Here is a 144179-nt window from a genome sequence, read left to right on the forward strand (position 1 = left end):
TCCGCTCAATAACTCATGGTGTGTGTTGAATTTCATCGATCCAATTAATTGTTAAATTAAAAGTTATTAAATTTTACTAATAATTAATATAAAAAATAATTAGTTAGTTTTGGAATAAATTATTTGCTAATTAACAATAGAATTGAAACATTAATTATTTTAAATTATTTAACTAAAATCTTATTTACAATTTACTATATAATCTTAAAAAAAACTATAACTAATATCTGGTCTTAAATTTGATATGAAAATATTATATATAATTAGATAAGATTTTAAGTTAGTATTTTATTAATAGTTGATAATTAGAAGAAAAAAAAGGATAAATACATTTTTTGAATTTTATATGTTTGATTTAAGGTAAATAAATATATTAAATTAATTAATAATTTATTTAAAATATTAAAATTTAATTTATAAGAATGTAGTAAATAAATATTTATAATTTTATAAATTATATTATCATTATAAATTATAAAATTAAATAACTTACATTATAATTTTAAATAGAAATAAGTAGATGTTAATTATAAAAGTAAGTACATATAAATAAAGAATAATTAAATATATTATTATTATTATTATTATTATTATTATTATTCGTAATATAAAATTATTATATATTATTATTATAGTACAAATATGAGATTGTATATTTGAGGATGACTTAAATGAATTAATTTGTATAAGTTATACTGACAACATACATAGACATTTCGGTAGCTTACTACTACTAGAAAAATGGAAATTAGAGACGAAAAGAATCCGTCACAAAATTAAAGAAAATCCGTCACAAAATTAATAGTGACGGAATTTGTAACAACCCATTTTTTGTGGGCCTTTGGCCCAATTCGTGACCCAGAACGGGCCGTTTCAATTTTGAAACGGGCCGTTCTAGAATAGTGAATATGGCCAAATTGTAGAAGCAGAACGGGCCGTTCTGATGGGAGAACGGGTCATTCTGGTTTGGAGAACGGGCCGTTCTGGAAGCAGAATGGGCCGTTCTGCTGGGGTTGAGAACGGGCCGTTCTAGTTTGGGAACAGGTCGTTCCAGTTGAAAAATTTATGTAGGTTTGAAGGGCCCAGAACGAGCCGTTCCGATTTTGGAACGGGTCGTAGTGGTAGGTGGGCGAAAAATCCTATAAATAGGCCTCAAATCCTCTCATTTCTACACACCTCTCATTCTCACTCTCTCTTCTCTTCTGTTCTCTCTTTCGTTCCTCTTCTTCTCTCTGAAGACCAAGAGGAACTTAGAGGATGAGGTTCTGCTCCAGTTTTAGTTCCGATCCTTGTTTAAGGAAAAAGAGGAGGAGGTTCTGCCCGAGTTCCTATTTATCCAGGTACGGGAGAAAAGGAGATTATTTATATGTAGAGTTACATGAGGGAATTGGGTAGAGGAAGAGCCCTTAGGGTTATGAATAATTTTATAATTATTTCTGTTTGGAGGATTAATTATCTTATGTGATTCTATATATATTTAGGATTACAAATATATGTTTAACTTGTAAAAATGATGCTCTAGGAGAGAACGAAATTATAGAAAAGTGTCTGTAAGTTAGGTTGTGAAAAATTGGATGATTTCTGTTTGAGAAATTGAGGATCCCATTAGATTCTGTATGTGTTGAGGATTATAGATATGCTAATAATTTGTAAGAATGATGATCTGAGAGGGAGAACGAAATTGTAGAAAAGTGCCTGTGAGTTAGGTTTTGGAACAATTGGGGATTTTACTGTTTACGTTAAAATTATATTAAATTGATAATTCTGTTGTTTGTTATATTAGTTTATGAATGTTATTGTTATATTATTTGATGATCTAGATGATAAATTACTTGAGGGGTATGTGAATCACCATTTTGTGTGGATTATGTATGTATTGTGGAATTGAGATGTGGATGTGGATGTGAATGTGGATGTGGATGTGGATGTGAATGTGAATGTGGATGTGAATGAGATGTGATTGTGGTTCTTCACACCTATGACCAGGGGTGAGCACGGCCCGAGATTGTTACATGAGTATCGTGACCTTGGTTAACATGTCAGGGGTGAGCACGGCCCTAGGTTAGGGGTAACGTGACCTTGGCACAGTGTTATATCAGGGGTGAGCACGGCTCTGGATTGTTACATGAGTATCGTGACCTTGGTTAACATGCCAAGGGTGAGCACGACCCTAGATTAGGGGTAACGTGACCTTGGCACAGTGTTATATCAGGGGTGAGCACGACTCTGGATTGTTACGTGGGTATCGTGACCTTGGTTAACATGTCAAGGGTGAGCACGACCCTGGAATAGGGATAACGTGACCTTGGCACAGTGTTATATCAGGGGTGAGCACGGCCTGAGATTGTTAAATGGGTAGCGTGACCTTGGCATAGTGTGAAGTGCAAGATTTGTGATGATTGGTGTGATTGAGAATTATGATGTGATGACGATGCATGATTGATTGAAATACGATATGTTGAAATATTTATGAATATTAACTTATAATGAGATAATATGTTGTGTTTTCTTATGTGTTATATATATAGATGTTTTCTTTTCTCACCGTGCGATTTGTGGATATTTTAGGTGAGGAAGATCCGGCTACAAGTGGCATCTAGAATGCTAACGGTTGAGTTGTGGGTATGCTCTGATATTGTGACATCGGGGCAGAAGATTTTCTTTAGGACATAGATTGTTATATGGAATTAGAATTGTAAATATTATTTTTGAAAATCATTTGTAAACTCTCACTTTTCATTTTTATTGTCGTGGTTGTTGAAGAATAATTTTGAAGATTCTCATGTGAACCCTTTTACCGAAACTGAAAATTGTTTTTGTTAAGTTTTCATTATTACAATACATGTGTTGGGGTAGTAAGGGTGTCACAAAATTTGTGACGGATTTCGGGTCGTCACAAAAAATGGCGTCACAAAATATTTAGTGACAGAAAAATTCAGTCCGTCACAATTAGTGAAGGAAATATGTCGTCACTATCTAATAAATTTTTCGTCACAAATTACTTAAATAAATGTTAATACTTGAGTAAATTTCCGTCGCAATTTGTGACGGTCTAAGAAGTCGTCGCAATTTGTGAGGGAACGCATTCGTCACAAACTGTGAGGGATTCAAAATCTGTCACAAAATTCTAATTTTTTATTTTTATGAATTTTTAAATAAAAAATAGTTAAATTATTCCATATTTATTAATATATATTATTTTCACTTTTTTTTCTAATCTAGAAGCATTAATTATTAATTTTCAGATAATTGGCAGTGGTAAGATTTGAACCCCTTACCTTCTACTCATTCTAACCTTAACACTCATTCTCTAGCCATCTGAGTTACCTTATCAGTTCAATACTTATTTAACAATATATATATAAATATGAAAGAATATCAATTTTTATCACAATAATATCAAACATCATTAAACATCAAACTAATAAATTTAAAATAGATTCATAATTAAAATCATAAAATAATTTATTTTAGAATTTTTATTTTATTAAATTAATTGAAAATTAATTATATTTTATCACTTTTTAATCAAGTGAATGAATGATAATGAATTAACAAAATTTTTAAAATATATTTTAATTAAAAGTATATTTTTAGTAAATATTTGAATATAAAAGTATTTTTATAAATAATTAAATGAAAAATATATTTTAAAATTTATTTCTCTCATAACACCACTTAAGTAAAAATTTTCAAAAAAAACTAAACTTATATTTGTTTGTGTTATTTTTTCAAAAAAAATAAAACAAAAAGAAAAGATCAAATCTTTTGATAATTAAGTCATCTAAAATAATGTTGATTGAACCAAATTACCCAATACGTACGGACTGAGTTCAGTGTGATATCCTCCACCAAAAAGAAAAGGACAACAGACTCCGAAACTGTAATGCATAAATAGAATTTGAAAATTAAAACAATTTATTCGAAGCGGTTACACGAGGAAAAATGAAAAGAATAAATAGTTGTTTAGATTGTGAAACTTGTAATCAATTACTAAAATCTTATATTCGATTACTAGATGATTTTATAAATTTAACTTTAATTCTAATACTTATAATCCTTTAAATAATTTTTTAGTTAATAAAAAATATTATAAATAATGATTTTTTATAATATTTATTAAAATTATACATGTAACACTTAAATCCAAAATAATGATCAAGTGCCATAAATTCTCCAGCATCAACTATATATATATATATGTTATTTTTACATTACTTGCATTCACAGATATTGATCTGCTATATTAGAGTCACATCTTTATTAATTTATTAAGGAATGTTTTTAATTTCATATATTATTTTATAAATTATATATTATAAATTATCATAAATATTTTTTAAACTAATTATAAAAATTAAAAGAAGTTTAAATAAATGCAAATGACAATGTATTACAAAGTAATAGTTTCATCTTTGTATTAAAAATATATTATCCTTGTCTTTTTCATCTATCTTTTAACATAATTGTACAATAAAATTTTCTATTTTGAGAGGGATACATAATCCCTCACAGATTGTGATGAAATTTGTGACGGAATACAATTTTTAAAAATTATCCGTCACAGAATCCGTCACAAATTGTGAGAGATTCAAAATCCGTCACAAAATCCTAATTTTTTTTACAAATTTTTAAATAAAAAATAATTAAATTATTCCAGATTTGTTAATTATATAATATATATTATTTTCACCTTTTTTTCTATTATACAAGTATTAATTATAAAGTGTATTAAATAATATATATAATACATTTTATAATTAATTATATATATATATATATATATATTCTAATATATATATTTTCACCTTTTATTAATTATATAATATATATTAAATGATTCTATTTAGGTGTATTATAAAGTATGATGATAATATTTTTATATATTTATTGATAGACTTAATTGTACTTTTTATTAAATGATCAAGCACAATGAATTTTCTAGCATCAACCATTATATATATATATATATATATATATATATATATATATATATATAGTTATATATATATATATAGTTATATATAATTATATATAATTTATAAATATACTTTTATATATTTATTTTTATCTTTTTAGTTAAAATGCGAATTAATATTGTCTTTTTATAATTTCATAAGTATTTTTAAATTAAAAGTTTTTTCCTAATTCATATTTTAATTTCTTATACTTCAAAATGACAACTTATTATTTAAATTAATTCATTTCTTATGTTTTAATTTTTAATCTTTTGATGAAAAATATATATTAGTTTCATAATTTTTTAATTATTTTTTTAGCAAAGTATTTTTTATTTATACATAATTCTTAAATATAATAATTGTGCAATAAAATTTTCTATTTTGATAGGGATACGTAATCCCTCACAAATTGTGACGGAATTTGTGATGGAATACAATTTTTAAAAATTTTCTGTCACAGAATCCGTCATAAATTGTGAGGGATTCAAAATCCATCACAAAATCCTAATTTTTTATTTTTACAAATTTTTAAATAAAAAATAATTAAATTATTCCAGATTTATTAATTATATAATATATATTATTTTCACCTTTTTTTTATAATATACAAGTATTAATTATAAAGTGTATTATAATATATATATATATAATACACTTTATAATTAATTATATATATATATATATATATTTTTTTTTTCACCTTTTATTAATTATATAATATATATTAAATTATTCCATTTAAGTGTATTATAAAGTATGATGCTAATATTTTTATATATTTATTGATAGATTTAATTGTACTTTTTATTAAATGATCAAGTACAATGAATTTTCTAGCGTCAATCATTATATATATATATATATATATATATATATATAGTTATATATAATTATATATAATTTATAAATATACTTTTATATATTTATTTTTAGCTTTTTTAGTTAAAATGTAAAATAATATTGTCTTTTTATAATTTCATAAGTATTTTTAAATTAAAAGTTTTTTCCTAATTCATATTTTAATTTCTTATACTTCAAAATGGCAACTTATTATTTAAATTAATTCATTTCTTATGTTTTAATTTTTAATCTTTTGATGAAAAAAGTATTTTAGTTTCATAATTTTTTAATTATTTTTTTAGCAAAATATTTTTTATTTATACATAATTCTTAAATATAATAATTGTACAATAAAATTTTCTATTTTGAGAGGGATACATAATCTCTCACAGATTGTGACGGAATTGTGACGGAATTTGTGACGGATTTTTGTGACGAAATATTTAGAGAGGAATCAAAATCCGTCACTAAATCCATCACAAATTTTTTTTATTAGTGACCCCATTTGTGACGGAATTGTTAGAGACGGAAATTTTTCCGTCACAAACTCTAAAAATAAGCAGTCCGTCACAAAAATAAAATTTTCGTCACAAAAGTCGTCACTATTAATGACGACATTTTATCCGTCACAAATTTTTGTCACAAATTTTAATTTTTCTAGTAGTATATGAGGGTTGTTACATTAATAAATTTATTAAAATTAAAAAAAAATTATAATTTTGGCGGAAATTTCAATCAGAAATTTCAGACAGATATTTTTTTCGAAAATTTTGACACAAATTTATGACAGATTTTTCGTTAGAAATTTCTGACGGATACTTTCGACGGATATTTCTGTCGAAAATTTCTGACATAATTTTCTGTAAAAAATTTTCGTTAAATTATTTTCGACGGATTTTTTTTTCGACATCACTTTTTCTGACGAATTTCCATTTGAAAAAGAAAAATTCTTCGAAAATTTACCTATTTTCGTCGAAAATTTCTGTCAGAAATCAATATTTTTCTTGTATTGAGTCCTTCATTTTGGCTATTAATTCATTAGTGAAAAAAATATTTTTAAAATAAGTTATTTTTTTACTTTTAAATTAGTTGTTAGACTGATTTTAAAAGAATCAATTTTATAAGTTTGACTTGTAAAATTGGATGATAACTAATTTTAAAAGTCTATTTTTTAAAATCGATTATTCTAACTAGTTTGGTAAGTTGTCAACTTTCAAAATCAGTTATGCAATAATCGATTTTTAAAGTCAACCTTTAAAAATCGATTATTGCATAATCAATATTAAAGATACTACAAAAAAAATTGTCATATAGTGACATGTATCTTATAGTGACACAAAAATTGTCACTAAAAATTACTTTTATCTACATATATAATAAGTACAATATATATTGATATATTGTTAAAAGTATGGGTATAGACTATAGTGACATACAAAATATTTTATACACCTACATATATTAATTATACCTATAATGACACTTTTTGTATATCAGTGAATGTAATATTTCTTTTAGTGAGGTGACCAATATTTTCAAAATAACAGGTTTGTTTTGGAGCGATCCCAAAGCTAAACCTAAAATTACATATATTAAGCAGGTCATTTATAGATAAAGTCAATTAATGAGTCTTCAATGAATTAAACTATCTACATATCATATGCAAGTCCTTAATGGACCAAATTAGCTACAAATGAAACACCAAACCAAAATGTCATTCATCTATCATCAAAAGAATGTTAATATACTTCTAAATATTATAAGTAACCATCTTAAGATAATGTTATACAACCTAAACTGTAAAACATGTTACAAAATAATAATCCTAAGTCTCATGTGTAAGTAATTTTGAAGAAAAAATGTTGCTCTTTGCTCCCTAATGATTTATATGTCTTCATACAACACCGATGAGCAATTATTAATATTTGTTATGAAAATTAGAATAACATTTACTAATGTCATAAAACATATACTAAATTGGGCACTTAAATAATGAACCTTCAAAATTGTAAAACTTACTTCAGTTCACTTATCAAATGTCTAAATCGACAATAGTAAGCATGATTTTCATTACATAGTATCTGCACTCAAAACTTTTTGTCTATCTATAAGACTATAGTAACAATATAAAAAAACATACTTAATAAAAATTGTAATTCATAATAAAATATTGACTAATGGTTCTTGATGGAAATTCGAATAGCTTACTTTAGGAGTGACCCAATACATCTTTTTGTTTAGGTTTCAACCTTTCACCTTATTGTATCCTATCATAACCATGATGATAAAATTACATTATTTTTAAAGTTAAAACCAAATGTAATTGTAATAAATAATAGAAAATGTGTTTGTTTAACAACTTACTCATCTAATATATTTTTGAAGTTTGAGGGAGGATTCATGTGCAACGAATAGATATATACAACAACATTATTCATAGAACAAATAATGAACAACTACTAATGAGAACTGCATTAGGAAACAATTAGTAAAATCTTAATTTTAAAATTTATAATGACTTATATAATTATTTTTACTTACTTTGAATAGTAAAGGGCAAAGTAAGCTTTTTTATTTAACTTATACATCCAATTCTATATGTAAATCTAGTTGACTATGACCTTGTTCTCACTCCTTTGTATGGACTCAAGTTCTAGAAATCCATATAATTCAGATTTCCCTTTATCAACACATAATTTATGGAGACATCTACAAAGTTAAAGCAAAGTTAGAAAAAAAAAACCAAATTAAAAAGAATTTGAATAGTATAAGGACCACCCATCAATAGTTATCCCCCAAAACCACCTCAACTAGGGGATATTTATCAGTTGAATCTTGTCGAAGTGTTACAGTTGATAATAGTTAGAGGTTTCCTCACTATAACACCATTTGGGCCATAAGTAGATGACCAATGATATCTCACCTGTATAGACTCGCACTAACTCGAGAAACAAAGTATGAATGCATAGACTCCACTCAATACAACAACACAATATGCATATTCAACTCCTTGAGTGTCAATCCACAACACTGGACTTATTTATCATATCTAATCATCAATATTCTCATAATATACAATAGTTCAATTCCTTATTTGTTAATATACATTGGACATATCCATCGTATCTCATCAATCACATTACTTATAGTATTTCAACATATCATACATCTATATAACTTCTTATACATCAATATCTTCTCACACACATCATCATCATTATTATACATTATCATCATTCATTCATCACATATTATAACATCAATATCATAACATCACAATCATAACATCATCATCATCCATCATTGAACCTCAAATAATGTCATCGCACACCATAACGTTATTCATTACAATTACTCGTATTAATACACCTTATCTCAAGGTAACTCCAAATACGACATCATCAATATTTACACACTAGAATACATCCTTTTAGCCAACTCCTTACACATTACTATTCAATAACTTATTCTCTTAGTATACAACATCAATCCCTCTTCATGGTTCCTCATTTATTAAAAAATTCATAAAACAAAGCATCTCAAAATGGAAAAAGCGTGGCATCCGACGAGAATGGATTATGTCCAGCATGGAAAGGTCAAGGACCTCTATGCCAAACTCATGCCTGACATGGGATCATCTATGATCTATGTGGTGAGGTCTTAGGACCTCTCTGTCTTAGTCTCGCCTAGCGTGCTCTAGGCCACACCCAATGTCACCATGCTCATAATAATCAACATCAAATGGCATCAAGCGCAACACTTCACGCTTGGCATCGAGAGTTCTAGGACCTTTCTAGTAGTCCCACGCCTGGTGCGGTCATTCTCATGCTCGATGCGGTAGTAGAACCTATACTTTGTAGACTCACAATTTGCATATAATATAGCTCATCCAAATTCTAAACCAATACAATAATTACTATATATACAATCTAATCAGTTAATTGATCGAATCACACTCAATAAACATCATTAAAACACCAATTCATCAAGATTTATCCAATTCAACTTAATTTTCTCAATTCATGTATAGAAACATGATACTAATTCATAAACAAAGTATCAACAAAATTACAATTGCATTCATAAACATAATATAACTTAACATACAGCCTACGGGGCTTAGGGGTTGTCCCTCTACCATTATCCCTCAAATATTCCCAAGGAATCGATAATCTCACTTCCCACTACATGAAGTGATGATATCGTGGAACGATGTTCTATTGGTAGCTCTTGCTACTAATATGTGCCTCCCTCGACGATCTCTTCTAAGTCTTCTCTTGCGCGTGGTCTAGCTTTTTCTAAATAAGCTTATAATGACCAAACTCTCTTTCTATTTCCTTTTTTTAATTAGTTCCCAAATTAGGTCCAGAGCCTAGTCCAAAATCTTCTAATTATCTTTCATTTTTTTTTTATTTTATTAACAAAATATTTCCCTTATAATATTTTAATAATTATAACATATTTATTATTTGTTTAAAAATGGAAGCTACTATAAAGGTTTGAAGAAAAAAAAAGATGAGGCTATAAATTAGAAACTTGTTAATTCATGTTAAGATTTGCTAGGAACGAAAGAAATGTATAATAAGCTTGCATGATCTTTGATGGAGGACCATCTTTGGATTCACATGTGGAACTCATTACTAGGTTCATGGCTAGGAAAATAGGAGAGGATGGGAGAGCTAACACTCCTAGAGATACACTCCTCATGATTATAGAGTATTGATTACTCTCCTAAGCCTTGTTAGCATAGGTTTATTTTTTTTTCCTATTTTACCCTTGTTTTTAATTTATTATTTCACCCTTGTATTTTGGATACCTTAGACATAGGATTTATTTGTATTTTCCATTTTACCCTTGTATGTTGGGGTATTCAGAAGTTAGGATTTATTTTTGTTTTGTATTTCCTATTTTGCCCTTGTATTTTGGGGTATTTTACTAAATTTTGTCACTAAATTGGCTTGACCCTCTTTTAGCTTCTCCAATAGAGTCGTCATTTGTCGAAACCCAAAAAATTATGACCTAGCCAACAAATGCTTTAGGTCTCCGATTTGAAATTCTCATTAGCTTTGGATTGCCCGAAAATCGGACTAATATCTGATGGTTTTGAAAAGAGTTCGAAGGAGTCACCACCGATATTTTACATAAATATCAAAAAAGAAATTTTTTTTCAAAAAGTCAACTTTGGCCTTCATAACTAGAATCGAGTTCGGGGTCGGTTACATGCAAGAAATGTATTAGGCATCCTACAACATTCAAATTCAGTACCTGTGACAAATTTAGCATAATAACGACGTAATTAAATTTCTACCCCTTTTATTTTATTAAACATAAATATTTTACTTCTGCATTATCCTATAGTCTACAACATACACTTCACTTTCATTATCTACATGGCGCCTATTATGTGCATACAAGAAAAAAAAGTGATAAACAAAGCAGTAAATAAAAAAGAAGAATTGGGAACCTCTAAAGCAAGCTTTTTATAACCCTTCTTGTAAATCAAGACAGAGGCACTTTTTGGCAGCCTCTTCACTCTACAAGAATCTCACTATCACTCAAAATTCTCAAGAAGGGGGAAGGAATCAAGTGTGTGGAAGTACGAGCCCCTGGCACGCTTTTATAAGCATCTAGGGAAGGGGAACAATCATTCTCAACATTGGAACGGTTGTTCCATGCCTCAGTTTTACACATAATTTGGCCAAGTGGAACGACCATGGAGAGCCACATGTGCTATAAAGGAGGAACGGTCGTTCCGCCTCTTGGAACAACCATTTTGAACCTACGATTAGGGTTTTGACCCTTTTTTGTGCAAAAATTCCTCATGGACTTCCCGTGCTCTGTCTTGGCTTTCTTTTGTACCTTCCTTGGACCTTAGGGGTTGCTTCTCTCATTTCAAAAGTGGTGGAAACCTTCTAGAAAACTCAGATTGGTGTTGGCTTCTCCTTTAAGTTTCTCCCTAGACCTTTGGCTTCTTGAAACTTCTCAAGCTTCTTGGAAGCTTTTAATAGAGGTAGAAGCCCCTGGGTTCACCTTGGAAGGTGAAGAACACTCTTCAAGAGACGCCACTCCTTGGAAGAAGATAAGTCACTTCAATCCTCACCGCATTCTTTAGTTAGAGGATAAGAGAATTGAATCTAAATTAAAGAGTTTAAAGACTTTTAGGAGAGAGAAATCTGAAGTAATAACTTGAAATTTTCCCTATTATGAATCCAAAAGTGTTTACAAAGTGAAGGAAAGGCCTTATATAGAGAATAGGTATCTTATGATGTAAGCTAGCCTAACTGTAGTTCAAGTAGAACTATGGTTAGCCTTTTTACACTTAAGCTAACTATTCTTAGTTACCTTCCTAGAAACTTGTGGGGCAAGCTAAGCTAGAAGCTTGTGGAACAAGCTAAGATAGAAGTTTGTGGAGCAAGCTAAGCTAGAAGCAAGTCTGTGGGAGAAGCCAAAGAGCAATTCGGCCAAGGAGGGAGATAGGCGGCCATGACTTGTTTCCTTCACTTAATCCAATTTGAAAATGTTAGAATTGGTTTAGTTAAGTTTACCTAATGGTGGTGAGAGCTAGCTAAATCAATTCCTTGGAAAAAAAATGGAGGAAAACAAGCCTAATATGTAAAATTTTGCCTAGGCCCACCAAAGGCCCAATTACTAGCTTCACCTACATACTTTACTATTTTTCACCCCACTTCTACAACTAAAAACGAGAAAATCTATGACCTTTAGTACAAGGTCAAATGGAGCAAAAGTCTCCAAGTAACATACCCTAAAATACTAAGAGTATGACCTATAAGAAAAGAAAAAAAAAGTGTCTTACAAATACGAAGGCAAAATTCACCTATACAAGTAGCTACTATGTACAAGTAATATACAATGTATATACAATGGAAGCTAAGAGACTAATAAGAGGAATCATACTCAATGCTCATGAAGAGCATAGGTCTAAGAAGCACATTTTCTATAGAAGCCTCCTCCAACTTCCTAACCATAGACCTAGTTAAAGGCCCAATGGTCTTCATGGGTGTACTCTCCTTAGATGGTTCTCCATCAAGAAGTCTCCTAATCCTTGTAGGAAAAGCCCAGACAAAACCGATGTCTATAGAGATTAATCTGAACATTCCTTCTAGGTTGGATGCTTAGACGATGAGGATAATCCAGTAGCAACATATGGAAATGCAGAATTTGATTACCTCACATGCTGCTCTAGATCTTAGTATAGAAGGCACCTCTATGAACCCTCATTCCATGCCTGGAGAGCCTTACAAACCCTAGATATTGCAGCCTTGAACTAAATTTTATGTTGCAGATTTCGTCCCCAAGCCTGTTCTACATTCAGTCTATAAGGGCAAAGAAAAGATGCCTCAATACTATGCTGACCGAAGGTTCAACAACTATGCTAGGAATCATACTTCTCGCTCTATCTATCCTTAGGGCACTAAGCCAGATTACATGCCACTAAGAGGAAAAAGCTTCATGGCTTACACCCCCCCCCCCGCGCCTTGTAGAACAGAGCCTTCACCACAGAACACTATTTCTATAAAGTGTAGACTATATCGCTACTATTCCCCTTATGATTTCATATTTCATGTTTTTCTACTTTGAATGATCATATATGGTTATATGATTATTACATAATTCATCTGCATACATGTTTTGAAGGGGAATCACCTATGCATTGTATATAGATTGCTCATACTCTAATTAATATGCTTAAGATTGTCATTAAATAGAAACAAACAATGTACAAACTTTTTTTATGATGATTTGATTTTGAAACACTTTTACTAAAAATTGCTTACTAAATTGCACCAACGTCTTAATGTGTAATCTCTTCAAATCCTTTTATTTTAAAAGATCTTTTTCATATAAAAAGCTTTTCTTAAAAGATTAACAATAGAAAGTCTTTATAAAGTTGTTTGTCATCATCAAAAAAAGGGAGATTGTAAAATCAAAAGACGATCTTGAAAACCTTGAGATGTTATAAGTTTTAATGATAACAAACAAAATCTTTCAAGAAAACTTTTTCAGACGAAGCAAACATCATATTTCATCTATAAGACAAAGTACACCAGACAGAGCACAATAATATGAGTTAATGCTACATTTATTTCTTGTTATGACTTCAGATTATCTTAAGTGCATTAAATACTTTATTCCTTAACAGATCAAACAAGAAAACTTTCTTGAAAACTAGTAATACTAGAAAGTCAAATTGATGGAGGACCATCCAAGGAGGCTATATATTTGAAGGCCATTAGACCTTTAACTAGGTCCATGGTTAGGAGAAGTAACATAAATAAAGGATTAATACTCACTAAGAAATTTGTATATTATAAATAAGTTTTTCATTGTAAATCTTGTACATATTTCTTTGTAGAACATTTATGCTTAAGTTTTATAGCATCATGTCTTGAAGAGACGAAGCTATCTCTGTAACTCTTGTCAATTTCATTTGTAAGGGTTGAGTATGGACAAGCTTGTTCAAAAGATTACTTAGTGTTTAAGCCTAGAGAGGCTTGGTTGAAAAGAATACTTGGTGATTTAGCCTGGATAGGTTTGTTGAAAGAATACTTGGATATTTGTTTGAAGAGACAAGTCAAAGACTACTTAGGGTAATCCAAAAATGGCTTGTTGAAAGAATACTTGTATCTTGAAAAATATAGTGGAACTCAATCTGGTTGGATTGAGAACTGGACATAGTCTCTATGTTGAGACGAACCAATATAAAAGATTTGTCCCCCTTTGCTTGGTTACTTTTCAGTACTTCGTGTGTCAAAGCTTCTACTACTTTACTGCATTTCACAAGCGCGAGTTTTTGATATACTCTATTCAACCCTCCTTATAGTGTGTATGTTTTTCTCCAACAACAACCCTATGGTTAAGGTTTTTTGGGGAGGGAGCACGGAAGAGAGTGCTAATTGGGAGTTTTAAAGTCAGATGCTAGAGTCGAAATTTCAAAAAGGGGAAGTAGTAACTCCCCAAGTTTTTCTAAATAAATTAATAAGATTTTTAATTAATTAATTGGGATATTTTATAAACATAATTGTTTTAAAATAAAAATTAAGGTTAGAAGATTATTTTTGATTATGAATGTTCTGGAGGAATATGCTTATTTTATGCATTTATTTATAAGTTTTAATTAATTAAAGGAAAAGAAAGTGTAACCAAGGTCAATTGCTTTTATTGATGGGTTAAACATGGGTTAGGGAGTTTTGAAAAGGAAAGTTACATCAGTTTTGTTTTACGCTTCTCTTACTTTACATTTTTGTGCATATGAGGAGCTTGGAGAATTAAAGGCAACCAAAGATCATTCTAGAGATCTGCACCCAACATCTAGTGTTCATTAGGGTAAAGGGAGTTAGTAGTCTCACTTTGGGGTATGGGATATTTACGAGGTAGAGATATTGACCCCCAATCTCTTTTTTGTCTTGTATGTTGTAATGGAAAAATCCCAAATTCTTATTGTAAATTGCGAATTCATGTTCTATAGACTTCTTATGTGCTTTATTTGTAGTAATTGATATGTAGTCATGTTTAATTTCATATAATTGTGTGAAATTATGAATCTGAGTGCTTATGGTTCATGTGGGAACCCTAAGGATAGAGTAAAATGAATTAGTAAGGAACATCGTATGGTAAGTATGTTAAATGATGATTTATCGTTATATAATCATGTTTATTGTACATTTTTAATAATTGAATTTTCATTAATTTCATGTTAAATTATCTTGTGTGATTTTTCACACTTTATGTAGAAGCATCATTTTTTACGTGATGCCAGGAGCTATGAATAGTTGTCGAGGGCGAGTGATAAAGAGCAAGGTTTTCTCTTTATGACTCATATGTTAGGCATGGAAAAATCCATGTTCAGTGTGGGAGCTCTAGGGACTCTCTGGTACATTTTCATTTGGTATGACTGTTGTCATACAGAGCATGTTCCTTCCAAAAAGCAATGTGTACTATATGCCTAAATCTCGCCAAACGCATGGTAGCCAATGTCGTGCGCCACCATACATATGTTAAATTATTGGTTTGTATGTATATGTTGTGCTTTGGTATACATAATAGGCTAGATGATTTATCTTAATTATTTAAGTATAATATGTTAATGTATTATTAGATTTTATGGAATTGATGGTGATTGCAACCTTGTGTTTAACCTAGTTCATGCTCCACTATTTCATCATCTTCTTCATTTAGGTTACAAAGGCGATTTTGACGACAAGCTTTGGTGCACTGTTAAGCTGATTTCTAGCAACACCAACAACCATTGAGGAAATTTTTAACTAAATCCTCCATTCATTATCATACTTCTCCTTTTTGTTCTTATTTTTTGATTGTTTGTTTGTTCTTGTGCTTGTAGGTTTTTCTTTCTCATTCTCTTTTCTTTTTTCATGCATTTCATGTATGGTGGGTGTTTTTTGATATTGCTGGTGATGTTTCTCAATTTAAGTTTTCTTATGTGTGATTTTTTATTTTGTGTTTCATGCAAAGTGTTCATAAATTTGATAAAGAGGTTAGGGTGTTGATTTGGGTTCTAGTTTATTTTTTTGTTTTGGGGTTGGTTTGGGTGCATATTTTGGTACTTGGGTGTTGGTTTAGTTTGCTAGTTTAGTGTGGATTTGGGGTTTGGGTGCTTATTTAGTTTAGTTGATTGTAGGATTCCAAAACAATCCCTTATTTATCCTATATTATAATTAGTGACATGGTTAATTACATGTGTATATTATATTGATTTAATATATGGGTTTTAACTAAGCATAATTATATGCTTAATTATCTCAAAGTGTTCTATTATATATAGTTGTTAAGAATATTGATCGATTGTGAGTGAACCTTAGTTTCCTATTTGAGATCGATTGAATAGAATGGTTACATAATTAATGCGTAATCATTTTATTGAATCTTGAATTATCCATTTGGATAGTTTGAAAAGATATATATTTTTATAGTTGATTGATATATAGAGAGAGGTTAAGTCTCTTTTTAAATTTGATAAGATTTTGGTTGCCTATATTTCTTTTTGTTCTCAAGGTGCATACTTGATTATGGTGAATTTGATGTCACCACTTTCATTTTTTATGTTGAGAGATTAATTCGAAATGTTGCAAACAAGTTTTGTCAAATTTAATGTGTGAGACTTTACCTTTATGTATTAATCAAATATAAAGAATTATCTTTCTAAATGAGTAGGGTCACACCTTGTATTAAAAAGTGAGGTTGACATAGTTTATGTCATAAGAAAGCACTAATGGATCAGACCTGAATGAATTATTTAAGCACAACTACTAAATATGAGAATGGAGTAGAAGAGCTTCTTCAATTTTCACAAAGCAGGAGTAGAAGAGCTTCTTCAATTTTCACAAAGCAATGTTATATACAATAGTGAAATGTTCTACAATCCTTGTGTGATATGTTTCCATTTGCAAAGGAAACTAGAAGACATTATATGGGGGCATGTTTTGTGTGATGGGTTCCTCAAAAGCTACACGGTATGGACATGACATGGTGAATTGTTAGACATGCCATGTGTATAAGTGCGTCAAACACAAAAAGAACAAGTCGATTTAGAGATGGATGATCGATTGGAGAACATGATCCGTGATGTTGGGGCTGATTCTTTTAAAACACACATGTTTACGATAGGTTAGTGGTTATAACTAGGCATGCCTTTAAGCTGAAGTAAAGGTGGAGGTGATGGTGGACCTAAAAGAACAACTTGCATCTATGGCTCCTACTACACAACCTTCTCCTAAGAACATGAAGGGGGGTTGTGTTATCTCTGACACATTGAAGGAGAATGCAATTAATGATTGTTTCTAGTGATGACATTTTTTCCATATCAACGATGCAGTTATAAAATAAGTGAGTATTATTTGTAATTTTTTATCTTAATTTATTCAATTACATATTCCTAACATTATTATTGTTTTCACAATTATATATCTCTTTATTTCTTCTTTGTGGAGATGGGAATGTTTTTTATTATGGTTTCATTAACCTGGTTTCCATATATGTTGTGTGTTGGAAATAAAGACACTAACATGCATGGAACAATATTTGGTAGATCAGTTTAGGCTAGGAGAAAATGAGATGTACTTAGTACCTTATTTGAATGGGTAAATACTTCTATTGTATTTTATTAAAGTTTACAATATCTTAACAGTTTCTAACTCTTACAAATTGTAATGCACATTGCTAGCTTCTTGTTATAATTCGAGGTAATTTCTTGTAGTTCCCTTGTGTTCATTACACAAGAAAACTTTTAAGTTGCCTGTTAGACACCTCATTGATTCGTAAGTATCTACTTTCAATCTTTGCGGGTTTTTTTAATATATTTTCATAAAAACAAATAATGGTTTCATTATCTAACTATTTTTGGTTTATCATTCAACTTCGTAGGACTTTGGATGCAAGCTTGATTTTTTGGAGACTTCCTCCAGTAGCTCAGAAGAAACTTTAATATATTTCTCTGAGAGTAAGTCAACTATCAACCTAACAATACTTACAATTAAATTAAAATATATTCTATGATTTATTTATGTTTTATATTCACTAAATTACAGTGCCCATGTCAATTGGATAAACATGAGTACGACTATTATGTGATGAAACATATACTCACCATTGTTACCGACAACATTATGAAACTCATGGAAAGAGGTAATATAATTTTAAGTAAAATTAATTACTTTAAATGATTATTTAATTGTTTAATGATCATCTAATATTTAACTTATCTATATTTTGAATTATTTATAGGTATTCAAAAGTCCAACTCCATTTTCCCATGTAGACTTGGTAGATATCTACAAAAGATGGGCATTTGCTTTTCTTGAGTCAATTTAAGGGTTAATTTATGGTTTTGTGGATTGTTATAGTTTTTATCTATGTACATTGTCATTAATTAATGATATTTATTATTAACTTTAGCTTTGTTGTTATCTCTTTTTCATTGTTATGTAGTTTAATTTGTACAATATTTTAATTTAAATGATAGATATTGTATTTTATATAGGTTTGTATTGAACTGGACAACAATATATTGTATTGAACTGCTTGAATTTGTATTTTCTATTATACAGGTTGAAAAAATTCAAAAGAAAAACAAATAGAATATTAAAAGAAAAACATTCTATATGTTACACCCTTCATAGAATGTGGGTGCCAATGTGATTAAATCACCACATTTGGTATCCATACTATGATAAGCATTGACCATCCGACATAGAAAGTATCATTTTCTATGTCGTATGGTCAATGTCTGTCATATAATGTGTGGATATTTTATGTCGCCAAGATATATGTCATGTCCCAAGCCAACATAGAATGTCCCTTACATGGTAATGGTAATTATTCTTTGAGATATGAATATGCTTTGGATCTTGTGTGATATGCATCATTTGCATAAATATTTTGTGATTGGTATTATATGGAATACACTACCAAAGGAAGGTTCCCTTTATGTGAATGTTTGGAGATTCATGACTTGGGAGATAGCTAGGTTTGGGAGCCCTAGTTTCTCCTATTTGTGTTCATGGGGGTGTAACTAGACCATCACTGCTATCATAACACGTCTGGTGTATATCTTCCTAGTATATAGTGTTGTAATATTGTGAAACGATATTTTCTACTAGGCTACTCTATGTGTGCCTTCGAGCAAGGTTGAAAGGGCACCACATGCATATAGTAAAGTAAAGTTCGTGCCTATTACATTGATTTGAAACATGATTGTTGTGTTTGGCTAACCGACCATATCTTACACTGATAGCTAAAGTTAGATGTTTACCACTCCACTTTGTTTGTTTGGTGTTCTTACTTATGTTTTACAGGTGAGACTCATCCTAAGGATGATGTTGGAGATGATGTTCAAGCCTTATATATGTGCTGGTAATATGTCATGCTTTGATAACATGTGACATCCGAACAATTGTTTAGAATTTCTTATTTTTAGTAGTTCTTCATGAGTAGGAATTGATGTTTGTTTCTTCTAGTTGTAATAACTTTGTTAGACATATGTTTTAATCAATTCTTGTTAGTTTGTTATTTTACATATGTGATGCCTCTATTCGAAGAGATTTGTAAACTATTTCTACGTATTGAAGTTTACTATTAGACTCCCATGTTTTTTTTTTATTTTATATGATTAATTTTATTAGCATGTGGAGTAGATGGTGTCATAAACACAAACCCCGTAACATCCTAATTTTTAAAATAAAAATAAGATAAAGTTGTCTAAATAATATTTATATTGTGGAATTAATTTATTTATTTAATTAAACTTAATAATATAAATAAGAAGAGGCTTTTAATAAAATAAATTAAAACAGAATAGGCAGTGAATTAGAGAGGAGTCTTTGGGTTTGATTCTTGAGCACAACCTTGAGCCTTATTAAAAATAAAAAAGGGGTTAGGTCAATTTTGAGCGCCAAATATAAATCCTAAGTGTGCTTGTAAAGTAAACCCTAGAGGGAAACCCCAAAAATCATGTGGAGTAGTTGTGGAGACGACAAAAGAGCATGCCAATGCCTTATAGGTCATCACTTGAGGTAAGAAAGGGAATGAGAATGTTTCACTTATAGGCACTTATAAGGAGTATGGTAGTTAGGCAACTAAGTCTTCGTAGGATTAATAATGTATTTGTTTAAATGTGATTAATGTTGCTTTTTGCAGGGAGCTAATGACATATTAAGGATCTTTAAATGAAATATAATTGTTCATTTAGTGATTATTTTTGAAACTCAAAAGTATTTAATTTAACTCAAAATTTTACTTGTGAAATTGATGATTAGCAAATGCTCATCAAAGAGATTTCACTTTTAGTTTCAAATGATCTTCTTTAGTAGATATGTCACTAATGAAAAATTTTAATGATACACAAAAAATGTTAAACTCACGTATACATGTCAACCGACAATTGCTCATATAGATTGGCTGATAATTGCTCATATAGATTGGCTCATACAGATTTGCGTTGATATCTCTATATGTCATTCGTAAATATCAATGTAAATCATTGATGACATTTGCCACATGCCCTGACCTTCATTGAAAGGGAAAAATAGAATATATCTTCTTGAAGCGTAGAAGAAAAACTAATTTCATGATTTTTCTGTAGGCATAATTCTACATAACCATTAATTACATTTTATATATATTATAGAACAAATAAAATCATTAAGTATTAATCATTTAGGTCGATCATGTTAGTCATTTCAATGAGATTTGAATCACAATTTGCAGGTTGGTTAACCGTATACTCCATATAGCAAATGATGTTTGCTAAAGGATTATTGAAAGTCATTAATTAAAAAGTACCCCTACCTTACACTTTCTCATATTAGTAAAATCGTAAGTATGAGCCTACATCAAATACGTTTAGGACTGAAAAATATTAGTACTTGCATTGAAATATTTAAATATTGTACTTGCTTTTTCACTCTAGGTAATGATTTAAATGAAACGGTTTCGTGAGATTGGTTCTTACGTGCATTATTTTTATTTTGAGGCAGGGTAGACATTCCCATACCATTAATTGCATATGCAATCACTTGTGACATCAGTGAATGTTTGGTACATTCTATGCGTGTGGAGTTTCTGCACTCTCTTTTCAGGTGCTCATTAACAACATAACTAGGACAGTTAGGAACAATATGACTAACAAAACCTTTTTGTTTTGTTGAAAGTTTTAACGTGTAGATGCATTTGACTATGATCTTAATCAACAAAGATGACGCAGTAATGTTTTTTAGTATTCCTACAAATTTTGTTCCGATAATAGTCATTACCATTTCTTTGATCCTTAATTACAAAAGTTGTTAGTAAAAATAATTTGACCGGATTTTGATCTCCAATTTAGAGTAACGATCATGTTAAAAAGGAGTTACACCTCCTTATCATAAACAAAGTAATTTAATCCTTGATTCTTTCTTGTATTTCAAAGAGCTTTAAATCATGCATGCTCTATGTGTCATAATTTTAATGGACAAGAATAGGTATTCTAATTGAAAAATTAATTTTCCAACGCTAATTAAATCGATAATGATGGGGTTTTGATATATCCTCACATGGCACCAAGTAGTGCTGCCATGTAACCAAGCAGAATCATAAGCCCCCCTTAATTGGTTGCTTGTTCTACTCCCTAACTACTAAACTATTCCATAAATGTAAACACAGCTAGCCATAACGAAAATTAAGATCCCCCCTTAATTGGTTGCTTGTTCTACTCCCTAACTACTAAACTATTCCATAAATGTAAACACAGCCATAACGAAAATTAAGATCCATATGCATGAAAAGTTCACGTGTGGAAAGAAAAGGAGAGAGTTTAAACTTCAAGAGATGCATTGAAGTCTAGTTTTTCATTATGGTAGAACACTGACACAGACATATAGGCTTAGGGAACTTTAATGGCCACAAAAAGTTTTAGATAAATCTCAAAGTGACGAAAATGAATATTGCCTTGTAGTCAAAGCCATCCATCTATTCTCTTTCTCAAGCAATTACGATGTCTAAGGCTAATTTATGATGATGCTAGCAAATTAAATAGGGAATGAATGAACGAATGTTAAGCACCTCTCAAAGTGACAAGTGTGCTAGTTTTGGCGAGAGATGCACGACAAGGTATAATCTAATTTGAATTGTTACATCAAGGTATGGGACACAAGGTTGATGGATTAGATACACAACCTTTGCAAATAAGATAGCTTATGTTGAATAATAAAGTTTGATTATTTAGTTATATATTGATTGACAAGCTGTGCACTTTATCTTATTTTCATAACGTATTCTTTTTTGTAATTTACTGTAACATATATGATTTTGTTAACGGGCACAAACATAATCTTGTGTTTATTCTCAATGATTGCAATAAATCATATGATTTGGTGGCATATCTATGAATATACAATTAGTTTGGGTCCAAGAATGATAAATTTTAACAAGTTGATCAAAAGAATGTGAAAAGAAGGCAAAGCTTATTTTGGATGCACATTATATTTCGTTATCTTTTTGCGGTTGTTATTTTGTCTATTTTGAAATTATATAAATAGTTATTATTATTTTTTATTAGTAATTAAATAATAGTTAGTGTATTCAAAGTCATTAATAAAATCAAAAAAAAATTATAGAATATTGACAAAGATTTATTAAATTATTAAAATAAAATAAAATTTAATTAATCTGTTTACATATATAAAATAATGACTAATAAATAATAATTTTTAAATATTAATATTTATTCTTCACAAAATCATGTAGTTTATAATTAATTTAATAACAATTATATTTCCATCACCATAAAATTATGATTAAAAGTTATTTTTGTTGTAAATATTTGCAAATCATTTTCAAATTTGTAAAGGAACAAAATTTATCTTGAGTCAACAAGAAGTAATGGATGTTAGTGGTATTGACAATTAAAATTAATTAAGTCCCCATGTCTCATTAACTCACGTTTTTTAATGGTGTGTTTAGACGAGAAATTTAAATAAAATAATCTATTTGTTTGAAGAATTTTAAATTCTTTCATATGAAATACCTTGGTTGGATAGAGAATTTATAAAAAATTTGAAATTCAAGCATTTGTGAAATCTCTTGAAATAGTAAAATTTTAAATTCTTCCAAAAAATAATAATTAAAATTTCTCATATCTTTTTTCTCATTTTACTTATATATTTTTATCTTATCTTTTATCTCTTCATGTTTTTAATTATTGAATATTTAAAAATATTTTTAAAATTATTAAATATTATCTAATATTAATTTTTAAAATTATTAAATATTTAAAACTAATTAATATTTATTTTTATAAAATTTAATTTAAAATTCTCAACATATAAATATATTTTTAAAATTAATTTTATCATAATAAAATTAAATTATCATATCTAACTTAACAATTTAAAATTTTAAAAATTTTAATTAATTTATTTAAATAAAATATTTTAAGAATAATAGAAATTAAAACTAAAGTATTTAATTCAAATACTAAAAATTTAAAATTTCTTAAATTAATTATTTCTTATCTAAATACACCATTAAGCTAAACCCATGAATCCATCTATCGGATATACATAACACACGTCAAAGTTTGGTCACGTGTTCAATTATCAAACCAACCAAAAGGGATAAAATTAATATGGCCTGTGGAAACAACATGATTGAAATAGTAAAGGGGCGTTTCATTCGAGAGAATGTTTTAATTATTTTATTTTTTAATTTTCACTTTTAATTATAAAAAATGTCATTTTACTTTATTTTCTAACTTCAAAAATCTTTACAAAAATTATTGAAAACAGAAGAAAAAAACTTGTTTGATTATTTCCTATAAAATCTGTAAAAGCAAGAAAGAAAGAAAAAATGTGTTATTTTTTAATAAAAAATAAAAATAAAAATAAAAACAAAATATTGTCAAGAATAATATTTTTCTTGAATCTGCAGTTTTTACTCTATTTCATATCAATCAAGTCATCTTCATTTTTCGATATAAAAGAATCTTCTCCTTTTTCACTGTCTTCTATTTAATCCTCAGTTTCTGTTATGGATTTCTCTTTCAATTTCATCCTCATTTTCTATTATGGACCTATATAATTTTGGTTATATTTAACTTACACAAGTGCATTTAATTTTGGTTACTCCAACGATTTCTCCTTGTATAACTGAATTATATTAGAACAATTTCTTTTTTTCTTTCATATTTATGGTTGTTGTTTTGTCCTACAGTTTTTACTGTTCAATCTTATAATTAATGTTCAGTTTTCCTTGTATTTCCTAATCGTCATGGATACTTACAATTTTCAATATCATCGATCAAACATGTTTCAGTTTAAAAAGCCTCAATAAACATGCATCAGATCCCCATGAAAAGCTTTTTACCAACAAGCAGTGCCGCACATTACAAATCATCTTAGTGCTTGTTTAATTAACACCTAAATCAATTTGAACATATGTATTCTAATCATATTTAACAACCAAAGTAAATCTTATTAAAATCAATTCAACCAAAATATAAGCCGAAACAGCACTTAGCAGTAATACAAATTGCTCCTTGCCCCGTTGTAACCATTAACTTGCCCACTTACAAGTTACAAACACATCCAAACGATCATACTTCGTACAGTTTTCCCCCCTTTTCCTATTGTATTATTCCCAAGTACAAGAAAGAACATCATGAACTCACTCAAAACTTAAAAAACGTGTTAAGTTTCACTAAAAATAAAAGAAAAACCTTTTGTACCCCACCACAACAAATACACCCATTATACCAAACCCACACCCCACACTATGCTACTGCTACATGTGATGTTATTACAACAAAATCTCTCTCCCACAGTGTTGTTTACTAAGACTTGAAACTCAGATTTGTATCTCTATCTTCCAACGGTACATCTCCTTTTCAGGCACAGGGATGCAGAAGGTTGTCAACCCACTCTCTGAGTCATAGTTGAACTCTCTTTCATTGTCACCTACCACACACTTCAGTGGGCACTGGGAGGAGTAAACCCCAAATCTCCCACTTCCCCTCACACTGAGGCTAATAGTTGCTTTTGGTGATTTATCTCCTTCAGGCACTTCAGATTCTTTAAAGACTTCAAACTGTTCCACAGCACCTCCAATGTTTAACATATCCAATAGCCCTATTGGTGCAAATGAAATACTTGGCATAATTTCCTGTTAAACAGAGTTGATTCACTTAATATATCATGCTGCAAACTTGGTAACAATCCACAGGGATAAAACCAAAAAACAATGAAACATCATAATATCATATACTGTATTAACTATTAGTTGAGCCTCACCTTGATTGGACAGAAATGGAAAAGTTCATACTCTAGAACTTTTAGTGTCACGGGCACCGAAGCACCTTTTGGAAGCCGGATTATTTCACCTAAAATATTGATGCCGGTTGCTTTTAGTAAAGTCGAATTGAGGCAATTCAACAAAAGTATAATAAATGGAAAGTCCAATATCTCAATTCATATAACTCCTTCACAATTGAAATAGTAAAATCAACCATAACACAGTATGCAACGTACATATTGGTCTTTACTTTTTGAATAAATAGCTTTACTAAGTACTTAAGTGCTTATTGAATAAGTACTAATGTGTAAGTTGTTTCTGTAACTGAGGACAAAATATGGTTAACTTGTTTTCACATAAGATGTAAATTACTTTTAATTACCCTTTCCTATAGTTCTATAACTGTAGCTTATAATCTCCATAATTAAAAATATTTTATTTTAATCTCTATGCATGCCTCCCCTTTTTTTAATTCCTATAATTTCATAAACTTTACATTTTATGTTTCAATCCCTATAGCAATAAAACTAATAGGAAACAAAAATAGTATATATATAAATACTAAAATGGAATATTTTTAACTATAAAAATTTTTAAAAAAATAAAATAAAGTTTATGAAATTATAAGAATCAAAACGGTAATTAATCCTTGTTTTTATTGGTTATCTTGGAGAGCTTACCAATAACACAAGCTCTTCCAAACACTTACATCAGTGCTTACAGCATGTGATAAGATCAAATAAGTTGTAAACAAGTTTTTTCATAAGAACCCTTAAGATACTTCCATTGTTGCATCCTATTTGTGTCTAACTAAATTACCTGATCTGTAGGCATAAGCAATGGTGTCACCATGCCAATCATCACCTGCTACTTCAGCAATGAGGTCCACATCAGAGGCACAAACACAGCCTGTGAGTGTCACAGGAGATGGACAATGAATTCGGGTTTTCTTCTGAATTTTGCACCAACCAGCACCTTGGCAGTTGAATACACCAACCACGCCAGAGCATTTGTTCAAGTTCCATATCTTGAGAAAGCTGGACATTACAATTTAGACACATGAACATCAAAATGTCTCACAAGCATAACTTGAAAAGAACACAAGATATAAGAGAGTGTAGCTCAGTTGGTTCGTGAATTATTGTAAATTTTTTTAGTACAATTTAGATACATGAACATCAAAATGTCTCACAAGCATAACTAGAGAAGAACTCAGAATATATCAAGAGAATCTAGCTTAGTTGGTTAAGTAAGGTTCGTGAATTATTATGAAGTTTTTAGTACCGAGTTTGTTTATCCTCGGATAAAGAAACAAAAAACATAGAAGATTTATCAAACCTAGTCCCATCTCTTGCTGGATCAACAAAGAGAGAGTCAACAGTAGGCCGACCAGGCAACTGAGCACGAAGAACTGAACCATCAGGCAGAACCAGTCTCTTGAGAAGATCAAAATTGTGCCTTCCTGGCTTATCACTATAAAAGCAACAAATATACATATCACAAATGTGCTCATTTCATTCATGTACGGCCTAATGCATACAAAACCTGTAATGGATATTACTGTATGTACCTAACATAAATTGGACCTCCACTGATCGCACGAGCTGCAGCATGATACTCTGCCGCTGGATGTAAACTCTGAAATCACATACGTTCATTTGTTAACTAGAGAATCACTGATAAAAATATAGATAAAAGTGAAAAAAGTGTTGCCATAAAAAGCCAACTATTAAAACAACTTTTTCACTAATCTACAACTAATTTTCTTAGCATGGAACTTCCACATTTCCATCAATTAAATGAGATACATGTTTTTGAAAATAGCCAATTGTCAACATCCAGGAAATCTAAAATATAAAAATTCCTTTTCACTAAACTAAGGACCTACTTGAATGAACTTCTCAAAATCACTTCTAGGAAAAAACAATTAAGAAGAATGATATAAGTTTTTTCATTAATTAAAACTAATTTTTACATCAGTTAAAAATAAGTTTTCAAAGAAACTAATACGAGAGAGCTTCAACAAATTATTTTATATACATCAGCATATAAAAACTTATTTCATTTTTTTTTTCCTTAGAAGTACTTACGGAGAAATTTAAACAAACAGATCCTAACTACTATCACTTCCACTTACATGAAACATATCCCAGTCAGGTTGCATGAACTCTCCAAGGAAAAGTGTGTTATAAGCAACAGATGAAATATGAATGGTGTGGGAAGCAGGATCATGTGGGTAAAAGTCATCAGATGCTCTCACAACAGCAGTCTGCTTGGAACTATAAAGGCCATCAGTGTTGTGACACATGCAGGCAATGCATCCATTGTCAGGAAAATTCCGAGCAACAGAGGCCTCAAGCGCCTGATGATAGCTGCGTGTGAGTGAAACCCTTCCACCATGTCCACTACCTAGGGTCTCAATAATGTTCTGCACATCAACCTTGACACCATCTACTCCACATGAGGCTAAGTAAGCATGGAGCTCATTGTAGAAATCAAAAACCTTCTTTGGATGCACCAGGCCCAAGCCGTGCACAGACAAGCTGTCCATGACAATGTCTGGTTGGTTTCCTAGGATACCTGGAGACTGTATCGGATATGCTAAAGCAGTGTCATAATGTTCCATGCCACTTGCTGCAGGCTTCACTCCACCCCAATAACCAGCTAGAGCATGCCAAACATAAACATGTCTGCCCACAAAATTCCAATGTTCACAAAGTTAATGCAACATCTCATATAATTGTTCTCTTGTCTTAGATATGTTTTTGTTAGACAAATATAGGGTAATTTTTTTTTTTCTCTCCAAATTTAAAATTGATATTTTTAGTCATTTTAATTTAAAAGAAATTTTGTTTTAGTCCCTAATATCACAGTAGTATAATTGACAATGACAAATTAAAACATTTATAACATCAATTGAATTTAATATAATATTTTTACTAACAAAGATACGAATAAATAGATTTTGTGCGATAATATTTAACAGATTCATTAATGACATTTGAGTAGATAGACTAAAATAGTTAAAAGAAAATTTTCTTCAAGTTTAAGGCAGCAAAAGCATGATTAAGCCTTTTTCTCTTGCATAATTATCGATATACCAAAGAACTCAAGTTTCAGGATCCAAGACCATACCTCACACCGTGGCGTTGCTTTGCTTCTTGTACAACATGCTTCAGACCGGAGATTGTGTCGTTGCTCTCTGCATTCTTTTGAAATTTAGTATTTTCTTTAATACCAGTCAGCCTAGTAGCAAACCTGCCATCATCACATTTTCCAAAAAATCAATTGCAAGTACTTAAATATGACAAGTACAACTGGTTTAATATTTTGCTGAATTAATGCCAAGTTTTTAAAATGAGCTAGTAATTATATTAAATCTTACTGTGCTCCTTCTTGTACAACAGAATCAGCGTCCTTTGGTTTACTTTCAATCTGTTGCCAACCATCATCTATGATGAGGAACCGTGGAGATGTACCTCCCTCTGATAAGCTGAAGTAATATTCAACAAACTTCAGCGTTTCAGTATACAACCAACATTTAAGCATTACCTTAATCCCTTCTTCAGCTTCACTGGTCCTAAACTAACTAGTATATTTCTCTTATTAATTACCTTTTGAGGCCTTCTTCAACACCCTCTGCTGTAACATCAGTATAGAAAGCATCCCATGTGCACCAGCCAAACCAGTCAAGAAAAGATGGCAACTGCAAACGACCAACCAAAAAGGCCAAAAACTAAGTAACATAATACATTACATATTAAGTACGGAATCCATTTGTGGTACTTCTAGGAAGAGAAGATTCTTACTCTTTTCTTCTCACGGTGAAGGAACGTTTGCATATACTTTTCTACAGCCCTTAAGTGACAATCAGAAAAGGAGTCAATGACATTACAAATGCCAACAAACAAATTCCAATGTCCACTAAATAAGATTGGGAAACTTGTGAAACTTGTGAGCTTTATTAGTTTTTAAGGGAACTCAAGAGGCATAGATAAGAGATCACAGAAACAAAAAGGGAAAAACGCCTTACTTGACAGCTTGGTTGATGACTTCAAAGGGGTTGGTTCCAGCATGCATGTAGACCAAGTGAAGACCATGATTGGTCTCAACAGCAGGATCTCCTGCAAAACCAAACCACACACCGAAAGGAGAAATATCGTTTCGGTTATCTGGGACTCCACCTTACACATATATATTTTATGCAAAGTTATAAGCTCAGTCCTTGAGAGGTTTCCCATCCAATCAGTATATTCACATATGATATAGCACCACCCCAACATCTCTTCAACCTTCAGCATCTTAATTTCAACCCAATAGCAAGGTTTTTTTTTTCTTTTTCTTTTTCTATCCGTAGAAATTGAAATTAAGATCCTATTACTATCTCAACATCTTTGCAAACTTAAGGAACTTAATTTGAATCCAATAGCAGAGTTTCACATATAGGAACTTAATTTGAACCCAATAACAGAGCTTAACATAGGTAACACCGAATTAACTTTCATGGCCAAGAAGCAACTCACCACTCTCAAGGCAAATTTCTATTTCATTTTTGTCATTGCCTTGTAGAACAGCCCGGAACTGGCCTTCCAAGAGAGGAAGCAGGACAGTGTAGACTGTTGGAGAATTATGCTGGTGATCTTTACTGTCTTTGCACTCTATAAGCATGAATTGAGTCTCCAATGGCACATCCCTCCCACAAGTTCCAACTCTATGAGTCATCCACCACAACTTGAACCGGAAACAACACAAGAACCGAAGATCCCTATTCATAAAGTCACTAGAAGTTTAGTAAAACAGATAGCATGCTCATTCATCAAGAGTAAAAGCAAGTTTAACTTGTAAAAAGCAACTAAAGTTCAGGAAACTAGATAGCCTCATAACTCATCAAGATTCAAGAGTCAAGCAAGTTTGAGTTGTATTAAGCAACTAAAGTTAGTGAACTAGATAGCATGCTAATTCATCAAGAGCCCAACTAAATTGTATAAAGCAAGTCTGTTTAGCTCATCCATGTCCATGGCCACAACTCACAACTACAAATCAACACAACATACCATTACATATCATACCACACTGTTGTACTATTCTTCAATCAAAATTGAAGTGATAATTCACATTAACATTAATGAAATTACTTATTAAATACGTTATCAAAATAAAACTCCAATTTTTTATTAGAAATCAAAACTAACAATACTTAATACTTATAATACTATAGGAAGTGTTGTCCTAATAAGAATGGGAAATAAAGTAAAAGATGTTGGAACTTACTCTAAGACACCCATGGGAAAGACATGGAGGCTTTTGCTGTTGGAAGAAGTAGCACCAATAAATGCACCTGTCATAAGGCCATCTCCAGTTCCTGGAGACAGCAAAATGTTCTTTGGCACACCACTCAGTATGGTCTTGCCGTGAACCACCAGGTTTCCATCATCACTAACCGAGATCTTAGGTGTCACCGTCATGTTGAAGTTGGAACCTTCACTACTGTGACAACCCCATATGAAACATTTAGAAGCACTAAACTAGTTCTCTATAATCCAAATCCAATACAATTCCTGGTATTACCATAATGAAAGTAGCGTGACAACAATCGATGCTTGAAGACACTAGAAGTTTCAAAGTACATCAAGTGAAAATTATAAAGAAAAAAAAAAAACGGAAAAAGTAAGAGGAAAAAAAAAATCTGCCACATGAATATTATATTATTATGTAATATGAATGGTAATTAAAACTGAAAAGGTTATGCGCCAATGATAGGGATTTCGATGTATCTCCCGCAAAGGAGGAATCCACGTCACGGGCTGTACAGAATCTATTGATGTTGTCCTTAGCATCGTCGTTACGTGCCCAAATTAAATTAACTAAACAGAAAGCTATAGTAAAATAAAATTTAAATACTAAAATTGACCTATACAAATTTGTTTTGAAAATTAAAATACTATAATACAAATATAAATTTACATTTTCGTATAAATACACATATTTAGAGTTAGACCCTCTAGTCGACATATTTTGAAGGTCATACCTACTTATCGGATTTTATTTTAACAATTATATATATTTTTAATCTTGAAATTTTTATTGATTCCTATTATAGTTCGTGGATTTTATTTTAACAATTATATATATTTTTAATCCTGAAATTTTTATTGATTCCTATTATAGTTCGTAATAATTTATTTATTAATTTATATTTTAAAATTTTTATGAACTTTCACGTGTAGTCTTTACTTTTCTTTCTGTTAAAATTTTGGTGTCAAATATTTATGTTTAGAAAAAAAAATTCAAAAATCAAAGTCAAATGAAATTTGTTCAAAATCGAAAATTAAAACACAAAATTTGACAAATGTTCATTAATTAAAAACATATTTAATTATTATTTTAATCCAGTGAAAAAAAAATCCAGATACCACAATTGCTTTGCAAGTGCGGGGAACCACTCTGATTGAATGTAGCTGTGTTTAGTTCCACGTCAGAGACATCCAGATATGCTCATATTGTATTAAAAAATTAATATAATTATATATATAGTGATAGGAAATTAGAGTTTAAATTTAAATCTCGCTGCTACTATTATACATTAAAAAACATTAAAAATATATCCGAATTCATGAGATTAATCCTTATTCCTGCTATTATACATTGAAAGAATAATATATAAAATAAAAAATATCAGAAAATCACTAGATTAAATTAAAACGGCTTAAGTATAATTATGATATATTTATTTTTTAGTTTGAGTTCTTATAAATATTTTGTTTTTCTAATTTTAGTTTCTCCAAAATTTTGTTTCATATTTTTATTTGTTGTTATATTTAGTGATGATTACAATTAGGATTAAATATATTTTTAGTCCCTCAAATTCAAGATAAATTTATTTTTATCTCTCAAATTTAAAATTATTATTTTTAGTCCTTGATTTCAAAAAATCTTATTATATTAAAATTTTATTAAGAAATTTATCAAATGTTATTACATAAAATTTACCTATTAGTGTCTTTATTAATAAAAATATTATATTAAATCTAGTTGATATTGCATAATTATCTTAATTAGTCACTTTCAAATATATTACTAGCGATTTAAAAGACTAAAATAAAATTTTTAAAAATTACAAAGACTAAAAACAATCATTTTAAATTTGAGAGATCAAAAATAAATTTATCTTAAATTTAAGAGACTAATAATATATTTAAGTCTTACAATTATATATTAGGGGAAGGAGAGAATTCAACTCTTCATAATAATAAAGATTAAAATAAATACTTTTCTATATACAGGAGAGAGCTATAGTAAAAAGAATTTAATTTCATAAAGATAATAAAAATAACATAAAAACAAGACCCTAATACAAAATTTTATAAAAATCAAAACCCAAATATATATATATATATAATAAATATAAATTTAACTAATTATTTTTTTAATTTCTATAGTTTTATAAATTTTACTTTTTATTATTTATAATTAAAAGAGTGTCCATCGACATATTATTTTTCCTTTTTAATTTTTGTCACCTATTATATTATATGGATTAAAATCTAAATTTTATAAATATGGAGATAAAAAAAAAAGTAAAACCGATATATGTAGAAATTAAAATACAAAAATTTTAATTATAGAAATTAAAAATAAAGTTCAAAAAATAATTGAATCATAAACATATTATAATGAAAAAAAAAATGAAAAAAAAAACAGTCGAGCTAATTAAAATTCTGAGGAATGTAACACTTTTTAAAATTATTTTTTTAAGATTTTTTGTTCTTTATCCAATAATTTAAAGCATTTGTTAGGAATATTTGCTAACAACAATACAATAAACTCATTACTGGTGACAACTTACAGGAACGACAACCTTGGAAGTGGAAAGCTTGAAGAAGAAGAGGAACCAAGAAACAAAAGGAAGAAGCTAGAAAATGAGGATAAGTGTGTTGTAGTAACTAACGTTGTCTCAAAAGCACAAGCAGCGAAGTTAATTGTTTGCAATTGTTGCTGAATTTTGATTTGAAGTGAAACACCAAAGTCATTTTATACTGCACCAGGAGGTAAAGGTCGAGCAACTTCTAGGCCGCCATGAATTCAGATCGTGACACGACGAATGTGTAGTCCCCAAAAGATTGCTCCTTTGAAAATGCTAAATTATTGCTTTTGTTTGTTTGGAAAAGAAATTGTGGGATTTTGGTGTTCTTTTTCAAGTAGAAAATCTAAACAATTTACGGCATGTGAGTACCGATAAAAAATTATTTAATAATTATTTTCACTGTCTTTTCTTATAGTTATTTTGTTTTTATTTTTTTATTTTTTTATTGTTATTTTTTTAAAATCAATAATTTATTAATTTTTTTTATCATTTTTATTCATAATAATTAATATACATTTATTAAATAATGTGTCTATTTATTATTTAATATATTTATTTCTTTTTTAGGTAGTTGAGTATAATAAAAAAATAAATAATAAATATTTTAAAAATTAAAATATCAATCATTTTCTTAATTCTTATATATAACTTTAAAAGTTAATGAAAAAAAATAAAGAAAATATATTGTAATTTAATTATATGAAATATTGTTTATTATGTGTTAATTAAAATAATTTTGTGGTGTAATTTTCTCAAAATTATTACTAATTAGTATTAGTCATCATAATCTTTCACCATTTTTTATTGTTGTGAACAAGTAGTGGTGATTGCAGTGTTTACCTTAATTAGTTAAAGGACTAATGGGTGTCAAATGGAACATGCTAGAATGTTAAGATTTAATTATACCATATCAGACAAACGTACGAGATTTAAATTTAGAATTTATAAGATTTTTGACTTATTAATTACAATAATTAATGTTTTTGATTTGTTTATGTCAAAGTTCTCTGTCATATAAATATGAGATAATTAATACGAATGTTTTTTCTTTAAATTGAAATATAAATATTCTAATTCTCCATTCACAAAATACCATTGTAACCGCGCGGAGACAAGACATAGGTAGAAGAGGAACTTAGAAGTATCGAGTGAGTTCGAATGGCAATGAATATCCCAACACTAAATAAATAAATTTCTACCCATAAAAATGAATAATGAATGGATGATGCATGTGAAATAAAAATTTGAAAATAATTTCTATAATATACCTTTCGCGAACTAATCACAACCAGTTTTTTATCAGCAATGACATCATTACACACAGGATAATGGGATTTTGAAACTTTCAAACTTGTTTATATGCTCGGTTAAAATATATATATATATGTGTGGCAAACTTTGTTGAATTTGAGATTCAAGTAAAGATAATATTGCACAAGTTTCGGATAAAGTGCTAAGACCAATGAATGGACACGCTTCTTATTGTGTTAGTATTTAATTTTCTTCATATTTTTTAGTATGTTTTTATGAATTTAAGTAGTATAGTATTAATATTATAAGTAAGGGTGACAATAAATTAAATTTTAAATATATATATTTTAACTTTCTTTTATAATAAAATTAAAATTTAAGTATGATTTATTATTTATAATAAATATTTTTTATAATCTGATTTTTTTAAGTTTAATATGACCTATTAATATATTTAAAAATATATTTTATAATTAGTCTATTTAAAAATTATTTTACATTAATAAAATTAAATAATTTAATAAATTTAATTTTAAATAAATTAATAATTATATTTTTAAATACACATGCAAGTCTTTGTTTAATTTACATGATAATTTTTTTAAAAAAATTACATGATAGAAAATAATTTATTTTATTATTATCAAAATTTAAAATTTAAAATAAAAAATTAATTGAGAGATAACTTATGTATATTTATGTACATTAACGTACATTCACGCATAAACTATAATGAAAAAAATAATATTTAAAAAATTCTAAATATTTTCTATATCACATTTAAAGTATTATAAATTATCAATTATAAAGATGAAGGAAAAAGTAGATAAAGATGTAACTACCAGAATTTTTATTTCAAATATCTTGATTTCGTATGAATGAGACAAGAGAACACTTGACACTTAATTACTCATTGGCACTTCTAAATTTAGTTGTCTCCTATATGTCTCCTACATGTCTCCTAGAACATGTTTGTGATTGCTGGAACTAGGTCTAAGTGTCTCTTTGTTTCCTAAATATCTAGCTTCCTCTCCAAGCTACCTAAACTCTACATATAGGTGTTTGGAAATATTTGTAAATAACTTTTAGCATATATCATTGAATGGTTGGAATTCTTCTTAAAGAATTCTCTCTCTCAAAAACTTAGATCTCTCTTTGATTTATTTCCAATTCTCTCATCTTCTTAAGAGTGTAGTGAGATTTGAAGTAGTGTAGCTTATTCCTTGAAGTGTCACCCTTGAAAAGAGTCCTTCACCATTGAAAGTGATTGTAAAGGTTTCTTCTTCCATTGGAGGCCTTGAAGAAGTTTAAGGAGTGTCAAAGAGAAAAATATCTAGGAAAAAACCTTGAAGGAGAAGTTATAACAATCTAATATTTTCTAAAGTTTCTATTAGGGTGGGTCAATAAACAGACCCCCTATGTTCAATGGAGAACATTATAAATTCGAGAAAATATGTCTGAAAATCTTTCTTGAGTTTGTATATCTTTGTATTTGGAATGCTTTAACCAAAGGTCCATATGTTCCTATGAAAAAAGTAGATGATAAATTTGTTGAAAAGAAATGGGATAAATGGACTATTGATGAAAGGAAAAAAGCTCGATATAATTAAAGTTTACATGATCAATCATAATACAATTAAAGTTCATGGTGTTTATTTGCTAAGAGGATAAAATGTAAAGATCAATTGAGATAAAATTAAAATTTATAGTGTTTATTTGTAAAAAAGATAAAGTTTAATAGGGTTAAGTACTTTTTTCCTAATAATTTTATTAATGTTGTCATTTTTAACTAATTATGATAAAAAAAATTAAAATATAATAATTTTATTATGTAATGTTTTTATATGATTTAATTAATATTTTAATTTCATGCTAAATCAAGTTCAAATAAAAAATGTAAAAAAAATGTGAATATCTTGAAAGTTGTTTAAAATTTTACTATTGCTTCAATGATAAAATCAAGTCCAAATGAAAAATATATATAATATGAGTTATTTAAATGAAATGTGATGATATAAGACTCAATAAAATCAACTAAGATACACCTAATGTGATACTCTAAAAAGTAGTCTCTTCCAAATCCAAACATTGATTTCATATGCTGTAAAAAATAATTCACTCAAATTTTATTACATACACAAGGATTTTTTTTTTATCTATAAGAATTACATTAATTACCACATGATTCAAATTTAAGATGTTACATATACTATTTCAATTCTGATTAGCCTTAGTGGTTCACATATGCAAGTTTAAATACGTAAGTAAAATAAATTTAAAAACATTAAAAAAAAAGGAACTATTTCAAATGGGTGAGAAAAAATCAATTCAGTTACTCAGCCCGAAGCCTAGAACTAAACTGATAAGTGATGACAAATGAAATTCATACCAAAAGTGAAAGAATATATATATATATATATATATATATATATATATAATAATAATAATAATAATAATAATTTTTTATTATTATTAGTATTGAAAATAAAGTCCCTCTAACCAAAACGAACGAAAGTCAATCTTTCCTAACCAAAATCCTACGTTATCTAGACAACAAATTGTAATTGAAGCAAATGAATAAAAATAATAACTAATAAGAAATAATATGTATAGAAATCTTTCTTGAGTTTGTAAATCTAGGTGTTTGGAATGCTTTAATCAAATATATGTTCCTATAGAAAAAGTAAATGATAAATTTGTTGAAAAGAAATGGAAAAATGAACTAATGATGAAAGCAGATTGTAACTGATTAGATTCACTCCGAAAAGGATACAAGCATCTTATTATTATTCAGAGGTTATTAATTTGGCCAGTTAAAAAAATTAATTTAATTACGCTAATAATATTAAAAAAATATGATCATTTCATAATAAATTATTATATACAATAAGATTATTAATATTTACGATGATTTATAATTACTTATTCCATGTATAAAATTAAAAATCTTAAGAAAAAAATTGTGCCTTTGCACAGGTTCTTGCAAAAACGTTTCGCCAACAAAAAGAAATTGAGATTTACTTAAGAATGCCAAAATGGTTATGATATGATGTGACTATGTGCAAATATATACAGTCACAATTTGAAGACTTGTCCAGTGCTCCATTCTCTCTTTTCTCCGATGACAACCCCCTCAACAACCCAAAAGAACTTAAAAACCAAACACTATTTCGCCCCAAGATAAAGGGGTGTCTCAAAAGGAAATAAGAAAATTTGGAGAAAAGAATAACAATGAAGGAAAAAGAATCAAAGGGTGACTTCTCCTTTGGCTTTTGCACGAGTAAAACTTGCAATCACTAAAGCCCTCTATTGTCATTGTTTAGTTGCAAAGACCCGTCCTTCATCAATTTCTGACTTAAAGTATTAAACCTCTCTCTTGAATACTGCCTTGATGCTTTCCTCCAATCTGTGCCAGCCTTCATCATTGCAGCAAATTCTTCATAGCTTATTCTTCCATCCTGTAATCACAAGAACACAAAGGTCAAAGGGTGGTTCCAAATGAGACAAAAGATCTACAAGTAATTTCTCTGGAGTCCAAAGCAAAAAGATCAAAGGGTGGTTCCAAACATGCTGACCTTATCTGTGTCCACATCATGCATAATTGCATTGATGACTTCTTCACTGTTTGCTTCAATCTCATCCGCTAAGGCTTTTTGTAACTCCTCAATTTCAATATATCCACTTTGGTTCTGATCAAAGAATTGGAAGGCTTTGTGAAGGTGCTCGTCATTGCCTATCTTCCTCAGATGAATAGAAATGGCAACAAACTCCCCATAATCTAGGTACCCATCTTTGTCTACATCACCCTGTATAAGCAGCCCCAAAAGATTAAAAGTTGGAGAGTTTTTAAGGGTATGTATGTAAAACAATAATTTAAAACAGTACTTCAAATAATACTTCCTATTAAATTAAAATAGGAAAGAGGATTGAGAATGTGTGCTTGTGACAATTTATTACTTCAAACATATACCTACTTAAAAACCATGTTGGCATGTATGAACTAAATACTCGTCCCTACCCATTAACATATCCCAAGTTCGCAATTAGTTTGATATATTAGAATGACAATTTTGAAAAACAAGATACCAAACTACTTATTTCTTCACCCATCAATTGTTGAACAGAAAAGATTCCAGATAAAGTGAAAATACTCACAGCTTCCATAAGTATTTTGACATCTTCATCAGGAATTTGGTGACCTAGTTTATGCAACCCTACTCGAAGCTCATCAATGTTAATCTTGCCATTATTTTCAGTATCCATCACCTCGAATCCTTCTTTTATCCCAGCAACTTCTTCTATAGACAAATGCTCTGCAATCGCCTGTATACATGAAAGTCAATGGAACAAAATCAATGTCAGAAAAGGAGATAGATAAATTAATATATACACTTTAGAGATTATTCAAATACTGTTGAGAACATTACTCTCAGAGCTCTTTTCTTAAGCTTGTTCATTACAGAAAATTGCATGAGCCTTGTTCTAACAGTCTCTCCCAACGAAACATTAGGAGCTTTGTTTGCATTCTGTAACCATGGATGATCTGCATTTAATGAACAAGCAACATTACCATCCTCATATTTTCCTTTTGGAATTTTTTATTAAAATTGTTCATCTTCTTAGGAAAAAACATTCCACATAGTTCTACACGTCACCCCCCGAAGCATTTTATACAGAACGCATGTATATACCTAACACTTCTTGGGCAGTAAGCCGGCGCTTGGGGTCAGGATCAAGCATTTTCTTCACAAGGTCTTTGGCATTATCAGAAACCTTTGGCCATGGCTCCCTTCTAAAATCAAGAACAGATCGAATAATTGCTTGAGCAACTCCCTGTTCAGTTTCTGCATTTAAGACAAAATTAGAAAATCGAATATATGGTATAGACAAAAGAAACAAAAAATGTAGTAGAAATTGTACACCAATGCAATGGAAAACAAACAAAACATTATTTATAACATCATCCTTTATCTTATATTAAACATACAATACGTGACAAATATCACATGAGCACAAAATAACATCTCCATCCATGTAAAAAGATCACAGTAAATGATTTCACCATAAAGAAATGTTAATGATCTATCAATCCATTAGATACATGTTTATCAGTCCAGTATCACTAGTTATACCATTGTCATCTCAGCACCTAATGTTCAGAAGATAGATCATGCTGATTAGTTCAATATCACTGGTCAATTAGAAAGTGTAACCAAGACATTGTCTTTATTCTCACAATCCAGGCAGATGTCCTTTACTAGAAAATAATATTTATTTAGTAACAAACTGAGCATTCTTTCTTTCCTGAACTGAAATTCAAAAACATGCATTATTTTTCTTCCAACACCAACAGTTTCAATTACTAATTTACTATTATAAATATTTATTGTCAGTAGCATTCAGAATACAAAACTAACCTGCCCAAAACGGCGGGACACCACAAAGTAAGATGTAGAGAATTACTCCAGCACTCCAGATATCTACTTCTGGGCCATAATTACGCTTTAATACCTCGGGAGCCATGTAATATGGACTTCCAACTATCTCATTAAACCTTTCACCTACAGAAAATGGAAAACTTCAGCTAATTGTAAATGGATGGAAACAACAAAACAATGAGTTGAGGATCAAATAACAACATTGAGATTCAATTACTAGCCTAAATCATTACCTGGTTTAAAGAAAACTGACAATCCAAAGTCAATCGCTTTAAGGGGTGCTGTTTCCTTCTTGTTTGCAAACAAAAAGTTCTCAGGTTTGAGATCGCGATGCATCACTCCATGTTTGTGGCACATCTAAACCACAACAAAATACGAAATAATCATATTATTAAACATCAAATTTATAATAACCAACAATAAAGAAAGAAAGAGGAACACTTCAAACACATAGGTGCAATGAAGTGTAAAGAATCTTCATAAAAACTAAGAAACAAATTATACCTGGCCACAAACATCAATAGAAGGTTTGGTAAATGAGGTACACAAAACAAATCTTTCATAATCATAAATAAAAGGAAATGCCACTATTAATATACATCCCATTATCGTCATGCTGAACCATTCAGACAAAATGGGAAACTAACAAAAAAGAAACAAAACACAACACAAGAAAAAATAGAAGTTTTCAATTTTTCATATGCACTCGCAACTTTAAACCAGCGAGTCCAATTCCCAACATATTAGATACCCTCAAATACTTGTCCCAATAACATTAATATCGACTAAACTCATTTTAGTCTCTAAAATTATGAAGACAACACAAAATATATCAATATTCAATAATTTCAAAGATTTTTCATTTGCGTAAAACCACAAAAAGACAAATACCATTGTTAGATAAAGCTCTCCCTCCTCGGAATACTTACTCCGTACTCAATATCATGAAAGATGATTCATCCGTGTGGTCATAATTTAAATCGGTGAAAAATTATATATTTCTGCGTACTCGCGCGTTACATACTCGTGTATTGTGACCCGTGATATGCATGCATAAATGTGAGCCCCAAAAGAAAGATTCAAGAATTTTAAATTTTAAAATATTAAAGTAATAATAAACTAATCGAACTAGTAGTTTCAATAATTAATTAAATACATTACAAGAATTAAAAAAAAAAAGAAAAAGAGAGCTAATTAAAAGATGCATGGTAAAGCGAAAAGATTGGAGACGGACCTGGACGACTTGGACGATGGTTTTGGTAACAGCGGCGGCGGCGCGCTCGGTGTAGTGGCCGCGCGCGACGATGCGGTCGAAGAGCTCGCCGCCCTCGCAGAGCTCCATGACGAGGTGAACGGCGTCGTGGTCCTCGTAGGCCTCCTTCAAGGAGACGACGTTTGGGTGTTTGGGCAAACGCCTCATGATCTCAACCTCCCTCCTGACGTCCTCTATGTCGATCGCCGTTCGCAGCTTCTTCTTCGATATGCTCTTGCACGCCAACTCCTCGTCGCTCTCCCTGTCGCGGCACAGGTACGTCACCCCGAACTCCCCCCGCCCCAGCTCCCGCCCCACCTCGTACCGCACCCCTATGTCCCGCCCCGTCGCCTCCCTCAGCACCACCAGCTTCCTCCCGGCCCCCTCCTCCTTCGCCTTCTTCTCCTTCCGGTTCTTCTTCTCCTGCGGGCCCCCCGGCCTCGCGCAGCAATTTCCCATATTATGTTATGCTACCTCGGATACGCTGAACCTAACTTAACTGCAAGGTAATATAATATAATATATTAATGAAATGTGAAGAGAGAGGGAAGAGGAAGAAGAGGGTGAAAGATAAAACGCGGACGGTTGGGGTCCGGCTTCTCCTTCTTCTTCTTCTTCTTGGTTTGGTTAGTTGTGCCGAACCCTCTTTCTTTTCTATTTCTCTCTCTTTAATATAATGGGATCGGTTTTGAATTTTTGTCTCTCCCTAGAAAAGGTGGCACCATGACCTGCTCTTTCCAATTTTGTCATGTGTGCAATCTTCCTCCGCTCTTGCCTTTTATTTTTGGGCAACGCCTGACGTGTGCGCCTCTGTCACTGTTCAAACTTGAAACTGCCTCTCTCTCTCTCTCTCTCCCTCTCTGTGCCGCGCTTGGATTAAATAAAAATAATACTAACTGCATGGCTTCTTCAACTTTGATTTTTTTTAATTAATTAATTAAATAATAGACGAAAGAATTTAATTAATTGCGGTTCTTAAATGTGTTGATTAATGAATGCGTTGGTTTCGTTGACTATGGGGGCCGGGACTGGAAGAGATTCATCCTTGGAGTTTTATTGGAAAATGGATTTTATTTTAATGATTTTTACTTTCTAAGTATACTTCTAATTGCCATGAAAATAAAAATTAAGGATAAAAAATTGTACCAATATAATTTGATTTCATTAATTTATTATATTAACAGTCGCATCACTCACATGTTTGTAGTCAATGTGAAATTTTAAAAATAAAGTGAAAAAATATTTAAATTTGGAAACTAGGTAAGAAAATTACTGAAATTATGAAATATAGAATTTCTCCAAAGCTTCCTTATATTTAAAGAACTCAAGTATTATTTAAAAATAAAATTTCTTCGGATTTTTTAGTTAAAACACTTAATTTGTAATTTTGGGATAAGATTAATAAGTATTGTCTGTTTTGAGAAGTGACTAAAAATTATATCAATATAATTTGATATTATTACTTTATTATATCAACAGTCACATGTTAGTAGTCAATGAGAAATTTTAAAACTTGAGTAAAAAAAGTGTTTAAATTTAGAAGTTAAATGAGAAAATTAGTGAAATCATGAAATGTAGAGCTTCACCAAAGCTTCTTTAGGTTTCACATAACTTAAGTATTATTTACAAACAAAGTCTCTTCTAACTTCCTAATTAAAATATTTAGTTTAAACTTTATAAGGTAGGACTAACAATTTCTTTGAAAAGTGATAAAAACAATTTAAGTACAAGAAAAATATTTTACAAAAAATATTACAAGAGAAGTAATTACTAAGATATTAGAGTGAGCATCTTGCTTCTCAATGTTTAGAACAAAAAAATATTCTTTTTTATATACAATAAATGATGAGAAATACATTAAAAAATGATATCATAAATAGGAAATTACATAAATTTATTTAACTTGATTTCACAAGGATATCTATTATCACAAAAATATATTCTATATATGTTTTTTTTTATAAAAAAAATCTCCTTCAAGTTTTACGAAATAAACTTAAAAACTTCTCACAAATTTTGTAAATGAAACGTAGAAATAGCTTCTCACAGGTTTTGTCAATAAAACTTGGAATCCCCTCTTTACAAGTTTCTCTAGCCAAACTTAAAAATCTTCAACACAAATTTTATTGACTTAATATCATAATATTAAAAAACAAAAGAAATCCCTAAAATAAATATAAATATTTTTATTGTAAACAATATTGTAACAATAAATAATATTTTTTATATTTAAATAATATCTTAAATATTTAAAAAATAAAAGTTGGTATTGTTATCCCAACGCTTCATATTTATACGTAACTTTTAGAAATAATTATTGCAAATCTTTTGTTATATGTCTAATTTACATGAATTTCTAATTCAAATAAGGACATTTAATTTACTTTTTTAAGGGGTGTTGTCAATTTCTGACGGAAATTTTTGACGGAAATTTGGTATTTCTGACAAAATTTGGTATTTCTGACAAAATTTGGTATTTCTGACGGATTTTCGACGGATTTAAATTTGTCGGAAAAAGTATTGTCAGAAAAAAAAAATCTTTCGGAAATATCAATTTCTGTAGGAAATTTCTGACGGCAAATTCTGTCGGAAAATTCGGTCTGAAATTTCTGACGGAATTATCTGTTGGAAATTTCCAACAGAAATGCCGTCGAAAATGTTCTAAAGAAATTTTCGACAAAAATTCCGTCAGAAATTTGTGGGACGAAAATGTCCGTCAGAAATTTCTAGGGGAGATTTTCGACGAAATTTCTGTCGGAAATCTTTCCTAGAAATTTTCGACGAAATTTCCGTCTGGGAAAGATTTTCGACAGAAATTTCGTCGAAAATTTCTTTAGAACATTTCCGACGGCATTTTCGTCGAAAATATATGAAAACCGTTTCTGACAAAAATTTCCGTCAAAAATTAATATTTTAAAATTTAAATAATATTAAAAAACAAAAGAAATCCCTAAAATAAATATAAATATCTTTATTGCAAACAATATCGGAACAATAAATAATATTTTTTATATTTAAACAATATCTTAAATATTTAAAAAATAAAAGTTGGTATTGTCATCCCAACGCTTCATATTTATACGTAACTTTTAAAAATAATTATTGCAAATCTTTTGTTATATGTCTAATTTACATGAATTTCTAATTCAAATAAGGACATTTAATTTACTTTTTTAAGGGGTGTTGTCAATTTCTGACGGAAATTCATAAATTTCTGACGAAATTTGATATTTCTGACGAAATTTGGTATTTCTGACGGATTTTCGACGGATTTAAATTTGTCGGAAAAAGTATTGTCAGAAAAAAAAAATCTTTCGGAAATATCAATTTCTGTAGGAAATTTCTGACGGCAAATTCTGTCGGAAAATTCGGTCTGAAATTTCTGACGGAATTATCTGTTAGAAATTTCCAACAGAAATGCCGTCGAAAATGTTCTAAAGAAATTTCCGACAAAAATTCCGTCAGAAATTTGTGGGACGAAAATGTCCGTCAGAAATTTCTAGGGGAGATTTTCGACGAAATTTCTGTCGGAAATCTTTCCTAGAAATTTTTGACGAAATTTCCGTCAGAAATTTCTGGGAAAGATTTTCGACAGAAATTTCGTCGAAAATTTCTTTAGAACATTTCCGACGGCATTTTCGTCGAAAATATATGAAAACCGTTTCTGACAAAAATTTCCGTCAAAAATTAATATTTTAAAATTTAAATAATATTAAAAAACAAAAAAAATCCCTAAAATAAATATAAATATCTTTATTGCAAACAATATCGTAACAATAAATAATATTTTTTATATTTAAACAATATCTTAAATATTTAAAAAATAAAAGTTGGTATTGTCATCCCAACGCTTCATATTTATACGTAACTTTTAAAAATAATTATTACAAATCTTTTGTTATATGTCTAATTTACATGAATTTCCAATTCAAATAAGGATATTTAATTTACTTTTTAAGCTTCTTTTTATATCTAAAAAAAATTGTTAACTTTTGGTGTTATATTTTTAATATTTGACATATTTTAGTAAATGAATCCCAATTATTTTTTGTGCTGCGTGTAAACCTCAAATTCAATGAAAACTAAGACTTGGGAGAGAAATACAACTAAAGTTTGTTTGGAAGCCAAAATTAGAGGGAAAATTCACTTTTAGTGCTTATTTTGTTAAGAGAAAATGGATAAGAGTAGAAATAAGAGAGTAAAAATAAGTAAGATTATTTGATTGAAGAAAAATAAGAAGATGAGAAATTAAAGGTATTGGGCTTCACCTTTATATTTATTTATTTCTTTCTTCTCATATATATATATATATATATATATATATATATATATATATATATATATATATATATTATTTTTCACCTATTTTCACTAATTTTTCTTCAACTAAACAATTAAATTTTTACTTTATATTTTACTTATTTTTATTAAATTATTATTTTTTTCCCTTATTTCTCACGTACTTATTTTTTCTGTACCAAACACACACACTTAAAGATTCGTTGAGCAAATTAAATTTCCAAAGTGAAATTGACTACGAGAGCATAGGTTCAATTCGTTGCAAAAATTGACATACGACCAAAATTACTTAGCTAGTTAACTCGTGCTAAAGAAACCTCATGATTCCCTCAACAAATTTATCATTGAACGAATCTGGTTTCAAATGTATGACTTTCCCTGAACACTCTCTCACTCATCGCAATTATTTTTTGCTCTTTTTATTTATTTCTGACAAACGTAATGTGAATTTTTTTCTAAATTAATATTTTTTTAAATTACCAAAAAAAATATTTATTACATATTATTTACCTAAATAGACCTATTTATTGTTCACACTCAGAATTTAGTTTCTCAAGAACCGAATTCTGAGCACTGGTATTTTTTTTAATATTTTTTTTGTGTTTTAGTTTCCGAAGGAAAATTAGATTTAGAACGGGCCGTTCTACAATCAGAACGGCCCGTTCCAGATAAAAAAAATATACACATGACAAATGGATTAGAACGGGCCGTTCCAAGCAGAACGGGTCGTTCTCCAAGCAGAATGGCCCGTTCCAATTACAAAATTAACACATTCCTAAGTTCAAAAGGAAAAAAAAAATTAAACACCACTCAGAATTCGGTTCTCCGAAAATCGAATTCTGAACACACAAAAAAAAATAACAGTGAGAGAGTGTGAACAATAAAAAGATCTATTTGAGTAAATAATGTGTAATAGATGTTTTTTTGGTAATTTTTTTTAAAAAAATATTATTTGAGAAAAAAATTCACGTAATATTTGCACATGTGTACCTATCGCTATTAATTCTGCCTATGTCGCCCTATAGCAAAATAATAACTACCTTTGTAAGTAAATTTTGAATTTTTAATTAATTAATAAATAAAATAATTTAATTAACTAATAAATAATTTAATTTCTTAGATGTGTCGATGAATGAATGGGTTGGTTTGGTTGACTATGGTGAATTGTTGGTGTGGATGCAAAAAGTTTCATCCTTAGAAGAAACATCTTAAAAAAAGGTTTTATTGAAAAATATATTTTATTTTAATGATTTTTACTTTCTAAGGTTGATTCTAATTGCCACGAAAAACAAAAGTAAAAAAGCCGTGCCAGTGTAATTTTGATAGAAAAGTGATTCGTATGAAAAAAAAAAGTTTAAATGTACTTTTTTGTCAATCAAATTTTATAATTATACAAATTGGTCGCATAATCTTTAATTTTATGCTTTTTTTTATATTAACTTTTAAAATTTTGTACATTTTATCGACTTGGTCATTTGATATTATTGATTTATTGTATCAATGTGTTAAGTTAAGAGACAACTAATAACATGACAAAGTATGCAAAATTTAAAAAATTGAGTGCTAAAATAGATAAATTTAAAAATTGTAGCATCTCAAATTTTCTATTGATATAATAGTTTAATTATTAATTATTATTTATTTTATATTTATTGGGGCTATTTTTTTATAAATGTTTTAATTAATTAAATGAGTTTTATAAAATATTTTAGAAACTTTTAGTAATTATGAGTATTTAATTAAATAAAAAAATTTATGACAATTATTTTATATAATATTTATTAGAGAAATATGTATTTTTATAATAAGTATTTGGAGAAAAATATATAATTTTATTGTAATTATTTATACATTTTATTTTAATTATATTTTTATCGGAAGAAATACAATGATTTTATATATTATGTATTTGTTAATCGTTAATTATTGTATTTTTATAATTATTTGGGTTGAGAGAAATATGCTTATTTGATATATTATTTATTTATAAATTTTAATATTTGAGAGAAAGGAAAAGAGAATTATGGTTAAAGTTCTTTTTTTTTTAAAGGATTAAGTGTGAACTAAGTTTTTAAAAAGAGGGTTATGACAATTCTTTATTTTTAATTTTCTCATTTTACACATTACGCATATGTTCTAAAGAAATAACGGAAAACAAAGCTCTTAGGAGAAACACCCCGGAGATCCACGTCCTTCATCAAGCCTTTATCGAGGTAAAGAGAGAGTGAGTAGTCTCGCTCTGGACGTGCAATGTATGTTAGGTAGCGGGATTGAACCCAATCCCTTCTTTGTTTCTTGTATTGTATGAACGGGATTGCCCCAATTGATTGCATTATGTGTCTTTTTTTATCTTTCATATAATTCCTTATTGTTCTATTTGAAATTGTGTAGTTGTATATATGTCTCTAATTTCATGATTAAACTTGAAATTGTGTAGTTTGGATTGCTTGTGAGTTCCTGTGGGAACCCTAAATGGTTATTGTGTGAGTAGTTAATAGAAATATGTAATTAGAATGTGAAATTGATGTTGTATTTGAGTAATTGATGGTATAATAGAATAGTGTTAGGTTTTAATCTATGTTTTTTACCGATTTAATTGAAAGATAAGAGTTTGGTGTAAGTTATGCTTTGTTATGAAAATTTTGGTATGAATATACTTTGATATTTATGTGATTTCTCTATGCACTATTAATAAAATTGAGTTTTTATTGTTAGATTAGAAAGTAGACATTTGGGTTATAGTTTAGACTCAAGAATCACCTAAAAATGTTTAAGGAATGACTAAGTTATGTAAGTTAAAAGATGATTCTCATATTTTGTGCGTGAAATATAACGTCCTATGTTGCAAGCCTTTCGAGTAGCCTTAAATGGAAGAATTAGATTTTGTAATCTTTATAAAAGTTGTAGCCTTGGATTTTAGGTTTCAAATGCGCCATTGAGATCACTTGAAAAGGAGGTCTATAACGCGAGTTATGGTCAAATTAATGAGCAAAGGTCAGACTGTTAGATTTAGGTTAAAATATTGTAGTTTTGTATTTTTAAAAAATAGTAGAAGACATAATTAACTCTTGACGGCAACATAAAAGTTGAGGATAATTGTTTTAGCTTCATAATAAAATTAAGATCAACTTGATATCATATATATAACTCTAGATAAGGTATTTGGACCACACAATGTCATAGAAAATTAAGTTATAGAAATGTAGTTTGTAATTAAGGATGGTGAATAGTTTTACCCTTTAATCTTTTGATCTTATGAATGGTTTAAGATACTTATATCAATGTTTAGGAATGATGAATTATGATAGAAAATATTTGTTGATAAGTTATGGTGTAATTTTATTGTTAATGACTTGATATGTTTTGATGATAGGGATGTTTAAGGACTTAATGTTTAGAACAAAAAACTTTTTTTTTTTTTATATACAACAATGATGAAAAACACACTAAAAGTAACACCATAAAGATTTAAAAAACTTCACAAATTTTACATTAGTGATGGGTATCTTTTCAAGATGGGTAAAGTATGCATACTCAAAGGATCCATTAGAAAACTTCTCATTAAAGAAAGTCATGAAAGTGATCTCATAGGTCATTTTGGAGTTGATAAAACTCTAAAGTTTTATAAAAGAAGGATTTTATTGGCCCCACATGAGAGTAGATATCCAAACGTATTGCTCTAAATGCATTGTTTATAAACTAAGTCTAAAGTTATGCCTCATAAACTCTACCCACCTCTTCCAATAACTAACATTTCTTGGGTTAACATTAGTATGGATTTTGTGCTTGATCTCCCAAGAACCTAAAAGGGATATGATTCTATCTTTGTGGTAATGAATAAACTTTCAAAAATGACTCATTTTATACCATGCTACAAAGTAAATGATACTAATCATATCTCAAGACTTTTCTTTAAAAAAGTTGTGTGTATCATCGTCGTCACAACCATGTCTTACCAAATCATGCGGTCACTATTCTCCATCGCATGCTTGCAACTTTTCACGAATGCATTTGCCTAGGAGCAGGACACCAACGTGTAAATTGAAGACATGTTCCTCGTGGTGGCAAACAAGGTGGTCTCAAACCCAACCAAGCTTCGAAGAGTGAAGCATGCAAGGCGCAACATTGTTGTTGCTGGTTGGAAGTGCGGCCACTAGTAGTAGTCAATCGCCAACAACAATGGATCAAGTCATGGTGTGTCTCATCAATTTACAAGCTGTGAAGGTTAGATGATGATGAAGATAAAGAGATATATTTGTAATTTATCTTTTAAAATTATTAACTATTTAACCTATAAAGTAATAATAGGTTAAGATATTTTTTAGTCTCTATAATTTTATTTACTTTATGTTTTAGTCTCTATTATTTAAAATATATCTTTCTAGTCCTTATACAGATACTTATCCTTTTTAATCATTTTTAGTCTCTATAATTAAAGATAAATCCTTTTATTTTGTAGTTTTGTAATTTTTTCATTGTCATTATTTTTTCGCCTTTTATTGTTATCAAATTCATTTTGTTTAAATTACTCTAAATTAGTTTTTAATGCTTCGTGTTCCTTTTATACCATTTTTTACTTTCAAAAAATTAAATAACTTTATCATGTCAACATAAAATAAACAATACTAAAAAAATACTAAAATAACTAGAAAACTATAAATATAATGATTAAAAAAAATCTATTTTAATTATAAAAATTAAAAATAATTTAAATAAATAAATATAAAAACTAAAAAGACCTATCTTAAATTATAAAAATTAAAATAAAAATAAAAACAAAAACAATTATTATAACTTAAAAAAATATTTTAAGCCAAATAATATTATGGATAATATCTGGTGTACTTACTGCTTCACGTGAACCATTTGTCCATTTCACTGACCTTCCCACTATAGTAGGCATGGCAACGGGGCGGGGCGGGTACGGGTTTGATGATACCCGTCCCCGTCCCCGCGACTAAAACCCATACCCGTCCCCGTCCCCATACCCGTCGGGTATGGGATTTTTGTCCCATCCCCGTCCCCGTCGGGTATCGGGTATACCCGTACCCGTAAAATCACGGCCGTGACTCCCAATCACACCCGTGAACGCCACTGACCCTTCATAGATGTGCTCCAGAGAAGATCACGGTCGTGATTCTCAGTCACGGCCGTGATTCAGCAAACTAAAACTTTCATGTGTTTATTAGATTCAGCATTGTGTCAATTTATTTCCTTAGTTATTTAAAAAATTAAAAGTCATATAAAATATATTTAAAAATTCAAAACACCGAGATAACCAATCCAAACCAAACTACAAAGGTCAGTTTAGTTCGAATTTGATATTTCATTTTAACCAAACCAAACTGGAACCATATCCTTCTCACTGTCCAAGTGAGAAATTGTGAAACAGGTTATATCACTTAACAGTTCACATGAAAGGGCAAGACAAACTGAAGAAAGAGAGGGAAACAAAAGTACACTTCTTTCCAGTTCCCCTATTTAAACAGAGAGAAACCCAGATAATCAGATTATATACTTGAGTCGGAAGGCTCAAGATACCAACTACGGAGTGCTTGTGCGAAAGGAGATCCTAGAGAGATTGAGCGAGAGAGAGACGTACCAGTGTGGTGAGGGAGCCGCTCGGAGGGAGAAAATGTAGGCTGGAGTGGCTGGTCCGTCGGAGGCTGGAGTGGCTGGTCCGTCGGAGGCTGGAGTGGCTGGTCCGTCGGAGGCTGGAGTGCGCAGTGTGAAACCCTAACTCGTGGAGGCTGGAGTGTAATCGTGTGATTCGTGTTGCTAAACTTGCTATAATCGTGTTGCTGGAGTGAGTCACTTTAGACTAGAGACATTATTTTTAAAATTTTAATTTTTTTTAAATAATTAAACCGGGGACGGGTATTTAACCGGGGACGGAGATGGGGATGGGGACGGGGACGGGGACGGGGCGGGTAAGTATATACTCGTACCCGTACCCGTACCCGATTTAATTTATCGGGTTTTACCCGTACCCGTACCCGTACCCGGTCAAAGCAGGTATTCCCCGTCAAAGTCGGGACGGGTTCGGGTATTACCCACGGGTACGGGTTTATTTGCCATCCCTACACTATAGGCCTCTAGCAATTGTCCACGGTTCATGGTCACGATGGCTTATTTTTTCTTCCCAATCATGTTTTTTTTTTTTTTTTTTCTTTTCTATTTTAGTTTCGAAACAATCCTGCTTCACATCATTATCAAATATTAAATGTGAATACTTTTTAATAAAATTTTGAATCTTAGTTTAGCGTGTTATTGAAACTAATTTCTAGAAAACCAATCATGTTACTATGATGACTTTTGAAAGGGAAAAAAAATAAAAATTGGAGTGATAAAGATCAAAAATGTACATAGATCTAAGCATTTTTTTTTCTTTTTTATTAAAACATTTTAAAAAAAATTAATAACAGTGTTTTTAAGACATTTTCTTCAAAAAAAAAAAAATATTTTCAAGATTTTCTTTAATTTCTTATTCTTTTAATTTGCCTCTTATTTATTTTATTTTTTTAGATTAAATTTTAATATTTCTTTTAAAAATTATCAATAATTAAAAATAATTTAATATTTGAGTATTATTTGTTAATATGCTAAATGTCAAATCATTTAAATAGTATCTGAATTTGATCTTTCACAAAAATAACATTTACTTTCTAATTAAAATAGATTAGTTTAAGATGAAATTTTAAAATATCAACAAGAAGTAAAAAACAATAATTTAACATATCATTATATGAAATTTTTTCTATTAAAGTAAAGTATAATTTATATCTTTAAAAAATATTTGTATGAATCTAAATTGTAATATAATTTAAATGTTTAAGATATTCATTTATTTAAAAAAAATTAGATATATAAATTAAAAAATCAAAATAATAATATATACGTCTCTTTACGATTTGAATTTAGTGTTTGAAAGTTACACATTTTGATGAAATTTGTTTTCTTTGATTCTAGAAATCTGGAGGATGATTCTAAGGAGAAAAAACAAAGCAAAAATTTGTCTTCTTCTCTAATTTCCAATAATACGATGCTTATATTAAAAGCATGACGCGCTTAATTTATCCAAACATCGCATTAATCACAAACTGAAGTTGACAAGGATATTGATTAAAAGAAAAATGAAAAGTAGAAGTTGTCAAAAGTTGAATCTATATATATAATTTTAAATTATACGTTAATGTCACATTATTTCTAAAATTTCTAGAATAATGCAGCCTTTTCTTCTTCTACAAGTTCAAATATTTGGCTTCGATTTTGTTGAATCAGGCGGTGGGCTTTTTTTTTTTTTTTTTTTTTTTTTTTTTTTTTTTACTGTTTTCTCTAAGTATCATTCTTGATTATTTTAGATAGAATAAAAAATAATAAATCAATAAAATATAATAATAATTTTAAAAATTAACTTTATTATTAATTTTACTTATTAAAAATATATAACACAACAATAACTTTTTAAAAAGTATTATTAGAAATATATATAAAAAAAATTATACTAAAAAGTTTAAATAACACTTTCTTTAGAATTTATTTTTTATATATAACACTTATCACTAAATAAATAAAATAATAAAAATGTAAAATATAAATAAAACTGAGTGTGAATAAAAAATCCCACATACAAGATAGGTACTGATGGTTGTAAGGTATTTATATTAAATTCTAATGATCAGATTCATGCATTGCCCGTCAAAGGTTTTACATGTTTAATGAATACTTCCTTTTTCTTCTTTATTATAAGAAAAACACAGAGACTTTTTTTTATTAAATATAATATAAAAAAATTCACTTAATGATATTTTCTCTAACATATTCTTTCTTTAATAATGATATTTCAATTGTATTATTTCTTTTGACATTTGTTTTATATGTTATATATGTATTTGGAAAATAATCTATTCTTTTTATATAATTAAGAATGTTAATTGGTTTGTCATTTTTCAATCTTATAATTTCCTTTAATATATTTAATTCTAAAAATAAATCTAAGCCATCAAGATCCAACAAATTTTCATGTTTCAAAGATTTTTCAAGGTTTAGGCATTTTTCTTTCAAAAGTATAAAATTCAGTGAATTTAATTTTTTAATACTAAATCAAAAATCAAAAATATCTTCATATATTTTAAATTGTTCAAATCTACTTTGGAGTGTGGTAGTTTCTTTATCTACAATATACAAAAAAAAATAATTAATTCTAAATGATTCTTGAAGTGATTTTATAATTTTATTCTCAACACTTTCATCAAATTATTTCCTTCTACGACCAATACGTTTTTCACGAAACTTAGCTCTACATCCATTTCAAAAGCAATTTTTTTAGCAAAAATCAATAGATTTTTAAATTCGTTTTCTCTATACGTTTCAAAAAATGAAAGAAGACCTTTTAATTGTTTAATGGTCTCATTAATGCACATATCTTTTGATTGTAGATTTTTACTAATAGAGTTAACTCCAAATAATGTCATACCAAATAATCATACCTAACAAAAGTTCAAAATCTTCAAGTTTGTAAATTGCTAAACAATCAACTTCACTTTTTATTTAAGGATCATGACTAACTTCAACTAATTTAAATAAATCATTTTTTATTTGTGGAGTTTGAAATCTTACAATTTTTACACTTTCAATACGATTTTCCCTATTTCCTTTACCTTCAAACCTTCCAAATAGATACACGCACATAAATACACAATAATAGTGTAGCAGTTGGATAATGAATTAATGACACTCAAAACTAAATGTCAAAAACTCAAATTGAATGAATAATATAGAAGTTAAGGGGTAGTAAAAAAGACTCAGAGAAAAAGAAAGAAAAAAGATAGACATGAATAATAGAAAGAGATAAAAAATTAGAGTTATAAGATTCCTTTACCAATTAAAATAACTATTTAATATCTTTTTTTAAAAAATAAAAAATATTATTATTGATTAGGAGAAATTTCAAAATTATTATTCATTAAATAGTATTTATAGTACCAATATAAACTTAACAGTTACTAAGGATATTTTAAATTTTTAATTAAAAATCATTTTAGGTGTAATTTTAAAATTAAATATTTTTAATTTTATAGTATTATATTAATGTTAAAAAAAATTAGGGACCTAAAACCCTTGCTTTACCTGCTTGGGCCTTGAGCCAACCCTGAATTACTGATTTCTTAATTATAGGAATATAAATAAAGTAAAATTTGTGCTCACCAAAAATATTTTCATTACATTAAGAGACTTAATACAGCATAACAATGGGGTACTTACTAATTCTCGAAGGATAACAATGGGTGTCACTTCTTAAGAGACTTAATACAGCATAACAATATAGTAAGGTTGGTCAAGTAATTAGACTGCATTAGAAATCTCCCTGAAAATTTAACCCAGGATGTTGTATTGCTATTTGCCAACCAATAACCATAAGATAAAGAATTAATATCTTCATGTTCCTTATGGCTAATAAATGGAGACTATACAAAGCAAGTAAACAAAATTCAGTGTAACTTCATCCCTTTAAATCGATTGTGAACAACAGCTATAATGAATACGGCTTTTAACCCGTTCCTATATTATTCTGCCTGCAGTTTTGGAAAAAATATATGTGGCATAACATCAATGATAGTGATTTGCTTCTTCATCACTTTAGCAGCAACAGCATTAATGAGTTATGCGGCTTCAACAGCAGTACCTCAAAAAGCATTCCCAAGTTACTGCTTCACAGTGAAAGTCTACCTTGTTTTCTTATTTGTAATTTTTGGATTCTTGCACATTCGGATGCTTGCTGGGGTGACCTCTACTAGTTCATCTTCTTGGATGTATTCAATGCAGTCATCCAGACTATAGTCCAATGGTGTATCAAGAATCACTGCATACGAGAGAAAAGTAAATTAAAACCTTATTGTCTATTAGCATACTACTATTATACATGAGTGAATGTTAAGTTGCACAATAATAGTAAATACTGAACTTGTAAAATATATGATCAAAATTCAATACTCCAAAAGCCTATTCATCAGCTTTGTATAGTTCCATAACAGTAATGTGTTGGACCTTAAAATGTATTACCACGCATAGGTGCCTTGAGACTCGGATGGTAAAATAATAATTTGAAAGAACAGTTTATTATTTTTTTATTTCAAGCAAGAATCATAAAAGAAAGAAATATTATTTCCAAAATGAACAAAAAAAACACACATCTGATTGAGGCTATGTTGCTCCTATAGACACATCAGAATTATTTCTAATGTCTTTCTGAAAGCAGTTAAGAAATAGTAGAAACTAGCAAGAAAAATAGCTCGTTTAAGAAACTAGAAATAGTATCAAACCATTTTATTTTAATACGTGTATTTCATATAAGATAACAAGGTAATTGCACTGGAACAACTTGTCACCTGTTTGTTCCTTGTTGGAACGTATGTTGGTTGCAGCTTTCTTCTTACAAACATTCAAGGACAAGTCTCCAGGTCGCTGATGAATGCCAACAATTTGACCTTTATAAACATCCACTCCAGGACCAATAAACATCTGTCCCCTCTCCTGTGAACTAGAGATTGCGTAAGAAGTACTTGTTCCATCCTCAAAAGCAACCTGAGATTCCATAGCTTTATCATTAATGAATGGAGGAAACAATAGCATTGCTGAGTACCATGCTACAAATAATAATGTTTATAAGCTTCTAATCAATGTAGACATTACCAGTGAGCCTTGATCCCGAGTACTAATGTCACCAGCCCAAGGCCCATAGCTATCAAAGATGGTGTTGAGAATTGCTGTCCCTCGGGAGGCAGTTAAAATTGAGTTACGCAATCCAAGAAGGCCACGCGTTGGGATCTTATATTTGAGTAGCGTAGTTCCTTCCGATCTAATAGAGAAATAAATCAAATGCTATGTTAGTCTAGTCAGTAGAGATCTTCTAAACTGTAGGATAAGATGCACTGTAGAGTTTAGAGATTAAGTGTCATATCCATTGATAATAATGATTTACAAAATTAAGCGAGTAGATTTTTATATAACAAACACACGAATTACAAACTGACAGAGACAAGTATGAGTATTGGATATAAAATTGGCACGACATGGGGATACATTTCTAAAAATATTAGGATACAGGTAAATTCAGATACTACATAGAGCCTAAATAAAATAAATAAAACAATCCACTTGAGACATCATAGATTCATATGCAAAAAATAATAGTTTGGACTTGGGACATTCAGTGATTGTGAAAGAGTTTTTATTTTCAGTAACAGTCAATGAGATACAACAGAAGACTAGCATTAATAAAACTTTATATCTTGTAGGAACCACGGTTTTATTGGGTTGGAGAGGATCAGTTGTTGAATCAAAGTCCAAGTAAACCAACCAGCAATCTGGAAGGTTTACTCCAAAAAGAACAAAAAGACTTCAGGCATTGCTATGTAGGGCAGTTCCTGGCAGTTTGTGTTATGTAAGGCAATTATTTGTAGAAAAAAACTGTTGTGCATGGCAGTTTCTGTGAGAGGGGAGAGTTAGTTAGTTTTTATTAATTATATATTGTAATTCAGAAAGGTAGGGAGTATGTGTGATGTAAGTCAATCTTTGAACAGAGAAATATTCACTGTAGGAACCCTAGGCTCTGGAACTGTCTTTATGCACTGTGTAGTTTGAATTCAATAAATTTTCCCTTTTAATTTCAGAATTAGTGTTCTATCATATTCAACTGTAATACCACAAAATTTCAAAAAAAAAAAAAAAAAAGGTCATATGATGAAAGCTACAAATCAGATGGCATTCAAGGAGTACCCATATACATCCTGTACTTCAGAGAAGGCAAATCCTAATATAGATTCAGTCTAGCAGAAAAGCATTCATTTCCATATTCTGGTCTTATTAGTGAAAGAGGACAGCATGCAGACTTAACCATCGTTATTAATAGAAAAGTGAACCATTGATCATACACTGTTTAGGTGAAAATTTATCATTAAATTTGCATGTTTGGTGTCATAATTGTTAGTTAATGATTTTTTTCTTCATATAATATCTTCATGGCAAAATATAGAGTACCATGTGTCCTTCGATCAACCGTAAATCCATAATAAACATTCAATCAACAGTAAAATGAGACTACTCCATAGCAAGTCTGAATAAATGTGAATCTTTTATCAATTATTATAGTCATGTAATAAATATATTATCAATATGTCTTTTAGGTGAATTTATACTATAAATCCAAAACACAAGATACAACTCCCAAATCACTATCAATAAAAACACCTTGCCACGATGATGATTTTCTTAGAAATTTTTCTTTACTTCAACGCTTTGTTTCCATAACAGTATAACTCGGGTGGTAAAGTATCAGGTTCAAAATAGAAGCAATGAAAGAAATTTACACACCCAACTCCTTGCCATGATGATGATTCTCTTAGAAATTTTTATTTACTTCAATGCTTTGTTTCCATAACAGTATAACTCGGGTGGTAAAGTATCAGGTTCAAAATAGAAGCAATGAAAGAAATTTACACACCCAACGCCTTGCATATCAAACATTTGTCCCCGTCTCTTGCCAAGAAGTTCAACAACAGCTCCCATGTGCTCTTCAGGTACTTCCACTGTTGCAATCTGCAACGATTCCTCTTAATATGTAATACATGAGCAAAGAAATTTATCCGTTGTTTCACTTGTTTGGATGATAAAAAAAAAGGAAAAAAGAGAAATATTGTAGAAAAAGATGTATTGTTTGTATGGATAAAAAGGAAAAAGAAACTAAAATTTCTCTTCCTTGTTTGGATGATTAAAAGAGTAGAAAGAAAGAAAAAAGTGTAAAGAGTTCTCACTTATGTAAGGAAGGAGAATGAGAGAAATAGAGGATAAAAAATAGAAGATAAATTATTTTGGGGGGCCACACACCCAAGAGGAGAGAATATTTGGCTGTGCATTATATCAAAATATTTCCCTCCCATCCCATTTTTTTCCTTATCTAAGTGGTAGAAATCCTACATTTCTAATGTATATACTTTGACTCTATTTTTCCCCATTTAAACAATTTTTTAAACTGTTTCGGAAGAAAGTGGGCAACTCTGATTTAGAACTTTCAAACAGCACAAAGCTTGAACTAGCAGTTCCAATAGTTAGCAGAAAGAAAAAAGTTCCAGTATTTAATCAGAATGTTCAAGTTCAAGTCACAGTCATGTACAGGAAAATATCAAAATAATGAATAGAGACTTCTAATATGACATCATCTTTGTATGATCAACAATGTTGATTTTGCAAGTAAAAGGTAATTAAAAGCTATTTTTTAGGAAAGTAAATCTTGAAAAAGAAAAGTATAAAAAAGGCTATCACAAATTTCCAGGATTCTTCCTGTGCTTTTCCTAAGACAAAAACATGAGACTCTGATGCATTCACTTACATAAAAGATATTAGATGAGCATATGAATATTTAGTGTCAGACCAACCTTCATGTAACAGGACATAGCATAAAATTAAGCAGTTAATCATGATAATTGATCCAGTGTTTTTTGTCTTGAATAAGCATGTCAGTTCTACAGGAAAATAACTACATTTCAAGGTCTGTCAACTCAAATTAGACTCTTTAAGGCATGTGTTGTCATATCACCTTTTTTATTTCTTGCTTTTAAATTGCCATAAAAAATTAAATGACAAATTACCTCATACGGTTCCAACAGTTGTTCTTTCACCTTCTTGTTGATAACTTTGGGGGGTCCAACCATGAATTCATATCCTTCTCTTCGCCTGCAGATGCAATATTATTTAAAGAACTTGAAATTGAATAATAGTTGAGAAATGAAATATCCATAATATTTACATATTTTCTATGAGTATGGTGATATGCAAAGTTCCACGTCCACTGACAACAAAAGTATCAGCTGTTTCACCATCTTCAACTTTCATGGCCAGATTACGCTCAAGTTCACGATAAAGCCTGTCCCTTAAATTCCTACTAGTAACATACTTTCCCTGAAAGTAACAAATGAGTTTTAGCTGGTCTCTCACCTAGCTATGAAAGCACAACTTACAATACTACTAAGAAAGCTGAACCTAATAACAAGCATTGTTCCTAACAGACAGCATCAGGATATCCACATAGTAAAAGATAATATAGGTCTTTCCTTTTCTACGGCAATAAAGCATTACTCTATGGATATACCTCGCGGCCAACAAAAGGTGAAGTGTTTATAGAGAAAGACATTTTCACTGTCGGTTCTTCCACTTTGATGGAAGGTAGTGGCTTCCCAGATACTTTATCAGCAATTGTCTCCCCAATCTGAGTACAGAAATGTAAAAGTCAAAAAGGTCACTCTAATACATGATTATGCACTTTATCCAAAACCTTCAATCTTTACCTGAATATCAGTAATTCCACACACTGCACATATATCACCAGCCTCCACACTATCTGCAGGGACCCTATTGAATTTGTCATACACATAAAGCTCACTTATTCTTCCAAATCTACATGAATCTTCTGAAGTACATACCTGGAATAAATCAATCAATAAGTGGTATGCTGCTCCAATATAGAACATTATAAGAATATAGCACTCTACACAAAGAATGTAATTTCCATGGATACATGACAGATCAAGGCCTCTCCCACAATTACCCACTCAATAAGACTCCTTACCCCTAACCCACACTCTTTATCTCAATTTATATTCTCTATTGTTGTCATAACTAACTAATTATTACAGTTAGTTAGTATACTGTTTCTCAGAGACAATGATCCCTTGTTACTCACCTATGGCCTACCTCTCCTTACATAGATCTATTTGATGGAAGGTCTCTTACTTTCATAAGCAGATTAAAACCATCAACTCCACACACAAAAATTATATATAAAATTGAAATGAAGTCCCCAATAATCTCTACTCTCCCTCCCCCAAAAATAAAAAATAAGAGTTAGAGAAGTGAGTTTGAGACTTCAAATTAAAATGTAGTTGTTATAAAGTTAAAGCTTCACTTATTATGCAAAAAGACAAATATTTATCCCAATGTAAGTAAAAGGTAACATGTCAGCATGGAGGAATTCACAAAAATGAAGAACAAAATAAAGGGAAAGGAATACTCACTCGGACATCCAAGCCTTTTTCTAAAGTTCCTGCTTGCACACGCCCAATTGCTATACGCCCTTTATGTTCATCATACTCAATATTTGTAACCTAGTTGACAAATAAGCATTTGGAAAGACTAAAAGTTAGATCTTGTTCCCTCGCTCAAATGTGGTCATTAATAAGTTTAGTAGTAAGATTTGTCTAGTAATTGAATTATTTTATGCCCTGTTACAAATTATAATGGCTGCGAAGTAGATCCTACAAACTTCATAAATGACCATGTTAGATACAGAAAATGGCACTATCCAGGTTAAGTAGAGACTAGACAGGATTGTCATTGTGCATTTTCTAACAAAATAAAATGGTCTGCTTCTTCTGTTTCTGTTTCCCAAATTGGTAAATTAGTAGGAACAAAAATATGCTAAACATTATATAAAAATAAACCAATAGAAAAAATAAATAAGAAGCAACATAATTAGGAACTACTAACAAGCATTTGAAGTGCACCGTCTTTGACAATGCGTGGTCCAGGGATGCATCTAATGATGGATTCAAACAATGGACCAAGGTCTTCTGCCAGATTTTCAGGAGACAGCCCTGCTTGCCCTTTTATACCACTTGCATATATTACTTGAAAGTCACACTGCAAGCAGAAAAAACATTACATAGCTATGATGCTTACCAAATACTATCTTTCATAATATTGAAACAGTTCTAACCCTTCAAACACCAATGATATGTTTGAATTTACCAGCAGACAGCATTCAAAATCTAGGAGATATTTTTATAAATTTCCTACAGATCATTGGGAATTAGAAATCACAGTAGAGTTTCGGCTACTGATAAACTTACAAGCTCCAACCCAATTTGAAAACAACAAATAAAATCACAACTATTTTAAGTTATATGATCACTGGCATACCTGTTCATCTGTTGCATTTAGTTCAATGAAGAGTTCAAAAGTAGAGTTGACAACGAAATCGGGCCGAGCTGAAGGCCTATCTATTTTATTCACAACCACGACAACAGAATGACCAAACTCTAAAGCCTTCTTTAAGACAAATCTTGTCTGTGGCATCGGCCCTTCAACAGAATCTACCTACGAAAACAAAGAGCAGCATGATAAACACTACATATTACAAGAAGCGGCATTCCAGGAAAGCAAATGTAGTATTTATATTAGAGAGCAAGTATAACAAGTTTTATAATTAAGGAAAACAAGTTATCATTGTTGAAGATATAATATCCCCCAAAGAATAAGGATATACTTGTACAATCTGAGTAGTAAAGAATAAAATGGTGACGAATTTAAAATTTGTTTTAAATTCAAAACCAATATTGACAATATGTTAGGCATAAGACATGAAAGGAGAGAATAAAATTAATCATTTATTTAGACTGCAAGTTAGATGAGTTTCTTCTTCAAAATAAAATGCATCAGTTTCTTCAAAGCCTGTGTGTTCTTGCAGTTGAAACTAGTTTATGTTAGAGACCTGTGTTGAGGAAGTGGTGAAGCCACTACCTACCACCCCGTTTTCCCGTGGTCAAAAATACCCAAAAGAAATGGAGCAAAGTGAAGAAGAATTGCATGAGCGAAAACTTAGCTAATAAATGTAACAAGCAGCTTTGAGTAGTTGCTAATAGTCAATATCAGTCATCATGATCAATGGTGCAAAAATATGCATGATGAACATCAAGGAAATGGCAAAAGAGTAGGAGTACCACTAGAAGGATTCCTTCCACCATATTTAAGATGCGCTCCACTTCACCCCCAAAATCAGAGTGACCAGGAGTGTCTATTATATTAATCTTTGTGTCTTTATAGGTGACAGATGTATTTTTACTCAGTATTGTGATGCCTCTCTCACGCTCCAAATCATTCGAGTCCATAATCCTTTCCTGAACAAATTGATTATCACGAAATACCTGCACAAAATTCAACAAACGCACATCATATCAACAACATCCACTCCTTCCCCATGACATGTGTTCCAATATAAAATGTGTACCTGATATTAATTTTGAAACACATTCCATTTACGCTAATAGTTCAAAATCAAATCTACCAAACTCAAAAACAAGTAGGCACTAAATCATATTCTACTGCACTGTCAAGTTGGCTTTTTGTTAAATATTGGATAGACCAAAATTGCAATTAAAATAGTGAAGAGATGAAATTGGTGGGAAAAAAAAACTAAATTTGCAAAATGGTGATAACAAGGGTTTATTTGGATAAATTTCTCTAGAAATACTTGTATTCAAAAAAAAAAAATAGGAAGAAAAAATGAAATTGGCTCCTCCATAAGCTAAAATTAGCTTATGCATGAAGGCCTGTTTGGGTAAACATACAAAAGCACTTTAAGGAGAGAAATATATGAATGAAAAAATAGCTTCTCCATAAGCTAAAATGAGCTAATTTGTAGAAGGTCTCTCCGATTAGTTTCTCCAAAATCTTATGGGTAACTTATACATAAGATAGTTTTAGCTTATCCAAAAGCTTATTTCGATTTTCCTTCTTATTTTTTGCTCCTAAAAATGCTTTTAGAGAAATTTATCCAAACAGACTCATAAGCTAATATGTAAAAATAACTATCTCATATTAACTTCTCCAAAAACTTTTCTTTACTTAACTTATATTATAAAGAAGTTAATTTCATTTTACCTTCCAAATTTCATCTCCTAAAAATGCTTTTGGAGAAATTTATCCATTCAGGTCCTAAAACACCAAAACTATAATTAAGCCTAAACTCTCTTTAGTGTTTACCTTACCTCATACTCCATGTAATGATTAAAAAATAATACCTTTGTTTGTTTAAGCATGGCATCGACGAGAGTAGTTTTGCCATGGTCAACGTGAGCAACAATTGCTATGTTTCTCACGTCCCCTCTTCTCAGCAATTGCTTCTTCTTCTCTAAGTCGCAAATAAAAAAGAAGAACACGAAAACAAAAGCACGAAATCAATCTCGAAAAACCAAACCTTACAATTAAAAAAATGCAGAAGAAACGGTAGAGCACGTCAAAATTACGAAGAGTGCGAATTGCGTACCAGCTTTGGGCTCAGTGGCCTCGGAAACGGAGCATTTGATGGGCCTGCAAGTCGAGGAAGAGAATCGTTTGGCGGCGGTTAAAGAAGAAGAAGAAGAAGAAGATAGGGGAAGGGCACGTAGTTGGTTAGAGAAGAAGGGTTGAAACGATGCGTTTGGAAGAGTGGGGAAGAGAGAGGCGTGGATAGTGTGAGTAGTGAGTGGTGCCATCTTCTCCATTGCTCCCTCACTACTCTCTTGGAGTGAGTTTGTGAAATGGATGGGGAAGGAAAACGAGTATGAGGCTGTTAATCGATTCTTTTTGTTATTACAAGTAGCCAAGCTACGACTACAATTTTAGTGGCGCAGGAATGGATACTGAGTACTGATGTATAAGGTTTCTCTATACGGACTACTTTTCTCCACATCACATCTCTTTCCACCCTAGCCACTTTCTTTTTTAAGGGTATTTTTTTTCTCTTAAAAAATAGTAGGCAAAAATATATTTCTTTTCTAATATTAATTTAGTTCCACTTTAATTAATTCAATCAATTTAATTTCACATTTTTAAAATGTATCTCAATGTTTAATTTTTCGTTTCTTCCATTTAAATACTTAACAAATTTAACACATGTCATGTCACGTGTCATGTCATCATACCACGTGTCATGTCATCATATCACGTGTCCAGTCATGTTGCATAATAGTTTGACATGTGTCATATCCGTTAAGTATTTAAACGAAGGAGATGGAAAATCAAACATTGATATACATTTTAAAAATGTGAGACTAAATTGATTTAATTAATTAAAGTGAGACTAAATTAAATCTAATAAATAATATAAGGGTTGAAAAATATATTTTTGCCAAAATATTAATTTATAATTAGAATTTAGAAATATAGTAACTACTAAAATTAGTCTAGTAATTAAATAGGGAAAGTTTGAGATAATTAGAAATATGGAACTTAAGTTAAATCCTCATATCGATCATTATAAGAGTTTAGAAATATAGTATAAGTTTTTTTACTAATTTTTATTTCCTTTTAACTTAAACTAATATTTTATGTGTAGTTTATTTTATTTAATTAAAATTTATAATACATAAATGTTTTTAAATATATAAATTATATTATAATTATAATTATATATATATATATATATATTCCTAAAAACACTATAAAATAATTACCACATCACTACCAAATCAGTTCTGACCCATTTTATGAGTTGCTTAAATTTTAGTAGAATTACTTATAAAAGTAACTCTGCTAAAATTTAAACAACTCATAAAGTAAGCCAGAACTGATTTGGTAGTGATGTGGCACAAGAGTTGCTTATAAGCAAAGCCCGAGTGCTCTTAGCCGAAACCTATTTCAATATTTTTTTTGTAATGCAATTATTCTCTCTCCCTTCCTAATATTGGTGCTTTAAGTTCACACTCACACTCACCTCTCCCACTAGTGCCACACCCATCAACACCCTTCGTCGTTTAGGCCACCTTCCAATCATCAAAGCCACAAAACGACTCCGCGTTTCGCAATCCGCGCCCCTCCAAACCCAATCCATGTTTATGAGGTAATTTCTCATTCAATTTTTATTTTATTTTTTATTTATAGGTATTTATAAACAAAGTAAAAATAGAAAGGCTTGGATGTCCCAGTGAGTATTCCTTTCTCTATTTTTGTTCTTCATTTTGTGAATTCCTCCATGCTAACATGTTACCTTTTACTTACATTGACTTTGTATTACTTGGGATAAATATTTGTTCTTATGCATAATAAGTGAAGCTTTAACTTTGTAATAACTACATTTTAATTTCGTTTCAATTTCATATAACCATTTTGTGTGTAGAATTGATGATTTTAAACTGCTTATGAAAGTAAGAGACCTCCCATCAAATAGATCTATGTGAGGAAAGGTAGGCCGTAGGTGAGTAACAGGGGATCATAATCTCTGAGAGACAGTATACTAACTAACTGTAATAATTAGTTAGTTATACAATAGAGAGTATAAAAGGAGATAAAGAGGGTGGGTTAGGGGTAGTAGGTATGGAGTCCCATTTAGTGGGTAATTGTGGGTGAGGCCTTGATCTCTCATGTATCCATGGAAATTACATTCTTTGTGTACAGTGCTATATTCTTATAATGTTCTACATTGGAGCAGCATGCTGCTTATTGGTTGATTTATTCCAGGTATGTACTTCAGAAGATTCATGTAGATTTGGATGAATTAGTGAGTTTTATGGGTATGACAAATTCAATAGGGTCCCTGCGGATATTCAGGTAAATATATATGGGCAGTGTGTGGAATTGCATAATCATGTTCTAGAGTGACCCTTTTGACCTTTTCAATTCTGTACTCAGATTGGGGAGACAATTGCTGATAAAGTATCTGGGAAGCCACTACCTTCCTTCAAGGTGGAAGAACCGACAGTGAAAATGTCTATCTCTATAAACACTTCACCTTTTGTTGGCTGCGAGGTATATCCATAGATTAATGCTTTATAGCCATAAAAAGAAAATACCTATGTTATCTTTTACCATGTGGATATCCTGATGCTGTCTGTTAGGATATAAGAACAATGATTGCTATTAGGTTCAACTTTCTTAGTAGTATTGTAAGTTGTGCTTTCACAAAGACCAGCTAAAACACATTTGTTACTTTCAGGGGAAGTATGTTACTAGTAGGAATTTAAGAACAGGCTTTATCGTGAACTTGAGCGTAATCTGGTCATGAAAGTTGAAGATGGTGAAACAACAGATGCATTCGTTGTCAGTGGATGTGGAACTTTGCATATCACCATACTCATAGAAGACATGTAAATATTATGAATATTTCATTTCTTGCTAATTATTATTCAAGTTCTTTAAATAAGATTGCATCTGCAGGCAAAGAGAAGGATATGAATTCATGGTTGGACCCCCCAAAGTTATCAAGAAGAAGGTGATTGAACAACTGTTGAACCGTATGAGGTAATTTTTCATTCAATTTTTTATGGCTATTTAAAAGCAAAAAATAAAAAGGTGATATGACAACACATGTCTTAAAGAGTCTAATTTGACAGACCTTGAAATGTAGTTATTTTCCTGTAGAACTGACATGCTTATTCAAGACTAAAAACACTGGATCAATTATCATGATTATGGAAATAGATGCCTGACTTTGAGGGGAAAAGTTAAGGTAACTTTATACATTTAAATTATTGAATTTGTAATAGTAAATCAGATTGTGACACGTGTATATTTAAATTAAAATATATTTTATACACGTGTCACAATCTGATCTATTATTACAAATCCAACGATTGAGATGTGTTAAATTACCATATCATTAATATTTCAAAGTCGGAGGATCCGGATCGCATGATTATCCGCTTAATTTTATGCTGTGTCCTGTTACATGAAGGTTGGTCTGACACTAAATATTCCTATGCTCATCTAATATCTATTATGTAAGTGAATGCACAGAGTCTCATGTTTTTGTCTTGGGAAAAGCGCAAGAAGAATCCTGGAAATTTGTGAGAGCCATTTTTATACTTTTCTTTTTCAAGATTTACTTTCCTAAAAAATAGCTTTTAATTACCTTTTACTTGCAAAATCAGCATTGTTAGTTATACAAAGATGATGTCATATATAAGAAATCTCTATTCATTTTTTTATTTATTTATATTTTCTTGTACATATGTCTGTGTGACTTGAACATGAATATTCTGATCAATAATTAGAACTTTTTTCTTTATACTTACTGTTCATTGGGAATCATGCTAGTTGAATCGAAATACAATTTGTGTCTCGATAAGTCTATTTTTTTTTTTAATCAAATTGTATCGTTAACAGTAAGATTCATGATAAAAAATAAAACATAGTGTATGCAAATAACAAAGACGTAATAAAACATATATTCAGATCAATGACTAAAAAACATAAATCTAGGAGCATGAAATGCATGAGTTTTGTTAAAATTTGTTATAATGGAATAATATTAAATTTATAAAAAGAATTCTGCTTTTATAATTATTTTATATTAAAATTTAGGTTAAAAATATAATTTAGTCTGTGTATCGTGGATTATCAATTTGCTTCCTGTACGTAAATCTTTATTAAATTGGTCCCTACACGTGCAAACATTTTTCATTTGGTTTCTAATGTCATATGTCGACCGTAAACTTCCTTATGCATGTTTAATTTGGCCCTTACAAGTTACAAGTGTGGTGCACTCTGAAGGATGGATATTCCAAAATTCATGTCTTGAATGTACCGGATACTTACCCATACCTGATAGTTTGATACATGTTAGGTGCTCGTGAATACGTACTAGGTACACATCCAAAATATTTTTCAAAAAAAAAAAAACAAACAAGTTGGGTACGTATTATCATACCCAAGTCAAATAAATAAAAACTGTTTCAACAAAAAGAAAAAAAAAAAAGTTTTCCATTAATTCTATTTGCTTCCAAAACTCAATTCTTACCCAGGAGTGACATGATATGACTCATCAATGATTGAAGGTCTAGTTTTCATACATATAAATCTCAGTCTCCTCTCTAGAAAAAAGTTAAAGTTATAAAGAGGGTAAGACAAAATGTGAGATATTGGTAGAAATGAAGGGGAATCATTTGAATATGGGTTGACATTCTTAAAGTTTTTATTTTTTCTCATGATGAACCAAAGTTGAAGTTAATATATAACAATGAAAGTGTGATGTTATATAGTTATGCTTAGGTATTATAATTTTTTATAATTGAACATTTACTTAATTTTTTTAAGATATTGAAGAATTTAATCTTTTATATTATAAATTATGCAAATAGATATCTAAAAAAAATATACTAGATGAGTACAAATATATATATATATCTCTCTCTCTAGATAAAAGATGGATTTGAATAATACAAGTTATTGAGTACAAGATATAATTTAAAGTTGCTAAGTTGGTAACTTAAATTACAAAAATTATGTATCTAGTTCAAACATTTAAAAATTTTTTAAACTTTTAATAAACTATAAAAAAATAATTAAGTTTAACTACTTATTAGTATTTTTGTATAATATACAACTTAACTTAATTACTTTGTTACTATTCCTGGTTATTTTCTTTAACACTGTACAAATTCTTGATTTAATATACAAATCAGATTTTAAGTATTATTTATAAGACAGTAATTTAAATTATATATAATTAATTTATAAAGATATACTTTTTAATATTGAAAAAAAAATGATATAAAATATCTTCTAAATATTGTTTTTCTATAATTTGTCATTCACTTAATATTTTTTTTACAGTGTAGTTAATTTATAAAAAATAAACTATTATCTGACTTGAATTTATATTTCAATTTTGACTCCAGTCTGTGCCACCCAAATATGATCCTTTGATTATCCGGGTTTCACACCTCCCAAATATGATATACTCCTTCCTCTCTTTTCCTTTCCTCTTTTATAATTTGTATCCCCTACTTCACCCTCAAACAATGCAGACAGTCTCCCTTACCTAACACCCTTATAAGTCCCAAAACCCATCAGTAAATTCCCTTTAATTTATTTTCTCCCTCCTAAAATTAATCAACCTGGGAATCACTACCTGTGACCTGTCTCTTGAAAAGATACTCCTCGGTATCCGAGACCCGTAATATACGTAAAAGGTAATAGAAAAAGCCTATGGATCCTCATATCAAGTTATACTGTCATCATTTTGTGTGAGTTCAGATAATTGTTAAGTATAATTTTCTAGTTTCCTAGCATGTTTGCCTGAGAGACAAGGTTACTTTCATGTCTCCTTGACATACAGGAAATATACAATGATATGTAGTTTCAATTTGGAATTATAGAATGGAAAATGCTTCTGCATTATTTGTTTATGTTTGGAATAAAATAGGCTGCATCATGATGAAAATCATGATCAAACATTTCAAAAGTTCAGAAAGCATTTTGCTATGCTAACCATTCACCGAAATTTAAAGCTGAATAAATTTTTACTATTTTGTAATTTTTTGTATTATAACTCTTTCGGGAAGGAATGTGAAGGGTGAAATCCCACCTGAGCTTAGCAACATTGAAGCATTGACAGGGATGTAATGTAAGTACATTGATCTTCAGAATAAAAATGCTTTTAGTTTTTCTTTAATAAGGTTTCTTTTGTAATTCATTCTGTTTTACTTAGGTGGTTAGATGGCAACTTGCTTACTCGACCATTATCTGACATGAGTAAACTTATAGCATATATGATATAGAACACTGATTCAGAAATTAAAAGAAAATTTTTATTGAATTCAAACAACACAATACATAAGTATTAAGGAAGGGTTGTAGACTATTCAAACAACACAATACATATATCTAAAACATTCTTCTTTATATTATTACATTTAAAATTATAATGATACAATATTAAATTTTTAAAATTTGTAAATTCCCTCCACTCGTGAACAAAGCAAAAAAGAGTTGCTTTCCCTCCCCTCTACTCAATGTAACAAATTTTTTAACTCCCCCTCTCTCTTGGGAAGGGTAAGATAAATTAGAGATAACTCGTTTTTCGTTTGTTTGATTTGCAAGAAGAGGGGAATAGATTTTCAAAACCAATTTCCCTTTGCATATATCTTATAACTTTAAATATAAAACATACAGAAAAAATATTTTGAACATTATATATATTTTTTTTTCAAAAACAATTCTCCAATGCAAAATATTGAAAAAAAAGCTAAATTTTGATAATGAGGCATTTTGCCCTCTTCCGTTCTCTTCCCTCCTAAAAATTTAAATAAACAAGAAAATGGTTTTAAAAACTCCACTTCTCCATTTCCTGTATTTCTGTTCAACCAACACTATGATATAGGAAAATAACGAAATATATGATGTATCATTCTCAATACTACAGACATGCATAGTATATACATATCAGTAACTCTCATCTATAACTTTTTTTTTTTAACACCTAAGGTATGATAGTACACTGATTCGAAGATTAAAAGGAAAATTTTGATTGAATTGAAACAACACAATACATAAGTACTTAGGAGGTACTAAGGAGGGGCTGTAGACTATTCAAACAACACAATACATATGTCTATTCATAAGACCATCAAAACAAAATTTTGAAGGCTTATAATAAATGGAAGAATGGTTACAATTCTCAAATATCACAACATTTTAATAGAATAAAAAAATACTGACGCATGAAAGCTTTTTCTAGTGATGCGGTTTCTATCCTAAATAATTGACATGAAGAACCGAGAAATTGAATGCATTGATGAATGGATTCCAGCGAAGGCCAATTTCATCTCCTTTCTTTAAGCCTCTTCTTGCAACAAAATCTTTGCCCCAATTGCCAATGAAAACATAGCTTCTTGAGGAAACCCATCTCTTGAAAACAAGAGAGTGCATGGAGCGTGTGTCCACATCCCAAATACTGACAGCAATTCCTTTGTTAATTTCTTCAGCATCAACATCCAACATTGGCAGAACAAAGTCTTCTGCCATATCTCTTCCCATCATCAATCTGCTCATGTTACCAACATCACTTTCTTTCAGCACCTTTTTAATTTTCCATATCTCATCATCATCATCATTGCATGTTGTTGTTTTCTTTCTTTTAGAAACATGGGCTCTTTTGCAAAGCTTCCTCTTCTTGGTGGAAGAAGAAGAACCAAAAACATGCGTCGTGGTTGCAGAACAAGGACACATACCCAATGTTAAATGGGTACAAACACCAGTGTTGGACTCATCCATGATACGAGGTTTCTTTCAGTGTGGAGAAAAACTTAGAATGAGAATGATTGCCTTTCAATACGCAGTTCAGATTATTTATATAAATTATTACTAAACTTGTTTTGGAATTGATTTTAGATATTTATTTAGTATCAAGAATATATTTTTAAATTGAATGAATCTTTAATCTTGATTTTACTAAATTAGTTTTTATCAATTGATTTTAATTGTTGGGTTTTGTTTTCGCATAAGTCACAGTTTAGTTTGAGAGTCTTAAAAGTTATCCAGGCTATTTAGGAAAAATAAAGTCATCCATCTATCCATCTATATATATATATATATATAATTTATTTTTTTTCTTTTTTTCTTTTTTACTTTTTTTCTTTTTCTCAAGAACATTCTAAGAACAGAAATAAAAATGAACAAAGAATTATTTCAATATATATTTATAGATGGATTATGGGAAATTTTACAGCCTTCTTAAAATCAACAAAATAATGAAATGTGTGAATTCTTTACATAATTTCAGATTATATGTAGTTAAATTACAGTGTAGCTGATTGCGGGATAATCTGTCTCATTTTAACTAAAATTGATCCATATTGGTTGTTTTTGAAATAAATATTAACTAAATAGTATAAGCTAAATCAAATGAATATTTTGTCTTGATTTTATATTTGAATAAGTCCTTTTTTTCAAAGCTATATTAAAACAAGTCCTAATCAGGCTATTGTGTGATCATGTTTTTTTTAATATTTTTTATTAAACAGTTATGATTTATTTTAATCTGTATAATTATGGAAAAGTATATTATGGCCTTTATAAAAACAAGAAATTAAGGATGTGATAATTTGAAGAAAATACAAGAAAATGGAAGTAAAGGAAACGAGATAATTGATTAAATCAAAATGGGCAACAAAATAATTAAGAAAAGAAAAGTAATTTGAAAAATGTACCACCCATTTCATAATATTTTACATTTGATCATTTATGAATAATTAAGAATAATGCATCTCGCTTTTTGAAATATAGTATATCAATTTTTTTTTATAATCTAAATAATTAAAATTAAAGGAAATACAAGGAGTACTCCAACCCATTACAAAAATACCACAGGAGATATGTGTACTATGCACCACTAAAAATACTATTCCAAACTAGGAACCTAAGTTAGTCCATCACATCCAACCCACAACTTTGAAATAGAAATTGCAGAATCAGATTTCTTCAGTGTCTCATTTACTACTGAATACATTTACCTAGATAAGCAAGCTGCTGGATTCATAGACCAAGAAACAAAATCATACCTAAAATCTTTATGTCTTGTCCTTAACTAGTTTCAGGTTCTAATTTAAACCAAATCTACCATCTCTAATACAATTCATACAAATATAGTATATCAAATAATGAGTTATTCTTGGATGTGAGTTTATCATTTGATATATTTTGTTGAATTGAAAATAAAATCATTAAATTTTAATATAAATAAATAATGGCATTTTAATATAAAAAGAGGGGATTTCAATGTCGTATTTATTAAATAAAAAATTAGTTATATAATTTAATTATTTATACCATTATAGTTACTTTTGAGAGTATACTATTATATTTAATATTTCAATTCATACATATTAAATATTTATTAATGTGCATGATAATATATCTATAATATACAATAAAGAGGATTGTTCCATTTGGTGTATATATTTTTAGACAATTTTATCTTTAAGTTTTTAAATAATAAAAAATAATATTAAAAATTAATCATTCTTACAAAGATAAGATTTGAACTCAAGACTTTTAGATTTGAAGATCAAATGCAACATCAATTCATTTACTAAATATTGATAATTTGGAATTGACAATACTTGCCTTTCAATGTGTAGTTCATGTTATTTATATAAATTATTACTAATCTTGTTTTGGAATTGGTTTTATATAGTTATTTAGTATCATGAATATATTTTATAATTGATTGAATCTTTAATCTTGATATTACTAGATTAGTTTTTTTCAATTGATTTTAAGTGTTGGGTTTTTTTTAACATAAGTCACAGTTTAGTTTGACTTATTCACTGATTTTATTAATTAACTGAGAAAAAAAATATTCTGAAATAATCAATTGATTGATTATGAAGTAATTATTGTCTGTCTCGCTTTAATTTTAATTGATTGATTGTTTTTGAAATAACTTCTATATAAAATAAGTTCCAACCAATTGTGTTTTGGTGCTTTTTTGGTACCATTCTGAAAATCAATAAATTAAAGAAATGTGTGAATTCTTGACATAATTTTATATTATATTTAGTTAAATTACAGTTTAGTTTAACCTGTTTGTTGAATTTTTTAGCTGATTGTGAAATGATCATTTTGAAATAATTTTTATTTGTCTAATTTTATTTAAAATTGATCCATGATCGATTGTTTCTTAAGCAAATCCTAACTAAATAGTGTAGTGTAAATAAATAAATATTTGTCTTGATTTTATATTAAAATACGTCCTACTCAAGCTATTCATTATTTTTTCTCTTTAAGTAGTTAAGATTTATTTTCATCTGTATAATTGTGGAAAAGTATATGGCCTTTGTAAAAACAAGAAACTAAGGAGTTGCGTTAATTTGAAGAAAATACAAGAAAGGAGAGATAAAGGAAATGAGATAATTTATTAAAACAAAATGGGCAACACCTCATATAAATTTACACTACATGCAACATTCTTAAAGTCGGGTTTCAAAACAAAAGTAATTTAATATAATCTAAAATTATATGCCAAAAGAAATATATTTTGAAAAATATATCTTATCGTTTCAAAATATTTTTTATATTTGATCATTTGAGAATAATCAAGAATAACCCGTCTCGCTTTTTGAAATATAATATATCAAATTAATGAGTCGTTCTTGAATGTGTGTTTATCATTTGATACGTTTTGTTAAATTGAAAATAAAACCATTAAATCTTAATTATAAATAAATGATGGGGTTTTTAACTTAAAAAGAGGGGACTGGGATACCGTTAGGGGTGAGCATTAAACCGACACCCGAACCGAACCCGAAAAACCCGAAAAAAAATATTGTTTTTGGGTGGGTTCGGGCGGGTCTTATGGGTAAATCGGGTTAAAATTTTGATTTTATACGGGTTATATTGGGCGGGTTCGGTTTTGAATTTTTAAATCCGCTAAAAACCGAACCCAACCGAAAATGAGATAAGTTTAAATTTTTATTACTTTTGTATAACTAAACAATAATGGTCCAAATTTAAAAGTCTTTATTTCAAGTATAATATAGTCATCAATTTGTAACTTATTTTTTTCCTTTTTCTCATAACTTAGATATTTATTTTGTCTTCTCCTTCCTCATTCAACTTCTCAACACACTAGTCCATTTTTAGAGTTATCTTTTTGCTTCTTTCTTTGTCTTTCTTTTCCATCTTCTTATCTCCATTTTGAGTACATTTTGTGTGACTGTGATTTCTTATGGTTTTGTAATCTAACTTTATATTTCTTTTCCATGTAACAACTATGAATTTTGTTATCTTTTATTTTTGCTTCTTTAGTTTGTAAATGTTTCAACTACGAATCTATTTACACCATCTATTGTCACCTTCATTCTATTTTTATACACTATTTTAAAAATATTTTTTATCGTTTTAAGCTTCATCTTCGTTAAGATAAATTGGTCTACAAAAAAATTCAAACCCGATTATACCCACCCGCTTAAATCCGAATCCGTTTCAACCCGAACCGCCTCAAATCAAAAGCTCAGTCGGTTGGATATGGGTCACATTTTTTCAAAGTCGGTTTACAACGGGTTGGACATTTTTCACCCGAACCCGACCAAACCCACCCGTTGCTCACCCCTAGATACCGTGTTTATTTAACGTAAATAAATCAAAAGATTATTTATATAATTTAATTATAATTTAAATATGTTTTTAATTCCTCAAATTTTTTAAGATAAATTTGTTTTTGATCCCTCAAATTTAAAATCGTTATTTTTAGTCACTGTAATTTTCAAAAATCTTATTTTAATTCCTCAAATCACCAATAACTAGGCATGGCAATCTAACCCGTCTTCGTGGGTACCCGCCCGAACCCGCCTCGATTTGGACGGGAAAACCCGTGTTTATCGGGTTCGGGTTCGGATTTTCCCCGATTGATAAAATTGGGGGTAGGTACCCGCCCCGCCCCGTCCCCGTACCGGCCCCTACCCCCGCTCCGCTTAATAATATAATTAAAAAATTATTTATATATATATATATATAAACCAAAATAAAAAATATTTATACGTAAAATTTGTGTTATTTTATTTTTCTTTTATTTTTTTTAAATTTGTTCATATTTATTTAAAGAAAAAGAAGAAATAAAACAGGTTGGAGCGGGGGGCGAGGGCTGGGTGGGGAAACTCGAACCCCGCCAAGGACAGGGAACGTAAAACCCGTCCCCGCCTAGCCCCATCGCCATGCCTACCAATAACATATATCAAAGTAACAAATTAAGATGATTATGCAATATCAATTGGATTTAATGTGATATTTTTACTAACAGAGATATTAATAGGTAGATTTTATGCAATAATATTTGATAAATTTCTTAACAAAATTTGAATATAAAAATTAAAATAAATTTTTTTTGAAATTATAGGACTAAAAACATCAATTTTAAATTTAAGAGACTAAAAAATGTCTTTAATTATTTATATCATCATATTTATTATTAAGTGTGTACAATTAAAGCTTTAAAAAAGAAAAGTATACCATTATATTCGATATTTGAATTCATACGTATTAAAGATTCATTATAATCTAATGTACATTATATATTGAATTTGTCGGTGAGAGGTTCGGACCGTCTGGTTCAGCAAAATTGTGAGCTTGGTTTTTTATACGAAAAAAATGTGGTTCCAAGATAGACACCAATAAACATAGGAGGGTAGATTTGTTGAAGATAAATTATTGAAAAAACTAATAAATATTTTATATTAATAACAATTTTTAAAAAATAGTTTAATGTGGATGATAATTTATAGATATAATTATATTGAGTTTTTAATATGAATAAAAAAATGCAAATGAATACTTATATTTTTATTTATATAAAATTAAGAGTTTAATTTTATATATTATCAATATAGATTATTATTTTTAAATTAATTATTACAAAATTTAACAACTTTTAATTATGTGATAATCCATATTTAGATAACAATATAAAAACATTTACATTTGTAATGTATTCACTTTTCAATTAAATTCTAATAATATTTTTAAAATCTTACATACACTTTGATAAAATGCAAAGATGCATGTAAAAGAATTGTTAAAATATAAAAATATAATATGTTAGGTTTTAAAATATTAATTAATACTTAATAACAATTAAAATGATATAATTTTAAAAATCATATATATTATTTTTCAATTTAATAAAAATTAAGAACAAATTATATTTCTAGTTTAGAATTGAATTCAAGATTAAATTAGGAAAGTTAGAAACTATTAATTATATTATTTAAAAGTTAATATATAGTAATTATTGTAATACATTATATCTTGCATACTAATGCTCAAATAAAAGAATTACATCTAAATAAAACTTTATTTGAAATAAATAATAGTTCATAAAACGCCTCTTAGGTTAAATGATGTATATTTGACTCAAACAGAATAAGTTTAACACAATGTCTAAAAAATAATGACTAGATCATAATGACTGCCCAAAAACAATACAACTAAATAACTAATGTCTTTCATAAATAAGATGAAATAAACCAAGTAAATGGAATAACAAATCTTTTTTTTTTTTAGGGAAAGAATAACAAATCTTAAACTATAAGTTTTGATGTCACATCCTATCTGAGTTTCACCCATAAACACACTTAAGTCTCAACATTAATATCATCCTAATGATTCTCCTGCAAAACATACATAAGAACAAGTAGAATAAGGAAAACGAGATATTTTCACCGTAATTTTCCGTGTGAGATAAGGTCAAGTGGTTATGTACATAACATAACATACAATGTTGGAAATTCTTAAACCTTATAATTTTCATATTTTTAATTCTTCATATGGAAGCCAAAGTTCACAAGTATACAACCTAGAACAATAAACTAGAGGTTATGGGATCTACAACATGATTGATTATTAAGAATATGTGAATTATCTAGATCTAAACTTAGTTCCTGATCTAAGCATTATTCAACAACTACAATGAGTAATCATCATCATGACCAAGGGGAGGCCAATGACTTTATGGTTCTTCCTCAATCGAATCTCTTGATTCCTACATGGGACCTTAGTCTCTCTTCAGATTGGGAGAAGAGAGTAAAGTTGTGATCTAGAATATTGGGGACCATAATCTTCTAATAGTGTGTTAACTTGAGAGGGTTCCCATTATCCCTAAATGGGTCGACACTCTGCTCATTTAAGTCCATATCATTCAGTAGTCTAACAGGTTCACTTAATTTGACCACATAAAATAAAGTTCGCTAGTGATAAATAAATAATATAATTTTGAACTACATTATCATCCAAAGAAGGCGAATGCAATTGAAAATGCATTGAGTAGGAAATCCTTACATATTTCTTCCCTAATGATTCATGAGATTAACTTGATAGAAAAATCCAGATATATGAATTTGTCAATCATAATGAGTTTTGATAGAATAAAATTGAATGCAATTAAGCTCACTAATAATTTACAAAGACAAATTTGTAAGACACATGAAGTTGAAGAATATATCCAAAAGATAAAAGAGATTGTTAGAACAAGGGAATAGTTAAAAGTTTGGAATATAAATGTACGGAGTCTTAAAATTCAACGATAATGTATGTGTGCCTAATGATCCAGAAATTAAGAAAATGAGTTTAGATGAGACACATAAGAACAAATTAAGCATATATCTAGCTATAACAAAAATGTACCAAGATTTGAAGAAGATGTACTACAAAAAAATACTATTTAGTGACCAACCAAATTCGTCGATATTTTGTCCATTTTGGTCGCTATTGGTCCCAACGACGAATTTAGCGATTGAAAGCATTTGTTCTATAAAAGCCTAGTCGTTGATGCAATCCGTGGCCGAATTTGTATCCATTGTTAAGTAGTGACCGAATGAGTGTGTCATTGATGTATAATTATTCGTCACTAAAATATTGGTCGTCTAACATGATATGAACAATTTCGCAACCAAAATATTTTATTTTTAAAAGTTTTGGTATTTAAAGTCAGTATCAAATTTGGTCACAGATAATCACTGATTAATTCAGTCGTTAATTCCATTGCAAACAAAAAAACTAATTTAATTCTTAAATTTTTCTTGGTCATATAAGGGTCGTTGATTTAGTCACTATTTTGGTTGCTAATTTTTTGATTTTTTTAATATTACCTTTTAATTATAATTTAGACTTGTTATAATTTTATAGTTAACAAAATATTGATTATCCAATTTATAATAAGCAAGAACATAGTAAATGACTTCCAATGTATCTCATCAATGCAAACATAGAGTATATAATGAAAACTACATAAAATATAATTAGATCAACAAGATGTACTAAAAAGAGGATAACATAAAAATTCAAAAGGCTGGTATAGTAAAAGTGAAATACAACCTTAAATCCTAAAAAAAGTAAAATAAAGGATCTAATCAAGGGTCTTTTGCTATCTCATCAACATAATCATCTGCACCATGCTCGAGATCATCCATAGTCGTACTCAATGGAGTAGGGGCTGGCTTGAAATGCTTGATCTTGAGGTGTCATATAATATATAGCATCTTTTCATCATGTTGTCCTATATGTTCCTCCAATGCTTTTTCCTTAGCAGTCTATTAAATAAAAAATCCTACTTTAAGACGACAAACGATCCTTTAAGTTTTAAAGATGAGAAATATGAAATTTTCTTTAAGCAAAAGTCAACATTCTTCAAAGATAGAACACATCAGATAAAATGAGAAGAAAATACATATCATATGTAAAATGAAATAAATCAGAGGAAGCATACAATTTGTTTGATGACATCAAATGAACACTATTATACAAGACTAACATTATAACTTCTTTTAATATATTATTCCTCAACAAATTGAACAAAAGGAACTTCAGAATTCTCAAAGTGCATTAAAGAGGAACAAGATAAAATGTTCGTGAATAACCAAAAAGCAAGATCCTAGATATCACGAAAAATGTACTGAAAAAGACTGTTATGCACCAGCCCCAACTGCTTTGCGCTGACACCTCTCTACTACACTCAAAATGGAAGGAAATGATGATAAGTGGCTGTTTGGATCAGATAAGAGATGCACGTCTCACTGATAAGCATTTAACATCCATATTTAATGCGTCAACAGTAATCTTTAGGATCAGCAAAGAAGACAAACGAAACAACTTATGAAGAATTTTTGAACATTTAATGAGTATGTAATTATGTGCGTTATATGTGATGTTTGAATTATATATATAATTAATTTCATGTAATTTGAATTGTTTTGAATTGTTTGAGATTTGTAAGTGCCTATAGGAAACCCTTATTTATAGAACAAAGTGAATATTGATGTTAATTGGGTGAATACATGAAATTGAAATTGAGTAATTGAGGGTATAATAGAGTAGTATTAGACTTTAATATATGTTTTTACCAAATAGATTGGGAAAATAGAGTTTGGGTGTGAGTTGTGGCTTGTTCTAAAAACTCTAATATGAATATACTTTGGTATTTATCTGATTTCTCTAAGTGATTAATGAAATTGAGTTCTGATAGTTGGGTTAGAAAGTAGACATTCAGAGTTATAATTTAGACTCAATAATCATATAAAAATGTTAAGGAATGACCAAGTTATGTGAGTTAAAAGATGAATCTCATATTTTTTATGTGAAATATAATATGCGTATGTTGTAAGCCTTTTAAGTAGACTTAAATGACAGAATTAGATTTTGTAATCTTCATAAAAATTGTATCATTGGATGCTAGATTTAAAATTTTGTTGAAATCACATGCAAAGAAGGTTTAGATCTCAAGTTATGATCAAATTAGTGAGCAAAGATCAAGTTGTCAAATTTAAGTTGAAATGTTACGTTTTTGTATTTTTTTAAAATAATGGATGAAATAATTAGCTCTTAAGGTCAACATAGAAGTTAGAGATAATTGTCTTATATTTCTAATAAAATTAATAGCAACTTGATATCATATATATAGATCAAAATAGGATGTTTGGATCACACATTGTCTTAGAAGGTTAAGTTATGGAAATAGAGTTTGTGAATGAGGATGATGAATAATTTTACTTTTAAGTATTTGATCTTATAAATTTTTTGAGGTACTTATTTCAAGGTTTAGAAAGGATGGATTATGATAAAAAAACAATTTTTTATAAGTTATTTTGTAAGTCGATAACTTGAGATGTTTTGATGATAGTAATGTATAAGGACTTAATGTGTGATATTGATAAGACTGTTAGATTATTTAAGCTATTAATCTGAATACTTAGTGACTATAGTCATGGTGTTAACACATGATTAGACGATCTCATAATGATTCTATCTTGAGGTGTATTGGATGATGTGTAAGTTCTTAAATCACAAACAAGTATGAGTTAACAGTGGCATGATCCCTTATACCATTGATTTCTAATATTTAATTAATATAGTTGAATTGTTAATTGCTATATTGAGATTAGTTGACAGTGAAATGATGTGATAATATGATATGATAAGACATGTGATATGTGAATAGTGATATCATATGAGTTGCTATTCATAGAGTCTATTTGACATGCATCATATGTATTAAAGTGTTTTTAGGGGTACGATATGCAATATATCGCTAGAGAGGGTGCCTTGTGTAAAAACTTGGGAACCAATCTTGGAGATAACTCGATTTGGAAATCTTAGTCCTACCCTTGTGAACATGGGGACATATCTTGCACAACTTGACTATCTTAACCAGAACATGTTAGTATATCCTTTTAGTGAGAGTGCATTGAGGATGTGACCAAACATGTACTCTTGGACTACTCTACATGTATTACTAGCGACAATGCACAAGTGTAATATGTGACGTTTTTACTAATATTACATGCATGATAATATGTAGTCTATGTCCATTGTATAATATAACTTAATGTTATGCGATATTTAGTTATTATGTCATGAAAAGGTGAAATGAGTTGTTGTTACCAATCTATTTATGTTGTGTATATGTCTTGTTTGTATTTGATTGTCCAACTACACCTTACACTATAAGTCAAAATGAGATGTTTGTCATTCCTCTTATTTTTTTATTATAAAATTTAATTATATATAATAACCATTTAACTTATAAAATACACATACTAAAATTAATTTAAATGTAATACAAAAGACTAAATTAAATATCATATATTAATTTAAATATAAATATAAAAAGACTAAATTAAATATCATATATTAATTTTATACATAAAAGACTGAATTAAATATCATAAAATGATCGATTTGTATATAAAAAAAATAAGATAAATGTTAAAAGTCTAATTTAGCGTGATAATAATAAGATGAAAAAAAAATCTTTCTAAAAAAATTTAAAAAATGATTTCTAAAAGAATTGTAAAAAATAAGATAGAAATTGTTTATTAAAAATAAATACTATTTTAAAAAACAACAGTTTATACAAACATATATAAAATTTTAAAAAAATACTTTTATAAAAGAATAAATTAAAACAAACCGACTCATTACATTTCATGCGACTGAAGATTATATGTAAGAGATAGTTGTTGAGTTCCGTCCTATGGTTGATGAATGATTATAAAATGTTGCATTTACATGTCTTATTTTTCACCCTATGAAAGCAATAACTCTTAGTTGATTTTGATTCTGATCAACTTCAACCCAATGGTTCAACCATTGTTCCAACCCCTTGTTCCACAATGCATTATTCCTTCTTCTGCATGCCCTTTGCACTTCCTTCCACCCTATAATGGCTTCCACCCCACTTTTCCCAAACCCTCTCAAAGCCACAAACTTGTGACACCCCAATGTCGTGTTGTTTCACCCTCTAAGCATAACAACACTGTTCTTCTTAATGACTGGCCTCAGCTCCTTCAATTCTCAATTGGGTCACAGGATTATATGCTGGCAAAGGCAATTCATGGCTCTCTAATCAAACGTGGTTGTGAAGGTGAATTGTTTGTGGACAACAATCTTGTGAACCTTTACTCAAAATTCAATAACATGGGTGATGCACAGAGGATATTTGATGAAATGCCTGTGAGGAGCACAGTCACATGGACTACCCTCATGAGGGGGTATTTGAAGAGTGGGGATGTCGGGTCTGTTTTCTGCATTGCACGTGATATGTGCATGGTTCATGAGAATTTCAACGAGCATACTTGTTCCGTGGTCCTACAGGCATGTAGGTCCCCGGAAGATCGTGTTTTCGGGGAGCAGGTTCATGCTTTTGTCGTAAAAAATAGGCTTCAGGAGAATGTTGTTGTGGCCACTTCATTGGTTTCTATGTACTTTAAAAGTGGTCAATTGGGTTATGCAGAAAAAGTCTTTGGTGGCATAAGCGGGAAAGATGCTCAGTGCATAAATTATATGATTTTGGAATATGGCAAGGCAGGCTTGGGGGATAAGGCGTTTTGGATTTTCGTGGATATGCTACAATGTGGATTGAAACCAAGTGATTTCACGTTTACGAATTTGATCGGTGCGTGTGATTCGAGTGTTGGATTATATGTAGGGAAGCAACTACACGGGCTTGCAATGAAGTATGGTTTTATGGGTGAAACATCACTTGGCAATGCAGTGATTACAATGTATGGGCAACATGGAATGGTCAAAGAGGCCGAGAGAGTGTTTGTTGCACTGGATGAGAAGTCTTTGATTTCCTGGTCTGCACTTCTTTCAGTATTTGTTAAGAATGGTTATGCTAATAGGGCATTTGAATTTTTCTTAAGAATGCTTCAGATTGGTGTGCCTCTTGATTCTGGTTGCTTCAGCACTGCTCTTGATGGATGTTCAGAGTGGAATAATTTGAAATTCGGGCTTCAAATTCATGGACTTGCAATGAAGCTTGGTCATGTTTCTGATGTAAATAGTGGTACTGCTTTAGTAGATTTGTATGCTAAATGTGGAAGTTTGCGGTCTGCAAGAGCAATTTTAGACAGACTTCCAAATAAAACTATTGCTTCATTTAATGCTATTCTAGTTGGATACCTGAATTCAAAAATAAGAGACGATGACGAAGATCCTATGGGTTTTTTCAGCAAACTAAGATTCAATGGTGTGAAACCTGATTGTGTAACGTTTTCACGGCTCCTTTGTTTATCTGCCAATCAAGCATGCTTGGTAACTGGTAAGAGTCTTCATGCTTACACTATAAAGGTGGGACTTGAACATGATACTGCTGTAGGCAATGCTGTAATTACAATGTATGCTAAATGTGGTACTGTTCAGGATGCTTATCAAATATTTAGTGGCATGAACCACGATTGTGTTACCTGGAATGCCATTATTTCTGCATATGCCCTTCATGGTGAAGGAAAAAATGCACTTTTGCTCTTTGAGAAGATGCAGGAACAAGGTTTTGCTCCTGATGAGATTACAGTGTTGGCTGTTCTCCAAGCATGTAGTTACTCAGGTTTATGGGAAATTGGGTTGTGCTTATTCAATGAGATGGAATCAAAGTATGGGATTAGGCCTGTGATTGAGCACTTCTCTTGCATGATCGATCTTTTAGGTCGATCTGGAAATCTATCCAAAGGCATCGATATCATTGACAAAAGCCCATTTCACGAATCTTCTTTGCTTTGGAGGACTCTTGTCAATGCCTGTAAGCTGTGCGGTGATTTACAACTTGGAATGTGGGCATCCAGAAAATTGCTTGATTTAGCCCCCAATGAGGCCTCCTCTTACATACTTGTATCAAATATGTATGCTGAAGGTGGCATGCTGGAAGAGGCTGCAATGGTGCGAACAACTATGAATGACTTGAAATTAATTAAAGAAACAGGTTCAAGCTGGATTGAGATAGACAATGAGGTTCACTATTTTATAGCAAGTGACAAAGACCACCCTCAAAGCAGAGAAATCTATGCGAATCTGGATCTATTAAAAGATGAAATATGCTGGAGCAGCGAGAACATAAATAATCTTACTGATATCAGATTCAGATTCCCCGTGACATAATATTGTCAAATTGCTGTAGTTTCAATAGCAAGATTTCAACAATATTCCTAGAGGATGGAGGGGGGGATTTTCCAGTAGATTGCTCTTTCATAACAGTTTTCTGATAGTTTCATTTTGTATGTTTACCACTTCTAACAAAGAAAAAAGTTGGAAAAATATTTATAGCATCTATTGTAATGTTCATTGTACAGTGACTGGCAGAAGTTTGAGTTAAAACTGGTGCAGCAGCTTTTTTTGTTCTTAATGGTTGTTATCATTAGGATGCAAAATGAACCAAAATCATTTACATTTGTAATCTTTGTACAAAATCCAGAACTTGACTAGAAGGATTATACTTGATAAAAATGAAAGCAGAGTTCAAGCATGCTGTGGAGCAAGTTGATTTAAATATTACTGCAGTTATTTTTGAATATGGTGTATAGAGGATTTAGTTACTGTTTCAAATTATAAACCAGCTCCTATCATATTTTTATGCAGAAATATATCCTTGTGAAATCTTGCCATGGGTCCAAACTCCAAAGATAAACAAGAAAACATGAAGCAATAGTTCAAGAAATCTGTGAAGCCCATCTAAGATAAATGAAAAATATTTAATTATTGTATTGGCAACCCACTGAGAATTAATTTGCTGCAGAAAAAGAAACATCCTTTATGGGTACTTCTATTGCCTGAAAACTGTTGAAATAGCAGTGGCGAGAAATTGTTGTATCGTTCAGGACCACCATGTATTCATAGTTCTAGTCAATCTCCACGTGACATATAGTCGAATTTAATTAACTTTTTCTTGTAAATTGAAAAATATGATTTCATATCATGTGAAAATTGGTTAAGATCATGAATATGCAGTAGTTTCAAACCATATAATAATTTTTCGTGATTGACTCCATGGATACAAGATTGGCTAAATCATGGGGCTAACGACTAGAAAATCTCTTTGTACACAGGAATAGGAGAAATTGAAACAATAAGAATGATGCCTTGATATTTCATTGCCAAGAATCTCCTTTTGGCTGGTAATGAATTTATCAAGCTAGACATTGTATCAAGTATTGTTGACTGTGTTCCATGGTAACACTCAATCCTTTTTTAGACCAGTATTGGTGAAAATTGCTTTCCACTGGAGACTCACGTTCGAAACACAAAAATACACTAGAAAACAAAAATTCTTTCTACTGTTTTTAACTCTAGCTCTTGATTTTAAATTGAAAGCGTGAAAACTTTTTAGTTACTTGAGGTGATGAAATACTAGCAACATCACAGCGCAATATCTGTCCAAAACCAAAAGTTGAGCATCAACTTTTGTTTTTTGTCTGGTCTACCATGTTTTCACTTGTCTAATCCTTTCACCAATGAATAACATAGTTCTTACTTTTACTAATTAGCAAAATTTAGATCTAGATTTTGTTTTTGTGTGTTATCAAACTGGAATTAGAGTTTTACTTTACCAAGGTCATCTCCATCCTAAGAACTTATTTTTTTTTTCACTTTTTGTTTTTAGGTTCTTAAATGGGTTACGTATCGATCATATATATTTCTTAAAATTTAAGCACCTCATCTCTCTAAACTTTTTTTTAATATAGACATTGTTATCCTTCACTAGACAATCTTGTTCAAAACATACTTAAAAACCGAACTTGAAACTAAGTTGAAAAAACATGGTGACGTGCATTTGATTCGTGCGTTTGGTGGTTCGTCTCTCTAATCTAGTAACTCCAAAGATTTTACTAAATGGATTCTATATATAATCTCACATCCTACTTTTCCTAATATTTATTTATTTATGTTTATCATATAAACTTTTTATTTTACTTTTCCTAACCCCACAAACATTGTTAAACCACCCTCAGCTATTAAGGACCACCGGACAAAACTGTACAAGCACCCTTCTTGTTGAGCATATATGCTTCTCAAGCAGTGTTACGGATACCCCTAATCTTCTCATTAAAAGGTTGGATCAATCAACTCTACATTTTACTGTGTTTAGATACACTTTGCATATTAATAATGTAAGTGTATAAAGTTACCATGATAGCTTTTACGTCTTTTAGTGCGTTAAGCCTCCTTATAAGTTTAGCATGATCTGCAAGATATTTTCTCATAAACTAACAATTATTTCTTTTTCCCATGATGGGGTATGAGAATTAACAACTGATTAGGAAGATTTGTGAGGGCCAGTTTGGTAAGCTAAAATCTAAATATTGTGGAGAAAAATTGCATAAATGTTGGACACACACAGTTACGTGTCGGCAATGCATTTGCAAGTAGTGGAAGCCAACTAATTACAATATAAGCATTATATTAATGTACAAAACGTTTAATCAGCACAACCAAACAAATGATCATTATGTCTATAAATTCTAATACACTAATCAATCACTCAAAAACACTCCAATTGGTTTCTATATAATATATAATAGTTTATACTTATACCCCCATATCTTCTTTTTCTTTATACTGCTGCTACCCCTCTTTAACCCTTTAAGTTAAATTTAAAAGGAAAAAGGGGCTCTCATCACACTATGTCATCTATTATGCCATGATCTTTTCTCTCTATGTTTCTCTTTTTGGTCATTTTTTTTTGTCTTTAAATGTGGTTTAAAAATATAACATTTATTTATTATAGTATAACTTAAAAGAAAGATCTTTTGGTTGGTGCTCTTCCAACTGCTCTCATAAGGTTTGCAATCTCCAGAACCCTGGCTACTTTAGTTCCCCTTTTAGCCTCTGCTGATGCCCTTCTCTCCTCAGCTTTTCTATGAGCTTTTGCTACCTCATTTTGCATTTTCTCCATTGCTTTTGCTCTTTTATCCTCTAGCTTTCTCTGCACAATTAGTGAAAATATTTGGTTAGTGATGGACAAAATTGTAATTACAGTTTTGTGCACTTTGTTGGTCAAAGTTATGTTTTACTGTCCAATAAAGTTAATGTCGTGTAGGTTGAAAATGAAAGTAGCATCAAAATCAAATCATTAGACCACTTGCTATTTGCTGGCCGTGTTTTCAGCTCTTTTTGTTGACACTGTAAAAGTAGCGTTGAAGATAAGGCAATGGATGCAGCCCAAATGACTCCCTTCATATATTACCATGTTATTATTATATTAACCAAAATAATATGATTTTGCTCATTAAAAAATGCAGAAGATGCTTGCAGGTGGATGATATTTTAATTTTATAACTTTCAAATCAGCATGACACCCTCCCTTAGCCCAAGCAAGAAAAAGAAGAACTTAAGGAGCCAAATCCTAATTCAACTTTTCAAATAACAGATTTTTTCCACCTGAGAAGACTTAGACTTTAAGCCTTCATATGATCAAAATCAAGCCCTTGGATTGCATGCTAAAACCACAAACACATAAAAATTCAAAGGCTATCTGCTGCCGCTAAAACTTTAGGGAAATAATGATAATAATAGAAATAAATTAAACTTCTTTCCCATGCTCCAAAAACCGTCAAGGGAAAATGATTCCCACCTTATGTTAAAATATATTGATCCATGATCCAAGAGTTCAAATAACAATAATGAAGCAATCATCAAGGGTGTCAAACCCTAGCCCCTAACTTGTCAACCTTATTCACTCTTTAATTTCAGATATAAAAAAACCCACTTTTATGAAGACCCAGAATAAAGGTAAGCATTCCGTTATTCACCAATTGATTGGATCAACAATTCACAAATCTAAAAATACAATTTCAGTCTCGAGAGTAATCATCATAAACAAGCACCACCATCACCAAAAAATCCATACCAACTAATCATGATCGCTAACCAACCCACTAACTCCCCCCAAAAAAAGTAACCAAAATTCAACTCTTGAATTACTATATAACATGCTAGGCAAATCAAATCATAATACCTACAAGTCATTTTTTCCCCATAGATAAGTAATCCTACTGAGAATTCAAAGCTTGATTCACTTCACTACCTTGTGAAGGACTAACCCCTTCCACCAGACACAATCACACAACCCTATTGGATACTCATTCAATTGACAACTCAGAGACAACATACATACCAGGAATCCCTAAAGTTGACTTAGTGACGGAGGATTGAGGTAGTATTAAGTTCAAACTATGTTACCTTCATTATAATTTCTGTGGATAAAAAAAGGACAAAATACATACCTCAATTTTCTTCATCCATGAAGTTGCTTTCTGAACCTGCTCATTCTCCCAGCCATTTATAACAGCATCTTCCCTCTTGAACCTGTTATTGATCTTGGCAACCTTAGCAGTTTGCCAAGCCGCAATCTTTGCCTCAACCTCCTCCTTCCTCACCCTCTGCAGTGTCACCTCACCACCACTAGAAGAAGACCCTCCACCCCTAGAAGCCGAAACCTCCTCCAAAGGGTTTCTATCTGCCACAATCGCCAAAGGGTTAGTCTCTTCCATCATCAACAACTCATCATCCTCACCAATCCTCCCCAAGTTCAAGTTGTTGTTGTTGTTAGTGTTGTTGCTATTACTATTAACACCCCCTTCATTGCCATGCATGACACTCAAGGGACTATGGTCGATGCTTGAGCCTGCCAGAACGAGGGCACTGAATTCCCTACTCATGCTGAAGTTCTCAGTGGAAACAGAAGAAGGTTGGTGGCTGTGTGTTTCCCAATTAGGCTCTCTTCTTGGGGTTAAGGCGTGGATTTCTCTTACTTGTTGCTCATTGCTAGTATCAGTGTTTTCTTCCTCTATGGCATCATGGCTTGTAGAAGATGTTTGAGTTTGATCATTCAACATGAGGAGTGTGTTGTGCTGTGTTGTGGGGTTTTGGTGGAGTCAGTAGTGGAACAGAGAAAGTGAAGGGAAAGTGGGACTAGAGACAAAGTAAGGGTGTTCAAGCATATGCTATTGTTTATTTTGAGTCCTTTCTTTTTCTTCTTTTATTGCGAGTTCTTATCTTTGTTAGGGTGAATTGGATTTTACTATTAGAATTCGGATACTACGTGAAATATGTTCATTGACTGATTTTTATTTTTATTTTTAATGGTAGGCACGAATCGATGCAGAGCGATGAGAGAAACTAAAAACTAGCGTAAAGAATCAGCATGTGTTTAATATATAGCCAATGTATATGCGATTTAATGTCAATTTATAGAAAAGTTAATCACATTTAATTAAGTCGTAGAAGAATACTAACTAATATCTTATCTCATAAATATTGTAATTAAAAACTATGTACTTTAATATTACTTAATAATTTCTCCTGAGCTTATAAGTATATTACGTGAAATCTAAGATAATTCAAGAAGGAGACGACTTTGTTTACGATCCGTATAAAATTTAAAATAATTTGTCAAAATAGCATACATTTCCAAAAAAAATTATTACTGGACTGGGATATTTTGGATGACTTTTTTATTTTTTATTATAAAAAAATAAATATGTACAAGAATAACACATGACAGTGAATAGTGTCCAAACTAACACATATAACGGTTTTTATTTTCTTATTTTTAATTTTGACGTTGAGAAATTGGGATTAGTTACCCATATTTCTTAACATGGATTTATGTGTATTGATTATAATATGTTAACGTGTTGAAATATTAATGTGTTTGTCTATTCTTATGTATCATTAATAATGATACACTAGAATGTTAGAATATTTTTGAAATCCTAAACTTGTACGTCATTAATGACAAGTGATAATGTGTTAAAGGATCATAATATCATAAAATGTCTTATCTTTATATCTCAATCTCTCTCTCTTAAACCAACTAGAAGTGAATAAAATTCAATTTGTCCATAGATTCAACATAGACCCTTAATGTTTTGAATGGATTCAAAATCTCCAAATCTAACCTAATAAATTTTAGGATGAGTTTAGTTATACTTCTCAACGTTTCAACCCATCCTTATTTATTTTAAAATATATAAATTCTTAAAATAATTATTTATTAATAATAAAACTATTTTTTAATAAATAATACTTTGCATAACATTATACTATATTTATAAAGATGTTTATTTTAAAATATATGTTGTAAGATACAACTTAATTTTAGGTCTCTTTTATTTCATACTTTAACTATATATATGTTAATATATTCGAAGTTAAAACAACGGGTTGACTTGGTTTAGTCTTATAACACCCCAAATTTTATAAAAATAATAAAGAATGTTTTTAATTAATAAAACATATTTTATAAAAGAATTAAAAATAATTATATTAATATGAGGAGAGCTTTTTGAAAATAATAATAGTAATATGCATTTTAACAATTAATTAAAGGTATTTTTATAAAATTATGATGGGTTTTGTAAAATATATTGTTTATTATATGAATTATTGAGTAAATTATACTCGCACTCCCTATATTTTTTAAGATTGTACCCAATACTTCTTCATAATTTAAATTTACAATAAGTGTGTAACATCTCATTTTTTTCAAGAATAAATAATAATGTTTGACTCTAAACCCTAAACCTACAAGAACCATATAAAAATGTTAAGAAACGACCGAGTTATGTGAGTCACAAGATGCGTCTCACGTTCTATGTGTGAAACATAATGTTTGAAACTTATAAGCATCGTTAGGACCCTTATATATATGACAAATTTAAGTTTCATGGTATTCATAATAGTTGTAGGCTTAGATGGTAGTTTTACAACGACACTGAAATCACTAAAAATGAGATTTAGAACTCAAGTTATGATTCAATTAGTGAGCAAAGGTCAAACTGTTAGAATTAGACTTAAATATTGTGGATTTCTAATTTTTAGAAATAGTATATGATAAAATCAACTCTTGAAGCCAACATAAAAATTGTACATAATTATCTTAACCTTTAAATAAAATTAAGATCAATTTGATATCACAAGTACATATCTAGATAACACACTTAAACCACACAATACGCCATAGAAACTTAAGATAAAAAGAGATCATTTATTAGTTATATTGGTGAGTTATTTTATTTTTTAAGTGCTTATATGTGATATGAGTAATGATAGTGTATAGAGTTATGATGTTTGAGGTTCGATAATGATAATGTTATGATCGAGATGTTATTATAATGATGTTATAATGATAAATGTTATAATATGTGATAAATGAATAGTATGAATAGTAATAATGTATAATGTATAATGTTATGTTGTGTGAAGATGTTATATGAGAAGTTATATAGATGTATGATATGTTGAAGTACTACGAGTAATGTGATAAGATATATGAAATAAGTCCAGTGTTGTAGTTTGGCACTCAAGGAGTTGAGTATGCATATTGTGTTGTTATATTGAGTGTATTGAGTCCTTGCATTCATACTTTGCTATGTAGGATTGTGTGAGTCTATGTAGGTGGAATATCATAAGTCATTTAATTATGCTTTGGAGATGTTATGGTGGGGAAACCTCTAACAAAAATAGGAGTCTACATGGCCAACTATAACACTTCGGCATGACTTTGATAGACATCTCCTAATTGAGATGGTTTAGGAGATCATTATTGACGGTAATCCTTATACTATTTGATGGGGTGGTCACATTCCATTACTCCTTTGCTATTCTGTATTCTTGAGGATGATGGGGAGATTGGTACAACATGCATATAGAGTTAGGAGCATGCATAACATGAGTCTTAATTATGATTCAGATATATTGTATGACTAACTTAGTGCGAATGATGAATTAATGTGTGGAGATGATTATAATAGTTTTATGAAAAGATGTTTATATGTATGTGAAACGTAATTAATGTTATAGATGTGTGTGTCTACCTTTGTACCCTATATATGTTATGTGCAGATAAGATGTTTTCTCATTCCTTATGTTTGTATGTTTGTATTTAGGTTGAATGCCACTTGTTAGACTAGTAGAAGTACAAGAAAATGTGTTTGATAAGGAAAAAGCATAAAGGATGGTCTTGCTCTAATTAATGTGACATCGGGGCAAGAAATTAGTTTTAGTATTTTAATGGATTTTATTTAAACTATAACTCTTTTTGTTTAATTGTTGAAATTTTGTTAAAAGGGGTAGTTTGTGCCTTATTTTAATTTTATATGTAGTTTATTAGGTTGTTTAACAAAATTGTTGGAATAGATTCAGAACTCTTTTATTGAATAATGGTGCTTAGAAAAAAATTTATGAAATTTTCTTAATTATTTAAATTCTTTTGTTTAATTATTCAGAGTAAAAATGTGTCATATTATTAATAATAAATAATTTATTTATTTAACAATATTTGATAGATTTAATAACAATGATTAAATAAAAGGTTAAAATATATATTTTTTAAATTACATAATTAACAAAAATTTTAAATTCAAGAAATTAAAATCAAATTTATCTCATACATAAAAGACTAAAAATATATTTAACTTTTTAAAATACAAAACTTTGATTTACTTAATAATGTATTAAAAAATTATTAAATGACACAATTCATATAGTCAAATATAATAAAATTTGACATATACATCTAACCATAATTTATAAGTCAAATTATAAAATACTTTTAAAAAATTATTCAAAACAATTTTTAAATTTTTATCCAATACACTTTCATGCGATTCATCCGTTAAAAGTTTTTTAATGAATGAATTCGATTCATCCATGAAATATATTGTATTATTATAAAATTTTTAAAAATGAAAAAAGAAAACTTTTTTATATCAAACTAATTTTTTAAAATCTCAATCCAATATATTTTTATTGTAATTCAATAAATTTTAATAAATAATAAAAAATATTATCTATCAATAAAATTAAATAAATAAATTAAATTCAATCTATTATTATTATATTTATATAATAAATGAATCAGATGAATTTATTTATAGATAAATTGAATGAATGTTGACTAAAAAAAAAGATATTTTATCAGCCGTAATTCCATTCTTGTAAGAATATTCATAAAAGAAAAAAACAATATATCTTTCCCACTAAAAATATAATAAAATCTAATTTTGATTATCTAATTTAAAGTGTCAAATTTTTGAAATGAAATTGGAAAAACAAATGTAATATGAAAGAAAGAAAAGAAATTATTAAGAAAGATTAATTAGTTTTGAATGGCAACACTTGGCGATCCTTCGTTTTGAAACTAGAATTTTCTTTCCTTTTAAAATAGTTTGTCGCTATCTGATAAACGCCGGGTCACCCTCGCTGAGGTGGCTCACCCATTTCTTTAAATTTTGATAAACCAATTTTATATTATTAAATAAATTAAATTATATTTTAATCTTTTATCTCATTATATAACTTATTTCAATTATTTCTCTTTTAAAATTTAGGTTAATTTCACTCTTTCAAAAATAGTGATTATTAATAATTATAAAACATTATTTTATTATTATTTTTTTCAACTGAACAAAAATGTAAAATTTATTCATCACATTTACTTGCATGGAATATTATGAAAATTTAGTTGATGTTTGAAGCAAATAAGATTATAAACATATTAAAAAATCACTTGAAAAATAAGTTTAATGATTAAAAAAATCAACAAATTTTTTTTTTAATATTTCATTGAAATTATTTTTACGCGATTTTCATTGTATTTATTACCTTATTTTATTTGAACATCAATTGTGGTCAATAACTTTTATCTAATAAAATATTTTGATGAGAAAAAACATTTTGAATCAGTTAAAATAAATTTAATTTTGTGTCATAGGATAATATATGATTATTATTTTAAAAAGATCAAATTGATAAAATTTTAAAAGAAGAATTAAAAAAATTGATAATGAAATGAAACTAAAAAATCAGATAAATAATTAAAAATTTAATTTAATTTATTAAATATATTATTATAAGCTATATTAAAATTCACTTTTTATTAAAAATATGAAAATTTAATTATACTATTAATTTAATTGTTATATACTTTGAGTGATTTTTATTCACGATTGATGAATTAAAAGATATCATTAATATGATTTTTAAAGTAATTATTTTAAAATTAATAAACTTATTACATGTATTAATAAAATATTAGATAATAATGTAAAATTATTTTCATTCTCAATAAGTTTTAATTTAACTTTCTTTTTACAAAGTCTTATTAAATTCTTACAAAATATTAATGTATAATTTCTTTATATATTTATCTAATCACTGATCGTTATGTTTTATTATTGATTCAAAATAATTACTATTTTAAGGGTTTAGTTGTCATGTACTTTAATAGAATGGTATAAAAAATTCATAAGTTTTTTTATTCCTTCAAAATTAGAATGTATGATATTTTAGTCGCTTAAATTTAAAATTTATGTTTTTATTTTATATAATTTTAAAAATTATTTTTTTAGTCTTTCAAACGAAAATTTTATCTTTATAGTTTTTTAATTTAAAAAATAATTTTTTAAGTACCTCAAAGCCACTAATATTAAAATATATATAGAGACATTAAAATAATATTTTTTAAAAAATTATAGCGACTAAAACAATAAATTTTAAATTTGATGAATTAAAATAATAATTATTGATATTTTAGACATTAAAATACAAGTTTTAAATTTGGAGAACACAAAATTATATAGCTCAAATTTAGGAGACTAAAAATATAATTAGGCTAAATTTACATTTTCAATTAATTAAGAATCATCTTTAATAAAAAAAATTAATATATATATATATATATATATAGTTGTTCTTTTGTAGATAAAAATGCATTTATTTCAAAATTAATAAATTTATTATACATGAACATTCATAATTAGATAATATAAATTTTTACACTAATATTAATAAATTTTATATTTATAATAGTTCGTAGTTAATTAATAATGAAAATATATTTGATTCTAAGAGGTTGTTTTCGAAAGTGACCCTTGGATTTATTTGGTTGGAGTTGTTAAAATAACCATTTATTAGGATAAATGAATTTCTCCAAACTAAAAAAATTAGAGAAGTTCCATGACCGATATCACGGGAAACACCTTTAAATTAGGTTACATTTAAAATGAAAATATAAATAAAAAAATGTTTTGATGACTCACAAGTTTATGAGGATTGGTCCATAAATTGCACTACGAACACAAAAAGGTGGAAAAGGCTTATCTTGAAAGGGCAACGTAGTTTTGTTTAATGAAGTTCCAGAAAATTTGTTTTGTCGACTATGCTCTCTCTAATGCTTTGTGGTTTTGTGTATGTAATCAACGCGTATTTGTAGTTGTACACTTTTCTTTGTGTTGTTCCACAGGTTCCATTCCACGTAATTAAATGAAAAATTACTTAATAGTCAATTGTTGAAAGTTTAAAGATAAGAGTTGAAAAATAAAAATTAATAGGTTAGGTTAGTTTTTTTTTCTATACATAAGAATTATATATAATCACGTGGTTAGAATTATATATATATTATTTTAAATTTTTATTATTAGATTAATTCTAGTGATTGATTAATAAATTAGTTGATTAAATTAAAATATTTATTAAAATTATTTTATTAACCATTAACACATACACGAATTGATATCTATATATAATTATATGAATATGAATGATGAGTAATTTGATATAAGAAATATGTGAAATGTGAAATTATGAGTTCACGTGGATGTAATGTATTGAGTCTTTTTGACATGCATTATTTGCAAAAAAATATGTTTTATGGGATACAATATGTAATATTGTGAGTCGCATTAGTGATATATTACTCCTAGTTATATTATGATGCCAAGTTGAGATATTTGTGTTGAGAGGGCTCATGGGGTCTGAGAATCATTTTAGAGACTCAGTAGTGTTGAGAGGGGGTTCTCTAGGCAGAAACCTAGATTGAACCTAGAGGGAAGAAGTATATAAGATTTTTGTTTTGAATATAGTCTCATAAACTCTTTCCTCCAACTTTCTAGAGAGAGCATTCTAAAGAGAATAATGTCTCTGGTCCGTGAGCTCCCTTTTCTCTCAAATCTTCTTTTCTTCCTCTGAATCTCATTTAAGTTATGTTGTTGTTGGATTCAGGATAAGAGTAGCCAAATTTGTGTGGTTGAGTCGTTAGAGTAGTGTTGTAGAGTCTTGATCATCTTCTCTTTTCTTCTACCTCAGCTTCGAGCTATCGAGGTAAGAGAAGCTAAATTTCTATTTTCTTTGTTGTATTATGGAGTTGTTGGATGATTTTGGTGCTAAATGTGGTTTGGATTTCAAATCAAAATGAATGAATTGATGAAATTGGTGAAGAGAGGTGTGAGGGTTAATGTTGAGTTGAATGAAGGGGGAGATGTGATGATTTGCATATGTGGTTGTTGCATGTTAATTTTTTGTGCATGATTTGAGTTGTTTGAGTTGAGTAGAAGCATTACTCTTTTGTTGCATGTGTTGGATTTATGTTGGATTGTAGGTTGTTGTTGAAAATCAGGTTTTACATATGCAAAATTCTAATGTTGTGCTAGGCACACCTTTAAGGCGCCGGGCATTGTTCTAACTTGAGACTCTCTAACTCGATCATGCCAGATGTAGGATTGGTGGCACAGGGCATTGTCAGAAATAAAAAAATTCTAATCTTGCCCACAGATGGTTTGAATTTCCATTTTGAAAATCTCATTGATTAGGGAATGCTCGGAAACCAGACTAATCTCTAATCAATGGTTTTAGAAAAGGGTTTGTAGGAGTCATCACCGATGTTTTACTTAAAAAATCAGAAAAGAAAAGTTTTTTAGTGGGCCTAGGGACTCGAGAATCCTTCTCTTTAATGTTGACAACCTCTATCAGTATCGTATCATCTAGAATCACCTGGTGGTGGATGGTTGATCCCAACATGTACACCTTACTTATGGCCACCAATTTCTCTAGGATACCCTCAATGTATAATTGCACCTCTAGTGGTGCCTTATCAACATGAGCATCCTCCTCCTTTGATGTGTTATGGGTTGCACAACTTTTTTGTTATGTTGACAACATGAATCCTCATCAATATAAACATCATCCTCCTTCGATCGTCTAACTCTAAATCAATTTGTTCTTTTTGTGTTTGATGTACTTGTATGAACGACATGTCTAACATTTCACCATGTCATGTCCATATTGTGTAGCTTTTAAGGAACTCATCACGCAAACATGCTCTCATATCATGTTTGTTGGTTGCCTTTGCAAATTGGAACAATTTACTCAAGAATAGTAAAACCTTCCATTACTTTTTATAACATTTCTTTGTGCAAGCAGAAGAAACTCTTTAACTTCATTCTCACATTCAGCAGTAGTTGTACATAAACAACTCATCTAATTCCTATTCATTAATGCATTCATTTGACATAAATTGTGTCAACCTCTATTTTTAATACAAGGTGTGGCTCTACCTATTTAGAAAGATAATTCTTTATGTTTGAATAATACATAAAGGTAAAGTCTCATACATTAAATTTGATAAAATTTTGCCAACATTCTACATTGGTCACTAAATACACAAAATGAAAGTAGTGACATCAAATTCACACACAATCAAGTATGTACTTAGATAACAATAAAAAATGATGTTAACCAAAATCTTATCAACTTTAAAATGAGAGTAGTGACATCAAATTCACACAATTCAAGATTCAATATAATGATTATACATTAATTTTATAACCATTATATTCAATTTCAAAGAAGAAACTAAGATTCACTTAAAATCGATCAATATTTCTAACAATTATAATATAACACTTTGAGATAATTAAACATATAATTGTGCTTAGTTAAAACTCATGTATAAAATCAACAATATAATATACACATGTAATTAAGCATGTCAAGACAACAAAAATTAAATTAAAAATAATTAAAGTATTTATTTAATTATTATAAACTTATATTTTAATTAAAAATTTAATTTTTAATATATATCATCTAAATTGACTAATATCACTAATCTTGTATATTTTTAATTTAAATTCTTATTGCCTAACATTGTGTAACTAATAATTTGTATATTATTTAATTATACTAACATAAATTTACTAATTTTAATAAAGGTCTATAATTATGGATACCTAAAAGATATTTAATTGAATGTCCAATATTGTATAGATACCTAAAATGTATTTTAATTTTTAATTTATATCTCAATTATATTATTATGCATGCCCCAAAGGAAACACACATACATATATCTAACTAATTTTCAAATCAATTCTTTACGTGCATACAAAATTCATACACAAATTTTATCAAAATAAGTAATAAAAAAACCCAAAATGAGCAAACAATTAATTAATAAGCAAACCCAAAATGAGAAAACAGGTAATGATAATAATAGGTAGTGAGCAAACCCACATTCAAAATAATATGCTTATTATCCACCGCAAAATCCTAAAAACCATGGAAGAAAGAGAAGTAAAGCCTTGAACTTGTGAGCGTGAAGGAAAACTAAGAAGGTCATTGGACTAAAGGAGAACTACATGAGAAATGGTCGCCCTGGTCATCAGAGTGTTTTGCTCATCAAAACGAGTGGGTAATGTGCATAGAGGAGTCACTAGAAATCACCTTTGTGTCTTCTGTGGAGATAAAGATAAAACAATGGGGCACAAACTTAGTTCGCACTCTTAATGTAAATAATAAGACATTCTATAATGGGTGACAATTTACCTGTCATAGAATGTTTCTTTATATGACGAATAAGTCAACACTCATTATAGAAATGTTAGAATCAAAGGTTAACCAACACATTTTATGGGAGGTGTTGACTTACACGACATAGAAAAAAATTATATGATAGGTAAATCAACACCCATCATAAAATGTTTTGACATATTTACAAGTATGTCATTGTACTACTTTCTATGTCATGTGGATAACATTTAATATAAAAAGTGTGTCAAGAAATTCTCTTTTTTACACTTGTAAACTCTGATTTTTGCTTAAAACACGCTATAAGAGATAAATCAAAATCTTATGTGATTCTTGCATAATGCTTGGTTCAATAGGATAAGGTATTTTCCACCTAAGAGTTGTAATCAAAATTTATTTTAAAATTATACTTCTTGAAACTCCAAGGAAACTTATAGGTAGGGGTGTTCAAATTGTTAAACTAAACTAAACTAAAAGAAAACTAAACTAAACTATAATAAATAGTTCACTAAACTAAATTGAACTAATATAAATATTGACTAAACTAAACTAAACTATTATCTAGATTAGTGCACTATAGTTTTAGGAGTTTGAACTAAACTATAATATCAATTAAATTAAATTATTATTAATTATAAATTAAATTATTATTAATTATAACTAAATTGAACTATATTAAAAAAATAAATTTAAAATCAACATTTTTAAATTGAGCTACCAAATCATTGATATTAATTATAAATTAAATTTAAAATAATTTTTGTAAAACAATGTTAGAATCTGCAGTGCTATTCTGGCTTCTACTTTCTTGTTTATCTTAAACTAATTTGGTTTGTTCAGAAATAAATAAAATTAGAGGTAAATAAAATATGGTTAAAGATTGTTTTCATCAAGGATTTGTTTGAACCTAAGTTTAAAAGTACTTTTTGCTTGCATCCAAACATATATTAATTGTTTTTATATTACTTTTTTCTTCATTTTATCTTAAATTTTAACTACCTATATTTTAAAATTAATTCATATTAACTTTTAAAAAAAATGAGACAGATAAGTTATGTATGTAGAAAAAATTAGCTGTGCAAAAAGTAATTACCTTGCACCAAGCCTTTTCGTCGGTTTTCACCATAAATTGCATCAAATCTAGGCCCAAATTACCCAAAAAAAGAAAAAGGGAAAAAAATAGTAGCAAATTCTTACCCCTTTTTTTTATCCCAAATTAAAAAAAAAAAAAAGAGAAAATGACACTACGACTTTAATACCTCCGTGCTTCCGTGAATGTGCAGTGCTTAAGAGAAAATGATTCTACCACATACATTAATAGTTTTGAACGACGAACCGTAGCCTCCCGTGCTTCCGTAAATGTGCAGTGCTTGTATTTGATTTTAGTAAACTGAACTATTAATTTTAATAGTTTAGTTTTATAAACTATACTAAAAGTAATAGTTTGGTTTAAACTATTAAAAAATAATTTAGTTTATTTTAGTTTAGTTTAGTTTAGTTATTTAAAAAGTTTAGTTTTAAATAGTTTTGTGAACACCCCTACTTATAGGAATAATATATTTAGGATCGAAGAGGATATATAGATAAGCATAAGCACAAATATTTGTTATACAAACTACAAAGATAACCATAGCAAAAGGAAAAAAAAAAATATACAAAGAAAGTTGGTTGTGAACTATAATTGTCTCCACTTATTCCAGTTTCCAAGATCTTTTGAAGGCTATTGTGCATCATTGTACCCCAACACCAAGTCACTAATATAACAAAATTGAAACACTAATATATAACAAAATTGAAACACTAATAACCTGTTGAGAAGATAACAACTTATTGAACCAAATATCAAATAACCTAAGTTTCCCCGTCCCAAAGGTTAGCAACAAATACAACTGGTCCATTGTTGACACGAACTTGATTAATTTGATTAATCTTTTCATGGTCATCTCTTGTAAGTGACCAATCAAATATTTTTAAGTTTTGCTTCATTCTCTCCTTGTTGTAACTCTTCACAGCGATAGTTACGCCTTGTTCATACAACCATCTAAGACATACCTATCACACAAAAGAAATAACATTAATTAACGTCGATTCATCGGTGATTAAAGAATCAAAATCTAATCTACAACTTCGAGTAAAAATGGAGTATTGCAATTGTGACAAATACTAGTCATTTGTTATTTAACACACTTTTGAATATATTCTATACAATTGAGTAAATTTATTGAAAAAATAATTTTTTTTATGCATTCTATTCATATTTAATGTTTCTATCTTAATTTTATAATTTTTTTAATAAACTTTAAACTATAATTAAGTATGTATTAATAAAAGTGTTAAAAAAATTTTCCTATCGATCTCCTCAATGCAACAATGATGGTTTTTATAGTTGTCACCTAACAATTCAAATCATTAATTTAAATAGGCTTAACTATATATATATATATATATTATTTTTCCTTTGTTAACCAGCTTCCATGTACAGACTTTCTTTCCATCCCGTTATTAGTCATAAACCCAATTGAAGATTGAAGTTAATTAGTCAAATTTCCGATTGAATATTGAAGTCAAATAATATTGTCTTTGGTTAATTAGTAGTATTTTCTTATATACATAGAAGGGTGTATTTAATGAGAATGTACAAGATGAGAAGATTAATCACACAAATACATTAAAAAAAAATTTACTTGAATTTAATCTTAATTATTTAATTTATTGTATGCTTAAGATTTATTTACTGATCCGATCTACGTTATATGCTTCTTTTATATATATATATATATAAGAAAAGATAAATTCAGCTAATTGAAAATGAGAAAATCTTGAAATTGTAACCTGAGCAATAGTTCGGCCATGGGCCTCTGCAATTTCCTTGAGTATTTCACTGTCCATGACTACATTGGAACCCCAACTAGCCCCTTTAGCTCCCAGAGGAGAAAATGCAGTTATGATTATACCCTTTGCATCACAGAATTCTTTTAGCTTCTTCTGATGCCAAGCAGGATTCATCTCCACCTATTTGGTGACAGTGTCAAGAAATACAGTATATGGTCAACACTGATGAAGTAAAGTTATGGTTAAATTTCACATTTCATTATTTATAATATCTAATTCGCAATTTTTGTGATATAATTTTTATTCTTAACTAATAATTTAGTCTTGTAATACATAAGTTATATATAAATTATATTTATAAGTTGAATAAATAAATATATAAATTATATTTTATATTTATGATAATAATTTGTATTGTAACATAATTTTAATTTTATGTATTTTAAAAATATTATAATTTAATTCATAAATAATTATGATAAATAAAAATTAAATTAGATATGAATTTAAAGTTATTCATTAAAATATTCATAAAAACACCTTCTCAAAAAATAATTGTTCGTGTTATATATATATATATATGTGTGTGGGGGAGGGGGAGGGTTGATTTTATAAATTTTGTAACTTTAATTCTACTATTCATTGTCAATTTATTATTGTTAAGATTATAATGTTAAGCATAATTATATGTTAAAAAGATATCAAGACAATTAATATTTAATAATATTTAAATTAAATTATTTTTTTAGTCTTTATTTTGATATTATTTTTTTAATCTCTTTTTTATCATTTTTATGGGATAAAAATAAGAAATAAAAATACAATTTAACTGAAAAATTGTTGAATATTAATTATCATAGAATTTATTTAATATCATATCATAATTAATGTTATAATTTTAATAATTAGTAAATGAACATTTAGGAGTACAAATAGATCTGTGAATTTTATAAAATTTAGAAACTAAAAGAGCATAATTAAAAATTATAAGACCAAAATTGAATAATAAAAATTATAGAGATTAAATATATAATTTAGCCTAAAATTAATATGATTAAAAATAAATGACCATGAGTTCATGGACCTACTTGATTAACAGAAGGAGGAATGGTAGCAAATGAGAGTAGATCTTCAAGTTTCTTGCAAGTGAAGTTGCTAACTCCTATAGATTTTGCAAGGCCTAGTTTGTGGCATTCTTCCATTGCTATCCACACACCCTTTAAGTCAAATGTAGTTATTAACTCTTCAGTGTATGGAATTTCCCAATCTCCAGGCTTCACACTGATGGGCCAATGGATCAAATAAAGGTCCAAATATTCTAATTTCAGCCTCCTGCATTATGCCATCAATTCAGCATTGTATTCTCAAGTTGCTTAAGTAACAATCAATCTATCAGTAAATACATTCATTCATTACTCTAACAACAAAGGTATTTTAACACAAATGCTTGGATATGGGAACTGGATCATAAGCAGTTCCATTTTGAATTGCACTGTTTGTATTAAAATTTAAATTGCGCTCACAGTAGAGGTTTTGTCATGCACTCGTGTTTCTTGATATTGTGAAAAATTGCATACAAATGCAAGTGAGAAAGCCAAAATTGTGACCCCAAACATCCCTAAAATCATTGATGTTGTAGTCAAAAATCGCCATCACAATCCCTTTTTTTTTTTTTTTTTTACATTTACAGATAAAAAGAAAAAGAAATAATTGAGGGTGAGGATCCCCAAATAACTGCAAAGTCCTTAGTCTTGTGGTCCCTTTCATCTACAGAAACACATTATATAGTTTGTATATGTAGCTATTCGATTTTAGGGTATCTCCAACGACATTTGCATTTTAATTAGTAACTCTATAAGTAATTCTTTGAGCAATACAATTTTTTTTCTTCAGAACAAGCCTTTTTGAATACAAGTTTAAACATGATTTTAAAGTGTTTCTACTAAAACTAACTCTTTATTTTCAGAAGAAAATGTCTAATTTATATTCAAATAGGTGGTTAATAACAAAGGGCAAGGTGTTAAGAAGAACAACTACAACTTTCTAATTTTATGTGGTCCCAAGAGTTTTTTTTTATCTGTATTCATGTAGATATTGCAGTATTATTAAACTTGGACCATACCTGTCAGTGGATCCATGGTTGGGCCACGCTCATGTAATTCTTATTACATGTTGCTGCTGGCACGCTTTTCTATGTTGCATGTTCATGACTCACGGGAAAGTGTAAAAGCAGAACAAATTAATTTTAGATTCTAAACTGTTATGTGGTTAGTCACATGAAATGTATTGTGACCACCACTCTTTGCTTAAAACACACATTTTTAGAGTTTCAACTTTCAACGTTTTGCTTCACAAACAGAAATCAAACTTAAATTAATCATGACAGTGATTACAGAGAAAATATCAAACTAAAACTATATTACTTTTAGTGAAAATCATGAATTAATTGGGTATTTTCTTTTACAAAGCATACCCACCCTTAACTTTACCACACTATGCTGATTTAAATCATGCAACAGATTCTATACTATGCTTTATTAGTAGAATTTGAAAAAAAAAAAAAACTGGTGTACTATCCACTAAAAGATATAGTTAGTATATCATTAAAAGTATATACTAATGTATTATTTTCACACCATTTAAAAAACTATTACTACCTTCAACTATTGATACGTATGCAAAATGTAACCATGAATATGGAAGAGGTCAAGAGGGAATACAAGTAGTGAAAATATATTTATGGGATCCACAAAAGATGGTCACAGGAAGCTAGCTAGAGAACAAATCTAATTACAAAGTATTCACTAACAACTACTCGTTGTGTCATCCAATTGATCCAGCTAAATAACTACTTAACTGTTGCGTGCATATGCAGCATGTTCTGTTCAACATGCTTTGATCATAGAACTCTCAATATCTATGTCTTTTATAAGAAACATGTCCGACTGAAATTGAAGAGTAATTTCTGTTCACATGTAACTTATCAAAATAAAACATATTCTCAGGACCAAATTATCTAAAACATTGGATAGAGTTAGAAATTAAAGAATTGGTCGCATCCAACATATTTTTGGGGTTTGAATGGTAAATAAACTATAGACCAACTTGATGATGATGCACTGAAATGAAATTTGATAATAATACAAAAAACATAAAAAAAAAATCACAAATGTCAAATGATGTTCATATTTCCAGAACATTATTAAATTACTAATTAAAATAATCATAATCACAAATGAAAACCCACATGATATCTTCTGATCTAAAAAAGATGCACATAGTCTCGGATTCAAATCTTGTTGGTTTCATTATAATTTTAAAAAATGTAAAAAAAAAAGTAAAAGTTTGCTTACTGAAGTGATTTCTGTAGAGCAGGAAGAACAAGATGAGGAAAATTGTCTGTGAGCCAAAGCTTTGTGGTGATGAAGAGCTCCTCTCTGGACTTTATGAGACCAAGATGAAGAGCTTCAGATATGGCTTCTCCCAAGGCCTCTTCAGATCCATAGATTGATGCAGTGTCAAAGTGCCTGTAGCCAAGTTTGATGGCTTCTATTACTGCCACTTTGGTGGTTTCTCCACTGCTTCTGTTAGTATCTGCTGCAGTTCCCAGTGCTATCACTGGCATGCTGCATTTGTTGGAGGAGGATTTAAGCACCACTTGGGGGATTTCGGTACCAGACATGATGATGCTTTAACACTCACACCTTGCACTATTTGCTTTACCTTCTAAGTTCTAAGTTGAAACATATGCTTGGTGAGCAACTTGGGTATTTTGCATCTCTTTATATAGAAAGAGGATTCTGTCCAAGATATCTCTTATAAATTATAATAACCATTTTGATGATACACAATTGTACTATTTTATTATTAAAAAATTTAAAATATTAATATTTTTATCAAATATTAGTATTTTTATCAAATATTAATATTTTTATAAAATATTAATATTTTTTAACACAACCTTAAAATTCAAAGATAAACTACAGTATTAATTAATTCCACATACTTTTATTATTTAATTTAATTTTAATAAAATATGAATTATTTTAATCTCACTAATATTTATATAAGAGAAATTATTTAGGATAAAACTTACATTAATCAAGTACCATGTTTATTGTTTCTTAATTAGAAATTGAGTTTTATGTAAAAAAAATTAATAAAAAGAAAATTTGTCTCAAAATATGTTATTTTAATTTTTAGAGTAGTATTTTTTTCATTTAGTATTATTTCTCATTTTTATTTGAAAAATTAAATAAGGATAGTTTTATAAAATTATCATTTCTTTCATTTATTTATCACTTTTTTTAATCCTTGTAAAACACTGAACTTAAATTGATAATTATTTTAAAAAAGAGAATATAATTTTTTGATAATATAATAATTTTTTTATGTTGATGGTTTATAAAAGTTAAATTCTTAAAAATATAAAAAAAAATATCATGAACTCTCCTTGATGTATACATAAAAAAGAAATAAAAGAAAAGAAATATAAGTTTATTATTCTAAATTTTTATCATTTTGAGTCAATTTAATTGAATACGTGAACTTTTATTTATCCAAAATAAATGAGAGAATTTATTAATATGTAATCACTAATCAATAAATAAATAAATAAATATATATATATATATGAAAAACGAAAGATATTTTTATAAGAAAAAATATTACTTATTTATTTATAATAGATTATAATTATTTATTCAATAAAAAATAAAGTTTTTTTTTACAGGATAACTAATAATGCTTCAATTATTTTCAAACAATATTATTGATAAATAATTATGTTTTATAAAAATTTAAAATAAGAATTTTTCATAAATGAATCCGCAATTTTAAAAAGTGAGGTAAGCTCTAATCCCAACAAATTGAGATTGTACTTATAAGTTGTAACGGTGCCAGCCCGTAGCATTGTACATATCGCCTTTCATGTATGAATTTAGAATATATTGTCGTCTAAGTTCTTAAAATTAAAAAGTTCTCAATTAAAGTTTTAAAATGTTTAACTAGTTTTTAAATTTAATTATTTATTACTATTATTATCATTATTTTATTTTTACATTTTAATATTATTATTTTAGTCATACACTATTTTAAACTTTAAATTAATATAATTATAAATTTTTATTTTAAAAAAAATATATCTGACAATTTTTTTTAGTTTTATAAATTAATATATTATTGTTTTCTAAATTTAATGATCAATTTAAATATTTATTCAATTAATTTTGTTTGTCACTTTAGGCGTGCAAGTAGGTACAGGTAATTTGTAAACTTGATATAATAATAATAATAATAATAATAATAATAATAATAAGAATAATAATAATAATAATAATAATAATAATAATAATAATAATAAGTTAGTTAGTGTTTGGATGATCATTGACTTAAAGTAATATTTTTTATCATTTTTGTTCAGTAATGAGTTTTGTATTTTTTTTATTGATAATATTATAACAATATAATATATTTTTTAAAATTTTATTTTGTATTAATGTTGATTGTTTAAGCCGATAACAATAGCAAATTAACAAATTAATTTTAAAGCTTAGTTTGTATCATTATTTTTTTTAATGAATTTATAACATTGCATTTGTAACATAATATCAAATAATTTACATTTATTATAAAACTAAACTGATTAAATTTTGATTAAGTTGAATAACAAATTTATTTAAAACCGACTCAACCTAACTCGCTTGCACCTAGTATATGAAACATGTAATGATAAACATTGTTTTAATGTCTCAAAACAAAACTTGAAAATAATAAAATCATTTTTTGTTTTTATTAACAAGATATGCAAAATTATTTTGGTGTTGAAATTGCTATTTATTAAATTTCGTCAATTTCTTTTACAAAAGCTTTGATACAATTTTTCACAATTTAAAATTTTTCTAACGTGTATTATTCATTTTATTGAAATGTGATTGAAGGACTATAATTTACTTAATTGTGAAAAATTGAGATAATATAAATTTGATTATAAATTTAAACTCTATTATTATTATTATTATTATTATTATTATTATTTTATGGTTAGAAAAATAAAATGTCATTCATTTAATTTTTAAATATTAAATAATTATATTTTGTATCTAGTTTCTTTCTATCTAGTTTTAGATTCATTTTGTGTGTTTATTTTTTTATAAAGCATGACATTATATATGATTTTTTTATTTTTTTATTTTTTTTATTTTCTAAAGCATCAAATATTCATTTGTTGATGACATAGTGTCTACTATTGGGCCTATCACAAAAGCAATGTCAAGGATGATATAAGAATACTAAACTCGTGATAAAGATAGAAAACCTATGATCTTATTGGGTTATAGGTTTGTCTCTTGGCCTATTTTCTCTTTGTGTATATTCTTACCATTGTAAATAATTTTCTTACTTAGACCTTTTTATTTTGGTCATGTATCATAGGTATTTTTATCCCTGTATTTGCTTTTAGCTAGAGAGCGTAAATAGTAATTTAGAGGAGTATAACTAGAAAAAAAAAACCATTGGTTTATGTTGGGCTTGGATGGGCCAAATTGTCTTTCACTCCATGTACATAGACGTTCACTTGCCTTGCCTTGTGCAAGTGGCTTGGACGTCCAAGACATGTGGGGACCACCTGTCCTCTTGTCCATCCAAGCAAGCCAACATGTTACATGATGGCTCTTCTAGACCTAGGATGGTGACATGAGTTACATTTTTCTTACTTGTCCATATAACAAGCTTTAATTGACCATTTTATATCTAAGATAGTGACATGGAAGCTTGTATTGGTCAAAGGTCTCCTACATTTTACTATGATAAACAAATCTTTGACAAAAACGCACCTTTAGCACTAGCAACAAGTCTTACTAAAAATAACATATCATTTGAGTGCACAAATTTTTTTCTTAAAAAATTTTCCAAAGGCAATCTCTTTTGTCTATTATAAAAAATGACTAGATCTGTATTGAAAAATTCTCTCTTTTCAAAAATGTGTTTGTCACCATAAAAAGGAGAAGATTATTAGGTCAAAAGACAATCTTAGATCCCTCAAGTTAATAAGTTTTAATGATAATAAACATGAATATTTTTATAGAGAGAATTTTTTCATATCATTCATTAAGACGAATGAGTGTAAGATGAACTCACTAAGATGATTAGTTATTTTGACATCAATTATCTAACAAATAAAACATTTCATATGTAAGACATTTATTTTGAATTTATATCATTTATGATGTCTCATAACTAAGTTAACCTTTGTGTATATGATTCCTTAACAAATCAAAGTAAAATAGATTTCATGGTACTCACAATAACAAAAGAGAAGGAAGACATGTTTTTTAACAGAAAAAGACAAGTGAATCCCTTGAGTCAAAAAAATCCTCAGAAAAATCTATTTTGAATTGACACATGTATGACTTCACATGTTTGCTACATAAAAGATGATAAGTAATTTCCTTAATCAAATAAGAAGTGACAATTTGGTGAAACGCATTTAATGCAAGCAATTAATGTACCAATAGACACCTCTCTCCACAAGGAACAAAAATTGAAGAAAGATAAAGCAAATACGTGAGAGACGCTCAAGGATTTGCAACAATCATCTTCATTGAAGCACCTATATAAGGAAGTTTGAAGAATCAACAAGATGTAGAGGAGTACACATATTGTAAAATTATATTCATTCTTTATGTAAAGCCTTATAATTAATATTATAGTATCATATCTTGCAAGTAAGATGAACAATATAGTTATCTTACCCTACTTTAACTTTATTATTTCTTTGAGCCTGGAAAGGCTTGTCAATTAAAAAAAAAACTTTGTTGATTTGAGCTTGAAAAAACTTGTTAGTAAAAGAATACTTGGTTATTTTGATCTTAAAGATGTTTGTCTATAAAAGAATATTTGGTTGTTTAAAGCTTGGAAAGTCTTTTTGATAAAGAATACTTGGGTTACTTGAAGAGATAAGTCAAAGAATACTTAGGTTGAGTCATAAGTGTCTTGTGAAAAAATACTTGTATCTTTGTAAAAAATAGTGAAATTTGATCGGGTTTAATCAAGAATTGGATGTGCTCTCTAGTGGAATTTGATCGGTTTTAATCAAGAACTGGATGTACTCTCTATGGTTGAGACTAACTACTATAAAAATACTTTGTGTTCTTCTAACTTACTTTTTCCTGTGCACTCCTACAATTTTGCTACTATTTTACTATTTCAAAAAAGTGTGAACTTTTAATTGATACTATTCAACCCATTTCTAGTGACTTTCTTGTCTTCACAAAGAATAACATCAGCATGTAAACCCACTATAAAATTGCACAAATGCTTGAATTGTGACTAAAGTTCTGCACTTGACCCTATTGGTAGAGTTTATGATGTTTTGCTAGAGGTTTTCAAATGTAAAGAGGCTAAAATAAAGCTCCGATGAATGGAGAAAGGTAAAGAAATTTGTGAGATGATTGTTGTGGAACATCCATTTATACTATCTCAAAGCTTCACCACACATGTAAAAAGCTTGCCAAATGCACATGTTGATCCCACGCAATCCTGTAATACTGAAAAAATTTGATCTACCTGAAAAATCTTGTTAAGTCAAAAGACAATTTTATATCCCTCATGTTTTATAAGTTTTAATGATAACAAACACTACATTTTTTAGTAAGAAAATGTGTTGTAAAAGTCATTGTTTTGGACTATGTAAGACGAAGTAGCATATGTAAGACAAAGAAAATCAGACGAAACATACAATGTATTCCAAACTATCACTATTTATTGTGATGGACAATTTTAAATGTTAAAATGAATGATTTATACCTTAATAGATCAAAATTTGTTGTCTTAGAACTCACATTTTGTTAAAAGTGTATAAAAGTATAAAGAGTAGCAGAATAAAGGACAAAATCTCAGATTTCACGAATAGAAGGTGTGGAAGAAAGAAAGAAAGATCCTAGAACCCCCGTTTTCCAGCTAAATCTTGGACTCTTTCCTTGCTCTGTAATTTTTTCTCAAGTCTTTGTGATTCTCCCTCTGTTTCTACTCTTTAGTCCTTATATATGTGTAGCAAATAAAATAGAGTATGGAAGAGAGAGAGTAAACTGCTTAGCCTTTTCCAAATGACAGAGTAATTTGAAGGATTCTTCATGGTGAAACAACTTCAATGACTAAGCCCTTTTGAATCCATTGAGCCTTGGAAAGCCAAAAATATGCACCCCTCTGGATCGAATTCGCTCAACCCTTTTCCAAACAGTTGAGCAGTTTGACCTTTGCTTCAAATCTTACTTTCTGCCTCTAAAAGGCTCAACCCTTTTGAAATGGCTAAACCCTAAACCCTATATAAGAGGTGGTCTCGAAAGGAAAGTGGTGCACCATCTCTCTTTCTCAGAATGTTCTTCGTTTGTCTCATCTTTTATTTGCATATAATGTCATCTTATTCTGTAGGGTGTCTAAGAATCAAGGTAGAATAGTAGCCAATGCCTAATTTGATTTCTACATTTCCTTTGGGCTTAAGGATAATTAGGAGAAATGTTGTTTTATTTGTTCTTAGGGTGTCTTCCAAAGCAATCAAGAAGAGGTTTCTAGCATCCTTAGTATCAAGAGCACCCTTAATGTTGGTAAGTATCAATTAACTTACTCATAGAGTGAGTGAACAAGGCTATGTTTGAAGATGTGGTGGGTAAAGTCTAATCTCGATTGGTGTCCTAGAATGACAAGTTGTTAAATTGAGCTAGTAAATTATAAAATCACATATATAAAGTGACACCTTTATTACCTTTGAATACTCTCCTTTCTATGTGCAACCCAAAAAAAATGTACTGTCTATTTATATAATACTATTAGATATTATATTTTCTAATAATATTGATATTGATAAAAAAAAAATCACCTACCACAATAATTACCAATATCAATATTATTAAATTTTATAATAATATGTAAATAGACAATAAATAAACACTATACTTTTCTGGGTTGCACATAAAAAGGAGAGTATTCTAGGACAAATTAGGGTGTCACTTTATATATGTGCATTTTTTGACCAACTTAGTCTTGCCATCCATTCTCATTTATAACATGCAAACTTTGTGGCTTTTATGTTTAGGTTTCTCTATGTTTGATCAATGTACACAATCTATGCTCTAGTAATCCAAGACTACAACTAGGTGTTGGAATTTAGCTTCTTAGCATTTATTTCTCTTCGCAAGCTCCTTGAGGGTCTCGGGATTTGAGATTCTTGTGATGCCAACATTCCACTCCTTGAGAAGCTGGTATGGCACCTCCTTCAAGGTTGTAATAAACATTGGGTTCAGGTGTTAAGCTCAATCTATCTTTAGGATAGTTCCATTATTTTTATTGATGTCAAACTTGGGGCTTCTTATGATTGGCATAGTATTATTAAACCTTGAGATGCTCTTCATGTTAGGTTTTAACCTCGTCTTTTAGAACAAATTATTCATCTTTTTGGTTCTCTAACTGATTGGGTTAGAGACAACTTTGCACGTATATTTCCTATGTGCATATTGTTGACTCTTTGTTGCAGGTTTCAAATTTTTGGGTTAACACGAAATGAGATGTACCCTCCCTATGGGGTATGCTTCCTAAAAGTATAATCCAAAGAGTTTGTGCCATAGAAGTTCCCTCATTCCCTTTAGGATTGAATGTGATTAGTTGGAAAGGTAATGACTCAAGTATCTATTTTGCAAGCTTTAGTTACATCTGGCTTTGATAGTTTCATGAGTTGGTGAAAGATTTGACTTAAAGGAGGATTTGGAAATCATAACTACCTAAGAAAATTTAGTTCTTCATTTGACAAATTTGTGAAGATGCCCTTGCTACCAATGATAAGAGACAACAAAGCCATCTCTTCGAGAATAATCTTTGTCCATAATGTTCTTCCCTGCTAAAGACAATAATGCATGTCTTTAGAGATTATCCTTATAGTGTTATTTTTTTATGTTTATTGTATTTGATTTTTCATTTATATCAATAATTAAGGGAAACAAATACTTCCTCCGTTTTTTTTTCATAGTCGTTTTGTCAAAATTTGTTATTTTTTTTTCATTGTCATATTACTAAAATCAATAAGTTATTAATTTTTTTCTTCCATTTTTACCCTTGATAATTAATACATGTTTCCTGAAAAATGTGTGTATTTATTTTTAATATCTACCTAATTTTTCTCTAACTACTCATATAAAGTTAATGTGCATTTATAAGAGCAATATGTTCCCAACAAAATACTATAAAAAAACAAAAAAAAGTGACAACTATTTAATGGAGTAGTTCAACAGTCTAAAAAATGCAAAAAAAAGAAGGGTAAAATAGGAAAGTAAGTAATAAATATTTTTGAAAACTAAAATATCAATGATTTCCTTAATTCCCGTGCAAAACCTTAAACGACTATGAAAAAAAAACGGAGGGAGTATATTTTTTTTTCTCTCTCTATATTTTAATTTTTAGTAAAAATAAATTAAATTGATAGATTACTAATGCAAAAAAAAAAAAAAAAGTTGTTGATTGATTACTAATTGTCAAAGGAAATTAAACAGACTATACTTCACACGCACCTCAAGAAAACGAAAGCCGGTCTTCCCGGTCCGTGAAAGAAACGCGACCGAAAGGGGAAAAAAAAAACCGAACCCCTTTTTTTTTCACTATTTTGCGCCTACAAATATGAAAATCCGTTCCCTGATTTTTGTTGCACCTTCCTCTGCCGCCTCTCTCTCCGCATCCCAAACTCTTTGTTTCGAAAGTTGAAAACGTTGTCAACGAGAGAAGACACAAGTTGAACCCTTCAACACATGCTTGCCACCTCAAAATAGACCAAACAAGCCTTGTTCTTTTCTGCACACACCACCACCACCACCACCCACCAACTTCTTTCAGCTATTACTATAAGCCTAAGGTAACGTTAACATCAACATTGTTGCTCTCAACCCCTCAAAGGCCTCACCTTTTTAGGCAATGCGATCTGGGTCGTTCTCCTTTGATCCACCCTTGTTTCATTGCCCCTTCTCTGTCTTTTTCTTCTCTTTTCTCTGTCTTTTTCTCATTGGGTAATTTTCACAGAGTTTTATAATGTGGGATCAGAGGGATATGAGTAAAAGTCAAGTCTCGATAATTCTTTTCATACATGTTTGGGATCAGAAAGATTTTAGCCGCAAGCTTTCTTTTTGTTGATGAACTGTATGAAAAATCTCATTCGGTTGTGTTTATAACAATGCAAACTTTTATGTATATGGGTAGATCCCTCGTGGGATTGATTTCTGTTTATGTGTATTGATCAGGGTTGGATTCTGGCAAGGATTTCTCCATGGTAAGCACTGAGGAACCTTTTTTCTTTGGTGGATTTGAATGAATGGTTGCAAAATGAGGAATGCGGTTAGCTTGTGATATTGGATCAAGGTGGGATTTTGATTTGATGTGTAACCCCTTTTTTTGGTTGTGATCAATAGGGAGAAGCACCTGTTTTCATTGTTCAAGACCTGCAGAAAGGAAGTAGCAATGGCCTTGAATCAAAAAGTGGGGCTTTGGAAACTGCTACTATCGTTGGTGATAAAAAGGTATTGAATATTGATCATACAGTATGCTATGCACGTCATCCTTCAAAGTGTTCCTATTTATTAATTTGATTTAAACTCTATCAATCTTCTGTCTAAAACATAAGATGGACCTCCATTTGTTTGCCAGTTTGTCATTGGTGGAACCGAGGGTGAAACATTTTCTGTTAAAGTTCAAATTCTTGGAGAATGGTAAGTTTATTGTCCCTTATCTCATTGCTTTCTCTCTCTCTCTCTCTGTCTCGCTCTCTCTCTCTCTCTATATCTCTCTTAATTCTGTTGCTGACATCAATTTTAATGTGAAGGGTTAATGTCGTTGAGCTAGGCACCAAACCCATTTCATGTAATGGCCACTCAGCTGTGCTTCTGAAAGACCGAATACTAATTCTCAAGAAAAATTCTAAGCCAGATGATTGTATATGGTTTTTGGAGGTTTGTGTTTTCAAACCCTGGTCCTTAATCTAATGCAAAGAACTATTATTGCTTGGAAAATCTAAAAAATATTTGATTACCATTTTGGCTGGATCGGTGTTAAATGTTTCCATTTTGTTAATTAATATTGGCAGGTAGACACTCAATATGTAAGGATGCAGAAGAAGCTTTTGGGGACCGAGGTTGTAGCATGGAGTAAGGGTGTGATGGGAAATGCTGAGAAACCTGTTATTATCAGTGGTCCTTCTGGAGTAGGTAAAGGAACATTGATATCAATGCTCATGAAGGAATTTCCCTCTATGTTTGGTTTCTCTGTGAGCCACACAACCCGTGCACCAAGAAGCATGGAGAAAGATGGGGTCCATTACCATTTTACTCAGAAAAGTGTTATGGAGAAAGAAATTAAAGATGGAAAGTTTCTGGAGTTTGCTTCTGTCCATGGTAATCTTTATGGGACCAGTGTTGAGGCTGTGGAGCTGGTATCAGATGCCGGGAAAGTAAGTTCCTCACACTCATTGTCCTGAAATTTTTTGAATTTTAAACTTGTCTTATGCTATACTTGTAAAATTATACAAATCAATCTCTCTCTGAAGATGCCTTGCTTTTATTGTTTCTTGTTTCAATGAAGACCCTCAAATAATAATTAGGCTTCATCAAAGTACTCTTAGCAATCTATTGATTTTTACAATGCCCTTGTCAAAAAGCATAGCATAGCAGAATGTCATGTTGAATTGCCACTGATGCACACTGATAAATTTTAATACAACATATTGTGGAAATGAAGATAATTCTATCAAATATAACACACTCCCCACCCCTGCCCCCACTCACCGTAAATTCTATCTTAAAGGCATATGTTGTGAATATTCTCACAAAATATCCAAGCAAAATCAAACTGTTAAAATGCATCATTGTTTTGTGGTCTTGCCTTTTGATGGTAATGAAATTGAATTTTCTGTTTGATGATTACGGGTGCAATCATATCCATGTATCCTTGTGAGCATTACTTACTTTCCTTCAGGTATGACTTGAACTCTTTTGTCATCTCAGATACTGAAACTTTATTTTTTACATTTTGTTCAGAGATGTATTCTTGATATTGATGTTCAAGGGGCAAGATCTGTGAGGGCTAGTTCTCTAGAAGCCATGTTCATCTTTGTCTGCCCCCCATCAATGGAAGAGCTGGAGAAGCGTCTTCGTGACCGGTGAGTTATAGCTTCTTACACGTGCCCCTTTAACTGTCAAAATCCCCCACAATGTTGCTCTAAGGACTCAAAATCTTATGTTATGAGCAGAGGGACAGAGACAGAAGAACAGGTCCTAAAGCGGTTACGAAATGCTCAGAATGAGATTGAGCAAGGGAAGTCATCAGGCATATTTGATCACATCTTATACAATGACAAACTTGAGGAGTGTTATGTGTCTCTGAAGGTAACTATTAAGTTTTACAATGACACACGTACTTCCTTACATGAACTCAGTTTTCTTCAACTGTTAAGCTTAATTTAAAACATTCATTGGTGCAGAAATTATTGGGACTTCATGGTTGTGTCACTCCTCCTCCCAAGTCAGGTATGAGGTTTCCTAAAGCAGATAAATTTGTCCTAGATTCACATAATGTTATAGCAACATGAAATTAAATTGGTATGTTTAATTTTTATCAATCCAGCACCAAAAGAGATCATCAAAATCCCAAAAGATCATTCAGTCTCAAAAATTGATGACAAAATCATCATAAACTGCATCTCTTCAGAACTACAAAAGGAATCAAAGAACTTGTAAGTCTTGTTATACGCATTTATTTATGAACTTGCCTCCAATGGGAGTAATTTCAATCATTGATGAGAAAAACGAATTATTTAACATTACGTGCATGATTTATTATGCATGTGCATGCAACATTAATTGTTAATTTTCTTATCAATGGCCGAGATTACTCACTTCAGAGGAGTCAGATCCTTATTTTAGCAATCAAGGACGACATTATGTGCTGACTTTGTATTCGGCTTAACAGGATCATGTTAGATGTCTTCTCACTTAAAGGGGGTGCACCTGGACGAACAAGAGGACTTGATTTTAAAGTCATTGACTCGTTTTCAAATGGCAATAGGAATGGACCAATGTGACATTCAATGATCAATGAACTTGGTTAAAACTAACATGGTTTTTCTCCATTCATTTACAATTATTTGAGAAAATAGGCCAGGGATGAGAATTTAGGTTCATTTCTTGAGTTTTTTTTTTTTTTCTCTTTCTGGTTGGTCGTTATGACAGTTCAATTTGACATGACTTATTTGAAACAATTATTTTTCCATACAGTCAATGAGAAATTATTGGTGATTTTTGCGGCTAAAATAGTATATTCCATCATCAACGAAGGCAAAGGTTGTTATCCAGAAAATTGTGTGTAAATCAATTAGTACACAAACTATTTGATATCTCAACAAATCACGTGGAGGAGTAATGCCCTTTAATTGGAGGTCCATATTTAGCTACCCTCAAGAGATATTCACGTATACGTGTACACAAAATTTGTAGGCCAATTAATAAACCGACATGGGGAAAATGTTTTTAATTATCTAGTGTCGGTTATCTTTTAAGAGAAATTCTATGGTACCCATCTTATTTGAGAGGGTACCGGTACAGTTTTTTATATTTTATATTTTTAGTAATTTATTTAAATAATATTTATGATATTTTATTTTTTTAATTTTTAAATTATTTAGTCATTTTATTTTTATTTTATATATTTTAATTTATTTGTAATAATATTATTATATATTTAAATAGTTTAATTTTAATAATTTTTTAAGTATATTTTTATCTTTTCACTTAAATTTTTTGAATTTTTATATTTTAATTTTAATAATTTTTTAAGTATATTTTTTTGTCTTTTTGTCTTAAATTTTTGAATTTCTATATTGTAATTTTAATAACTTTTTATTTCTACTATTTATTAATTTTTTTTTCTTTAATATTTTATAATATTATTGAAAACTTATAATTTTAATCTCTATAATTTTATCTTACATTTTATTTTATAAGTATAATTTAGATTATTTATTTTATAATTAAATTAATTTTTTTAAAAATTTTTATGAGTTTACATAGAAAAATGTATTGAAACCCTTCCATCTTTGAGGGTACCGTAGCAACTCCCATCTTTTAAAAGGTTAGTAAATGTTCTCAAAGCCACGTAAGGTAAATGTTAACCAATGATTTTAGGAGTAAAGGAATCAGAAATGTGTTTTTATTATTAAAAAAAAATGTATTATGTACTTATCATAATTTTTTGATGCATAACTAACAATTTTTAATAAAAGTTTTCTGTCGTTGATTTTTTTTTTTTAATAAAAAAACATGTTGATTTCTTAAGTAATGTAAAAATAGTTTTTGTTAAAAATCAAGGGAAATAAGCACTACCAATGTTAAATGTCACTTTTTTATTTATTAACTTTTTCTACCTTTTATTCTCTAATCTTGCAACGGTTAATAAAATTATAGATATTTTTCTTACTGATATTTCTTTACTCGTAATCCTTAAAAGTCAAACTTTTAGTGAATCTATTTGAACTTTCAACTCATATATAAAAAATGAATCACTATGTTGGGCAAAAATAATTTGAGATTTTTCTTCAATAAAATAGTTTGTAGAATTATTTTAACTTTTTATCTAATTTAATTTTTATGTAGTATAACTATTTAATTAAATATTAATATTTTAAAATAAATTATTAATAAATAAAAATAATTTTTATGCTATAATATAAATTATTTATCACAAATCTAAAATATAATTTATATATTTACAAATATCAATTATACAAATTTTAAAAATAATTTATATATTCAAATATAACATTTATTTATATATATAACTTATTATCAATTTTAATTATATATAATAAATATGTCTGTATATTATACAAACTAAAATACTGATGTTTATTTTATCCACAAGATTCGAATATAAACTGTAACATATATAAATGTGATAATTTGATTTGGTGTATATATTTTTTTAAACGATTTTTTTCTTAAATTTTTCTTACAAACATTATATTCAAATTTAAGACCTTAAAATTTAAAAATCAAACACAACACTAATTAATTTAACAAATATAAATAATTTTTAAATATTTTTATTAAATAAAATATAAACATACAAAACCTTACTATTAATTTATTTAAAGAAATTGATTTTAATTTAAGTGGAACCCATTTTGGTGTTAGTATTTGTAGCAACATAGTGCGTGTTTGGTTTCACGTTTAAAACGTAAAAAATCATATTTAACGTGGAAACTACAACGTTAAACGTGATTTTTTCACGTTTCAAACGTGAAACTAAACACAAGCGTAACTATACAAATTTTTGATAAGTGCTTCATCCACGCCTCCAACGGTCGACACTAATCAGTTAGTCCTGATTCCTGAGGTGGCAGAGTGTGCACCTCAAGTCTGGCATGTTATTTTTTACAGAGCAGTTAGGCCTAAATTTTATTTGGTCCATATGTGTATGATACAAGTACAATGGTAGGTCTGAGTCCCACCAAAGGTGACACACATTGAAGTCGAAAATTGAAGATTGGTGGCTTAGAGTGAACGTGAAAAGGTGAAAATGAGAAAGGCTCATGGGGTAGGTGAGGATGCAACTTGCAAATTTGGGGGACCCATAAGGAAACTGCTTCACAGAAAGCAAGTTGGAAAATCAGAATTGTCCTCCCCTCTCTGCTAGCTTGTACAGCCTTCACAACTCACATCTCTTGTGGTGGGTTCTACAATTCACATGCTTCTTTAGGAATGGCATGTACATTTTGATTTAGGAAAGAATATAAAATAAATATAAATTTGTAGGCTATTTATTAAGAAAAAAAGGATATCTATATATACATATATAAAGTGATACTAATATCTTTAATGAATAAAAATATACCAATCTAGAGGTGCACACTCTTTCATTTTCTTTCAACACTAGGTATAATAAATGGGATTATAATATATTTAAATTAGGGGGGAAAAGTGAAAATATAGAAAGAAAAAAAGAGAAATGTAATTATGAAGGTTATTTGGTTAGAAAAAAGTTTAAATATATATAAAATGACATAAAATATCTTTAATAAATAAAAATATACTATTATAAAGATATTTTTGTCGTTCACTTATATGAAAAACCTTGCTTTCTTTTTCTTTTATTTTCTTTCAATATAAGATATATTGAATATGTATTCCTAATTTTTAATCCTTCCTGCTCACTTATTAAGCAATCTAGAGGGGAAGGATGATGATTTTATCAACTTTTCTATCATTGTTTTTACATACATATTTCCATCACTGGTATATCTCATTTCTTGCATTTCAAATAGATGATAAGAGTAATGGTATATAAATATTTCTTCGTTTAAAAAATCTCATTAATATTTTATTATTATTATATGATACTATTATTTATTTATTTATTTTGTTATTTTCTTTTCTCTCTAGATGTTAAATATAGCATATGGGATGTTCATGCATCATGTTTAATAGTTTAAACCCATTTTACATTGTATGTTGAGATATATCAAAAGCCTTGAGTCTCATCCTGTATGCAATTACTTGAGAGTATATGTTTATCTACCAATAGGCATAAAAATCTAACCCGCCCCATGGGTACTTGTCTGAACCCGTCCTAATTTGGACGGGGAAAACCTGTGTTTATCGGGTTCAAGTTTTTCCCAATTGATAAAATCGGGGGCGGGGGCGAGGACAATGATGTTAACACCCGCCCCACCCCCGTCCCTGTACCCGTCGCGCTTAATAATATAATTAAAAAAATTATTTATATATATATATATAAACCAAAATTAGAAATATTTATATGTAAAACTTTGTATTATTTTACTTTTATTTTATTTTTTTTTAAAGTTGTTCATATTTATTTAAAAGAAAAAAAGAAGAAAAAAAAAGGTAGGAGCGAGGACGAGGAAACCCGAATCCTGTCGGAGACGGGAATGGGTACCTAGATTTTACCTCCAGTGGGTATCGCGAATGGAGGCGAGGGCGATTTAAATCTGCAGGGGTGGGGGCGAGGAACGTAAAACCCACCCCTGCCCCGCCCTATTGACATGCCTATCTACTAAGTTGTTTGTAACACAAACTAAAAAGACAAACAATGGAGCATGAGTTCATGTGCATGATGATTTGTTAGAATGTATTTGTTCTCTCATTATACATGTGGATACAGGCTATAGAAAAGTTTTTATTTTCGATTACAACTATATTTACGTTTTTATTTAAAGATTTTGACTTTGTCTTTATTCTTATGTTATCATTTTATTAATATCTTAACTATTTATTATTTATTTATTTAATACCTTATTAACTGTTTTGACCAAGTCTTTTGAATATTATTGGTTTCCACCAAGTCCTTATTAATATTGATTGATTTTTTTCAATTAAAGATTTTGACTTTGTCTTTTTATTAATATCTTGACTATTTATTATTTATTTCTTATTTAATTCTTTATTAATAGTTTTGATTGAGTATTTTGACCATTGTCAATTTTGACAAAGTCTTTTGACTATTTTCATTTGTTTATTTCCATCTGTTTTCAAATAGTTATCTCATTTAGTCAATATTTTCTAAATAGAATTTTTTTCATACGCATCGATCTATTTGCAAAGTCAGTTACTTACTGATGCATTTTTGTCAAGAGGCCTTCTATTCACTAAAAATTACACCACTAATTAGTCTTTTTTTTTTCTTAAGGACTTTGGGTTCTCATTTCTAAAAGTCTTGCTAGTTTTGTATCCCGATTCTATTATTATGAAGTTCTTGTTATATATTGGGAACTTGCGTAATTTTTGTGGATAAATTCTTAAGGACAATGTTATCGCACACCTTAAGAAATTGTTACATGTTCAAGCTCTAGTGATCTTCAGCTTGTTCACGAGTTCAAGTAGTTTCAACAAAAATCTTAAAGAACTACAATGGTAGTGGTAGGAACATCAATATTGTTGTTCCTATTCCAATCACAACAATCATCTATGCCAAGATTTTGTTAGATGTCTCTTAATTTGAGGTCTTCGTAGGCCAAAACTTTTATCCTTGGCTGAAGTGCATTTGCTCCATATTGGACATGTATAAAGTTGCTTACACATTCCACAAATTTGAAGCCAGACTCCATTCCAGCTTCTTAACAAACTGAAAATTGGTCACAAGTGAATAAGGTATGTTATCACACCATTCTTAGTGTGTTATCACATCATCAAAAATTACTACCTTTAGGAGATGAATGAAGACAAGGATATTAAGGTACAAATCAATAAGTACCACATGCTACTCAAAGACCTTAAGGTAGAAAACATCTACCTCCCTGATGCGTTTGTGTCCAAGATTATCATTGAGAAACTGCCAGAAACATGGACTAACAACAAGCAAAAACTCAAACATAGGCACAAACAAATTTTGTTGTCAGATATGATCACCCACATGATTATTGAGGAAGAGAAACGAAAGGAGTGCACTATTGAAAAGGCTAAATCTTGCAAAGGTTAATGTGGTACAAGACCAACCATTAAAAAAAGGTACAATCAAAAGCCTGATCACAAGAAGAAATTTTTTTTTCAAATTTAAGAACTCTTACCTCATGCTTCTAACCCCGCCTTTAAGAAAAAAGGTAATTGTTAGATTTTGGAAAGCTAGGTCATGCATCTTGTGGAGAAAAGATAGAAATTAGAAGGGGTAAAATAATGCATATCAAAAACATGCACGTTTTCAAGTATGTGAAGTAGTATTTGCAATAAATGGAGAGTTAGTAAGAGTAATCAATGAACACAAAAAGCTTTTATACTGCTTCACCTCAATCACCGAGACTACGTCGAGTTCTTAATCCAACCATATTGAGTTCCACTAATTTTCAGCAAAGTTACAAGTATTCTTTTACTAAGCCATTTTTGGCTCAAACAAGTGTTCTTTGACTGGTCTCTTCAAACCACTACTCAAGTATTCTTTTACAAACAAATCTCTCTAGGCTGAACTCCAAGTATTCTTTTATAGTCAAGCCTCTTTAGGCTCCACCCTATAACAATGGTTATGAAGGTATTAAAAGGTTGTGGTTGTACAACAAACATTTAAGTACAAGAAAAACTCTTGAAGAAGATTTTTCAAGAGATGTATATTGTATCTCCAAAATTTTCTGTTTTTTTGCCTATTCACTACTCTTGAGTTCTAGAGCTTCTTATATAGTAGCTTTGAAAGAGATGATAGTTTCAACTTCTTGAGTTTGATTTATAGAATTATTTCGTCTTACTCCTTCATTTGATATAAAGAGAGAAGTGTCTGTTGGTGCACTAAATACTTCAATTAATGCATTTCACCTAAACACACTCCTTATCTTTGATAGATCAAGCTACTTATTAGAGTAGAGTAGCAAAATGGGAACAATAGGAAGCAATGTTCGCGTGTAGTGAGGATGCAATCCTTTTTCAATGTCTTTTTCTGTGAAATTTGAGATCTTTGTCCTTTATTCTGATGCTCTTCATGCTTTTATACACTTTTAATAGAACGTGAGTTCCAAGGCAATTTCTTTCAACCTGTTATGGTATAAAGCATTCATTTGAAAATTTAAAATGTTAGTCACAATAAATAATGATTGTTAAGAATCATTTGTATGCTTCATATTACAGACACTACTGTTAAATCTGAAGCCTTTTTGAAGATGTAGTTTTAGTTTTGATGTAGCTTTGTTTAAGTTTACTTCATTTTATATTTTTTGGCCTATGTTAAAAGGATATTGTATTGGTTGTTTCATAAGACTTAGCCTTGTATGTGTTTGCTTGTTATGTTGTTTGTTTTAAAAACTTATCTTGTTTTTTAGTAAACATATCTCAATGTTTCTCATTTCATGTGAAAACATAATATAATAGATTATCAAGTTTTGGTAATAGATTAAAAAGTGTTTTAACACTAAATAAAACTTGAATCATTCAAAAGAATTCAATGTTAAGTGAGGTAATAAATTACCATTTCAGGTAATAGATTTCTGAAACTTAGTATTTGAATTGAAGTTTTGTAGCTCTCACTATTTTAATCAATTACCATTTGTGGTAATAGATTACCATGATAACTTTTAAGTGAAACAAGTGTCCCTAGTATCGGGTTAATCGATTACCTATTCTAGTAATCGATTACCTATTCTAGTAATCGATTACCTCTGTAAAAATTGAGTTTTATGCTTACTAAGAAGCATGAGTTAATCAATTACCATGTCTAGTAATAGATTACGTTTTTTTTATAAAATCAATGTGGTTTCAATTTTAAAATTCTGGTAATAGATTACCTTCAAAAGTAATAGATTACAATTATTACAAAAAAATTAAATGTTGAAATCCTCTTTGCGCTATAAGTATAACTCTTTTCAAAACTTAAAAAAAAAAAATCTTGACTTTTTTTTTCTCAAGTAGGTTCTTGTGAGGTGCAAGAATCCTTGTGTGTGAAATCTTGTGGATTCAAGATTGTGTATGATTCTCATTCTAATTGTAATATTGCTTGTACATGGTGTGTGTAAAGAATATTATAGTAGAACTTGATTTAGTGGTTTGCTAAGTCAGAAACTAGATGTAGGCCCTTGTATGGTTAAAACAATATAAATCATTGTATAATTCTCTCTTAACCTTCATCTCTTGATATAATTCTGTTATCATCTTGTGATATTTGTTAAAAAGAATTTCAAGAAAATGTTACTTTATCTGTTATCAATTGTTGTTCATATTCAGTTCATCATATATGTAATTTGGTAATAATAAAAGAAAGAAAGTAATTTCTAAAATCAATTTGGATTACGAGTATTTGATTCTCTGCATGCTATATACATTTGTAATACGAGTTTGATTAATTGTAATGGGGATAAGAAAGAAGAGAATAAGAAAAAGTTTTTAAAGACCATAGAAAGACATCTAAGTATAGAATCTATTCAACCACCTTCTAGATTCGTGTTCTACCGGGACCAATAGCTACTTCATCTTACAAAGTCTAAAACAACAACTTTTACAAAGTGTTTTCTTACCTAAAGGATGTAGTGTTTATCATTGATCGAGGTCGTACCCGTTCAAATAAAAATAGTTAAATGCAATACTAGGAAGCTTTCCTAGGTCGTCTTCCAAGGACCATTTGTCTTTGTCAAAGGTTCACACACATGAAGTGGGGAGGGGGGGGTTGGTTCAGATTTATCAGTTTATAACACAATAAAATGCAGGTAGAACAACAAATGAAACAGATTGACTCCTTGTTCAGATTTGTAACTCTCTTATCCTTGGTTCACTACAGATTTCTTTGTTAACAACTTAACCCTTGTTCCATCCGAATTAATCAACTAAGCGACGATTAACTCAAGACTTCCTTACACGAATTAAGAAAACGTATACAACATTGAACCTCTCCACAGGATTAAGCAAACTGTGGCCTTATATATGCAACAACCCAGATTCATTAAGCATGAATAGGTGCTGAAAGCATTTCAATGTAGAGGTCCAATGAAGAAGAAGAAAGCATAATAGAAATGCATATACGAATAAGACCTCAAATAAAGATTACAATCTGCTCAAGGAGCCAACCCCAAGGGTTTTAGCCTTCCATTAAAACGAAAATGCAGATATAACAAGGTAGAAGAGAAGAAAATGAAAAGTCTGTATTCATTCAAATGTAAAATATGCAGTTCAGATACAACTAGGAAGAAGTGGAAGGAAAACGTGAAAAGGGAAGAAGAAGCAATAGAACAAAAACGTGGTCACATCCAAAAGTCCTGGTTGCATGGTCAGCCCTAGGTCCTAAAACCCTAGAAAATTCAAATGGGCCCCCAATCCAAGTGTCTAGCCCGAAATGACTAAAATAGTTAATACAAAAATAGGTATCTAAGGTGCTGATGTGGTGCTGATGTGGCGCTGATGTGGCATTTTGTGTCTCTTGAAGTCCAAAATATTAAAGCCCAAAAATGCTTCATAATTAACCTGAAAATAATTAATGGACAAAAATTAGACCAAGTGAACTAAAATTAATTAAATTTCGAATTACTGGACCAATGAAGCCCAAACAGTAAAACTGTACAATTAATAAGCGATTAAGCCCAAATCAACAATTAAAATAAGCACAAAAAGATAAATAAATAAGGGAAAATAATGACTCATCAATCATCATTAAAACTTATAAAACATGAGGGTTCTAAGATCATCTTTTGACGTAACAATCTTTCCCTTTTTGATGGTAACAAACATTTTTTTTAATAAAGCTTATTTTACTATCTTGTAAGAAAATTTTGATCTCGGTTAGACAAAGACGATTTTTTGCATGATTTTTAAGAGAAAAATATTTTCCTTAAATTTTTGTGTAAAGTGAAAACTGACGTTGTAAGCCTTAGTACCTAAGATGTAACTTTCTAAACATAAGCAATTTGTTGTAGGGAGTAAGTTTTGAAATCTATAATCAAACGAACTTAGCATGATATATAGACTTAAAAAACTATGCATGGTTATTTGCATACATACATACATACTTGCGTTTAGAGGGTTTTATGTCTTGATATTCCTATAACTTGCATTCAATATAGATAGGTCATACATACGATACATTAGACAAATGTAACAAATTATGTAGAAAGACTCTCTCTAAAAACATCCATGTCCTAGTGCATATTCAAGCAATTATGAGAGCATGTTATTGTGTCAAATATGTGTGAAACATGTATAGTTTTAGACATGCATACAAGTTGTTCAAAATACTAATATAGATGTAAAATAATGCAAAGCATAATAATGTAAATTGCAGATAGAATATTGAAAATGTACTAAAAAATATTTAGAGATTCAGAGTTTGCAAAATAAGTCAAAATAATTCGAAAGTTCAAAAATATACTTTCTCCCTATTTTGGTACCAGAAAAATGCTAGTTCAAAGAGTCATCATCATTGTCCTCATTAGAGCTTAGTTAAATATTGAGATGAGCAAGCACCCTAGACAGTTGGCGTTCTTGGTGTTGGACTCGATGCTCTAATCTAACTTATCTTCTAAACATGTAATGAAGAGCTTGATAGAGCCCAATGATGACATGATCATGATCTTCTTTTGTATCCTACGGAGGAAAAAAACGAGAAGAGGGTTGCTCAAATGTGCCTGATGGTTCGACAGAGGTGTTCAGAGGAAGCGAAGGTGGCAGACATAATAATTTCTTATACCAAAAGATAATATTGCTCGGCATGAACAAATGCAATGAGAATTCATATGGTGAAGAATATTTGTATACCTTGTTGTGTGTTGCGAGTTGGTTCAAAAAAGATGAGGCCGTTCTACACAAAGGATAACCCATAAAGCTTCTACTTAACATCTGCGGGTAGCTTTTCAAGGTCATTTTTTAAGGAGTGCATCTGAGATGTATGATGACTCTCCTAACAAAGAAAACTCACATCCTCTAGGTAATTCAAATGAGACAAAATCCATTAATGGCTATGTGTTTACACTTAGTGGTGGTGTGGTTGGATGGAGAACTGTCACACAATCAATTATTGCTAGATCAACTATGGAATTAGAGTTTGTATCTTTAGAGATGGTAGGTAGTGAGAATGAGTGGTTAAATTTTTTTTTGGCAAACATTCCTTTGGAAATGAAAACAACGTCATCAATGTCAATGATAGAAACATACTTCCCAAGAATCCCTTTAGAAGAGATAAGTCCAAGATGGGTGAAGGTTAGAGTCTATGATGGAAGACCATCCTTTAAGGCCATAGGAACTTTGACAAGGTCTATGGTTAGTAAGTGTAGACCCCTAAAATTGTCCGGGTCGGAAATAAGACTCGAAGACTCTCGAAGATCAAAGGAAAGTCACCCGGAAGGACTCCTGGAAGACCCTGGAAGACCCTAGGATGACAATCTGTAGGTTTAGAGGTCTTAGAGTAGCAAAAAATAAGAAAGTGGAGGGAATGAAGCCCAATACGGCCTCCCAGAAGTTCAATACGGCCGTATTGAAGTTTCTGAACTTCAATACGGCTGCATTGAACTCAATGCGGCTGCACTGAACTTCAATACGGCCGTATTGAGGTTTTTGAACTCAATACGGCTGCACTGAACTTCAATACGGCCGTATTGAGGTTTTTGAACTTCAATACGGCCGTATTGAATTCAATACGGCCGTATTGTAGTTCAAAACTTCAATACGGACCGTATTGACCCTCATAAACCGTATTGAGCCTCATCCCTATAAATATGACGTCAATGGGACGTCATTTCACACTTTTGGACTGAGTGTTAACCCTCTTCTTGAGTATTCTGGGCTTTTTTGAGCAGTGCTCTGCCTAGAAATCACTCGGAGAGTTGATCCGACGAAGTTTTTGAGTTCTGAGCATTTTGCTTGAGTCTCAAACTAAGTCGAAGGGAAATCCATCGGATTTCCAAGTCAAAAATTATTTCTTAGGAGAGAGCGAGCAATCTTGTAGAGGGAGGGAACGCCAAAACGCTTCCCAATTTCTGTCAAGATATATAAGAAAGCACGCTTCAAAGGTTTATCTCTTTAAAGTCCCTTCTTTTACCGCTTTCTGTGTGTACATAATTAAACTGTCATCATGTAGATAGTTAATTTATAATTGCTTAGAATAAATAGGGGTAATTTAGTAATTTCGCATTATTATTCTTAAATAATCTGTCATAGGGAACCCGAAAGGGGCGCTGTGGGGTGCTAACACCTTCCTCACGCGTAACCGACTCCCTTACCCGACTCTGGTTGTAATGGCCGAAGTCGATTTTTGAATCGATTGCCTTAAACTTCTTTTTCCAATGTTTTGAGTAAAACATTGGTGGCGACTCCATGAACCCTTCCTTTTTATGAAAACCACTAATCCATGGAGGGTCCCGCTTGGGATTAACATGGATTGGTGAGCCTTTTAATAAAATTGCTCGTTTGACGAGGTCTCAGTTTGAGAATAAGTCATTCTAGCAATCCATATTTTTAAACAAACAAAAGAGTCCAACCATCATTCGCGAATGCCGAAAGCCCGTTTCGGGCCGGTGGCGACAGATGGCGACTCCACTAGGGAAGCCTCGAGAGTCAGTCCCATTTAGTGACAGATTATTTTTAACAAATAATAGTTAAAATTACTTCATTACCCCTTGCTTGTATGATAACATGTTTATCTATTTGGCTTTAATAATTGTTGTATGTTTAAATTTTCGCAATTGTTTGAAATAAAAACTGCACACAAAACCTTTGCACACAACAGTTCCCTCTATACCCGGGGGCATGAGTGGTAAGCCATAGGGAGTGGATGTTAGTACGGCCGGTTGTCGAATGGGTCTATAGGTGCCCGTAGACCGTTGTCGGAAAGCATCACTCAAGGTGATAACCATGAACTCGAGTCCGACAGTGCGTTGGAGCTTTCCATCGACTTACGACGAGAGGAATTGGGTCCCTATAATGGGGGCACCTTGGGGGCCTCAGACCGGTGAGAACAGTTAGAACCGCCTTGAATATGCACCTTTCTGCAGGAAACTCCTACCTCGTGATTCGCTCGTGACTGTTCGTGGATGAGTGAATTGTTTGTGTAAATGCTTATGTGCAATTGTTTGTGCATTAATAAATATCCTCGTGATAAGGTCTAAAGAATAATCCCCATGCATGAAAAAAACATGACATGAGAGGAAAGACCATGTGTGAAAATATAATAAAAGTGAGGAGCATGTGCATCATTACCAATAAGTTATCATGCATCCCCATAAACCATGCATTCTAGGTTCACCAATACCTCTTGACATGAGTAAAAGAGACCCATAATTATCGAGATTCTCCGTTGGGGAGGGATCATAAGTCAAGGAGGGTGGTAACACTCCGTTTTAAAAAGGCAGCGCCTTAAAAATGGAGGGTTATCAAGCTCATGTCAAGAGCGTATTCATCCCATAAATAAACTAATTAAAACATTCATTTTAGAAAGTGGCTGGTCATCTCTCTGTCCTCACACGCGCGCAGAAAATCAAGAAAATGGAAGCGTTGGAGGAGCAAAATAAGAAGCTCACAACCGAGCTTTCACAGCTCAAAGAACAAATGGCGCAAATGATGGAACTCATGCGTCATCATAATGTACATGGGTCTCACCACAGTGACCATGGGTCCCATCATGAGGAAGAGGAGGTGCATGAAGAAGAGCCTCCGCACGCCATACCTATAGGGGCTGGAATTGTAATCAAAGAGCCCGAGGTTTCAAAAGAACAATTCCACGCCCTAGAGGATCGGTTGAGGGCTATGGAGGGGCATGATTTTGACATCAAAGATGCCACCGACATGTGCTTAGTGAGGGACATTCAATTCCCTCCTAAATTTAAAGTGCCAGATTTCCCGAAATATGTGGGATCGACTTGCCCCAAAAGTCATCTCACCATGTATTGCCAAAAAATGGCTGCATATGCTACCAATGAAAAGCTCTTGATCCATTGCTTCCAAGAGAGCTTGGCTGACACCGCACTCAATTGGTATATGCAGCTGGATGGAAGTCAAGTGTGCACATGGAGGCAGTTGGCCGACGCCTTTCTCAAGCGCTATAAATATAACATCGACCTAACACCCGATAGGTCCGATCTTCAAGCCTTGAGTAAGACAAATGATGAATCCTTCAAGGCGTACGCCCAACGATGGAGGGTGTTGGCGGCACAAATAGAGCCCCCGCTGTCAGATAAGGAGACGGTGTCCCTATTCATAAACTCGTTGACCGGTCCCTATTATGACAAGATGATAGGGAACACGACAACACTCTTCTCGGACATCATCACCATTGGGGAGAGAGTGGAACAAGGACTTAAAAGTGGGAAGCTGGCTAAGCCTTCCCAATCATATGAAGCTAAGAAGGTCTTCGGGAAGAATAAAGAGGGAGGAGTCAATGCTATAACCATACCCTCGGCTACTTCCACTTCGAAGTCGGGAAGATCGCAATTCACCCCTGTGAAGAAGTTTGATAAACTTCCGACCACTTATAGCGATCTCCTGCCGAAGCTAGTAGAAGCCAAACTTCTAGCTCATGTTCCACCAAGGAAGATCGACCCACCTTACCCCGATTGGTACAAGCCACAAGACAAATGTTTATACCATTCGGGGGCACCAGGGCATTCAACAGAGAAATGCCTAGCTCTCAAATACAAGGTCCAAAACCTTATTGATGCCGGGTGGGTCATCTTCGATTCGACAGCGCTCGACGTGAGCAAGAATCCTCTGCCAAAGCAGGAGTAGAGAGAAGAACAAGCCACGATAGGGCCCCTTCATATTTCTCTTTTAGGGACTCATGATCAGTACCCGAGATCATGAGAACCTTTTCATGTAAATAAGGGTTTTTGTACAGTTTTAATACATATCAATAAAGAGGCATTTTTCACATTACTCTTTTTTTTGTTCTTTTCTCTCTTTCCTCATTAACATTAATAATTCTAAACCTAAACAGAACCAATAAAATAATTATGTCTGTAATTGTTCGCTCTGACCGGGATCCGAAGGTGAAAGGGTTGAGTTGGACAGTGATGAGGAGACCATTTCTCCGGATCTGCAAAGATTGCTAGATCAAGAAGCTCGTCAAGAGAAATTGGAGACTGTAAATTTGGGGCATGGCCGAGAGATAAAAGAGGTCAACATTAGGACCCATACCAGTGATGAAATAAGGACACATGTTTCCGCTATGATTATAATAAAATCATTCTTCATTACTTCTTTTCTTGCTTATAATAAAATTCTAAACCACATTATTTTTAACCCTGTTTGAATAAACATGAATGAGGTTAAAATCATCTTAATAATAATAAACCCACATCATTTTTATGTGGAAGTGTGTGTGACAACTTGGAGCACCTTCCCTTGGCCTCGACAAGTGCCATCATGGATAAAAATAAATCCTTTAAAATAAAAGAAGCTCGGCAGAAAACCCAAAAAGGGGGATGCGCAAAAATAAGAGCAAAGAACCCGCTAGGAATCCCACGAAAGGGTGACCTAGGCAAAAATTAGGGTTGCAAAATAAACAAAAAACAAAAGTCCGCTGAAACACCACAAAAGGGTGTTTTAGGCAAAAATAAGGACAATCAAAAAACAAAAATAAATCCATGATAGTACCATGAACCGAATTCAAAAAGAAAGGTTCAAGGGAAGCTATCCAAGTTGTCGAATCACAACACGACTTTTTAACTTCATAAGTGTTTAATCAAACAAGCCTAAACACATAAGCCTACCTTGGCCATCCATTCTTACAAAAACCATTTTTGAAAAATACATCCCCTCTAAAACACAAACTTCAGAACAAAAAATATCTTTCCTTTCTTTTCTCTCTTGTCCCAAATGATTTTAGAATAATCTAGTGGAAGCATGGAGAAATAAATCATCACTGAAAATGGATCTAATCTGAATAATAAAATGGTGGAAGAACTGTGCCAAGAATTCAAGATCCAACACCGCAACTCTTCCCCATATCGGCCAAAGATGAATGGGGCAGTCAAGGCAACCAATAAGAACATCAAGAAAATAGTGCAAAAGATGGTTGTCTCATTTAAAGACTGACACGAGATGTTACCCTTCGCTCTTCATGGTTATAGGACTTCAGTACGCACATCTACAGGAGCTACTCCATTCTCCCTCGTCTATGGGATGGAGGCAGTTCTACCCGTGGAAGTCAAGATACCTTCTCTAAGGGTAATTATGGAAGCAAAACTTTCCGAGGAAGAATGGGTTCAAAGCCGGTATGACCAGTTGAACCTCATTGAAGAAAAATGGCTGAACGCCATATGCCATGGTCAAGCCTATCAGAGGAAGACCAAAAAGGCTTTTGACAAGAAAGTCCACCCTCGAGTCTACCATGAGGGAGAGTTGGTAATGAAGAAATTGCTACCAACTCGAAAGGACAAAATCGGAAAGTGGGCCCCAAATCACGGAGAACCATACCTGGTAAAACGAGCCTTCTCAGGAGGAGCATTGATCCTCACAGACATGGATGGAGAAGAACTTCGATACCCAGTCAACACTGACGTGGTAAAGAAGTACTATGCTTGAAGACGTTGCTTGCATAGGCCCGCTAGGATGAAAACCCAAAAAGGGCGTCCTAGGCAAAAGTTAGGGCAAAATAAAAAGCCCGCCAGTACAAGGCAAAACAAAGGCAAAATTATCCCCGCTAGGATACGTCCTAGGCAAAAGTTAGGGGCAAAAGAATAAGATGTAAAAGCAAAGCAAGCAACGGTCACTTGAATCGAAAACCGAAAGGCGGTTCAAGTGATTATCTTCTAGAAGCAAGCGTCTTGCAGCATCTACACTCCTGGCTCAGGCATCTCACCCGAAGCGATTAGGGGAACGGGAAGAGCAACAATTACAGATATAATTGTTTAAGCCAAAAATGTATATAGCCTACCCTGGCCAGCCATTCTTCAGAAATTCCTTCTGTATATCTTTCTGTAAAAACACTTGTGAATATTAATAAAATATCTATTCATTTCTTTTCTCTCTTGACCATGTGATTATGCCTCTAAATTGGTATTTCTAAAAAAATTGTATGAAATTCCTTAATAATCGGTCAATAAAGAAAATTGGAGGGGTTCCTATAAAATCCATAATCTCCTGCATAAAAGGCTCACAAAAATCCTCCCTCGCGTCTATGACAGAAACTCCTCCAAAGAAGAAGAGGATAGGGAGAGCCATTCACTTTTCTAAATAAAAGAACAAAAATAAAAACTTGCATCGCGTGCATCACACACATTAGTTGCACATTCAAAGACCTCATCATGAGGCAGTCGCATAAAATAGAAAAAATAGAAAAATTGCTTGTGTATGACAGCAGCAAACAAAATGCAAAGATTCAGAAAATCAACAGCATCATACAGAATAACTGAGCCTGGAGAGGCTTCCCGAAATAATACTCTCAGAATAATTGAGCCTGGAGAGGCTTGCCGAAATAATACTCTCTCAGAATAATTGAGCCTGGAGAGGCTTGCCGAAATAATACTCTCAGAATAATTGAGCCTGGAGAGGCTTGCCGAAATAATACTCTCTCAGAATAACTGAGCCTGGAGAGGCTCGCCGAAATAATACTCTCTCAGAATAACTGAGCCTGGAGAGGCTCGCCGAAATAATACTCTCACAGAATAATTGAGCCTGGAGAGGCTCGCCGAAATAATACTCTCTCAGAATAACTGAGCCTGAAGAGGCTTGCCAAAATAATACTCCTCAGAGACATTTCTGTACAGAAAAAGCCAAAACCAACAAAAAAGGCAAAAATACAGAAAAAGCCAAAATCAACAAAAAATACAGAAAAAGCCGAAATCAACAAAAAAGGCAAAAACACAGAAAAAGCCAAAATCAACAAAAAAGGCAAAATACAGAAAATCCAACAAATTATACAGAATAACTGAGCCTGGAGAGGCTTGCCAAAATAATACTCTCCAAAAGACGTCTCAGCTCGCATTCTCGGGCTGAACAAAAAACCAATTCATCATACAGAATAATTGAGCCTGGAGAGGCTTGCCGAAATAATACTCTCTCAGAATAATTGAGCCTGGAGAGGCTCGCCGAAATAATACTCCCTCATCAGAATAATTGAGCCTGGAGAGGCTTGCCGAAATAATACTCCTTCAGAATAACTGAGCCTGGAGAGGCTTGCTGAAATAATACTCTCTCAGAATAATTGAGCCTGGAGAGGCTTGTCGAAACAATACTCCCTCTTAAAATAAATGAGCCTGGAGAGGCTTGCCGAAATAATACTCTCATCAGAATAATTGAGCCTGGAGAGGCTCGCAGAAATAATACTCCCCAGAGAAACCCCAACTCAAGCTCACGGAACAAATCCCCAGCGAGAGCTATCAAAGCAAGATCGACAAAATTCCCAATGGAAGCACGATCACCCAAGCAGTATATCTAGTCAAAGGACTTAAAACTTCCTCAGTGGAAGATAGCTCTCCAACTCAGGCGTTGAGTGAGTCTAAGCCTGTAGAGGCTTCCTAAATAATACTCTGGGATACATAAGATCCCCAAATCCCCAGTCGCCTACTCAAGAGGCATTCCTACAAAAAGAAAAAAATTAAAAGATCAATAATCATTCCCCAAATGGAATCTGGCTTTTTGGCCAAACATCAAGCGTCAAGATGATCTGCCTAACAGAAGAGGCTAATCACAATCAATGACAAAATCCCCCAGCGGATAACAGCCTACACAGAGGCGACAAAACCAGAAAAACAAAAAGAGTCACCCGAATAAGGATAACCGGGATACTCCACTTACGTCAAAGGACGTCAGCCAAACATAAGGCATCGCTCAATTCAAGAAGAGCATCTGTGTCTACACCCCAAGGAGTCAGAAATCTCCCATGGGTACCAACTAAGCAATGCAAGTTGGGGCACAAAAAACCTATGAATGACTGCACATCCCCTAGACGGATCCCTGCGTTATCCAGCCCTCAGTGGCACAAAATCAGAAAAACGTCGAAGCAGCATAGTGGACTGTGGAGACAAAAAATCATCTCAGATCCCTGGAGAGGGTAAACTCGCATTACCAGAGTGTTCAGAAGCACGGAGGTATGCAGCTTCCGGCTCGGGCGACGAGCGAAGCAAAGCCTAGAGAGGCTACTCAGCAATTTTCCACCGGAAGACACTATAAGTCGGAAGGATGGCCTTATTCCCCCGGACAATTGGGTCAACTCCTTTACTTATCAACCGGTACACTAAAAGGCCGTTTGACTAAGTAAAGGGGGGGCAGCTGTAGACCCCTAAAATTGTCCGGGTCGGAAATAAGACTCGAAGACTCTCGAAGATCAAAGGAAAGTCACCCGGAAGGACTCCTGGAAGAACCTGGAAGACCCTAGGATGACAATCTGTAGGTTTAGAGGTCTTAGAGTAGCAAAAAATAAGAAAGTGGAGGGAATGAAGCCCAATACGGCCTCCCAGAAGTTCAATACGGCCGTATTGAAGTTTCTGAACTTCAATACGGCTGCATTGAACTCAATGCGGCTGCACTGAACTTCAATACGGCCGTATTGAGGTTTTTGAACTCAATACGGCTGCACTGAACTTCAATACGGCCGTATTGAGGTTTTTGAACTTCAATACGGCCGTATTGAATTCAATACGGCCGTATTGTAGTTCAAAACTTCAATACGGACCGTATTGACCCTCATAAACCGTATTGAGCCTCATCCCTATAAATATGACGTCAATGGGACGTCATTTCACACTTTTGGACTGAGTGTTAACCCTCTTCTTGAGTATTCTGGGCTTTTTTGAGCAGTGCTCTGCCTAGAAATCACTCGGAGAGTTGATCCGACGAAGTTTTTGAGTTCTGAGCATTTTGCTTGAGTCTCAAACTAAGTCGAAGGGAAATCCATCGGATTTCCAAGTCAAAAATTATTTTTTAGGAGAGAGCGAGCAGTCTTGTAGAGGGAGGGAACGCCAAAACGCTTCCCAATTTCTGTCAAGATATATAAGAAAGCACGCTTCAAAGGTTTATCTCTTTAAAGTCCCTTCTTTTACCGCTTTCTGTGTGTACATAATTAAACTGTCATCATGTAGATAGTTAATTTATAATTGCTTAGAATAAATAGGGGTAATTTAGTAATTTCGCATTATTATTCTTAAATAATCTGTCATAGGGAACCCGAAAGGGGCGCTGTGGGGTGCTAACACCTTCCTCACGCGTAACCGACTCCCTTACCCGACTCTGGTTGTAATGGCCGAAGTCGATTTTTGAATCGATTGCCTTAAACTTCTTTTTCCAATGTTTTGAGTAAAACATTGGTGGCGACTCCATGAACCCTTCCTTTTTATGAAAACCACTAATCCATGGAGGGTCCCGCTTGGGATTAACATGGATTGGTGAGCCTTTTAATAAAATTGCTCGTTTGACGAGGTCTCAGTTTGAGAATAAGTCATTCTAGCAATCCATATTTTTAAACAAACAAAAGAGTCCAACCATCATTCGCGAATGCCGAAAGCCCGTTTCGGGCCGGTGGCGACAGTAAGCTAGAAGAAACTACTAGAAAGGATATGTTTCTTAGACCTGTGCTTATTATGAGCATAGAGGATGTGCTCTCATCCTAGTTGCTTACTCTTCTATTATACATACTTTGTATAGTTTGTTTTCTATTCCTTTGTATGTAGTAATTAAATGTATAAGTGGATTTTACCATTGTGTGAGACCCTATTCCTTTTCGTTCCCTTTTCTCTCCCTCATTTCCACTTATACTCTTCCTCTTTCTCATTTCACTCTCAAAATCCTCACTTTGCTGATTTGCTTTCAATTCTTGGACTCAAGGTGGTGGTACAGAATAGTTGTGGATTGCTAGCTGAGTGTTCGAAACCTTCTTTTCTCCTCTTTCGGTTGTTCAAGCTCTTCGCCGTTCTTCCCCATTCTAACTCTCTTTCCCGGAAGCTCGGATTTTTTCGTACCGAGGTAAGGGAAGCTAGGTTTATGGCTGTTTCGATTGGAAATGAGTTCATAAACTCGTTGTGTAGCTGATTATCTGTTGATTGATGAGCTGTGGTGATGAATATCCATTTTTGGGTTTTTCCGGGGTTGGGTGAAAATTTGGGGATTTTCATGATTTGTGATTGCATGCTGAAAATGAGGTGTTTTTCGTGATGTTTGATGAAAATGTGGACTTTTGGATGGTTTGCATGTTGGTTTTCTGGCTATTTTTGCAGGATTTGGTGAAGTTTTTTGAAAATGGAGGGTTGCTGCTGAGCTTCACGCTGGGCATTGTTCTTCGCGCTAGGCGCGTGACCACTAGGGGGGTCCATTTAGGCAAGCCCACCGGGCGCAAAGGTGTGTGCGCCGGACGAGCTTGTGAATGGGAGCCTCTAGATGGCCCACGCCGGGCGTGACTTAGACCGCGCCAGGCGCGATATCAGTTGTAATATGTTTTGGGGTTTCTGGTGCTGCGCTAGGCGCAAGTTTGGTCTCGCCGGGCGCGGAGGCTTCTTGGGAGTCTCTGCCATGGGGGCGTCGGGCACAATTTGAATTGCGCTGGGCGCGAGACCTTGGTAGGTCTCTGCCTTCCCCACGCTAGGCGCGGGTTAGGCCACGCTGGGCGCGTGAGACTCCTTAGAGTCTCTGCCTGGGCTTGCGCTGGGCGCAATTGATATTGCGCCAGGTGCGGGAGAGCCTTGGGCTCTCTGGCTGGGTCACGCCTGGCGCGAGCACTCTTGTGCCGAGCGCGTTGGCCCCTGGTGCTCTCTGGTTGTGCCACGCCGGGCGCGACCATGAGTGTGCCGGGCTCGTATGATGATGATGACTTATATGCTGATAGCTGTTAATTTTTGCTGAAATCGTTGATAAATGTTGTTTAATGCTGAATTAAGCTGAAATTGATGAATATGCTATGCTGACTAGATGATAATGCTGAAAAATGATGTTAAGCTGTAATAGATGTATATTGTCGTGCCGAGCTGAGCTTTTATTGATGATTTTAATGCTGAATTATAATATTGCTGTACTATAGAATGATGAACTGAGTTGTGAGTAGTAAGTTGTGTTGAATACTACTTAGTTGTGTTGTATGCCAATTCGCTGTGCTGTGTTGTGAGCTGTGTTAGCTGAGCTGTATGTTGATTATTAGCCACTATTGTGGTGCTATTATAGCCACTATTGTGGTGCTGTTATAGCCGCTAAGTCAGTGTTATTATTGCCGCTATGCGGTGCTGTTATAGCCACGAGAGTGGTGCTGTTATTGCTGCTATGCAATGATGATATTGCCGCTTTGCGGTGCTGATATTGCCGAATGCTGTGGTGTAGTAAAAGCTGGTTGATGTGTTGATAGCTATAGTTGTTTACATTCACGTATTTATATATGTATGTTGATTTATTATCACTAGCTTACCCTTCATTGTTTTCATGGTGTTTGGACTGCGATGATCATACAATGTATGAGAGCAGAGCAGGGATAGGTTGGTGGCTAGTGGCAGGACTGCAGATGGTAGATAGGGCTAATTTCTTTTGATGTTCTGTTGTTTTAGCTACTGGGTGTAGTAGCATTTGATGTATTTTGTACACTTTAACTCTATCCAGACTTGGACCTTGTATATGTATATATTTTAGACCCTATATGTATACACTTGTTCCTTTCTGTGTGGTGTTTCTAGTGTGCTGTGCGGTGTGTAGTGACCAGCTGGGTCGTTACACTTTAGTGGTATCAGAGCAGTTCGAGTCTAGTGGACACTCTGTGGGGGTGGTTCCTTTAGGCTTTTGTTGTGCTGAGCTCTGTGTTGTGCTGTCTTGCTGTGTTCTTTGTTGTGCTGATTGTTGTGATGTTTTGTTGTGCTGTTGATTGTTGTTTGGTTTAGTTATTGTATACTGAAGATGTTGTTACTTTTGTAGACAATGACTAGAACCAATGAGAAGATAGCCCGTGTCATGGAGATGATGGCTATGGCTATGCAGCAGCAAAATGCTTATTTTGCTAGGGTGGAGGCTAATAGAGCTGCAGCTGGTGCAGCAAGGCCCTCGGGGTCACAGGAGAGCCAGGATCTAGCTGAGTTCCGAAAATGCCATCCTCCACAGTTCAAGGGAGATGCAGACCTAGAGGTAGCTGACCACTAGATCTATGAACTAGAGAATTTCTTCAAAGTGTTGGGGTGTTCATAGGAGAAGAGGCTGGCATATGCTGTGTACATGCTAGTTGGGGAGGCTGAGCATTGGTGGAGGGGTACCCATCACATGCTGACCGCTAGAGGAGTGGTTGTTGACTGGGAGTGCTTCAGGAGGATGTTCTTGGAGAAGTACTTCCCTGAGAGCGTGAGGCACGCCAAGGAGGTAGAGTTTATGCAATTACACCAAGGAGAGATGACAGTTTCCGAGTACGCGATGAGATTCGAGCACCTGGCTCGTTTCTATTCGCAAGGTATAGCTGAGGCCTGGAAATGCAGGAAGTTTGCAAAAGGTCTGAAATATGAGCTGAAGAGGGTGGTGGTGCCTATGGCCATCACTGAGTTTCTGGCCTTAGTGGAGAAGGCGAAGGTTGTTGAGCGGTTGGAAGGTGGTAACCGTGTGGTGTTGAGGGACCGGCTGGGTCCAAGAAAGGTGGAAATCAGAGGAAGCCGTATGATAGGCCCCAACCCCAACAAGGGGGTCCTGTCATTAGGCAACCTTCTGGTGCTGCTGGTGGGGGAAGACAGGGTGGAGGTGCCACTCTTAGATGTTATGGGTGTGTTGGGCACCATTTTGTCAGGGATTGTCCACATACGGAGAGCTGGTGCTTCAAGTGCCATCAGATGGGTCATGAGTCGACCAACTGTCCTACTAGAAGCAGACCGGAGAGAATTGATGCTCAGAGGGGTGGTGCCTAGAGAGGTGATACTCAGAGGGGTGACAGACCCACTACAGCTGGTAGAGTATTAACTTTGACTAGGGCTGAAGCTTCTACTTCCTCAGATCTTGTGAAGGGGAAGGGTAGAGCTGCTGGTAAGGATGTGATGATCCTTTTTGATTCTGGTGCTTCTCATTCATTTATATCATATGTTCGTGCTGCTATGCTGGGTGTGCCTGTGTGTGATTTGGGGTTGAGACTACTAGTGTCGACGCCCGCTTCTGCTTCGGTTGTTGCTTCCGAGCTGTGTGCTGGTTGTCCGATTGTGGTGAATGGGAAGAAGTATAAGGTGAACTTGATTTGTTTACCTTTGGTGAATATTGACATAATCTTAGGGATTGGTTGTCTGCCAATCGCATTCTTATAGATTGTGCGAATAGGAGGCTGATCTTTCCTCAGGTGGAAGAAGAGCTGTTGATTTCAGCTGGCCAAGCTGAATCATTGCTGAGAGATGGAGCAGAGTGCTGTTTTCTGCTTGCTGCTTTGAATGTGGAGACCGAGAGGGTCATTGCTGAAATAGATGTGGTGAGAGACTTTGCTGAGGTGTTTCCTGATGAGGTGCCTGGGTTGCCTCCTGTTAGGGAGATGGAGTTTAGCATTGACTTGGTTCCAGGTGCGGGGCCAGTGTCGGTGGCTCCGTATAGGATGGCTCCTGCTGAGCTGGTTGAGCTGAAAGGTCAGTTGGAAGACCTGTTGGAGAAACAGTTGGTGCGGCCGAGTGTATCGTCGTGGGGTGCTCCTGTGTTATTGGTGAAAAAGAAGGATGGAGGTAGTCGACTGTGTGTTGATTACCGGCAGTTGAACAAGTTGACCATTAAGAACAAATATCCACTTCCCCGGATAGATGACTTAATGGATCAATTGAGGGGAGCATCCGTTTTCTCGAAGATTGACTTGAGGTCAAGTTATCACCAGATTAGGGTGAAGGAGGGTGACATACCGAAGACTGCTTTCAGGACTAGGTATGGTCACTATGAATATGGTGTGATGCCGTTCGGTGTGACCAACACCCCTGTAGTGTTCATGGATTACATGAACAGGATCTTCCGGCCGTTCTTGGATAAGTTTGTTGTGGTGTTCATTGATGACATCTTGATTTATTCAAGGACCCGGGAAGAGCATGGAGAGCACTTGAGGGTGGTGCTGGAGATTTTGAAGGCGAAGCAGCTGTACGCTAAGCTTTCAAAATGTGAGTTTTGGTTGGATGAGGTGAAGTTCTTGGGCCACGTGATCTCAGCTGAGTGGATTGCTGTTGATCCGGCTAAGGTGGAGTCGGTGTTGTAGTGGGAGCGTACAAGAACTATCACTGATATTGGGAGTTTTATGGGTTTGGAGGGTTACTATAGGAGGTTGACTACTTCTCCTATGCTGGTGTTGCTGGATTCTGGTGAACCCTTTTATGTGTGCTGTGATGCTTCTCATCAAGGTCTGGGGTGCGTGCTGATGCAAAACAGGAAAGTAGTGGCATATGCTTTAAGGCAACTGAAGAATCATGAGAGGAATTATCCCACTCATGACTTGGAGTTAGCAGCTGTGGTGTTTGCCTTGAAGATATGGAGACATTATTTGTATGGTGCTCGGTTCAACGTCTTCAATGATCACAAGAGTCTGAAGTACTTGTTTGATCAGAAGGAGCTGAACATGAGGCAGAGGCAGTGGATGGAGTTTCTGAAGGATTATGATTTCTAGTTGATGTATCATCCTGGTAAGGCCAATGCTGTGGCGGATGCGCTGAGTAGGAAATCCATCCACATGTCTAGTATGATGGTGAAAGAGCTGGAGTTGGTGGAGAAGTTCATAGATTTGAATCTCTGTGTGGAGTTAGCTCAGGATCACATTAGTTGTGGGATGATTACCATAACTAGTGAATTCTTGAGGCAGGTTGGACTTAAGCAGTTGTAGGATGTTGAGCTGGTGAAGCTTCTTGGTTTACTGGGAACTGAGAAGGTTGTTGGTTTTGAGCTGGGAGAAGATGGAATCTTGAGGTTCAAGGGTAGAATTTTCCTATCTCAGGATGTTGAGCTGAGGAGAGCTGTATTGGAGGAAGGCCACAAGAGCAGACTTAGCATACATCCAGGTATGACTAAGATGTACCAAGACCTCAAGAAAACTTTATGGTGGTCTGGTATGAAGAGGGAGATAGCTGAGTATGTGATGGCCTGTCTGACCTGTCAGAAGGCAAAGGTTGAGCATCAGAAGCCGAGTGGGTTGATGCAACAGATGGAGATTCCGGAATGGAAGTGGGATAGTATCATTATGGACTTTGTTGTCGGGTTGCCTAGGTCGGCTAGGAATAGTGATGCTATCTGGGTGATTGTTGATCGGTTGACCAAGTGTGCACATTTCTTGCCTGTCAACATCAAGTGGTCCTTGGAGAAGCTGACACAGTTGTATGTGAGGGAGATAGTACGGTTGCACGGGGTGCCTTCCAGTATTATTTCCGACAGAGATCTGAGGTTCACTTCCAGATTTTGGTAGAGTCTACATCAAGCCCTAGGCACGAAGCTGAAGCTGAGTTCTGCTTATCATCCGCAGACGGATGGTCAGTCAGAGAGGACAATCCAGTCCTTGGAGGATCTGCTGAGGGCTTGTGTGTTAGACCGCTTGGGTAGCTAGGAGGAGGTCCTACTGCTGGTGGAGTTTACTTACAATAACAACTTTCATGCTAGCATTGGGATGACGCCGTTTGAAGCCTTGTACGGCAGGAGATGTAGAACTCCTCTGTGCTGGTATCAGGATGGTGATTCAGTGATTGTGGGGTCAGAACTGATCCTACAGACTACTGAGAAGGTGAAGATGATTCAGGAGAAGATGAAGACCACTAAGAGTAGGAAAAAATCTTATGCTGATAAAAGGCGTAAGCCTTTGGAGTTTGCTGAAGGGGAGCATGTGTTTCTGAAGGTGACTCCGACTTCTGGTGTGGGTAGAGTGCTGAGGGCAAGGAAGTTGACACCGAGGTTTGTTGGTCCCTATCAGATAATATAGCGTGTGGGTCCGGTTGCTTATCGGTTGGCTTTGCCGCCGTCTCTTTCCAACCTACACGATGTATTTCATGTATCCCAGCTGAGGAAGTATGTCCATGACCCTGGTCATGTGGTTGAGCTAGATGATGTGCGGGTGAAGGAGAACCTAACGTTTGAGAAGTTGCCGGTAGCTGTGGTGGATCATAAGATGAAGGAGCTGAGGGGCAAGTCCATTGATCTAGTGAAGGTATTGTGGGATGCAGCTACTGGTGAGGCTACTTGGGAGGTGAAGCAGCAGTGCAGCGAGCGGTATCCGTTTCTTTTCCCAAGTAAGTCTGTTTTCGGGGACGAAAACTCTTGTTGTTGGGGAGGTTGTGAGACCCTATTCCTTTTCGTTCCCCTTTCTCTCCCTCATTTCCACTTATACTCTTCCTCTTTCTCATTTCACTCTCAAAATCCTCACTTTGCTGATTTGCTTTCAATTCTTGGACTCAAGGTGGTGGTACAGAATAGTTGTGGATTGCTAGCTGAGTGTTCGGAACCTTCTTTTCTCCTCTTTCAGTTGTTCAAGCTCTTCGCCGTTCTTCCCCGTTCTAACTCATCTCTTTCCCGGAAGCTCAGATTTTTTCGTACCGAGGTAAGGGAAGCTAGGTTTATGGCTGTTTGGATTGGAAATGAGTTCATAAACTCGTTGTGTAGCTGATTATTTGTTGATTGATGAGCTGTGGTGATGAATATCCATTTTTGGGTTTTTCCGGGGTTTGGTGAAAATTTGGGGATTTTCATGATTTGCGATTGCATGCTGAAAATGAGGTGTTTTTCGTGATGTTTGATGAAAATTTCGACTTTTGGATGGATTTCATGTTGGTTTTCTAGCTGTTTTTGCAGGATTTGGTGAAGTTTTTCGAAAATGGAGGGTTGCTGCTGAGCTTTGCGCTAGGCGCTGTT

At 31.2% G+C, this 144179-nt stretch overlaps 8 protein-coding genes across 19 annotated transcripts; 3 read left to right on the forward strand and 5 right to left on the reverse strand.

Annotated features, from left to right (window-relative positions):
* Window positions 1–24823: 24823 nt before the first annotated feature.
* LOC109802262 (putative galactinol--sucrose galactosyltransferase 2) lies at window positions 24824–33606 on the reverse strand. 5 transcript variants are annotated; one of them, XM_020363552.3, is made up of 14 exons: window positions 33445–33606; window positions 30870–31082; window positions 30122–30363; window positions 29632–29722; window positions 29408–29456; window positions 29213–29304; window positions 28984–29091; window positions 28734–28856; window positions 27736–28288; window positions 27169–27236; window positions 26937–27071; window positions 26418–26635; window positions 25598–25686; window positions 24824–25469 (listed from the first exon to the last, which is right to left on the reverse strand). In XM_020363552.3, exons 2-14 carry the CDS (start codon window positions 31061–31063, stop codon window positions 25155–25157), a joined length of 2277 nt encoding a protein of 758 aa, XP_020219141.1. In that variant the 5' UTR covers window positions 31064–31082; window positions 33445–33606; the 3' UTR covers window positions 24824–25154. The 5 variants fall into 5 exon arrangements, with proteins under 5 accessions (XP_020219141.1, XP_020219140.1, XP_029127854.1 ...); XM_020363551.3 differs by having other exon boundaries at window positions 30870–31085; XM_029272021.2 differs by having other exon boundaries at window positions 30870–31085; window positions 33547–33563.
* Window positions 33607–37729: 4123 nt separating this feature from the next.
* Window positions 37730–42202, reverse strand: LOC109802039 (calcium-dependent protein kinase 32). Its single transcript, XM_020363241.3, has 8 exons — window positions 41386–42202; window positions 40385–40508; window positions 40131–40274; window positions 39405–39557; window positions 39141–39256; window positions 38869–39036; window positions 38289–38519; window positions 37730–38171 (listed from the first exon to the last, which is right to left on the reverse strand). Exons 1-8 carry the CDS (start codon window positions 41860–41862, stop codon window positions 38010–38012), a joined length of 1575 nt encoding a protein of 524 aa, XP_020218830.2. The 5' UTR covers window positions 41863–42202; the 3' UTR covers window positions 37730–38009.
* A 12868-nt stretch (window positions 42203–55070) lies between these two features.
* SVR3 (elongation factor family protein) lies at window positions 55071–64117 on the reverse strand. The gene is made up of 14 exons (XM_020363060.3): window positions 63800–64117; window positions 63555–63664; window positions 62475–62678; window positions 61675–61851; window positions 61243–61395; window positions 60771–60860; window positions 60045–60179; window positions 59849–59965; window positions 59507–59658; window positions 59349–59433; window positions 58205–58299; window positions 56395–56560; window positions 56091–56286; window positions 55071–55564 (listed from the first exon to the last, which is right to left on the reverse strand). The coding sequence occupies exons 1-14, from the start codon at window positions 64014–64016 to the stop codon at window positions 55428–55430; spliced, it is 2034 nt and encodes a 677-aa protein (XP_020218649.1). The 5' UTR covers window positions 64017–64117; the 3' UTR covers window positions 55071–55427.
* Window positions 64118–65143: 1026 nt separating this feature from the next.
* On the forward strand, window positions 65144–71687 carry LOC109802510 (putative elongation factor TypA-like SVR3, chloroplastic). Of its 6 annotated transcripts, XR_003804379.2 has the most exons (6): window positions 65370–66060; window positions 66142–66258; window positions 66446–66596; window positions 66667–66750; window positions 69795–69856; window positions 71373–71687. XR_003804379.2 is itself a non-coding variant. In XM_083060587.1 (5 exons), exons 3-5 carry the CDS (start codon window positions 66511–66513, stop codon window positions 69853–69855), a joined length of 231 nt encoding a protein of 76 aa, XP_082916713.1. In that variant the 5' UTR covers window positions 65367–66060; window positions 66142–66258; window positions 66446–66510; the 3' UTR covers window positions 69856–71687. The 6 variants fall into 6 exon arrangements, 2 of the variants coding, with proteins under 2 accessions (XP_082916713.1, XP_082916712.1); XR_002240104.3 differs by lacking the exons at window positions 69795–69856; window positions 71373–71687 and adding an exon at window positions 65144–65353 and having other exon boundaries at window positions 65942–66060; window positions 66667–68145; XR_002240105.3 differs by lacking the exons at window positions 69795–69856; window positions 71373–71687 and adding an exon at window positions 65147–65353 and having other exon boundaries at window positions 65971–66060; window positions 66667–68145.
* Window positions 71688–82192: 10505 nt separating this feature from the next.
* LOC109802380 (putative pentatricopeptide repeat-containing protein At3g25970) lies at window positions 82193–85018 on the forward strand. The gene has a single exon (XM_020363728.3). It carries the CDS (start codon window positions 82357–82359, stop codon window positions 84652–84654), a length of 2298 nt encoding a protein of 765 aa, XP_020219317.1. The 5' UTR covers window positions 82193–82356; the 3' UTR covers window positions 84655–85018.
* Window positions 85019–86916: 1898 nt separating this feature from the next.
* LOC109802176 (remorin 4.2) lies at window positions 86917–89592 on the reverse strand. The gene is made up of 2 exons (XM_020363413.3): window positions 88776–89592; window positions 86917–87475 (listed from the first exon to the last, which is right to left on the reverse strand). Exons 1-2 carry the CDS (start codon window positions 89385–89387, stop codon window positions 87284–87286), a joined length of 804 nt encoding a protein of 267 aa, XP_020219002.1. The 5' UTR covers window positions 89388–89592; the 3' UTR covers window positions 86917–87283.
* Window positions 89593–100697: 11105 nt separating this feature from the next.
* Window positions 100698–105743, reverse strand: LOC109802445 (NAD(P)H-dependent 6'-deoxychalcone synthase). Its single transcript, XM_020363822.3, has 4 exons — window positions 105324–105743; window positions 103059–103302; window positions 101971–102150; window positions 100698–101190 (listed from the first exon to the last, which is right to left on the reverse strand). Exons 1-4 carry the CDS (start codon window positions 105650–105652, stop codon window positions 100990–100992), a joined length of 954 nt encoding a protein of 317 aa, XP_020219411.1. The 5' UTR covers window positions 105653–105743; the 3' UTR covers window positions 100698–100989.
* A 7899-nt stretch (window positions 105744–113642) lies between these two features.
* Window positions 113643–117305, forward strand: LOC109802273 (guanylate kinase 2). 3 transcript variants are annotated; one of them, XM_029271993.2, is made up of 12 exons: window positions 113643–113863; window positions 114028–114144; window positions 114246–114274; window positions 114414–114521; window positions 114649–114710; window positions 114824–114950; window positions 115085–115447; window positions 116034–116155; window positions 116246–116381; window positions 116477–116522; window positions 116620–116728; window positions 116965–117305. In XM_029271993.2, the coding sequence occupies exons 2-12, from the start codon at window positions 114138–114140 to the stop codon at window positions 117074–117076; spliced, it is 1221 nt and encodes a 406-aa protein (XP_029127826.1). In that variant the 5' UTR covers window positions 113643–113863; window positions 114028–114137; the 3' UTR covers window positions 117077–117305. The 3 variants fall into 3 exon arrangements, with proteins under 3 accessions (XP_029127826.1, XP_020219161.1, XP_029127825.1); XM_020363572.3 differs by lacking the exon at window positions 114028–114144 and having other exon boundaries at window positions 113644–113863; XM_029271992.1 differs by lacking the exon at window positions 113643–113863 and having other exon boundaries at window positions 113870–114144.
* The last annotated feature ends 26874 nt before the right edge of the window (window positions 117306–144179 follow it).

This window comes from Cajanus cajan, chromosome 7 (genome assembly GCF_000230855.2).
Source record: "Cajanus cajan strain Asha chromosome 7, NIPB_CcT2T_4, whole genome shotgun sequence".
NCBI classification, from domain to species: Eukaryota; Viridiplantae; Streptophyta; class Magnoliopsida; order Fabales; family Fabaceae; genus Cajanus; species Cajanus cajan.

What these genes read in the sequence shown, in the direction of transcription:
- LOC109802262 (XM_020363552.3), bottom strand. Translation starts at nt 31,063, where the DNA reads ATGACGGTGACACCTAAGATCTCGGTTAGTGATGATGGAAACCTGGTG. An exon ending in AAGCAACGCCACGGTGTGAG is followed by an intron (nt 28,289 to 28,733) that starts GTATGGTCTTGG and finishes TTTTGTGGGCAG; the next exon opens with ACATGTTTATGTTTGGCATG. An exon ending in GGAGGTCCAATTTATGTTAG is followed by an intron (nt 27,072 to 27,168) that starts GTACATACAGTA and finishes TTGCTTTTATAG; the next exon opens with TGATAAGCCAGGAAGGCACA.
- LOC109802039 (XM_020363241.3), bottom strand. Translation starts at nt 41,862, where the DNA reads ATGGGAAATTGCTGCGCGAGGCCGGGGGGCCCGCAGGAGAAGAAGAAC. An exon ending in CCATCGTCCAAGTCGTCCAG is followed by an intron (nt 40,509 to 41,385) that starts GTCCGTCTCCAA and finishes GTTGTGGTTTAG; the next exon opens with ATGTGCCACAAACATGGAGT. An exon ending in GTCAGTTTTCTTTAAACCAG is followed by an intron (nt 40,275 to 40,384) that starts GTAATGATTTAG and finishes CATTTTCTGTAG; the next exon opens with GTGAAAGGTTTAATGAGATA.
- SVR3 (XM_020363060.3), bottom strand. Translation starts at nt 64,016, where the DNA reads ATGGAGAAGATGGCACCACTCACTACTCACACTATCCACGCCTCTCTC. An exon ending in ACCATACTCATAGAAAATAT is followed by an intron (nt 59,434 to 59,506) that starts GTAAATATTATG and finishes TTGCATCTGCAG; the next exon opens with GCGAAGAGAAGGATATGAAT. An exon ending in CTCGGGATCAAGGCTCACTG is followed by an intron (nt 56,287 to 56,394) that starts GTAATGTCTACA and finishes ATGGAATCTCAG; the next exon opens with GTTGCTTTTGAGGATGGAAC.
- LOC109802510 (XM_083060586.1), top strand. Translation starts at nt 65,923, where the DNA reads ATGTTCTACATTGGAGCAGCATGCTGCTTATTGGTTGATTTATTCCAG. An exon ending in TATTGGTTGATTTATTCCAG is followed by an intron (nt 65,971 to 66,141) that starts GTATGTACTTCA and finishes TTCTGTACTCAG; the next exon opens with ATTGGGGAGACAATTGCTGA. An exon ending in CACCTTTTGTTGGCTGCGAG is followed by an intron (nt 66,259 to 66,445) that starts GTATATCCATAG and finishes TGTTACTTTCAG; the next exon opens with GGGAAGTATGTTACTAGTAG.
- LOC109802380 (XM_020363728.3), top strand. Translation starts at nt 82,357, where the DNA reads ATGGTTCAACCATTGTTCCAACCCCTTGTTCCACAATGCATTATTCCT.
- LOC109802176 (XM_020363413.3), bottom strand. Translation starts at nt 89,387, where the DNA reads ATGTTGAATGATCAAACTCAAACATCTTCTACAAGCCATGATGCCATA. An exon ending in CATGGATGAAGAAAATTGAG is followed by an intron (nt 87,476 to 88,775) that starts GTATGTATTTTG and finishes CTAATTGTGCAG; the next exon opens with AGAAAGCTAGAGGATAAAAG.
- LOC109802445 (XM_020363822.3), bottom strand. Translation starts at nt 105,652, where the DNA reads ATGTCTGGTACCGAAATCCCCCAAGTGGTGCTTAAATCCTCCTCCAAC. An exon ending in TTCCTCCTTCTGTTAATCAA is followed by an intron (nt 102,151 to 103,058) that starts GTAGGTCCATGA and finishes GTCACCAAATAG; the next exon opens with GTGGAGATGAATCCTGCTTG. An exon ending in ATGGCCGAACTATTGCTCAG is followed by an intron (nt 101,191 to 101,970) that starts GTTACAATTTCA and finishes TTTGTGTGATAG; the next exon opens with GTATGTCTTAGATGGTTGTA.
- LOC109802273 (XM_029271993.2), top strand. An exon ending in CTGGCAAGGATTTCTCCATG is followed by an intron (nt 114,275 to 114,413) that starts GTAAGCACTGAG and finishes TGTGATCAATAG; the next exon opens with GGAGAAGCACCTGTTTTCAT. An exon ending in AGTGTTATGTGTCTCTGAAG is followed by an intron (nt 116,382 to 116,476) that starts GTAACTATTAAG and finishes TCATTGGTGCAG; the next exon opens with AAATTATTGGGACTTCATGG.